General features: G+C 39.7%; 2 long non-coding RNA genes across 2 annotated transcripts; both read right to left on the reverse strand.

Moving 5' to 3' along the window:
• Positions 1 to 2089: 2089 nt before the first annotated feature.
• On the reverse strand, positions 2090 to 42695 carry LOC116965668. Its single transcript, XR_006166479.1, has 4 exons — positions 42641 to 42695; positions 4724 to 4776; positions 2883 to 2887; positions 2090 to 2226 (listed from the first exon to the last, which is right to left on the reverse strand). It is a non-coding gene; the product is annotated as an uncharacterized LOC116965668 (long non-coding RNA).
• Positions 42696 to 45062: 2367 nt separating this feature from the next.
• LOC116965669 lies at positions 45063 to 110431 on the reverse strand. The gene is made up of 3 exons (XR_004409534.1): positions 110331 to 110431; positions 110001 to 110106; positions 45063 to 45130 (listed from the first exon to the last, which is right to left on the reverse strand). It is a non-coding gene; the product is annotated as an uncharacterized LOC116965669 (long non-coding RNA).
• Between the last annotated feature and the right edge of the window lie 33748 nt (positions 110432 to 144179).

Here is a 144179-nt window from a genome sequence, read left to right on the forward strand (position 1 = left end):
CACCTGAAGCAATTACAAGAGTAGTAATGATATTCTTCATAGAGTCTGTCCTTTAATGTGCACCATAATTAGAGGAAACTTGGATCCCAACAGGCATGGTCTCTAAAGACTCGAGGGATTGGAGGGAGAGGTGTGTGAAAGGGAAGGGGGTAAGGCCATTAAACGTATCCAAGGCACCTCTGCCTATCCCTCTCAGCACAGACCAATGCAAATATGTGTTCTGAAAATTAACACAGCTAGGAAGGAAACATCCCACAGGGAGAATCAATACCCAGCAAAGGATAATGGGAACCCTGTGCAAGCAGCTGTGATCTGCCCTCTGAACATTAGCACCTGTCTACGACAGCAATCAATGCTGGTCAATGGGCAGCTCTCCTTACAGCTCAATTCACACAATGATCGTTAGCTGGAACCAACACCGTGGCACCCCATGCTGCCAAATGGTGTCCCTTTCTTCCTAAATGGGGACAAACAATTACTTCCCCAAATAACTGGCACTGCTCTTTTTCATCTTTTCTCCCTCCCTTCTGCTTTGGTCTTTTTGGAGTATACAAGGAGGATCCATATAATCCATAGCTAGAAATTAAGTTATTCAGCTTAATTTCAGGATGTGTTCTGCCACAGAGTCAAGGCATGACAGGCACTTCAGTTCAGCCATAGCAAGGAATTTGGCCTTAACCATTTCCACCGATAGCACGTTTGTTCTTGTACTTTATGGGTTTTATTGAAGAACTTTATTTATTACTCTTTCAAGGACAGTGGAAGATCAAAATCGGAGTTGCTCAGAGCAAGTTGGAATTTGAGCTATTCTCCGCAGGATAGAGAAATTTTGCAGGCAGTGACCTTTATGCCTGTCTATAACTAAGTTGCATCACTGAACACCACTCCTGTCACAGCCTTTGTGCATATCTCCATACAGTTGCACTATAATATAGTAATAGGAGAAGAAATGGATATAAGCAGAGTCATGACGCTTTCATGGAGTCCACTGGGCAGAGAAACATATTAGTCTGATGTAGTCAGCAGCAGATCCTGAGAATGTTTCTTTCACTCAGAAGGACCCTTTTGTTTCTGGTGCAAATAATAGCAAACAATATCAAAGTCTGCAGATTTGTTTTAGAAATTTGAGGCATGTAATTTTGACTCATGATGGCATGACTCCTGATAGTCTCCAAACTCTGTTGTGCTTCAGTATCCTAAGATACTGTGAAATACATGCAGCAAGCTGAACTCTAAAGAGATCAAAGCCCCACTGCTCTAAATGCCATGTGACTACTTACATGCTCAAAATTAACGGTATGCTTCATGTGACTGGGATCCGTGAATCTACACTAAACACTAAAAGCCAGAAAAATGTCTCCAGAAGTCTGCAGAAAATCATAGTAGCCACCAAAAATTACTCTGGATCTTGCAGTTCCCAGTCCTGCGCTCTCAATGCAATAATATCCAGTTTCTTACTAGAGAACCCAGTAGCATTAGCAAACACAGAAATGCAGATTGAGCTTACTGAGATGCCAGCTAGGGCTCTGAAAGGTAGACAGCTGAGCAGTGTACTGGAAAATGACCAGATATATTTAAACTGGCATGATCCAGTTCACTACATTCTGAACTGATGCCAAAAGTTGAGGGGCATCTTACGTAAGGGATACACGTTTCTGCCATCTACTCCTGGTACTGAGCACAGCCGAGTGAAGAGCGGGGAGCAGAGAGCAGAGGATATCCTAGAGTGTTCTTTCAAACATGACACAGATTTCCATTTTGTCACGTTCTTAGCATGTGTGTTTATTTTCCTTGAATATTCAAGCATTTAGAGCTTTACATTTGCCAGAGCTTATGAAAAGTGCATATTTAGCTCAAAGAGTTCCCAGATGTGAATTTCCAAATGACATTGTGTTGATTAGCTATAGAAGGCAGCCAGTCAAAGAGCAGAAACAACAACATGTGACTTGGCATTCCCCAGTCAGCCAGAAAATAGTCACCCATTTAATTTTTCATGAATTTTCCAAAATCTGGGAATACAGCAAAAGTTAAAAGCATGAATAATGTTTCTGTTTCCTAAACCTCACCTAATGTCTTACCCTATCATCAATGATGTTTCACCTCCTCCTGTTGGGAAAGATCTTAAGAAGACCTGTGGGGTCATCGCAAAGCAGTGGCCAGGACTTCAAGGTTTCTTCATTGCTGAAGTTATCCTGCTATGGAGACACCTGGGGCTCTGACCCACCTCTGGGGGAAAAAAATGAAATTAGAGTGAAATGCGTTTATTTTCTCTTAATGTTATGCATTGTTTGCAGCTGATCATTCATCATCACAGCTCACCCCTATGAATGATTCATGAGGGGACAGCTGTTCCCCTGGCCTCTGCTCCTGAGCTGCACATGCCACAGGAGGCATCCCCAGTCTGGTTACACGAAAAGTGGAGCACCTGAGAAGTGCTGAAGCCTCTTTAGCTCAAAGAGCTTAATTTTTTCAAATGCAGGCAAGGCTACAATGCACCCTAACAGTGCAAGGGGGAAAGGAATGGGTAAGTAGGTTACACGGAGAAATAAAAGGTGATTCAAGGCATTCCCCAGCCAAGATTTAAGCTAAGCTATAAGGAGAGGTAGTATTAGTCTGATTCTTCTAGATTCCACAAAATGCATGCATAAAACACACAAAACTTCATGAAATTGTTGACATGTTTTGCAGATATTATTCAGTTTGTGTCCTATTTTTGAAGAAAAGGTCTATAATTAAACGGCAGGCATTACAAAGGACACAGTAAAGCCAGTTTTCATATCCATTTCTGATTTGCTTCTGAGTCTTGTCTTTGTATAATAAGCTGTGTCTCACACTTTTGTGCACAGCACGTATAGCACTTTCTACTGCAGACAGAACTAAACTTCTCCTAATGAGGCTTCTCAGCTTTAAATTAACTGTAATGTAAAAATAATATCCTCCCTCTTTCTTTACTATTACCTCAACTGAAGGAAAAAAACATAAGAGATAATTTTAAATTTTACTTTAAAAGCACAGTTGGTAATATTACAGTTATTATTATTACAAATCAGCTGGTTTTTTTTCAAATACAACGATAATTTTGCCTTAAGAAAATATGAAACTGGCAGTGGAACTGAAGTGCCAAAAAATTTCTGCACTGTGTGTGGATGTTGCACAAATCTTATACCTTTTTCCCTTCTCTTGTGTCCCTGCCCCTTTAGAAAAAAGATAAATTACTTCCAGGATGATATTCTACTAGCAATTTTAGGAAATCCCTACACCCCAGTGATTGCACTGAAGAGAGAGTGTTGCTAATCTTTCAAGCTCCACACACAAAATGATTGAATTGCCAAAATCTGATGCCATTCCTAATAAACAGCACACATTTAGAATACATGAGAAAATGCTACTTAGAATTTGTGTTTCAAACTCTTTAAAACCACTTTGATTGAAAAAAAGCATCACAGACTGACATTTCAAAAAATAGTTCCTAACTGGGAAGCCTCTCAATCTATAGCCCAGGTTTGGAATTCACATATCACTCTCTTCTTTAAGGAGTAATAGTTTATACCAATGCAGAATGGGATTTTTTTTTTTTTTTTTTTTTTTAAACCATACAGCTTTTGTGTTAGATGTTCTTTATCCTATTTGGATAGTGCTTTCTTGCAGCCTCATTCTGACCTTTCACTCATCCCACCACAGATTCAGTCTACAAAGTATTCAAGGTTATTTATACCACAATCATTGTTTATACAGAAGTGGGCAAGGGAAATTCAGTTGTTTGTAAATGCAGGAGGCAATTTAAAATAGAATGAATTTCAGCTGCAGTGCTGGAATTCTTTACCGTGCTTCCATAAGAGATGTACAAACCACTTACTCTGCAGAGAACAAGGTTACAAGTCGCACATCATACATACACTGGAATTACATGGTTTGTGGTAGACCTCTCTGGTGCCAGAGCCAAACTCTGTTCTCAATCTCTGGAGACAATGGGCTTGTGTTGATATAAGGTTGCAGAATTTGACTTTAAATCAGTAAGCAGGCATACCAGACAAAAAACAACAGGCCTCTGCAGACATATGTCCTTGATCAGATATTACTTGCACATGGAAATCATTTTTAGTTACAGAAGAAAGCTTTTTGTTGTCTCCAGAAAGACCAGTACCATGCCTATGCAGCCAAATGTTAAGTAGCTCCCTGGAAGCAGCAGTGGTTACCTTTGTTGTAGCGGAGGAGAACCATGGGAAGATTTCCCAGAGGGAGAGACCCTGTGTCTAGCAACTTTTTTTGCCATTAACAACAGTTAGTGCAGTTCAACCTCCTCATCGCATAGACATGTGGCACCAACGCCATCATACCTGCATGCAGCCCAGAGAATTAATTATACAGATCTTTGCTTCAGGGAGTTGGACTCAATGATCCTTATGGGTCCCTTCCAACTCAAGATATTCTATGAGTCTATGATTCTATATATTTCAGCTTGCTTCCAATGACATTTTCCAGTGACAAAAGTCTAAAAGGACAAAAGTCTAAAAACGAAAGCGTTATTCATTTAATAAATACGTTGCTATAGGATTCTTTCCTTTGATATAAAAACCTCTATTGATTATCTCAGGCTCATATTTATTTAATTAAGATCACTTTAAATGATACAGTGAGAGATGAAATTTGTACAGAACAGTAGAATCCTTGAAACTGAAACAAGGGCAATTCCTTCAAGTACAGTGTGGCTATAAAACAATACCTCTCCTCAGTACCCTTCAGTTTCCAACTGTGTGCAGAACATGATACTATTATCTGTAGGAAGAAAAACAAAGAGAGAAAGAGTGGTTGTTTGTCTGGAACAAATTATTACTTTTAAAGGTGAGGCATAACAGAGCTCAGAAACCATTACCATTAGATATGTTGTGTATGCCCATGCTGGTCACTCTCTGAGAAACATATTCTTCTCTAGCAGTTAAGCCCTATATCCTGTATCCTCAGTACTGAAGATCTGATTCAAGCTGAATGCTATCAGATTCAAACATACTAAATTTTAAGTGTTTCCACTCATAATTAAAAGCTTGCATCGTTTCTTACTTAATGTTGCAAGGATTTTTAATGATCAAGATAAGATTTTACTCTTGGATAACATTTATCTGCAGATTTGCATGCAGTCTATCTGAAAGAGAGAAAACTGAGCATCAAAGAAGCAAAGTCCATACATAAGCTCCTCAGCAGAGGTGAGGTTAGATCCCTCAATTAGTCACCTTTTCACTGGATCACTCTGCCAGTAGAAGTCAAAAATACAGAATTCATAGAACCATAGAAACATTTAGGTTGGAAAGTGCCTTTGAGATCATCGAGTCCAACTGTAAACCTAACACTGCCAAGTCCCACTAAACCATGTCCCCAAGCACCACATCTACATGTCTTTTAAATACCTCTGGAGATGGTGACTCAACCACTTCTCTGAGCAGTCTGTTCCAGTGCTTGATAACCCTTTCAGAGAAGACATTTTTCCTAATATCCAATCTAAACCTACCCTGGCACAACTTGAGGCCATTTCCTCTCATCCTATCACTTGGTAATTGGGAAAAGAGACTGACACCCACCTTGCTACAACGTCCTTGTAGAGAGCGATAAGGTCTCCCCTCAGCCTTCTTTTATCCAGGTTAAACGCCAGTTCCCTCAGCCGCTCCTTATAAAACTTGTGCTCTAGACCTTTCATCAGCTTTGTTGCCCTTCTCTGGACATGCTCCAGCACCTTTCTTGCCATGCGGGGCCCAAAACTGAACACAGTATTTGAGGTGTGGCTTCATCTGTGCCGAGTGCAGGGCGATAATCACTTCCCTAGTCCTGCTGGCCACACTGTTTCTGACAGAAGCCAGGAGGCTATTGGCCTTCTTGACCACCTGGGCACACTCATCTGGCTGTTGACCAATACCCCCAGGTCCTTTTCTGACAGGCAGCTTTCCAGTCACTCTTCCACACACCTGTGGCATTGCATGGTCTTGTCATGACCCAAGTTCAGGGCCCATCACTCAGCCCTGTTGAACCTCATACAATTGACCTCTGCCCATCGATCCAGCCTGTCCAGATCCCTCCATAGAACCTTCCTACCCTCAAACAGATCAACATTCCCACCCAATTTGGTGTTGTCTGCAAACTTACTGAGGGTGCATTCGATCCCCTCATCCAGACTGTTGATAAAGATATTAAACAGAACTGTCCCCAGTACTGGTCCCTGGGGAACACCACTTGTGTCTGGATGCCAACTGGATTTAACTCCATTCACCACAACTCTTTGAGCCTGGCCATCCAGCCAGTTTTTTACCCAGTGAAGAGTATGCCTGTCCAAGCCATGAGCAGCCAGTTTCTCCAGGAGAACGCTGTGAGAAACGGTGTCAAATGCTTTACTGAAGTCCAAGTAAACAACATGCACAGCCTTTCACTGATCCATTAAGCAGGTCACCTTTTCATAGAAGGAGATTCAGGTTAGTGAACCAGCACCTGCCTTTCATAAACCTGTACTGACTGGGCCCGATCACCCAGTTGTCCAGTACGTGCCATATGATGGTACTCAAGGCGGTCTGTTTCATAACCTTCCCCGGCACTGAGGTTGGCAGGCCTGTAGTTCCCCATATCCTCCTTCCAGCCCTTCTTGTAGATGGGTGTCACATTTGTAAACCTTCTGTCAACTGGGACCTCCCCAGTTAGCCAGGCCTGCTGATAAATGATTGAAAGTGGTTTGGTGAACACTTCCACCGGCTCCCTCAGTACCCTTGGGTGGATCTCATCCATCCCCATAGACTTATGTATGTCTAATTGGTGTAGCAAGTCACCAACCATTTCTTCCTGGATTATGGAGGCTTCATTCTGCTGCTCTTCCCTGTCTTCCAGCTCAGGGGACTGTGTACCCAGAGAATAACTGGTCTTACCATTAAAGACTGAGGCAAAGAAGACATTAAGTACCTCAGCTTTTTCCTCATCCTTTGTCACTATGTTTCCCCCCACATCCAGTAAAAGATGCAGATTGTCCTTAGCCCTCCTTTTGTTGTTAATGTACTTACAGAAACATTTTTAGTTGTCTTTTACAGCAGTAGCCAGATTAAGTTCTAGTTAGACTTTGGCCCTTCTAATTTTCTCCCTGAATAACGTCACAACATCCTTGTAGTCCTCCTGAGTTGCCTGCCCCTTATTCCAAATATCATAAACTCTTTTTTTTTTTCCTGAGTTTCGGTCAAAACTCTCTGTTCAGCCAGGCTGGTATTCTTCCCTAACAGCTTGTCTTTTGGCACACAGGGACAGCCTGCTCCTGTGCCTTTAAGATTTCCTTCTTGAAGAATATCCAGCCTTACTGTACTCCTTTGCCCTTCAGGACTGCCTCTCAAGGGACTCTGTCAATCAGGCTCCTAAATAGGCTGAAGTCTGCTCTTCAGGAGTCCAAGATAGCAGTTCTGCTGACCCTTCTCCTTACTTTTCTGAGAATTGAAAACTGTGCCCAAGATGGCATCCAACCTACACATCACCCACAAGTCCTTCTCCTTTTGCAAACAACAGGTCCAGTGAGGCCCCTTCCCTAGTCCCTAGTTCCCTCACCAGCTGTGGCAGGAAAATAACTAAACCGGCCTTGTTGTAGACCTCTATGCCCAGGATTGACCTGTTTTCCAGTGCTCTTGGGTGATCTAAGAGGGTCCTACAGGTGTTACCTCAATTGAAAACTGATGAAGAAGAAAGAAAAAAAATTCTGTGCATGTAGTGGACATGAATGGAAATTCTTTGAACCAATGATCACAGCATTGTGTTCATACTGCAATATAAAATATCTGTGGATTTAAAGCATTTTTCTGTGATGCTTAATAAACCTTATATCTATGACAAACGAAAAAATTGAAAGATCAGTTTTTCTTACAATAACATTCACTACAATTTTTTCTTCATAATGCTTACATTTCTGTTCCCACAGTTAAAGGTACTTTCTCACCCTTATTGAACACAGCAAATATTTGAGACGGAACTGAAATAATTCATTCAGACAGATGTGTATCTTGGAAGAAAATCCAGCTGCATGAAAGCAGGTTAGTAAAGGGAATGATTTTGTAGGCATTGTCGTTCACTTCCTAAAATATCACTGATCTTTGTGAAGAACTTGTCCTAGAATAATTCCAGACTCCTTTTCCATATTACTGGTAGGCTTCTGTGCATATGTTTATATCCAGACTGTTCTCTGGATGTTCAGCCATTTGCAGAGATGTGTGTGTGCTGTGGTTCTTTTAAAGACCACTAATTCCTGCAGGAGAACTAACCGACTGCCCGCTAACCTATTGCCAAGCATCGCTGTGGGAGACAAAACCTCACCACTGCAAACAGATGCTGAAACTACTTCAGACCTACTCAGCTGTTGTGAATGTGCTTTCTATGTAGTAAGTGGCAAAGAAAATTGCAAAGCAGAGGTTGGACTAAATGACTTCCTAAGGTAATTTCAAAACTGAACTTTCCTGTGATCCTGTGACAGGTGGCAATGTGGTACATGAGACAGTAACTGCTCCTACTGCATAAACCTGAGGATTTACTGTCTATTATAACCAAGCTGTTGTTACAGTTATGCCATCTGATGTGAGGTGCTGCATGGACTAACATCCTGATTGTGCGAATTGCCTTCCTCTACTATGCTTTTCCACATAAAATACTAATATATGTATATATTTATATAAGATATATTTATATTTTATAAGGATATAAATTATAAATAATATAATTAATTACATAGGTCCATGTGACAAAATCTAGTGAAATCATTGTGAGCTAAAATAAAACCCAAGCAACACTTTGATGATTTAGCTATCTCTGTGCACTGTGCTACATCCTTTAAGCAGAAGCCCACACATGAAGATAGAGTGTGAAGTGCCTTTCCTGGGGCTTTATGGCAACCAGGGCTATACTGCCAGGAAAAGCACAGCTCTCGGCCATGTTCAACAGTTGTGCAACACTGATTTGGAGCAATATCAGAACGGGACCCCCCTCTAAGACAAAAATAGGGCTGGCAAAGTTGTGGAAGGATCCAACGCTTAACAACAGATACAGCACGTGGTGAAAGGGAATGCTGCTTGGAGCATAACGTGAGATAAGATTACACTCATACAGCATTGCTGTTTTTGCAGGAAGAAAGATGTTACCCCTCCAACACAAGCACACTCACACATTGTAATGAATCACAGATTAACCATCATGTTATTCCTGCAGATTGAAAGGGCTGTTGTAGAGTAGAAGACTGTGGGGGTGGTTGTCCTACTGCTAACAGCACCAACGAGCTGCTTCATTTCACTTGAGAGAAGGAATTCCAACATTACACTAACAGAAGTGCTCAAAAATCCCCTTTTCCCACCTATGCTGTGCTTGCTGTCATAAACACAGTCCTCCGATATTAACTGTTTTGTATTATTTCAATAAACAGTTCACTACCTGGTGTCAGTGGCCAGGATCCACAGAGCGATTCAAAGCATGCACACTTCAATGGAAACACATGCCCTGACTCCCATATCTCTCACATGGGCTGAGGGTCAGGCTCTTAGAGTCTGCACATGACTGGTAATTTTAAATGATTACAATGAAAGGAAAGACTGCCTTTTTAATGCCCAAGCACAACAGCTGCAATGTCATTGGGGTTGTGTTCTGAGATGCTCCTAGACTGCAGCCCAAATAAGTGTCTTAATGATACTTTGAAAATATGTAAAGCACTTCTTTTATATGCAATGACAATTCTGTCTGGGCGCATCATCTGTTTGTCCAGCCAGAACATAATTAGAATTAATGAACTAAATTCTACTCCAATTTGCACAACATGCAGCTACAGTAAATTCAATGAAGCTACACTGTGTAGATAAGGGGACACTTGGACTAAATTACTTTGGTTTTGACAGGGAGTTTACAATTAGATAGCACCTTTCAACTCCAGTGGACCTCCAGGTTGTCTGAAAAGTGATGTACTACATAAAGCTCTGCTTGATTTACGTGCATCTACTGTTTAACAGTTCTTAACCAACAGCTTCAGAAAGTTCATACAATAAAAGTTGTTATCAAAGCTACAGAAAGAGTTTGGGGAAGCAGAATACAATTACTTGCACAAGAATTTGAACAGTATGCAGGCACTTCATCTCTACTCCTATAAGACATGCCTTTGGAGTCTTTAATGATTGCACTTGATGATGGCCTTCTCTTGTTACCATATAGACAGGACAGCTTCTCTGGCATAGTGTCCTAAAGGTGACAGCTTGAATCACTCAGAGGTGACACCAAATGATGGTCCAAAGGTGTATTACTGATTCAAAGAACCATCACTTTTTAGTTGCAGTAATTGTTATGTATGGTAATTATGTTACTAATGACATTATATATGGTAATTGATATACATGATAATTTATATGGTATGAAAAATATATCTGGTGCTAAACAAGTAACAAAATATACACTAGGTTCTTGTCTTTAAAAAAAGGTAAACAAAATGAGTTTGTTGGTGTTCACAGCATTGTCTCCAGAAGGGAACAGCTGAGGTCCTGCAACTTACTACTATTGACATCTCAAAGGAAGTATGTGATGACCTAAGTGCAACATGAATGAAAATAGTGATGGTTGACAAAACAGTAATAGCCGACTGTATCGGTGGGAGGTCAATTAGAAACAGACAAATGAACCAATGTGGTTTCCAGCAATTTTCTCATATTCCTATTGCCCTTATATCAGAGCAGTGTAAAGGCAGCAGCATCCCAGACAATATCTGATGTATCTTGAGATTATAATTGCTGTCCCTGGTAGACGTTTTTCTTTTGTGTGTTCTTCTAGAGCAGGTGAGGTGTTATGCAGGAAGATATAAGCCTGTATAAAGCTCTTCCAGTCTGAAAGACAATGTACCACTAATTTATAAACACATGAGGGAAAAAAAGGAACTGCTTTATTCCAAAACTCTTAGCTTTTTATAGGCAATGCCTTGCCATATAAAGCAAGACAACTTGGTGAATGATACCTGCCTGTCAGTACTCTGCAGACTGAGAGGTAGGCATTTCCACATGCTAATAGGCTCATTAAAATCTGGAGACCAGAGAATTTTGTAGCTCTTCCCCATTCTGGCCTTTTACTTGGTTATACCTAGAAAAGACAATTATCCTTTTTTTCTTTCTTTCAGTGACAGTTCCTATAATTAAAATAAGATTTGGGGAACGGGGTGCAGGATAGAGGGGAAGAAAGTTAATGTAAAGGTCCTGAGAAACTTTAAGAGGTCTCAGCTGCTCATTAGGCAACATCGACAGAGTCACCAATATGAGTGAATAAGGGAACTATACCCTAGGGACAAACAACAAATCAAGAGTGACACTCCAGCTTATCAGATGGAGAAGAGTCCCCTGGGAACTGGCAGCATAGTCCTTGATAGTAAAGTGACTTCAGTGAAAACGTATAGAAGCTAGCATATGGTTATGCCATCTGACTCCTTATTATAATTTAAAGGACGGAGGTCTGGTAATAACATGGGGTTACAACACTACAGCAGTCCATAGCATATGTGCTCCTCTCCCAGTAAAAACGCCTGTCTCCTCCACACACCTATCAGGCCATGTCTGTCTGATTGACTACAGCAAGTGACTTTGGCAGGGCAACGTACAGCCCTGAGGAGGAAGGGCTATAACATATTAATATAAGAATGTAGTTGATTACAATATAAGCTGCTGAAAGTGAGCTGACTATAGCACAAGACTTGGAAGAATGCGGCTGTCTGCAGGGTCCCGCCGGGAGAATGCATCTATCTATCTATACCTACAAGCGTGCGGCTGACTTCAGGCAGCTGTCATGCAATTGGAGTGGTCTGGTGGGGTTGTCACCTATCAAACCATCGCACTCACAGTTATTGTGGGTTTAAATACACCTCCCATCTACCTCCCAGCAGCTAACTAGCATTTGCCTCCAGTGAGGGAGGATGAGTAAAGGGTCTCATTGTGTTTGTTTAGAAGTTTCTGAATCTTTGCTTCAACAGAAAGTTTTGTCCTTCAACTGGCAAATGCCACTCAGCTCCTGTACTCAAGGGAATGATTCCATTATTAAGAATCTGATTTATTTTTAATAACCCTTCTGCTATATATATAGGAACACCCTGGATATTATAATCTAAAAAAATCCCCAAGGGTAATTTGTTTTGGAACAAATATACTGTCTGGGATTTTTTGAATAGTGGACAGTAATCAAATGAGGTGCATTTTCTATGTCTGATGTGTTGTAAGAACACACTGAAGTGTATATGATTTTTTGTTTTCTTCTTCTGATATACACAAGTAACATTTAAATAATAAAGCATTGCAAAAAAAAAAATAGATCTAGATAAGTTCTTAATGAAGGACAACCAGTGCTACAGACAGACACATCAGGCCCATCCCGCCTGAAAGCAAGAGTCCACCTGCTCTGACTGCTCTATTTATATATGTATCAGACTGGGATTTGCCAATTACGCTCTGCCCTTAGTTAATGGAGCTCAGCCCTGCTTGGTCTCAGAGAGGATGCTTGGGATGACTCTGCACAGGGCTGCGGCAGTCCTCTCCAGCTGGTGCAGCATGCCTTCCCATGCCCAGCTCCCCTTCGGAGTGATGGGCCCTTCCAGGCACCTGCCTTCTCCTTGTCGGTAGAGCAGCCCACTGCCTTTCAACTCTCACCTTTCCTTTCCAAATCTCCTGCCCCGGAGGCTTCATATGCAAGTGTTATCTGGCCTCACCAGTACATGGGAGTCCATTTAAATATCCCAGATTGGAGCTTTTGATATCACTCTCCATTTACATGAATCAAATAGGCTGAACTCGAGCTTTTCCCCCTTCAGTTGTATGCGCTATTAGTATGTGAGTGTTTTGTCCCTTTCTTCCCCTAAAAAAGAAAGCTTAAAATGTTATTTGCTTTGGATTCTGAGAAGTACAAACTCTACCACATGGCAGACACATGTGAATCCATATGCTAGCATGTCTGTAAAGCCGAGAGAGATTAAAGCCTGAAGCTTCTATTAAATGCTCTCCTTTTTTTCTCGCATGCAACATTTTTAGATTGAGCTCTAAATGTTCACCGACTCATGAATATTTTTGAGCCAGCTCTGTTCACTGTGATAAATCATACTGCTTGTGTGTTGGTTTAGTGACAGATAGTTACCTGAAAACTTTTAATGTAAAATGTTTTATGGCCATCTGAGGGGAAAAAAAATCTGTGATCTTTGTCTGGCTGTTGGAACAGTATGACAAGAGGAAACATACTGTATTCAAGCCCCACAGCATGCCAACTTTCTTTCTTTCTTCTAGAAATGGACAGAACTGAAAGGAAAATGACTGCTGGCATATTGCAAAAGTACTTCCAAGTTTGTACAAGCTCCAGCGATAGATGCAAACACAGACAAAACCCTTCATAGGAAACGAAAAGTTTTGCAAAGAAAGCTGAAAAATATCCTATGAAAGAAACAGAACTATCATGGTTAGTCCTTCCAACAAAAAGAAACAGACGCTCTCTAGGCTTATGTTCCAGAGTCAGATTTATTGTAGTTGCTAAACCAAATATAGATATTAAAGAATGCTATTCACACTTTAAAAAACTCATCATATTTAAAGCACTGCAAAGAAACCTTTTCTTCTTTTAGAGATCTCAAATACAAGGGTTGCCTTGTCTCCTTGAAAGTTAGGTACCTTGAATCACCTCACATTACCATGGTGCATGAGCACATAAACAGGCAGTTGGCTGACAAGTTACCCCACATGAACTGCTCTGTGACAGCAACTTCTATGTATGCTTCCACACAGCCATAAATGCAGGACAGTCAGACTTAGCTGATCTCTAATGGCCATCAAATTCAACCCTTGAATTAGAGATCCCTCTGGGATGGCAAAAAAGTTGTCAGGTGAAGAATGAGAAGGAAACTACCCATAGACAGCTAGCAGATAGCCGCCATCCCTCCCCATGACTTTGACTGAGCAGCAGCAACCTTTACCAGAGTCATCATCAGATGTCTCAGATCACGCACCACACCAGTCTGTGCGAATGAAAACACAGAGATAGGGATTTTAGTCCCTCCCCTGTCAATCCTTTCATCTTAAATCAGTCCTAAAAACTGATGAGCTCTTTGTAGACTAGGGGTTCTCCCAGTTCTAGAGAAATATGAAATTTCATTCTTTTGGAATAGAAATGTAAACAGTAATGGAAAAAATTTCCTCCTTCCACTGGGTAGAAATTCATTAGAATAATACAGGATTCTGTAGTTAGGCTAATAAACTGTTTCTTTTCTTGATTAGAAGTAAATCACATTATAGTTATACTATCATCATTAATACAACATAACCACTCTGAATATTTCAGCTCTGGGCTCTCAGTAAGACCTGATAAAGATATCTTGCAGGGTGGAAACAAATTCCACTATCTATTTTAATGACCAAAGTCAGCCAATCTAGACTTTTTTTTTCCCAAAGGAATCCAAGGGAATAAACCACCAAGATCCTACTGAATTTCAGTAAGGTGTGGACATTAACTCCCTACAGATGTCTTTGAAAATATTAGCCTGAAGAGCTCAGCCAAGAGTGAAATTCTGCTCAGTAAATCCAGAGAACACCACTAATGTCAGTTGCACTGAGTGGGAAGGATGAAGGGTAATTACAGTCCCAGCTGCCAAATTCACCTCAGTTGCAAGTAATCATGATTTGCACTGGAATTAGGAGGTGGGGGAGATACAGACACTCTGAAAAGCAAGCCACTTTTATTAAATGGTAAAACATGGACATAAGCACTTCACCTATGTTTGGAAAATCTTCACCTCAATGACTGGGGAAGGTCAGAGAGTAAATCTGCGCAGAGATGTGAATGTCACCTAGACCATCCTGTTCCCCAACAAGCAGACCATACCTCCTTCTCTATTAAAAATATCATAGACTACCTTGGTCTCTGTCCAGATTAGTACTTCTGCATCCTTTATAATTAGAAAATGCTAATAATGATCTCCCCGTAACTACCATAATTTTACTGATACAGACTGTTTCTAAAAAGTTATATGTGTTTGCAATAAAAGTGCTGTTGTTTATCCAACTGTTATACTATTATAGCATTGTTCTGTATTAAACTATCCAACTGTTATTCTTTTATATTTAGCCAATAAACTAGTGTATTAAAGCAGCCACTCCATTAATAAGTGGTTATTTACAGTGTAAGAGCAGAGTAGTGCAGTAATCCACCATCACCTGAAGCTCTCAGGGAACCTCTGCAAAGATAAAAGGTGGCACAGGTCTCTGCAGCTGCAGCACTTCACTCCTGACTCCCAGCCCTTTCCATGGCAGCACTGCTGCTCTGCACTCCAAGCAAGGTCTCAGGCCAGCCCCACAGCAGCCGCTGCATACACTTGCTGTTCTAATTTGGAGGAAACTCCATCCTAGAGTGTTCAATATAGGAAACACAGAGACAAGATACTTAAGGCAAAAAATAGATCTTGGTTAAGTCACCTACCATTCTTAGCATCAGAAGCCTGTTGGGGCTGTTTTCATATTATGGCACTAAACACGACAATCAGAACAGAAATGGCAGGTGGAATCAAAGAGATTTACCAGGCAGGAAAAAAAAAAAAAAATCAGATTTAATTTTTTGCAGAGCTTTCAGCTCAGTGGCCCATTGACAACACTTGATATTTCTCTCAGACTATTCTGCACATTTATCAAATAATTTTCAATAGAAAACACTATTGCTTGCAGCGGCCTGGGGCCAGCTATGAAGTAGGCATGTTGGATTTACAGAGCAACCGCTATCTTACAGACAATCGCTCAGAAAACTTCAGTCCACAGCATCTTACTGTTCTCAGAATTGTGGTATCTGACTACCTTTAAGAGTAAATTATTTGGAAGAAGTAGGTAAAGATTAATAAATTAAGGAATTAAATAAACACACCTGGACTTTCTGTGCAACAAACACTCTGGTGATCAGTGATCTGGATCTAATCTCTTTCCTTCAGTGAAGCATAAATTCAGCAGTGATTTGGATCTCAATCCAGATTTGAAAGTTAGATATTTAATAGGCCAAACTAAGTCCATGATCTACCAACATTTGGAATTCAAGCAAGAATATGACTGGGAACAACAGTATCTCTTCTTTAAATTAGCTTCCTCTTCTCAATTTTCTCAGTTTGTCAGCTTTGGCCTGCCTCAAAACTAGTCACCATAGAGCAGCACACGTTTTCTAACCACAGAGACTAACAGCATTTCTCAGGTTCCTCAAAATTATTGTTACCACATGGAAAATATCTGAGAAAAAAAGCCTTCTTCATTAGCTGGTGTCCAATATTTTCCTTAATTACCTGCAATAGCAAGCATGCTATGATAGGAACCATCCTTCAGACAGGTTCCCACAATTCCACACACATTCACAGTGAAAGCAGTACACGTGGCACAGGGATACATGTGAACCTCACATTATTGATCCCCTTTCAGGTACATATTTGAGGCTGGGATTGAAAACAATCAGCACATCAGTATGAAGATGTCTGTACTTCTACTGTATATTTTCCTTGCTTTTTGGATACAGCAAAAATATACATATATTTTATGTGTAAAGTTTTCAGGTTGTTTTCTAACTAACATTTATTTTCTAGACTATGTGCAAAGAGGAGGAGACAATACATTTTCTTTCTATGTTTGGCCTCAATATAGTTGAATCAGATGCTGACTGTTTTTTTCTGGCAGCTAAAGGCTTTTTTTCTTTCCAGATTTATGTAGCACCATATTGATTTTAGGATCATAGTGATTTGTCAAGGACCACTTTTATTTCTAGAATTTAAAGACCAGGCCCAGAAACTGAGTCCCATGAGTAATCTTGGGCACACAGATAAGTTTAGCAAAGAACAGATTAATAGATATATAAGTCTAATTTTAAGAGGATGGAAATTATATTAAAACATTTCAGGAAAAAAGAATAAATAAATAAAAGGAAATATTTGACCTACTTATTTGGAAACAAAAATCTACTAAAATCTACTAAAATCTTCAATGAAATGAAAGGATATATTTTTCACTTTGCACCTCCCCCTACTATGAATATCACAGGAAACTACCAAAAAGAGCACCAATACAAAATTCTCATTTTTCAGCTGAGATAACTTTTGAGTGCCATCTTGCAGGACAAGAGAAATGAGGAGAGTGTTTCCGTACAGTCACTGCAATCATGTAAGCCTTCAGTAGACTGCATGGGTGAAATCAGTCAATTTCATTCCGATATTTCTGGCTAATAATTATTCAGAGTAGTTTTCTTTCTACCAATGGAGTGTGCAGGTGTGCAACATCCTGTTCTGATGTGACTAGCCGAGAACAAACACCTCCCATAAAATTAATCCATGTCTGTATCGACTGTAAATCCAACTACCCAAAAATGGCAGTCGCACTTCTGAAGCTCAAGCAAATAATACCAGTGGAGTGCTTCATAAAATGTTTCTCCCCCCAGTCAGGACAAAGTCTTTCATGAAGAACAAAGAACAGGTGTGCATGTGAGCTAAATTGTCTCTATTGTTTTATAACAAACCCTCTCAATTTTTGTACCTCAGCCCTGTGTCCATTAAATGCAATTTATCGGGATCATCAGAGCTTGAAAGGGCAGATCAAACAGCACTAAGAATCCCAGCTGTGCAGGCCCCAATTCAGAGTGAACATTTACTTCAGCATTCAGCAATAATTTATTCTACTTGAGACAAGAAGATGCTCTATTTCTGTCTTGCATGTTGGTCCCATTGTTTTTTTCCACCTGAAACAGTCATGCATATATATATATATGTGATAGACTACAGAATTTATATACATGTGTGTGTGTGTATGCACGTATATATGTGGCACAGAAAATTATATATGTCTCACAATTAATTTTATATGTGCTCAAGGCTGAGCTAATATCTCAGAAGCCCTTCCAGAGGAGCAGACTATTTATATTGTCATTATATTTATAATAATTATATTCATAATAATTATCATTATTATTTTACAGTGCCTGAGCTGAAAGAAAAGAAACCTTGGTAAACACAACACTACAAGCTCGTATTCACGTCTGTGTGGTACTGTGGCTGAAACCTGATGGCTGAGGCTGAGGATTGTGCTGAAGGCACTTATTTTAGGCAGAAGGTTGTGATCAGTGACTGTACTTTAAAGGTAAATAGTGAAAATGTGCTGTGTTTGGGGGTTTCTTTCCTTTTTAGTTCACTGTTACCTAAAACCTCTCAAGCAGTGCTTTTCCTAGCACCTGAAGATGAGAGAGGTGCACAGCGTGATTTGCCTCCCAGTCAGATAGGCTACACTTCAGTTGATATAACTATATGCATGATATATCTCTCCATTTCACAGTATATTTCTTCCTGACATTTTTTTAACTATATGAAGATGTGTAGTAGTACAAACCTCTAAAGCTGGTCAAGAACCAAAACCTGCAGCTGTCTTTAAGGCAACAGTAAGGCATTACTGTCCACAATCCTCATTACATAAATTGTTAAATAATGTACTACAGAGGGAATTGGTAGTTTAGCGACATTGCTAGTATTAAAACAGTAGCAGTTCTATTGCTACACCCAGCACTGGAGATATCCACAAAAAGGACAACTCCAAAGACGAGTCATAAAAGAATTGCAATTAATGGCCAAAGTACAGAAATAACTTGTTGGGGTTTTTTCTCTCTCTCCTTCTCTCTTCTTGTTCTTTGCTTCTGTACCAGATTGTGCTACATAAAACATTTCGCTTGTTTTGATTTTTCCTAAGCAGTGAAGTTTATTTTGGATCAGTGAGGTGAGAAACCTTTGAAAGGCTCATGAGACTCCCTAAGCCCGAGAGTCCAGCGTTTGCACCTGTCAGGATCACGGTTTCCTTCAACAGATTGCTAACTTGGAAATTTAGCAGACACATTTCTGCATTTATTTCCTTCTTTGTCTTAACAAGAAAAAAAGCAGTACAATGTAGGTAACATGTAATCAAAGGTTTCACTTGTCAGATTAAGTGGATTGTGATTTTTTTCAGAAGTGAAAAAAAGCTGCAGCAAACTCAGTCTGCATTGCACAATCCCCCACGTACACAGACAGTAGTTAGCTTGTCTTGGAGAATGTTAGAAGGATTAAAAGACTATATAAAAAAAAAATAAAGAAATAAATTGGGTTACTCTGATTAAGGAAAGCAGTGATTGCCTGTTTGTTTAAATCTTTCATAGTCACATTAAGGGCTTAATTACTTTTTAGTTAAGGATTCAGGTCCTACTAAGGAAGACAACTATAAAGAGACAAAACTAATTAATGCAAAATATTCACAGTCAGGGAGCACAAAAAAGTCTTGCAATTTCCATTTCCCTTAGACAAATTTAAGTTAGTGAAAGGTACATCCAATAATATTAGAGAGATTTCTTCTGGTGAAATATTGCAACATTGCTTCTTTCCTCCTTCCTTCCCTTTAGAAATACATGCAGTATTTAAATTCCTTTTACATATAACTATTCACAAAACTGAAAGTGAACAGATCCTGGGATCTGGACATTTGCAGACAGTACAAATCACAGTTACAGAAAGATACAAACAGACTTCAGTCTGGAGGTCAACAGTTTCAGAAGCTCCTAAATTCATTAGCAGTTAAGTCCCATAGATAAGCCCCACTTTGAAAAGCAAGCAAATAAGAATTCAAGCTTCACCAAAAAGGGACAATTAGGCTCTTGTGTCACTTGCAAAAAATAGGTATAGTTGAATAAATTGCTTAAACTTTGCCATTTTTCAGAAATGTGTGCCTGCAGTCACAAACCCTATTGGAAAGTAATATTGGATGCTTATATGAGCCTTCAGATACCTACTTTCTTTTAGAATACAGACCTATGGCCCCAACATATCTAATCCTGACCTGCTGGCTAGCTGTATCTCAGTCCCACTGAACCTGGTGCTGCTTTGTGAAGGAGCCATTTTCTTTCCATTGTATCTGAAATGCTCAAAAGCTGCTCCAGTTAATGCCTAGCTGTAACACACTGTGAACCAAAATCACAACCAACAGTCAGCACGAATGAGTGTGACTGAAACACTACGTTGCCTTTCCCATTGCCTTCTCCCTTCAGCCATGAACCCTTTTGATGTTATCCCAACAACACTAAGGAAGAGAAATGTGGGTGCCCCACAGCAGCTCATCATCTCAGAATTACATTTATGCTGAGCCAGATCCTCCAGCTTTCTCATTAGTTTGTGCTGACAGTGCAGAGAAAAGCAGCTGCACAGTAATGGAGACTCCTGCCCTACATTTCTATTTCTATCTAGCCCAAAGGAATCATAAGAGGATGACCACATCAATCATCAACAATCCAAATGTATTTTGATGCATACTATGAAGTTGGATGAATGTTGCATTAAAGAAGGTTGTGCCTATTTGTTAAATTAGAAACCATGAATGAAATTACTTTGTGCTTTGTGAATATTCAGTAGTTAGGTTGTGCTGTTAAAACGTTCAAAGGAAGCGCATGTGCATTAAAACATTTATAAGCACATTTGTGCTGTTGACAGAGGTAACATTCTCACTGTCATCTTTACATCTCTTCGTCAAAATTTCATTTACCCAAATTAGGGGACAGAGACAATTGTATGTGTCCTACTTAATCACTCTAATGCAACACATAATGCCTGAGGTAAAAAGATTGTGAAAGCTAAAGAGATTGCATAGATTGCTAGACAAAGGAAAGTAGTAAGGGTATTAACAAATATCCAATACAATACACAGGAAATTCATAGGTGAATCATGAAGAAATATTCCCTGGAGCTACTTCATACTTCTTCAACTTATCGCAGTTGTATGAAAGACACAAGGACCTCAGCAAATTATCTTTACTTTTTGTATTTACACTGGATACCAGAAGCAGTAAGAGAGTCTCAATCTCAAGGACTCTTTTGTCCAAAATAGGCAAATGAGGTGAATAACAGGATGGCGCCAATGTAGATGCAGCCTGTAGATGCTCACATTAAATCATGTCTCAGAGACATGTCCCCAACACTGTGGAGATGTGTTGTAAAGGATGGATCTCCCCAGTTCCACATGGCATGCTAAGTGCTCCTGGGCTGGGATATGGGCCAGGAAGCGGAAAAGAGCCTGCACCCAGCATAGTGTGCCATGGATAACTGGCAATCAGGGGCAAACAGGAAGCTCCTCCACCCTCTCTCCCCCTGCTAAATCCATGCCTAGGTAAGTCACAGCGAAGTGAAACCATTTGTCCTGGTAGTCCACCTACAGAGCTAGGAAACTCCAGGCTTCCCAGCTCTCAACACAATGTGCTTTCCATTAAAGCGCATTTCTTCCAAGTGCTCATTTAAGTGAATGCAATGCCACACTTACCACAGTTTGTCATCTAATAACAGGTCACCCAGTTCTAGCAACATCTTCCCATCCCATGCATCCTTCCATCCAGAAAAAAAAGATACCTTTTTTTGAAAACTGTATTCCTTTCTCCTTCATGCCTTTAAATACATCATCTCTAAAAACTGTGATAGGAAGGCTCAGTCTAAAGGCTGCAGAACTTAGCAATAGGCTTGCATGAACTGTGAGCCATGCATTCATTGCTGCTGGCCTGTGTTTCATCATTGATTTATGTAGAGGTGTATGTAAACTATATTCACTCTTGAGGAACTTGTCCAATGGTAATTGGAATCATCAAGAAGCCTTGAAGGATTGAGCATGGGTAAGTCTTCTCAGAAGGTGTTTTTGCTAAAGAAAATGAACATGGCAAGCTGGCATCTGAGTAAAATATGAACCACATAGCATTTTATTTCCTAAGTCACTCATTTCATGCTGTCTACTAGCTTTTAAAGGTCAAACATGTAAACTTAAGAAGTGTGTGTGAGTGTATACTAGTTGCAAAGCTCTTTTTTTGTCAGTTCTATGAAGCAATAACCCATGAAATATCGTTGATATCTCATGGGCACAGTTCTCCATGCCTGCAAACATTTAAAATTGCACTTGTGGTACATAAAAGATTTATAATGATCTCACCCACAAATATAAATTTTATCCCACATAAGAGAAAAAGACCTAGAAGCAGAAGCAGTGAACAGCTGAATATGAGCATAGTGTCATAAATTCATAACGCTTACAGCCTTTTAACAACCAGTCATAAATGTGACCGATTTCAATGTAATTTATGAGACTTTGTGATAGAACCAGGATTACCTCCTCAAAACTGAGTTTTAAAACACAGTAGGTACAATTATGGCCTTACTATGCTGTCAGTTGAGGCAAATGGGATTGGGGTGGCCATCTGAATGGTCCCTGAGCCATGATGCATGTGCAGTGTCAGATGACTGTAGCTGAATGGGCTCCACCAAACTGTAGTGGAGATCCTACTACTGCTCCAAGCCAAGCAGCACATCCCTTCACAGTATGAGCTACCACTAAGGGACTTGTTAATAGGGACTATGCAACTTGTCATCACCAAACCTATCATTCTTTGTACGGGTACAGCTGGGCAATAGATGTCCGTCATACATCATGGTAGTGTTGTAACCATTTCTCATGCAGGTAATTATCAGATTCACCTCATCTCCATCACTCAATCACCTCCGCCCACACATTCACATGTAATATTTTAAACATATTTAGACAGTTTTGTCTGGACTGGAATTTTTAGTGGCAGCTATTTGAAAGGAAAGGACAGTTGAGAAGGAACTAGAAGATAGGAAATAGCACCAACCAAGAGGACAGGGAATGAATAAGAAGTCAAACATGCTTCCTCAGGCATCACTGGAACAGCTCATGTCGATCAGTTGCCATAAATTAAAAACCTTTGCTTTCCAAAATGCAATGTTATTTTTCTACTACAACGGTATCATTTAAGTCCAATATTTATAATAAAAAAAAATCTGAATTTCAGCTACATGTATCTCAGAAAAACTCCAAGACAAACCCTGATATCTGGCAAGTCAACAGAACTGTTTATTTTCTTGGACATAGGGATTGAATTTTATTTTGGGTCTGGCAAGACAAAAATTTTTTAAATACCCTGGAGAGTCAGAGTTTGCCTCAGAGCTCTCTCTTTCTGCACCTGTCAGAAGTTTGATTTATTTATTTTTTCTCTACTGTACATATTGGCAGCTTGGAAACCTGACAAACAAACAACTTGTATATTTTTCCTGTAACCTCATCAGGAAAAATCAGGAGGAAGAAAACATGTTTTACTACCTAAGCTTTTGCTTCCATTTTTATCTTACATTGCACTTGTTCTTACACATGGAAGATAACAAACAGTCCCTTGTGTTGCCTATGTGTATGTATTTGAAGGCAAAATATTATGTCACAGTGTGAAGTTGTAATATCGTGCCTATTAAAACATCAAAACTAGCTCAATATAGAAAAAGACATGGTGAGGTCAAGCTGCAGATGTATCCCCAAAGGTACTAACTAAGAAGGACATTTTAGTCCCCATTATTTTTAAATGTGTGGTGATAACTAATACATAATTCTTCTGGTTTGAGGGATAACGTGTTGGCTAATAGTTGATGGCTATGTCATCTGAAGAGGCAAAAAGTTTTATATTTTATTTACTCTCTTTCTTTAACTTTAAAGCACTTACATTTTCTTAACAAGAAGATCATTGACCAATTAAGGAAAGAAAACCTCTAATGACAGACAGATTCATGATATTTGTTACTGGTTGATTCCTTAGTCAAATGAATTGTAAACCATTAGAGAGCAACATGGTGGTCATTATGAAATGTAACACTGATCTGAATTTCTTGCATAAAATTGTAGATATAGCTGCAGTCAGTCAAAAAATAATGCTGCATTCACACAGTGCTCATAGTAAATCTCAAAGCATATTAGAAAACAACAGAGTTAATTATTACATGTTCTGTAATAAACAATAAGAAAGTGGTTACAGACACTAACAAAAAGCTAGTGGTGTCAGCACTGGGGTCTAAGTAGTTGGTCTGTGCTTTGTAGAAATGCATAGAGGGGGAAAAAAAAAAAAAAAAAAAAAAAAAAGACATAAAGCCAGTTGGAAGGACAGCCCTGAGGAGCTTGCAGAGCTCTTTACCTCAGAATAAAGTGGTTAGCATCAAGCGCTTTTCAGTATCTGAGTGGAGACCTTCTCCATACCACACTGAAATCACTGCAGTACCCAAATAACCTGGATGCATCCTGGACTGTGGTGCAAAGTTGCAGCAGCCAAAAGCTCCAGCCATGACCTAAGACACGACTGGTCTGATTTGTTGCTGAAAGCCCAAATGTCTTTTCCAAAGTCAGTTGTCCTAATAAGACATATATACCTTTCTTTATATACTTATCTCAGTTTATATTCTCCAAACCATCATGCTTGCTACAAGTATTGTTTCAGGTTCAGAGAACAAGAATATCTGAGAGAACCAAGAGAATCAATACACATTCAAGAGTTTCACTAAGAATAAAAGATTTTAAGAGTACAGAACCGGGATTTTTTTTCTCAAAAAAGAGATAACATCATCACCAAAATGTCTCACCTTTCCAAGAAGGTAAAGTAGGCTCAAGGCACTGAAGAATTCCCACTGAAAGCCTTACCTATTGCCTTCAGTGGGATCTCTCACACAAACAAAATTTGGGCTAGAATGATACTCCATTTATCTGGCCAAGGTACACACATGGATTTGGAAGCTCTTCTAATTTTCTGCAAGTATTTTAGGGTTACTCTTTTGTATCCAGCTAAGATGAAAAGAAGAGGCTGAAGCAAGAAGAAATATAGTTGTCTGTGTAATCAGCACATGTCAGTGAGCCATGTCATGCTCTGAGTGAGGCTTCTGCTCCAACAGCAGAGGTGTAATTCTTCTTTTATTTTCTGTCTTATCACAAAACCATGAGAAAATTAACCTTTACTGAAAGGAATGTAAGATTTTTCTACACCTGCATTTAGTCTTCCACTCATAGCATCTTGGATGTTAAATTTACCATTGCCGCTTCTAAAATAGAGTCACCCACATGAGAGAGAAAAGGACAGGTATTTATATCTTAATAGATGCAGGAACACAACTCGCATTTACATTGGTGCTTCAGCTATTAAGTAAAAATTAATATGAATTCCTCAGAGGCTAAGGAGAGGGAAAAAGGATAACCTTTTCTTCTTAAATGTGTGGTCTGGAGAAAACTGAATGAGAGGTTTCTATGCTTTGAGTTCTTAATGACAGAACATAATTAGTTATTTTTGTAGGGTCTTTTCCAAAAAGCCTTTGAAATATGGCAGCCCAAATCATACAGTTCTGATGTAGGTTCATTTCTACTTATATCAAGGAGCAATATGACCACATTCAGATAGCCTGTATCAGAGTAAGTTCAAATGCCACAGTTACTAGAGCATCTAACTTTAAAACAGTGAGGCTTCATTACTGCTGTTACATCCTGAGTCTTGGTTCACTCAGTGGGAAACAGCAGCCACTGCAGCCAAACTGGACACCAGCTGTAGACAGGCTGAACATCTCTTAGGCCTGCAGTCAAGATTTATTCAAGAAGTTTTGTATGGGACAGTGCAAAAATAATGGATCCCAGAAGGGCTCTGAAACTGTAAATATTAGGGTTATCAGAACTAAACAGTTAGCAACTGAGTCACACCAAAAGAGCTGTTACTCATGTACAGAGTACAATTTCAGTAGCAGATCCTAAATTTGCCCTGCTTTAGTGACTAAAACATTCTCTCTAGTTTTTCAGGATATTATACAACTGTCATCAACATTTATTAAAACCCAGATAAAAACAAGTATTCAACTTAGCACTCTGATTACAGTTAGTAGAACAGCTATGGAGTTGCAGAAGGCAAACAGCCACAGTTTTGCAATGGTGAAGTAACATTGAATGTAGCATGAAGTTACTATTTGCTCCTTTTTCTTCTCGGATGCTTAATATTCCTATTTATGCAATGCAAAGTTTAAGCTAAACTAGCTACTGGTTTGGCATCAAAAGAACCATATATGATTTTAAATGATTGCTTGACAGCCTATGTACAGAACTTCCCAGGTAAGAACTGCAGAAATCTTTTAATATCTATTTAACTGTTCCACAACTCTGATGGATTTTCCACATTTCAGATGGAAAACCATACAAGCCATTTTCATCCAAGCCAGACTGTATTGTTAGTTTTTTAATAGTCCACAAATTCTGTCAAGCATTGTCCATTTACAGGAGAATCTACAAGAAGAGAGGGAGATTTAAAAAGAAAAAAGATCAATGAGTTAACTAATTCTCATTGTCTTCTGTACATCCCAGCACCTAAATGCCTTATACATGCATATTTATTGTTGAATTTTTGTATCTAGATATACTCCAAACACTAAGCACACCACATCTGTTGGTGGTCAGTAACCCATATTTTGAACTTGCTTGATCTTCTTGAGCTTTCTCCAGCCTTTTTCCACTGTATTTGGAGACAAAATGGGTGGTTACATGATGGTATGACAAACTACTATTTTTCCATGAGACATGAGGCACCAGATAACTGGAAGCACTGAAGGCTCCAGGGTGGCAGATCCTTGTTGATCTAAAACATGACCAAAGGAGTGTGAACCAGCACCTCAGCCAACTGGAAATCAATAAGATACACTGGAGGTGGTGGTGATGAAATTCATGGGACACTGATTCTGGTCCTGGCCCTGCTACTGGCTTACGTTACCTTCAACAAAACTGAAAAAGTAAGCTGAAATGTTGGACTCTTTGCAAAGTACAAGGATGTGTGTGAGCAAGAAAGGAGTAAAAAGAACTAGAAATAATCACCATTTCAGTACAATGATTGCTAGTCACTAGAGCATTTGAGTCACATGCTCTTTCATGTATCACTTGAATGGCTATCTAATTCACAAAGCAGCTATCCCCTAAAGAAATAGCTTTAGTCATCACATTGTTCCTGGACACCATGGGGGTTTCTAAAAGACAGCCGGTGCAGGGCATGTCACCAGCATCCTCACAGTCTGACCAAAGAGCAGGGGCACACATGACTGAAGTGACACTGAGGCCTACATACATAACACTGCTCTTGACCATGCTACCATTTTTTCTGCTTCTTTTGATCTTTTTTATTCTCCAGAAGATTCAGTCCTTCCTTCGTTCCTCCTCAACTCATCACAGTATGAAGACATTTCAGAACCACCAGAACACTATCAGGGTGGGAATAAACCACAGCTGAAAAGGTAAGGGTTTCCATTTTTCTTGTTTAACCATACAATCACGGGTAGGAAAAAAAGGGTATTAGACATACCTGAGAATTCACTGATTCACAGAAGCTTTTCTTCACCTTCCCACATGCACAGTAGGCATCCAACTACATTTTACTTATCTATCCTTCAGCTTGTGAGGAACAGTAAACCAGTCTTACTGTTCTGCATATGAATGGGTAGACCCACTAGCATTAGTCAGACCTTGGCTAATATAGACCAGGAGACAATAAAAGTCCATGCAATTTACTGATGGTTTAATGAAACATATTCATACTGAAGAAGCGCTACTTCTTTTCTTTTACTGGCTCCACTCACTTTATTACACAATCCTCTGTGCCCATGCCATTAAATCCACCAACTTTCTGGACCGTAGCCTCTACAGACATCTTCCACTCATCTAATGAGTATTGTCCAGACAACAATCCTTTTATTGGCATCCATAAAAGTCCTAGCTTATTTGCCTTGCAGAAGTTAGATCTTTATTGGCTATGTATGCTTCATTTAGTTAATTAAGAAATAACCAGCAATAGCCTTGGATTATCTTGATTTTGAGAACTCAGTCTGGGTTCATTTCCAGTGCTTTAGCTTGTCAGTTTAGCATGAATTTTTCCTGTATATTTTCCCACAGCCTAACAACGACTAATAATAATCCACTATTATTTATTTCTATTCTAGTTATGCCTGAAGATTCATACTAGCTCATGCATCTCGTATGTCTTCCAAAACCATGACAAGAGAAAGTCCATGCTTCCCAGAAGCTCACAATACAAACAAGAAACAAAAACAAAAAGTGGAAGTAAAATTGCTATTATTAATGAAATACTAATAAGGTGACCTCCCTATGGTAACATTTGGATCGCGTAGAAAAACCACAGAAGTCAGAAGAGGTAATATTATTTTTCTTCTGGTTTCTGTGTAAATAGATATCAAATGCAGTTAAATTAATTTTTAATTCTGTAAAGAAAGTTTGTAGTGCTGTATCTAAAAACCAGTAAGCATGTTTTAGGCATTAAAAAACATTTGTTTGGTGGAGTTTTCTCCTTCCATATTTGGTTTATTCACACCTCTGAGTACTCACATATTGATGGTCAGGCAAGCCTAGTAACAAAGCTCAGCTTTACTGAGCCTTCATGGTGTTCAGTCAGTAATCAAGAGAAAGTTGATTAAACTAAACAGTCATTCTTGATGATCACTCGTGATTAGTACACGATGTCATTACGGGATCAGGCCTCCATGAAGTTTACTCCTCTCTTTCAGGTGCAGTGCTAGGTGATTGGCAGGATTGCGATTTGTTCATCACCCAGGGGCCAGTGCCAGCCACTGAGGGCAGAATACACATTTGTAGCAGGGACACTTGCTAGCAAACCTATTGTGAGATAGCAGAGACCCATGCAGGGTCAGGGTTGATCTAGTCCTTCATCAGGTGTTTCCACAGGGCACTGGTGAACAGGAAAATATTTGTGATTGAAAAAATGTCTCCTAAGAGTGTAGAAGAAATATTTTGTAGACACGTCTGTATATTTTTAGTGGCTTTTCCATTTTGTAACTCATGCACATGAAATGAAGGGCTATTTTCTACCCCTACCAATATTAGGACATTTGCCTGTTTGGCAGATGACTGTTTTGCAGATGCTTCTTGAACAAGGGTAAAATATACTGTATAAAATCCATTATAGTTTGCACAGGCTGATCATTTTATAGGCATAGATTTTGCGCAAGGCCCATGTGGTGGAAGTAGAGGACATGGGGCTCATTCAAAGCTCCCCTCTAAAACACACAGTCCATGGGCTGCTGTGCTGTCCCTATAGCACCGTCCTTCCAAGCCTGTTTTAGCCTCATGAGTTTTATAATGTAGAAAGAATCCACAGACCTCCAGTACACTGATCTTTTTCTTATTATTACTTCCTTATAAGAAAAAAATACATTAACCGACTATAGTCAAGGATCTCCATGCCTTAGTTTGTCCTTGACTTGCTTTTGAAAACATGAAACAAAATTCAGCATTGGCTTTTCTTGCCTGTTTTACATTAATTTAGAATATTTTGTTGAAATACTACACTGAACAGAAAGCTTCTCCTTGTCCCCTGAGGGTATTTCTAATGCATTGATATACATGCTAAAGAAAGATTCGTGTTCCGCATGGACTATGGCTTCAAAAATAGTAGCAGCTCTGTAGTACAAAAGGTGCATTGCTCTAAGGGAATGTTCTGCAGTCAATCTGATGACTTCTGTGACCTTCTCCAATGAGATGAGGAAGATCATAAGACCTACCCACTGCCCCCCTCAGTCCCCAGCCTCAGAGCTGTCGATGTCTTGGTAAAAGCTGTAGCTGTACATACTTCCCTTGCAGCAACTGCTGTCTGACACAAAAGATGGTTTTGGAGACAGAGACAGGATAGAAACACAGTGCCAAATCAACACAGTGTTGGATAAAAGTTTAAGACTGATAGCTGTATTCTGATAATTGTACAATAATATTTCCTGAATTTATCATTAGAAAAATTAGGTCTGAAACTAGAGATTCCTGCATGCAGTGGTGCATGATTTTTAAAGGTAACATAAAAATACCAGCAATCAGTATTTGCACATTATGAGTAAAAGCTGTTTAATATCTAAGTCTGAGGAAGAACAGCTAAGACATCTGGGTTGTTTTCTAAGATCTGCCACAGATTTCTTGTATCTCCTCGGGCTACCACGTAAACTATAGGAAAACTGTTCAGCAGCTGCAGCATGTTTTGGAGCCCTGGACCTTCAGTTACCCACAATGGGGATTTGGGTGGGACACACTGGGGCTCTCTTCTGGCTTTCAGGGGAAGAGGAGGTTTCATTCACCTGTAAAGCTTGGTCTGAAAGCAAAGAAATAGTCCAGGACCTGGGAAAAGTGTGCCTTAGCTTCTCCAGCACTGACTTTCTTTAAGAATAAAAGGATAGAGGGGAGGAAAGATGGGGAAGACAATATAGAAAAAAAGATAGAAAGTAGGAAAGATGGGGAAATCTCCAGCCCCAGTAGGTCCTAAAGTGTTTAAAGGTTTCAGGTTAAAAAAGACTATAAAATTGCAAAGAATTATTGTCTCCATATACACAAGATGATGCTGTGTCTTTGTGAGATATGCTAAAGGAAGACTGCATTAGCTGAAACAGATCAGTAACCAACGATAAAGAGCAGCTTGCATACTTTGGGGAGTTGAAAAATATAATAAGCAACAAGAATACTCCCTCGGAAATTCCCCTTCATTCATTTGCTTGCTTGAACTGTGCCCTCAAAATCTGTACAGAGGTCTGGATAACATGCCTTACATTCTGACATTTCCAAACTTTAACTGACAGAGAGCAAAAATGTCATTGTAAAAAGGAGCATCAACAGTAGAGAGAGGTATACGAACAATTAGGCCTTCACCCTGACACATTTCCCCAGGCAAGCAGGCTCAACGAAGCCAGAAATGTTGCTTGAGCAGGGTCTAAGACCCCAGTGCAGAAAGCATTTAAACACATGTTTTTGATTTGAACAAGACTTGACCAGATACTTAAAGTTAAGTGCAGTTTGATGAACTGAGGCTTGATGAATGATTGCAAGATCAGACCTTTATACCATTCAGCCTAAAACTGCTTTTAAAGACTCTTCACTTCCATGTTTATAATGTTTCCTTCTAGAAGCATCACTATTCAATATAAACCTTGCTTATTTTCCTTTACAGTGACATTAAATCCTGAAATTAAATTAATTAGTTGCTAATATTCACTCTGTAAAAATGTGTTGACACAAAGAGCATAATAAACAGTGGTTGGGTCAGATAAATAGTGAAACATTTACCTGACCTCAAGCCATTATTATAATTAGCTTCTTCTGACACATTACAGTTTGTTCTTCAATCTACCACTCACTGAACATCCAAGAGGACATCCACACAACAGCATCAGTTCACAGTCACAGGCATACTGGTGAGCAGTGCTTTCTGTCCTATAAACAGCACAGCAGAACGCAGTGTTAAGTCTTTCTAAGGCTTTAAGCACTGTGGGAATAGCTGTTATTTCAAGTTTTTCCTGTTCTGCCATTTTTTTTGAAACATCATTTTACAGGAGAGTTGGTCACTCAGTGTTCTGTCAGAGCAAACAACAAACTTCAGCACCTCAAGAGCAACAACAGCAACAAACATCCAGGACTCATACAGAATTGCACCCACAGTGGAATCCTATAAGCCAACTGTGTATCATGCTTATTGCCCCTTGTCATAAATTTCCTCTTATTTGAATATCTGGCAGTATTTTGGGTGAAAAAAAAAATATTTCATTTAAAGATTATCAGCTGTTCTGAGTTTTTAAGTCAAATGCCAGATCTTTCCAGCTTTCACTATAAAATACAAACAGGTTATTTTTATAATATGAAGAATTCTGGATTGCTTTTTTTATTTTTTTTTCTTTTAACAAAGGAATACATGATGTCATGGACAAACAAATATTGTGTTAGTTTGTTTCTAATAACAGACACGTTTTTTAAAGTAAGGATAACAGGAAAAAAACAAGATAAAAGGAAAAAAGATGAAGTTAGTGTTGAATGAATTAATAGCAGGCAGGTGGCTGGGTGGGTGTCATGGCAGATAAACACTGAGATGAAGCCAAGGTAATTATAATTATAATCTGGCTAGTAATGCTTTCAGCTGAGGGTGTATAAAAACCTCCGTAAGTTAATACTGAGATGTTCAGATCAACCTCCTTCTTGCCTGCTCCCCCAAAACACAAGCTCATATATTCAAACAATTATTTTATGCATTTTTATTTTCTGAGCATTTCAATCAGTATTTTTTAAGATGGCTATTCTGTTGTAACTAGAGTTCAACCAACTTTCCACTCTCCTCACACAATCCTGGAAAACATGAGTATGTAATCAGCTGAGTCCCTCTTGACCTCCATGTTTTGCTGGACAGAATTCACCTCTTTCTATCATTCTCTTTTGCAGGCTTTCTCTCCCCACTGTGCTATTCACAGGGGTATAAAATGCTCAGGCAAACAGAAGTCAATGGCAGATGTGTCAGCAGCACTTCTTTCTGTAATTTTACTAAATGGATGTAGCCCATAAATGCAGCTTTAATTAATGGAAACATTTTAAAGGCACTTATAATAAGAGGGGGAAACAACAGTTGCCAAAAGCAAACTTTATTAACAAAGTATGTTTTAAAATTATTTTCCTAAAGGTGACAAAGTTTTGTGGCGGGTTGACCCTGACTGGATGCCAGGTGCCCACCAAAGCTACTCTATCGCTCCCCCTCCTCAACTGGACAGAAGAGAGAAAATACAATGAAAGGCTCATGGGTTGAGGTAAGGACAGGGAGATCACTCACCAATTACTATCATGGGCAAAACAGGCTCGACTTGGGGAAATTAGTTTATTACCGACTAAATCAGAGTATTAAAATGAGAAATAAAAACAACTCTTAAAACACCTTCCCCTCACCCCTCCCTTCTTCCTAGGCTCAACTTGACTCCCAATTTCTCTACGTCCTCCCCCACAGCAGTGCAGGGGGACAGGAATGGGGGTTGTGGTCCGTTCATCACCCATTGCCTCTTCCACTCCTTCCTCTGCAGGGGGAGGACTCCTCACACTCTTACCCTGCTCCACCGTGGGTTCTCTCCCACAGGAGACTGTCCTCCATGAACTTCTTCCATGTGAGTCCTTCCCACAGGCTGCAGTTCTTCATGAACTGCTCCAGCATGGGTCCCTGCCACCGGGTGCAGTCCTTCAGGAACAGACTGCTCCAACGTGGGTCCCCCATGGGGTCACAGGTCCTGCCAGAAAACCTGCTCCAGCATGGGCTCCTCTCTCCATGGGGCCACAGGTCCTACCAGGAGTCTGCTCCAACATGGGGTCACAGCCTCCTTTGGGCATCCACCTGCTCCAGCACGGGGTCCTCCACAGGCTGCAGGTGGAGATCTGCTCCACCATGGACCTCCATGGGCTGCAGGGGCACAGCCTGCCTTACCATAGTCTTCCTCACGGGCTGCAGGGGAATCTCCGCTCTGGCACCTAGAGCACTTCCTCCACCCCCTTCTTCCCTGACCTTGGTGTCTGCAGGGTTGTTTCTCTCACACACTCTCACTTCTTTCTCCAGCCACAATTGCTCCCCCACAGGTTTTTTTCCCCCCCTCTTCTTAAATACCTTATCCCAGAGGTGCTACCATCATCGCTGTTTGGCTCGGCCTTGGCCAGCAGTGTGTCCACCTTGGGACCATCTGGCATTGGTTATGTTGGACTCTGGAGAAGCTTCTAGCAGCTTCTCATTGAAGCCACCCCTGTTTCACCCTCACAATCAAAATCTTGTGATGCAAACCCCATACAAGATTTTATGTATGCAGTAATTAAAAGAGATATTTATTTATTCAAATACCCTAAAAATCTTAAAGGACCCAGGTTGTGGACATGTTCTGTTTTCTGGAGGATGAAAGTGAGACAGGACAGTTTTCTTGCTCTTGTGTGATGAGGGGGAATGATTTTACTGTGCCTCAAGGGTCTTTTATTATTTAGAGGTCTGAACCTGAAAGGTGCTGAGTGCTCTCAGTTCTCATTGACTTCAATGTCACCCAGTCCTTCAGTCAGCTTCAATGGGATCTGAGGGAATGCCACATCCCGCAGCAGATGTTTTCCCCATAGAGCATCTCCTCTAGTGTACCCCATCTTCAGAAACACAAGGGCCTCAATTCAGATTCAGCAGAGTTCGTAGGTGCATGCTTAAGTCTATCTTTAACCAAACACACTTCATCAGGATTTAGCTACATGTCTAAAAATTAGTATGTGTTTAAATATTTTACCTTCCTGAATGGAAACGGCACACTTCTTTATTTTCTGTGGAAAATGTGACAAAATGTCCTTTTGTTTAAATATTAAGTCATCATTTTGGAAAAAAAAAAAAAAAAAAAAGAAAAAATCATAAGTTAATATACTCTCAGTAGGTAAATAACCTGGTCAAATCCCCTTGACATTTTCTAAAGCCATCACAATTCAGTTTTGCTTACATACACTTTGCATTGTTTGTTGTGGCAGGGATGTGCATGGAGAAACTGAAGAAAACCCATGTTCTTGTTTCATCAAAGGAAATGGCTTTCTTTAGGAAAATGCCCCCTCACACACCATCTGACACTGGCTTTCCAATCAAATATAAAAAGTAAAAGCAAACTGTCCCCACCATCTGTGACAAAGTCCCTTTAATTCTTCAAACACTTCTCTGTAAAATTCAGCTATTAGTAATAGCCGTACATTTTGCTACATTTGTACATTAGACTTGTTTTCTTTCATTCCTGATTGAGACAGAATCATTGTATTATTAACCCAGAGAAGTTCTCTGTCCTTTTTAATTCCAGAATAATGAAACTCATTGGAACTTGGCGGCATTCAGTCCTGCTGACTAATCATTGGCATTGGCTAATGGCAATTTTTAATCAAATCTTATTATTAAATCAGAATATAGAAGATTTAGAAAATGCAAGGTTGCAGCTAGAGGTCATTAGTCATGAGCACAAGAAGTAATCAATACAATTATGGTTGCTCAAATTGTGTCGGATGGGCCAGGTGGCACAGTGTGATAATGCCTTACCCTTTCACCTCTGGTGTCCTGCTTGTTTTGCAGATAACAGCAGGTCTGCTGGTTCCCATCTAATTTCTGGTGGATGCCTGAACATGCAGAAATCTTTAAAAGGAATTCGACGAAATGGGCTAAATTCAGTTCTTAGTCACACTGGTGTAAATTATCAGTGGAGTTATTCCAGATTTACACTTGCCCCATTGCAATTTGTTTAGCTGTCTCTTTTTTAAAATTAAGATATTGTATTGGTTAATAGGTATGAGCTGGAACTGCTCACTTAACAAAGCCATCAATAGCCTAACCTCCTTGTCGTGGTTTGAGCCCTAGTGCAACTATGATGTAATTAAAATTAAGTTATTGCAGATTTATACTGATGCTAACAAGTGCAGAGCTGGATTGTTGAGCAGTTCCTTTTCATTATGAGCATGTGATACTGAGGTTGCCTTATTTTGTTTGTCTAAGGAACATACTGAAGAAAGGATCCTCAGGAAGTAAAAAAAGGGACTACGAAAGGCTAAAAAAAATTGAGAGTGTCAGTAGCAGGTGGAGCTACAAACAATCTGTGAAAAAGCTGCACTTCATCCTAATAAATGAATGTTCCATCCCAAACTGGTGTTAACTCAATGGCACTAGAAAAGTTTACACCAGCTGTGAATCTGTCCCTACTGGCAAGTGTTCAAGCAAAAATACTAGCATCCGCAAGCATTTACCTTCCAAAAGACATGCTTTTATTTATCTCTTTTTAACAAAATGATTGGCTCAACTCCAATGTTAGGCAATTTTTTTAAGGATTTCACACTGCATCTTCCTGGACAAGGGGTGCTGGTCTACCATCCATCTCAGCAAGGAACACTGGAAAATGTTTGGTTACCAGTAGAGGTTGATGTCTGGGGCATATACATATCAGGAGGAGTATTACTTTCACTGAGAATTTAAAAATTTCATTAAATACTTACTTTGGAGATAATTTTCTCTTACAGAAATGTCATCAATTTCACTTTGTGTCACTGTATTCCTTGCACTAATCTACACATCCACCCTCTAACGCAAATAAAGGAAATTCCAACAGTGCAAAAATACTGTGTTCACGTGAAGGTGAGATTTCCTTATGAAAGCCTGACAGGCCAAAAAAGTAGACCATCCTGAATTTTTTTATTTTTTCTTTTTTTTTGTAAACAATCACAATATCTAATTTTTCATACATGATGTTTCATCCTGTGTAGCTTATTATATGTACGAATAAGAAATAAAAATTCACACAGCAAGCTAACTACCAACCATATAGACATAATTGCTTTTGGAAATATTGTACTTGAAGACATTTTCATGTCAGCTGTATGTGTTCGGGTATCATCATAACATGGTGTTTACACCAGATTAATACCATATGCTGTGTGGGAATTATGTCAGGTTATAAATGGAAATACAGTATAATATCTGAAATTCAGGAGTGCGCTAGAGTCTGATTTCTTTTAAAGTGCTGCTAATCAAAAAAAAACATAAGTTTGAATAACATTACTTTAGATTTACACCAGTATAGTGCAGATAGAACCAAATTCCAGCTGCCTTTAAGTTTCATTAAACAAGTGTTAAAATTATCACCAATTAAAACTCTTTCTATACACTACGAGTGGACTTGTAACCTCATTAAGGCAGACAGGAGTGCTACCACAAAACCATAGTGAATCCTCAGATCTGGTAAGAATAATTTTTCTAGCTTTTTTTCTCCCAAAATGATACCACTTTTCCGTATCTCCTCTAGGCCTCTTGTGAGTCCTGTCAACACATTTTATCTCAAAGCTGAAAGCACTTCTTTAATCTGCATTTTACTCACTGCCTAAGTAATTTAACAGTTGTCGAGCAGGTCAGGAATAGGAATAAAAGTATACAAAAGTGGGGGAAGATGAGGGATGCGAAGAACATGGCAGAAGTGAGTCTAAACAGAAAGCAGAGTTAAAAACAGATGAGAAAGCCAAATTAAGGAGCAGAGCCCAAGTGCCAAAGCCAGTAAAATCCAAGGGAGCTTTCCACTGATTTTAATCAGACCCCCTGGGAACAACAGTGGGGAGAATAATGAAGGACATCGAGAAAGATGGCATCATTACAGTAACAGAGCTTAGCAAAAAGAGAGCAGACGCTGACAGAAAGCGAAGGTTTACCAAGGGAGTGTCTTCCCATACTGCCGAAGAAGAGGCAGCAGGCTCCTTCATGGGCTAAACCGACCGGCTCCGGAAGCCAGACGGTCACATTAAGTCAGCATCACACCCCAGGTCTCAATCCTGCTCTCCATGGGGCTTATTAGCTGCAACGCCTGGGCAGCGCTCAGGCTCCCGCGCGGAGCGGCTTCCCGCCGAGCCGGGGCAGAGCGGGAGCAGAGCAGAGCCAGGTCTCCCCCTGCATCTCAGCAGACCTGACCCACCTTTTTTTCACATTCAGGCTGCTGAAAATTAGACAAACACCTGACCCCTTGGCTAGCTCCTTAAATTCACACTCAAGTTCTGAACAGACTGCATTACTCAGGTTAGCAGATTGGAAAAAAAAAAAAAAAAAAAAAAACAAAACAAACAAACAAACAAACAAAAAAAAAAACACAGAAAATGCTCACGCATAAAGTTACAGCTCTGAGTTTAAATAACAGCATTGCATTATTAAATGTACAACTTTATATGAGAAGATTTTGGAAAATTACAGTATGTGAGAAGATCTCAAAAGTAAATGGTGCATTAATCCCTCAAAAAATAGAATTCAGGTCTAAAGATGATTTTCATTTCAGAACAGATATGTGTGCTGTAGGATCACAGCTTCTCCTGTAAGGAATAAAGTATCTGCAAGGTACTCTATGGAGTGTTTTCTTGTGCTGCAGTAAGATAAGCCCTGTATTTTCCATTGAAACATGGTATGTATTCATGTTATTCACTTAAGCATTACCTAACTCTCTTAGTGATGACAGATTGCCATTTTGATTAAAAATTTAAGGGCATGCTGTTGATTTGACCCTGATTCATATACTGAGTAGGACGTGATATCTTTTGTGCTAATCTAGTTCCAAGCAGATTAATATATATATATATACACATATATATACACATATACACATATATAAATATATGCATATATAAAAAACTGTTGGAAGATTGAATGTAGAAGGAGAGCATTAACACTCTCTTTGCACAGGATCTATTAATATGAAAATTACTGTAATATGATTAACTACTCCTCTTAACACCAAAGAGAGTGAGTCTTGAGAGATTATTTTGCAAGATGATAACGTTTCCCTATCCAGTTTGTAACCCTGGGGAAAACTGAAAAAATATGGATTTTGATTTGAACAATAATGAAATGGTAAGTGATACAGCTTTGCTGTCTTATAATGACTGTATTAATTTGCAAGCTGTAGTGCTAAACCAGAATAGAGGTGCTCGAGGAGATATGCCTGTTATCTAGGCAACAGTTAATATGATGAAAATGCTATTTAGAAGCAGCTCCATGTTTTTATCATAAATATAACTTTAATTCCTTGAGAATCTCCATAAAGTCCCAGCAGCATGTAATAAATGCAACATAATCTAAAAGAGAAGACTGTCATTTATAACCATTCCTAATATTAGTTATGGACCTTTTAAAGTTTAAAAGCACTTTCTGTAAGAGAATCTTTCCCATATATTCCGTCCTATATTACTTCCCTAGTTTAGAAAAATGACTTAACTGTGATAAAGAGATTCAATTTTTACCTTTTGCTTGCTTTATAGTTACCGTGGCAGACCTTATCTATTAATTTTCCAGGGAGAATTTCTCTTCAATGATGCTCTTTTCCCCAAAAGTGAAAAAGTATTTTCAATTTTAATTCTAGTGTAGGAAAGAAGTACTCCACAAGCAAATGACAAAATGGAGCTATATACAGACTGATGTTTTATCACCAGACTGAAAGTGCAAACATTCTGTGGATGCAATGCTCTTACGAATTGTCAGGATTTTATTACTGATACTTATATATGACTCGGCTAAAGAAGCCTTTTTATTCACTGGTGGGGCTATACTATACAGATTTCATATCATATTCACTGAAGCTAAATTTAATTTGGCAAGACCATAAACCATAGCCAAATTTTCTATAACAATAGCCTTTGGAAAACAATATTTCTAAAGTTTCTTGGAGGTCAGCCTTGTAGACCAAGAAATGTAGGACTGAACCAAACGATAAACAGAATTATACTGAGTTACCCACAATATACAATTCAGATCTCAGTCAGAGCATCTCTTGTCTGGCTTATCCACGGTAGTCATGTTTTGTCCTGTCTTACCTTGTATCATAGTGCAGATATACTGGCATACTACACACATATTTATTTGGGCAGAAGACATCATAATGAAGCAAGATGAGAAGGAGCAATGATCTCTACATGCTTCGATACATCACCAAACTTGGTAGGATGCTACATAGGGTTGTCCTCATTTACCAGCCACTGTCCCCAAAGTTTTATTCCCGAGGATCTATTTCACAGTAGCATGTAACATAAGTTAATAGGCTGATGTTCATGAAGGGGCAGTATTTAAGATGGCATTCTTAGTTGGTTTGTCTTCCCTGGCTGCATAAAATAGATATACAGGTAATTTTCCTCAATTTTCCTATGGAGTGATGAATGAACTTTAGGTCTAGGCATTGTGAGAAGAACAGTTCAAGAGCTGGGTATACCCCATGAGGCAGACGTGGTTTGCAACACGCTGAAGCAGGTGATGTTGCTACAAGCTTTGCAGGCAAGTATGACGTTACCAAAATACTTAGTGGTACAATAGAGATAAGTGAGGATTTCCTAAAAGACAGGGAACACTTAAATCCTATTGGGTAAGGACAAAGAAACCTTGTTTCTCAAGGACAGGTTGGCTCTTCTAGTCCTGCTTGAAGTAAATAGAAACAGAGCAGTAGGGTTTATTAGTAAGCTTCAAAGCATGTCTTCTGACATTTCTCTGCAGTAAATTAGCATAGCTTTTTCTCTATGTGACAGTGGCACCAAAATGTGCTGTGACATGTTGAAACAGAATTCAACTCTGAAGAAGAAAAGCACTAGGGGAAAAAGTATGGGGAATGTATTAAAATGTACCTATTCTGTTTGCTTTTTTAAAGCAAATATAAAGCACTTCCAACCGTTCATCAGCCAAACCTGCAGTTGGCTTATAATCACATAATGTGAATATTATGAGGAGATTCTCTCTGCTTACTCTTCACATAAGCAGCTACTCCAATAAGGATGTGTCTTCCTTTTTATGTATTCCAAATGTTGACATGATAGTCACAGATTTCTGTATCGCTCAACAGAAAAGCCTTTGCCTTCTGAGACAGAACTGACAGAAAACGATTGTGAATCTGAGAGAATCTGAAGGCTATTCTCCCCACACTGGTATTTCCCTTTAAGCACTCTCTCTTGGGTTAGGAGACCAGGAAGGAAGCTTTTTTGTTCAGCTTTGGTGTGTGCAAAGTCTTAGTTTCTGTGAAGATTGCAGGATGTTATGGTGTTGGCTATGTCAATATTGTCTCAGTGCATTCTTAAACCCTGTAGCTCTGAGCAGGTAGAAGTCTGTCTGTAGCTAAATGATAAGGCTATATCTGCTATAAATATAACAACATCATCCCCACACACGTACAGATGGCTACGGAAGAGTGATGAGACATCTTGTTTTGCCAAATATAGGACCTAATGAAAGAAATCACAGACTCTACATTTTAGCTCTTGAGACTTTTCATCTTTGAACTTTTGAGTTCAAGTTCTTCTTGGCTCTGGGAAAATTCAGGAGCTTGTTATATTATTTATTTCTTCCCTCCCCCACTAAAATCCTAGGGCATGAATTAATTACAAATAAGAATCTTGGCATAGGTTTCAATTTAAAGAGAAATATTTCTCTTCTGCTGACTTTATGCATTTTCTTCAGGAGATTCAGTGAAGGGACAAGTTTAAATTACAGGAGGGAATACAATCATCCCAGAAAGGTTTTAAAAAAAAAAATATTCTAAAGTTTAAAGTATTTTGCAAAAGCTCACTCCCAGCAAGGTTCTTTCAATATTGCTATTAAAATAAGTGACCATTTTCATTTAGGTTTATGCAAAAAGAATGTATTGTCACTTAAGTCTACTGCCAATTTCTCAGCTGGTATAAATCATCATTATTCCAGCCTGGTGGAGTAACACTGCTGTACATCCAGCTCAGGATTTGGCTCCTGTTCCTATTAATTCTGATACAGGGTAGCTGGATGAAATTATGTGGCCTGTGTTTTACAGGTAGTTAGACTAGATGCTCTAATGGTCCCTCTTCTGCCTTTAAAATCTATGAATCTAATGAAAATTATGTGTGTGTATCAAGGGGAAAATATGTCTGTTTACTGCACAAAATTCTTGTGCCTCATTTCACAAAAGACATCAAAACCTGACTATTTCTTAAGCCAGGATTTCTTTTCATGGTATTGATAATTATATTACAAACAGTGTTTAGCACATGAAATTAATAAATCTTTTGCTTCCTCGTTTACACCGGTTTCCCATATTGTATTAGTAACCACACATTAGCTAATCAGCAGGTTGAGGGGAAAGCTGCCAAAAGCAGATCTGATAATTGGCAACAGTCAAACAATCATAGCAGGAAACTTTACACTTCCTGCAGACAAGGCTACTGATGAAGACAATGCTGAGATACAACTTTAGGGACAAAAATTAGGATGTTTAGTTCTTTCATGTTTAATGATCTCTCGGAAAACTGGATTCATAGCTCACAGGGAGATACAGGCATTTTGTACAGAAACAATATAGATAACCACTCAACATTGGTTAAGGGAAATTTGGTAATCCAGCGATCACATAGAAACATTCATGAGATCTGTTTTCTGCCAAATTTTACAAGCCATTTAAAACACCTTTTATATTTGTCTAAATCCATATATAGTACAGTTATTACTGCAATAAGTAAATGCTTGACCCATTTATCTGCCCATCATTCCCCTGACAGAAATATCAACAAATCCATCCTACAGGAAGGAATTTTAAACACACATCAGCCAAATTTTAGACTCACCGAAGACCTTAGGTACTTCAGATAGGATTTAAACAAAAATTCAATATTCCAAGCTTCCACCCATTTATTGCTTAGCCTTAGCCCCGTATGAAGTTCTTCAAGTGCTTAAACTAAATTTTCCCATGTTTCCTCAGCAATTATTCTTCTAGGCATAGATAGAAACACTTCAATTTTTATAGTATCAAGAAGCTGGGAATTCCAAGTAGCTTTGACCTCAGTCATCATCCACAGCTTGGCATCCTTCATCTCATTTTTGGAGACATTCTTGCTGATGTTTTACATCAAATATACCTCAGATTAGATATAGTAACAGTGGCTCAGAAAAGCAGAGCTGAAGATCTCTCAATTCTGCTCACACCTGAGTGATTCAGTCTCTCTGGGCTATCACATCTGTAAGTCTCTTTCACAAGGAGGATCGATTTCAACAGGAAAACATGAGATGATCTTACTTTCAAAATATATCTGGACAGACAGGACAATTCCAAAGAGGTGGTGGAGGAAGAAACACATCCTAAAAAATGCCCTACAGGGCTTTGAGAGAAAGAACTGCTACTCTATCCACTATATAAAGCAAACGTGTAGGACGAAGCACAAGATGATGAATCCTGAGAATTACTTTCCTGTGCCTTGATATATAGTGCCTACATTCCCACAAAGCAGGTATTTAAGACACACCCTTGGAACTAGTGGTTTTCACCACTTGTCCCTACTACAGATGGCTGATCAGTGCTTTTCCTTGAACTCTATCGCCCTCACAACCAGCTGTCATATTAGAGACTAAATCTTAACAAATCTCTGGTTATGCAGGAAATCACCCTCTTCAGGCAGTTTTTCTCTTCATAAAGAAACAAAACACTTACTTTCATGAAACAAGCAGGCAATGGGCAGGCCAAAATTTAGGTACAAGTCCTGAACCTGAAATTGTACAAAAACATAGAATAAAATAACTTCAAATAACAAAGGGAGAAAAGTACTATGTCACATATCTTTTCTGCCTCAATTCACCTGACCTATCACTGTTTTTACCATCTCTTATACTGTCTTTGGGCTGTGTTTCCATTCCATGCATATATCAGGCCCAAAATACAGGGCCCTGATCCACATCAGCAGAAAAACCATAAATGAATGCAAAATAAATATAAAAATAATGGCAGAAAACTAACAGCTGAAGAACAGTCACTGCACTGCACTCATTTCCAAATACTTTATGATGGTAAAATTTCAAATACAGTATAAGGAGTTCAATAAGATGTACAAAAAGTGACACTGGGAGTAAGGGATAGAGAAGTAAGGTCCTGCCTAAGCTATGAAACAGGACTGCCTTTGTAGTCATTCAAGGCAGATACCCTCCTTGCAAAGTGTGTGGTTTTGGGAGAGACTTGTAATACCTACACTATCTTAGAATAGGATCACTACTTGCTCATGTGTGTTGAATTTTGCCCCTATCACCTCACTGATAGAGCTGAGATTAAGTACTTTGGCCAGCAGAGGAATCACAAATTCTGGGACACCATACCTTCATCTGGGGTGCCTCCAAACATATGGAAAACAAGGCCACAAATTTGTACATTTTCCTTCTACTAAGTTGTTGTGGTTTGAGCCTGGTCAGCAGCTAAACACCACACAGTCGCTCACCCACCCTCCCCCCACTTAGGAATGGGGAGCGAATCAGAGGGGCAAAGGGAGACTCGCGGGTTGAGATAAAAACAGTTTAATAACAGAATAACACACTGACAGCAGTATCAACAGGTGATGTACAATACAGCTGCTCACCACCCACCTGCTCCCGGCCGGCGATCCCAAACACCAAGGCCCCACAGCCACACTCCCAGAAGGGGCAGCCCCTCCCAGCCCACTCCTGCCTTTATATAGTGAGCACAATGTCACGTGACATGGACTATCGGCCAATCGGGGCCCAGCCCTCCAGCTGTGCTCCCCCCGCCCCCGCACACAGGTGAGGGCACTGGGACCTGGGGAGCCCCTGGGGTCTCAGGGTGCTGCAGCTCCTCCCGCTGCCAGACCAACGGGAACTCTAGGCCAGCACCAACCAGGACAAAAGTGATGAATCCTTTAAGCTACCAAGCATAGCAGGACCTCAAAGGATATTGACATTACTATCATTTATCAAAAGCAGAAGGAAAATGCAGAGTAAAACTCCATCCTTGAGGTAATCCCTAATCTCACAAAAAATCTCAGGGAGTTTTTCTTTTACTTTCAATGTAAGCAGATCAGGACCCTCTGGTAAACCATGTGTTTTGTGGATTAAATGTTCACTTTTCCAAGGTCGCACAGCAAAATGGAACGAGAGTCTTTCCCTACAAATTTCAGATTTACCATTTAATTAATTGACTTTGGCAGTTGGCACACAACCTTTTAAAAAAAAACATTCTGAAATGTCAGCCTTGAAGGAGGAAAAAAATCATTTGATGAATTTAATCTAAGTGCCAACCAAAGCACAAATGTTCCCTGTGGACCCGTTACAACACTGGAGTTCACAACTGATTGCTTGGGAATGAGCAAACTAATGCAGCAAAATATTTACTAGCTAAGTAGATATAGTTTAATATATACACTCTACTCGCCAGATATTTACACCTGTATCCTGTAAAATGCTGAAATCTTCAGACTTGTTAAATTAATTAAATTAATTAAGGTAAATAAATAGAAATACAGGTTGCTGTTTTCTCAAATAAGAAGTTTCACAGACTGAGAGTGTTCATTTATGATTTCTTTTTCTGTTGTTTTGTTTTTTTACAAATGTGAGAAACCACAAAAAAGTTGTTCTCCTGCTTCCTGTACATACATGTTGTGCAAATTATATATAGTTTACTGGATAGTCTTCAGAAGTGAACTTCAGGTACCATCTGTACATATTTCTGGCACTATTTATTTGCAATTAACCAGGGCCTTATGTTTTATCCCCTGCAACTTGAAGTCTTAAATTCTGGAGGAGGTAAGTTTAGCAGAAGGGAATACTGAATTCAGCATCAGGTTTTCTAATGAGCAAAACATATCCCACTATTCCATATATAAACCATTGTGACTGAGAAAGATTGCTCTTCCTAGGTAAAAAAAAAAAAAAAAACAACAAAAAACAACTTGGTAAAAAAAAAAGGTTTTAATAGCACCTGCAAGTGCAGATTAAATTATTTGTAATGATTCATTAAACTTGATGGCTTAGATACTACACCAGTGAAAACAAGCTCCACTGATTTCACCAGAACACAAGGACTTAACTAATATCTGAGAGACTGTAGTAATTTACCCCAGGTGACTCAAGGTGTCCAGTCGCATAATAACCCTTTCAGCCTTCAAAGCTTCTCTTGAGGTCAGTGTTTAAAAAGCAGAACCTGTAACAGAACAGATATTGATGTGAGGCACCAGAAACTTTAACAATGCTGGAGGCCATTTCTTCTTCTCTTCTTCCACCCCACCCACAGAAACTGCACATCTTGAAACTTGCAGATGCACTCATCTATCCACAGAGACACAAAGCTTAGGGACAACTCTTGAGCAAAATGCAGAAGGCTCAGAAAAATCCCTCTATTCATAAAATCACTTGAATTATCTATGTGCAGATTCCTGTATGAGAAGTAGTAGTCAAAGATACAGCAATGAGGCAGAGCTATGGGGCATATCGACATTTTCAACAAAGGAATAGGCAGAAAAACACAGACAACTGCATCACCTGTTAGCTAAATCACTTCTCTGCTTCTGAAAATAGAGCTAAGCTGGGCAGGCAGCAAATAGTCTATGACAACATGGTGCACCCCAACTCTTCAGGGCACTACTTTCACTTATGCTGTTTCAGTGTCCTAAATGCTGAGTGATAGGTGCTTTAGCACCCTTCCCAGAAACACCCACCTGTGATGGTAAGATTAGTGGAAATGACTTGTGATGCTGAAAATATAAACATTTCATCCCAGACATTGGTCACATTCTCCTAAACTGAGTTAAATTCTCTGAAATCTGCCAATATACAAGTACAGCTGTGTGTGAGTATGTAGAAAAGTGAGTGAGGGAGTGGGTGGGGAAAATATGTGTGGTATAGAACAAATAAAACAGAAACCCCCAACCTTATCTCTTTCCATGAACAACGAAAGTCTATTTGTGTCTGTGCAAGTACTTCTGAAGCACACAAACAAGACCAGAGGGAATAAATGACAGTGTTTCGCTACACTTTTTATACCATCCCTGCACGTTGGTATCAACACGTTAAGGAGAGGGAACTGATGAGTTGTACAATCAGGAGAACATGAATAAACATCAACGTAAAACAGTGAGACAAAAAGTGATGAGGATAATTGAAATTTGACCACCTGGTTAAGTTAAATCAGGACAGGGAAAAATAAAAATAAAAATAAATAAAATTTAAAATATTTAATCAAACCACAAAATACTGGCCTCACCATTTCAAAGAATTGTTTTACCATTTCTTGGCACAAATTTACTGGAATTGAGTAAGAGAGACAGAAACTCTGAATTCCCCTTGTTCTTCTCAGGTTCATTAACACCAAAGGGTACAATGAGGAAGCTATGACGGGGAAGCAGTGGCCCTGCTCTGAACGTCTCCTCACTGTGGTCACAGCAACCGCCACCAGCCACCACACACATTCACATGTACACTTCACATATCATATAGATTGCAAAACAGAATATCTGAAAGTACCCTTCAACATGAGAACTGTTTTGCTGCATGAGAGCAAGAGTCCTCACAGCCTTTTGTCACATTTTCAGCAATGGAGCTAAGGAGGAGCAAAAGAACAGGGCAAATATATATACTCCTGGTTTCTCTAGTTGGTTCACTCATCCCTTCACTATGTATTGTCAGGGACTCTCCGATAAGGAGATATTTTAATAGCTCTCAAGGGATTCTCATTCTAGGAACCTGTTTAATAATTTCTGTACATGTCTGAACGCTTTTTGCACTCATGAAGTAATGAGATGCACAGCCTAACTACACACCGGGTATTTGTTCCCAGCCTGCCATCCAGTAGTTTACATTTAATGTCTTCTAGTTCCAACATTATGAGAAGGTCTGAATAATCATTCTTTACTCACCTTCCCCCCACCTGTCATTGTCTCAGGGATTTCCATCTCTTCCTCCCTTCAGGCCAAAGAGCCCTAGCCTATTTCATCACTCTGCCTGTGGAAGATGTTCCACACGTTTAACCATCTTTCTTGGTCTCTTCTGTATTGAGCCCTGGACTGATGTTTTCAGAACTCAGAGATTTCTTCTGTGGTAAGAGCCAGTCCAAAAGTTATTACTGTGTATCTAAAGTTAGCACCACTTTACACTATTATCACTGAATTGTATCTGACATTTTATCACACAGTCAGTCAGTATCATCATATTCCTCTGCAACTCTTTCCAGCATTTATTTTTCCTAATAGCTTTGTATTATTTGTAAGCTATGTTACTTCAGTATTTCTTTTGCCTAATCTTCTGCTAACAGGACCTCACATATATCTTTGGGGGACTTCACTGATAAACTTCCACTGGAAAAGCTGACCATTTATTCCTATGCTTTTAATTATCCCTTACAGAAGAGTAGAGGGCCAGGAGAGTGGGATGAAATAAATATTAGAAATCAGTCTGTGACAGTGAAGTACTGGCAGTTCTGAATACTTTCATTATTGATATTTCTTGTGTTATCTGTGTCATATGGTTCACAAAATAAAGGTTTTTCCTTTATCCTGCACTGCAAAACTAAGGAACTATGATCCAGCAGCTAGGGTTGGAAGTTTAAAAAAAAATCTTTCAGTTGAAAACATTTCATTAAATTTTACTTCTTATTAATACTTCTGGAAAGGTTTTTGTATTGGGCTATTCTCAGCTTTCCACAAAAACACCTGCTTCTTCTGAAAATATTATATTCATAATAAAATATCCCCAAACTCAAAGTGCTTAAACTTGGAAATGATGCCATGGTGGTGATTAGTAACAGTTGTATCTTATTTGCCTTATTTCCTTCTCTATGACCAGGGCTCTCTGGCTAGATACCATTTCTCAGTACGCACCATGGCCCCAGACTTCAATGATGGAGCTTACAAATTCAGACCCTAGCTTCCCTTTCAAAAATAGCTGCAAAACCTATGCAGAAAACCTCCATTCTCCCACTACTTTCAAATCTTATGCTCTTTTTTTTTTTTTCGAGCTGAGTAATTTTGGAGTTCAGAAGAAAGATAATATCCAGGGCCCAAATGCTACTGAGAGTAGTTTAGCTGATAATTTAGACGTACATTTTCAGAAGTGCTGAAGTTCCTCCTTCATTTCCTATTTCCCCTTTATAGGAAGTGCTAGTATTCCCATTTGAAGGGAATGGACGTTCTCCAGCCCATTTGAATTGCTGACTACTGATCATTATTGATTTTTCCAAATCATCAGATTCCTTTGGGGGTATTATATGATTAGTAAGCTGCACCGGCCAGCCATAAAATGATATTATAATATAGATTAACTTTAAATAAGCATTTGAAAATGCAGGGGATGCACAGATCTTACCAGATTAATTGTTTTGTGTTTTCCAATATCGTGATTCTGATTCTCGTTTCACAAGCGTAACCTACCTCATTCATGAGGTTAATGATCTGCTTTGGCTTTCTAGGTCATTGCCTGCAATGGCCCTTGATCCCTCCACTTGCCAGTATCATATTCAGCAAAACTGGTGATGCTTCTTACCTTCATGTCTTAAGTCTTTGAGGCTAGATGGCATGGAAGCTGCTGACCATTATCTGGAATGAGGTGAGTTGAAAACATGAAAGAAACAGATCTGTGACTGCTGCCTTCTGTGCACCTTACTTCTCATTTTGTAGTGAAACACTTGAGTTTGCGTTGGTGGTTTTTTTTTTTCAAGAAACTTTTTTTTATATTGCTGACTTCCCAAGACTCTCTTCTTTTGAGCGGGATGTTTTCTCCCTCCCACATTTGCATGTCTTGTGCCAGAAACCAAAAAGAGGAAAGGAAACTTGGTCTTTTTTGGGGGAAGATTTTTCCTTCTCTAGTTCAAAACACATATACTGGAAGCCCAGTAGAATGTGTATTTTCTTAGGTATTTTGGATTAGTCTCCATCAGAAGTGGTCAAAATGCAAACTCAGAAGGGCTGGTATAAGCTTATTCATCCCAAAATCCATCTCTAAAATATATTATTATACATCTGTGTTGCTAGTCTTTGAAGTGACAGTATGACAATCCTCTCATTTCCCCCTTTGTCCATCATTCAGTAATTTTCTTCCTAATCATCAAGGTACAATGTCAATCCCTAGGAGAAAGGAAGTCCAGAATCCATGCCTGATTGTGCCCAAAACTCAGGGCAAAATAAATCCAGACAGGAAACTGTGTTTTGAATATATAGATTTCTTCCACCACATTTCTACCATAGCTAGCTCCTTCACATTTGTCTTGCCAATATCTTTTGCAAATTCACGAGAAAACATAATAAGAAAGCATAACATAGCACTGGAGAGTTTCTGGATGAGATGGGTGACTATCAGATCCTCCTTCAGGTCTGACTTGAATAATATTTATTCATTAATAAGGCTTGGTCGGACTCTGCATTGCCATCACAGCACCTACACATGACTTCAAGATGCTTCTACCAGACATGTAGGGTCAAGGAGTGGGGAGAAAGACTGTGAGTAGGTGTTGAGCCCCATGGTTAAAGAAATTCCTTGTGAAAGAATATTCCTTTAAGGCAGACATATATACTTCCCTTCTGCACACAAATAGGACAGAATGAACTCTAAATAGTTTGAATCTGTCAGATTTCATTTATGCTGGCCTGGTATTGGTTACCTAAGTAGTCACTTTTATAAAGCACTATTTTAACAGCAAGGACTGTGCTTGGCATAGCAAACACTTAGCCCCTGCTGTTCTATGGACATTACTGCAATATCATAACGCCATTGATCTGTAAAATAAAGGCAAACTTTGAAAATAAGTAGTACCACTTCTTCACAGTTATTTTTAATGAAACGTATATTTCATGCAGTGATTTAATTTCAGCAGAACTAGCCCAATAAGTAAGATCAAGCCCTTGTAAGAACTACAGAAGCTAATGTTGTTGATCCTGACAAATTAGGTGGAGTCCCACAGCATTACCCCTTGCATTGCCTCCTTGTAGGAGGCCAATAAAACCATTGCAAGAAATGGAGTTTTAGGACATAATACTAAAACCAGTGTTCCCATAGTTATATAGCTAATACTGTGTTTTGATTTGGAGACTTGAACATGCAATTTGGAAATCAGAAGGTACCAAGTGCTATTCATTCCTTTGCTAGCAATGCTTTGTGTGGTCTTGAGGACAATCTGCCTTTATAATACTATTTTACCTGTTCCATAGAGATACTGTAAGCTCTAGTTAGTTACTGCTAAGTGCTTTGAACACATAAAGTCCTGTGCCTCACAAATACATGTATTATGAAATATAATTATGTAGTTATTGGAAAAGTCCCTGATTGTCTCTTAGAAGCAACTGTCACAAGCACTTACTATACATAGGGAGTGACACATAATGATGAAGCAGTTAAAACTGAAAATGATACTCTTGCTTCTAGACAGAGCATTTGCATTTTTGGAGAAAATTCTTGCTTCTTTTTAGGGATTGGCATAAGAGGCTTTCAGAATGGCTAAAAATACCTTTTTATATTAACTAGCTTTCCTTTTCTTTGGGCTAAGCACACAGAGGTATAAAACGGTTTTGACGAGCTTCTGCATATTGACATTAGGGCTGGAAGTCTGCAAATGCTAGTATGCTATATGGACCTATTTTATGTAGCAGTAGGGAATATTCATTACTAAAGAATTAATATACTCTGAAATTACAATTGCATAGGTTGCCCTTGGGCACAACACATACCATAGCATTTCACCCAGGGACTTCTGCATAAACCCTATAATTTCTGGCCAAGGTAGAACAGCTTTTATCAAAGATATGTTTTAAAATCTTAAAATGACTAAGACTCCACAAGTACCCTAACAAAAACTGTTTTAGCAGCTACAGTCTCATACTTGTTACATCTTGTGTGAACTCGTCCAGATTAAGCGTTCCATCACTGGGTCTTGCTATGGCTCTGTCTAATAAATTAGAGATTCCCCATGTATCAGAAAACTGCTTCTCCACTTGGGACTTTGAGACCATGATCAAGTCACCTCTTAACCTTTTCTCAGATAATCTAAGTACACTGAGCTTTTTAATCTTTCAATGTCAGGCAGGATTTTCAGACTTTTGATTGTTTATGCTGCTCTTTTCTGCAACCTTCTGACTTTGCCTCAGAAGTAAGGACATTCAGCAAAAGGATTACAGGATTCTGGGATAGAAATCCATGGGAAACATCCCTAGCTCTGGAGCACCAACCACGGGAATGGTATTAAAATCAATGTCCATCAGCTTCTGCATGGCTCCAGTTAAGCCAGGCTAGGAGGTTGTTCTTGGGACAGAAATTGAAGAATTTTCTCTATCCAGTGACTGGATATGAGAACAAGGCAAAGAACTTCAGAGCCAGAGCCTCTAGAACTCATTCTTTTGACAGGGTAATTTATATTTTAGTATGTTTTGGGTTTTTTCCAATATGAATTAGAATTAAACAATTTTGTTTTAAAGCTCAGGATTGTCTGGGAAATTGAATCAGCTTTCCTCACACAATTTTATTAATGATATTAGCATTTTTCATTCTTTATTGACTGCATCCCATAAGAGCATTTACAAGATCTGTGATTTGGAAAATAGCTCTTTAAACTTTGAAGACTGTTTTGCTAAACCAAGTACAAAACAATGTTTCTATTACAATAAAATGCTAGCAGACCAGACTACAATGACAGTGCAATTAATGGTTGAGAATGTCTACACACATTAATAATTATACAGCATGGTTATGAAGCATTCTGAGTGTTAGAAATTCACAAATTAACCCAAAACCACCTTGGTGAGGTAGATAATATAGTAGTATCATACTTAATTTATAGATTTGTGGGTCTAGCCAAGATTGTATAGTTGCATCACATTAAAATTACTACTATGTAGATAGAAAGAGAAAACAGAACCAAGTTTTATTGGGAGAAGGTTGTCTGCCAGTGCTCTTGGGTCCCCTTCTTAATAATTCTGACTTCCCAATAGAACAAATGAACAAATGGTCATTAATAGGTAAAAAATTGAATGAATAACTGAAATTATTAATAATGTTATTATCCTCATTCTCTCCTGCTATAATCTGTATACTGTCATCTAGGCTAATTCATCATTGCCCTAATGCTTGTTTACTTGTTATTGGGATGTGCATATAAAATGCTCCTAAAAGAGAATAATGCATTGGTGTTGAGCCAGGTCACACGATGCTCAACAGCGAACCTGGGCTTGAGTTTCTATTCTTTCTCTCTTCTCCTTCTTACTTCTCTTGTCAGAGCCCGCCTGTGTATGTCCAGCCCACCTACAAAGGGACTTAGCAGTAACTGTGTCTGAACACATTAACGCTATGCCTCCGCTGTGCATGAAGAGTCAGGCAAGACACTGAAGAGATCTGTGAGGTACCAGTCTGTCTGCCCACATCCTCCTCTCCTCAACTGCCTATCCTGCTCTCATCCCTGAGAAGTAATGCAGAAAACCTGGGGCCCCAGCCCAAATTTCACGAAGTAGTACGTGGTATGCCCAGTTTAACAATGCTCTCTGTAAACACAAAAAGTCCAGTAAGCAATAATGTAATCAATCAGTGCTTGAAGCCATTTCTCTAAGGGAATGTAAACAATAATAATAACAATGCAGATGTATAGCTCTCCTGCAAAAAAGTAGGAAGTCTTGTTATACCTATTGCACCAGTGGGTGTACTGGGCAGTATGGAGCAAGCTACACCTGGGGCAACAAATGCTGGCTTCAAAATACAGCTGTGCACCGTGTGTCTGAAATACTCATTATTCAAACTACACACCTAAACACGGCTCTAGGAGAGCACTCTCAGGGTCCTACCTCAGGGAAAAATGGTTTAGGGTCTCAGTCAAGGTCAGCCTGAATTCAGAGAGCAAAGCCCAAGAGGCTCCTGTGCCTGGGGGAGCAAAACCCAACAAAAAAAGCAACTGTAATTTCAGATTGAAGCTCTAACACCTATTCTGTTTCTTATATGTTAGAGACCAAGATAAAGGAAAAGAAAAGAAAACTTCTGTTCCCTTTGTTTTTAATGTATTTCTGTTTATCACTTCATTGTATCATTTTGTGAGGCAGCTTCAAAGCTTTGTAGGCAGGCTGAATATTAACCATCCACTGCGATCCACTCAGTCACTCCTGGCACAGGTTAATCCCTGTATCATAGGCTGCCACCAGTTTGCTAAGCAGCTTAAAAGGACATGTTATAACTTTGACAATGACCTGCTAATGGTTTTACATTTCTCAGAAGTATTATGAGCTATTTTTGTCATTTTTATCTTCTAATGAGATCAATAAATTTAGGAAGTAGACATAGATGGTGCAAACTGCAATGCCACAGCCAAGGACGTGGCATGTATAACTGCTAAACTATAAATAATAATGCAGGGACTATAATCAAACCTTGACTTTTACAGAGGAAAATCGAGTTGTAAGTGCCTCAGCATTAAAAAAATCTCCTCATTTGTTAGGAAAACAGTGTAACCCCTGATTTTTTCTTTCATATCACACCATGCCAATCTCTTAATGAAAAGCTTCACACTGAGAAATATGTTTCACTCACTGATTTTTTTCTTTTCCAGTGGGAAATAACAGTTTTTGATGTTTTAACCCTTGCCCACAGTCTTTGGTGCCTCTACATGAAATAAGCATGTTACGTTAAAATTTTTGCATAGCTGGGCAGCACATCTTCCTGTTTCTTAAACATAGATCATTAGCTCTGCCTTCACCCTTCCAAACAACTATGAAAAGTCCTAGGCTTTAAAAAGGCAAAGAGAGATCTCAGAGTGCTACCAGTGCAGAGGACTGCAGCTTTGGGGTGACATGGCAGGGAACATTTCCGTTCACATGTCCCACACATACATTATGCCACACCATACCAAGTTTGGGACTAGGATCCCGGGCTATGTCAAAGCAACATGAATACTAGAGAGGCTCCTTTGACTGCTGATCCCTCCGGCAAGTGCACAGTCCAAATGGTTTCCAGAGATAACAAATCATTCTCAATGTGTTTGCAAATGGGGTAGATGCACACAAGACCTGAATGGCCTGGGAGCAAGGTACATTTACCCTCTGAGTTTTACACCTGTAGTTATTCTCCCCGGCACATACTTGGCCCAAACAAGCCTGGAAACAAATGAATATTCAGTGGGCCTAAGACCCACATTTTATTTTACTGTGCCTTCAGTTTCTGTCCTATATAATGAATGGAAAGCTTAAAGTTAAGCGGCTATACCAAGAGTTATTTCTCCAGCTCAGTAACTGTGTGCACAGGAAGATATTAACTGTTTGGTGAGAAAGAAGACATGTCTCTGGAAGTGTACACCTTCATGTATAGGAATACCAGGCAGAGAAACACCAAAGTATAAGGTAGCTAAATATTTAAGTGGTCCTCATTTCTGCTGTGTGCAAGCATTTGCACACACTTTTGCAAACCTGGTCTAGAGGAAGGCGTCCCTGCCCATGGTAGGGGGGTTGGCACTGGATGATCTTTAATGTCCCTTCCAAACTACACCATTTCATGATTCTACGATTCTATGATTTGTCGTGCAGTGGTTGTACAGAAGACAGAAAAAGGAATGCTCCATTTTACAACACACCAGCTGGCTCCAACTTCACATATGAGGAATACAGAGTTCACACTTCTCAAAACATGGATCTGCTTCGCCTACTATAGTTTTCAATCTTATCAAACTCAACCTGAAAAATACATTGTGGCAAAACATTCTACACCCTACCTGTCTACTGTTTACAGAAGAATCACTCTCTTTAACAGGGTTTGGATCTGTGTGCTAGTCAGATTCAAAACTCTTTGACTACAAAACTTGATGGATTTCTGCTTTGTACAATCCCTTTAAAGAGATTAACCTTGACAATATTTAGGAGATACTCTAATCGACCACAGGTAGTCTTCCCCAATCTTAAACACAAAACAAACTGTACTGCCATATTACAGAGCCTTCCTTTGGAACACTATTTAAGCAGCAACAGTGTTAAATGTAGAAAGAGATTCATACCAGCTGTATATGTCTATAAACAAAGAGAGGGCTAGCTACTAATCCAAGTACCCCAGGAACGTATGGTTTGACTTGGAAAAGATTTTCCTAATGCAAAATAGAATGGTTTGGATTTTTTTCTTCTTCCTTTTTTTTTTAACAAATGATCACAGAGGATGAAAATTAAGGCAATTGAGCACCTTTGAAATGCCAGAAGCTCCCGCCTCAATGCATTGCATTGTTGCGATGTCAGGAATGAGCCCCAGGAAGGCTTTCAGTGGCACTGCAGCCATGCTGCTCTAAGTGCTTACTGCTGACACTGGTGCAGATGAGCCCAAGCTACATGTGAGCAGAAAATCAATTACAGAAACTAGAGAATGGGGAAAGGAGAAAAACAAGTCTCCAGTTATCAAATACCTTCCAAATTATTGTACCCTCACAAAATAACAACATATTTTTCTGCCAGCTTTAAAAAATATTGCTTCTGATTTGGATGACAAAACTGCATTAGGTTTTCTAATAGGTGTGCATGGTAAGTGAAGAGGACATGAGAGTCACATTGCTGGTTTGTGCCCAAGAAAAAGCATAGAGTTCAACACACACATTATCCCTCAAGCATATGTGAGCAGAAGTAATGCAAAGATACATGTGCACTATTTAATCTAGGCTTTATTTCTCCAGCAACATCTGCATTCTGCTCTTCACCTGCTCCAAAATGAGGTTAATAAGGGCTCCAAAATGGAAATGCTGGGCCCGGCTCTGTCCCCTCCCTTACCAGATGCAGTAGCAAAATCTCTTTGATGTCAATAGAAACAGAATAAACTGCACTGTTTGTTGGGAAATTCACATTGCTCTATTCCAGATACTGTGAAAACCCACCTGGCCTTTTGTGCAGGGTTTCTCTCCTTTTTTATTTACCAGCACAAAACAGCGCTTTCAGACCCTCCATTCTCAGTCAGATGTTGTGCAATGGATGAAAACCATGCAGTGTGTCTCCAGCATGATCAGGACACAAATCACCTCACCTGTTTCAGATTATCTATAAAGTATGCGTCTGTGCCTGACTTACCAGGCTAGACTCTGGACTTCTAGTCAATAGAGAGCAGAGGCTTCACTATTCTGAACTCAGATGTCAAACTCAGGGTGACACAGATAATGCCCTAGCAGTGCTTATTTCTCTTTGATGGCTGATAAGTGTCTCTAGAAAATGAGCTCAAATTTTGAGCAGTTACAGTGCACTCATCTGTGTTCTACAATGTCCTCCACCTACTTGTTTATTTTACATTTCCATGGACATGGTTGCAGAGGCCCCTGTTGTTCCTGTATCCTTACTATTTTTAGCCACAGTTTTAATAACTTTTGACATCATCTATACATCCAGCTTCCATTTTCCCTGCAACTACCCACTTTTTGAGACATGTCCCTCTATATAGATAGTTGTTAGTGATTAATTTCACAGGACAGCTTGGAATCTAACATAAATTGACCCATGCACCATGTCTCAAGATCTTGAAATACCAATGAAAATCAGTTACTTTCTACATGCAGATGGGTAGGGCAATGGAAGAAAATCACTAGAACCTGTTTCGATCTCCTCCTGTCTCCATATTGCATCCAGTTTGGCTCTAGCATTTGCAGAGGATTTTAAATCCTGAAATGAGAATCAGCAAGATGATGCTATGGGACTTCCCAAGATCTAGCATAACTACACTTACTTTTGATTTAATAGTCTGGAGGAGTAGGAGAAGCTGGGAGAGACAGAGCCTCTGGATATTTCTATACCAAAACAAATCCAGAAAAATTATAAAAAGGAGACAGAAAGGATCAAAAGATTGTACAGCTATTTCATTTAGCTGCATTGCACGCTGTTTCCAGTATTTCACCTCAAAATATTCATCTCATCTCTAATAAGAATGCTGTCCTTCTTAAATATATCATTTTAATCAATTATTTGCTGATAGGGCTATGGTACAACATAAACCAGAAAGCACAATAGACAAGCAGTGAATTCATATTGTTGGAGCCTCCTTGGAATGTGGAGCTTCATGACATTTGAACATATAATATTTCAATATTAGATTTATATTTAGATAAGGATTTATATTTTACAATTGCTTGAAATTTTATACACGTGCTTCATGGCTACTAATAATGAGCTAAATACAAAGGCCCGATATTATTATTATGGATGAAAACTTAGTATCTACTGAAGCCATTGACCTAAACACATACATAGAGCTACCTAAATGTATTAAGGAAGGTCTACCTTTGAAAATGATACTGCAATGCCAGACCACCTATTTGAGAATATAAAACATGCTCCCCCACACACATGGAGTATCGGTGACACTGATGAATGAGTATTAGCATTTGAATGATGAAATGAGGAGACATCAGTGAATACCACCTGATACTGTAAATAAGCATGCTTCAGAGAAAGGAGGCATAATTTTCTATCTACAATCTAACCGTGACCTCAGTCCTGACCTGAAAAGACCACTTTCCCTGGTGATTAGATCAGAGATAATCCCTCTGTGGCGTACACCCAGGTGTGTTGAACTGAGCTGAAGTGGTTTTGTGACAAACACTGAATTTTTAATATTCAAAAGCAAGACCAGGAATATCTTGCAAACTGAACTCAATTTGTGCACAGTGGGAATCCATTATTTTTCACTCTCTTAAACAACCACACCCAAATTTCAGACAGCAAATTTTAATACCTTATCAAGTGTTCCAATTTACTGTCTTCTTTATAAATATTACTCATTACTAGAACTGCTGTGTGATCTTTAAAACTCTGGTTTGTCAAGAAGATTTACATGATGCTTTATGTGTCCGGAGAATCAGCATCCTATTAGGCTGGCAGGTACACAGCATTTTACTGATAAAGGTACTCCAATGGTAATTCAAATCCTAAATTTAGCACACAGAAGACCAAATAGCATGCTCACAATGCAACTACTGCTGTTGGCTAAACTTGCTGCATATAAAAGTACATTTAATCTCTTGACGCAGATATTCATCCCTGCCAACCCATCTACACAAATTTGAACTTCCTGACTTCAGATTTTTTTTTTTTTATTTTGCACACATCAATAACCTCAGATCCCCAGCAGTAATACACTTCAGCACCTGAAATGTTTATCCTTAAAACATCAAGTAGAAAAGAACTATGACCCACATGTTGCAAGTGAGTGGACAGAGTGAGCTCCAGCAGTCACACAGGAGGACTGTGTTCTCAATTGAAAAGTGCATCTTTTAAGTCTCAGATCTCAGACAGACAAGATACAACGATGTATCTGCGGTAATACGTACAAAGTCTAGATTCAGCAGTCAGTGTGCCTATGCTCTAAAATCAAGGGTGACCACAACTGTAGTGACTTGTCACAATACCTTGATCATATAGCTGAGTCCATAGACTAGCAAGTGGATCCGTAGATGCCGCTTCCCTCCCTTCACTGCACTGACCCACAGGGCTATGGACCTCCCTTCTGCCACGTGCAGAGCCTGTGAGCCTGGTGCTGACTGCTGGTATTCATATTCCCTGATCTTTGGCATTTATTAGCATTTATTTGTTGATCTGTTTCCATGTGTAAATACCTGGTTATTACCATGAGAGAGTGTACACCCCTGTTCTACCAAAACACTTAAAAGTAGGGAGTGCTCTTACAATAATTTCACCTGTGCAGAAGTAGTTGGTTTCAGACTGCTGAACAGTTTCACCTGATGCAGCACCGTGAATATTCAGGTCCAATAAGTAGTCACCTAAGTGGTTTTATTTTAAATGTCATTGTCTCAGTTGCATGAGACAAATCAATTGTGATGAAGCATTTCCCATCTATCTGTCCCTAGGGTCAGTTTTCAGAGACACTGTCTCATCTGAGATGAATTAATACATATCTATTTTAAGTATAGCAATTTTCCCTTATTTTGTAGTAACCACCAATGTGGTTTCAGTACTACACTTTGTCACTGGATTCAGTAATGGGTCCACTCAGAAAAGAACTGAATTAAGTGAACTGACTTTTGGTGCAATTCTGCATACCAGTAAAAACACTGAGCAACAACAAGAAGGAACTTTAGGTACCTAAAAGAGTATATTAAAGTACCATCGGTCATGCATTCTGCTCACCATATTTCAGGTTTGCCAGACACAATATTTCTTACCATAAATATTGGCTCTCTCATATCAATGTGGAAAGAGAGCTAGGTCCAGAAATACATTGATGATGTCTCGGGAGCAAGCACTCCTCGCTCCATACCTCAATACTGTTACTGACCTTCCCTCTGGCTCTGCATCCTTTGAACCACTTGGAATTGTTTATCAAAATTACAAACGAGGCACAAGTCAATTACCCTCTTAGAGCATAAAGCTCTGAGTCTTGATTACATGTGCAAGAGGAATATTTACTTTTTAATCAGGGTTGACTGTGGGGTGTGGAGGTAAGGCTATTTTGAAGATTAATTAGTTAGTATTTGTACATTGCTTTGAAGATGTGAGATACTAAGTATTTTTATGACACCCAGATAATGGCCTTAACTCTTTCAGCCATACTGATGTCAAGGCCTTGAAAAGAGGTCCTTCTGAGCTGTTTTTATGTAAACATTTGGTGGACTGTATTGACAAAATGAAAAGACAGAATTTGTAGGTTTGGTCCGAAACACTCTTCCAACTCTGCCAAACCCTGCAAGGAAATGGTGTATTTTTAAAACATCAATAGAAGAGGCAGGTAGTTGCATAGCATAAACTTTTACCTCCTTTTGATTCAGTGTTTGGGCTAGGCAAAGATGAGCAGTTTATACATTACAAATGTGGTACATCTATTTTCATGGCATCCTGCTGAAGAAAACCATGAGATTCCATGTTCATTTTGCAGATGAGGTACTCTGAAAGATTTAGAATCTTTGAAAATTTGGACCTTTCTCCTACCCAGGTGGCTAAATCCCAGAGTGGGATTTAGGTGCATAAGTATTTTTTGGATCTCAGCCTGTGTGACTTGACCAAGGTCAAGCACAGAGCATATCTATAACTGTAAAGGGAGAAAAAAGTTCCAGATTACTGCTGTAACCACTGCCTTATTCCTCCTTTCCTAAAACAGGCAGCTGAGCTCCCATGTTCTAAATCAGGACAGCCATTTTTAAATAAGAGTTCAGGGTTTTGGCTTTATTCAGTTCCATGAACAGTCAAATCCATGCAGAGGAACTGAGGTCATGAGGAGACATAAACACAATCCCTTTCTTAGGCAAGCACAGACTGTAAAATCACAGGGGATGTTCAAACTTTGGGATGTACCAACTGCATCCCTTTTGTATACCCCACAGCAGCTGGCCAGAGTGCCGTATCAAACCCCAGGAGGAAAATGGCTATTCTGTCAGCCACAATGCTGGTGTGCATCTGCCACTGTGAGAAGGGGAGATTATGAAAACAGGAAAAACAATAAAGGTGGCACATTGACGCCAGTCTGATATTCCAAGATCCATCCTCAGGAAAGTTAAGAGGCCTCTTGGCATATGGCTTCAGCTGAGACGATGGGCAAGATAAAACCCTAAGGTCTCCAGCTGAAAATACAAATAACAAATAAAGAGAAATTTCTGGGGGAGAGAGAATGGAGTGAACCACCATGCATGTAACTGGCATTTAAAACCAGATAACAAATGAGAATCTTGTTATCATCAATTATGACAAAGCATAATGTCACATAAAAGCTCAAAAAACGTAAAAGAGACAAGGTCCTTTGACTGAATATGCTCTAGCTGCATCCAGCACAAATTACACAGGCTGGAAAACTAAGAAGATTCTTACAGGATCAGGTATTATGTGAAGTGTTCAGGATTTGGGTTAATGAATACAGCGTTCTCCCAGATGTTCCATCATTGTTCCAGAGTGGGAGGAAAGCTGGCTGTCGACCAAATCAAATTTTTATATTCCTCTTAGATAGTGCCAGACACTAAGATTTCATCAATATAACATCTGAGGCACAGAGACAACGCATCATGGTTGGATAACCCTATATTCAATCCATTTTGCTGAAGACAGAACAAATAAACTAAGAATCAGAACATTCAATGAGTCATATCAAAGGTATAAATTGAAAGTCAACACTTGTACTGCATATAATCTAGCTGAAAAAGAATTTATAGTCTGGAATTTCCCATTTAAACATTGCTGCTACTTCTTGCAGATATACTCCAAATGCTAACTTTAAACACTGCCAGTCCTTTCAAGTTGTGTTTTCTGCTTACTTTATATCTTTAGGATGCACAACCTTCTCCAGGGTAATGGACAGTTTGAGAAAATAAATTAATTGCTAAAAATGGCTAGTTTGCTTAGAAAAAGCACTCCATTTAGTTTTTACTAAGGATCTAAAAATCAGTTGATTTTTTTTTTATTATTTTAAACATATCATGCCTTTTTGTAAGCAGAATTAAACAAGGAAGTTTCTGGGATGTGCAGAAACAGAAATCACTAAAGACAAAAAAGGGCAGTCAGCATAACACTCTAGAAATGCCTAAGAGGTGATAACAGGCATAGAGAGAGTCAACATCTACACTGGCCAACAGAAACCCACCACAAGAAATAAACCAAACTTTTCCAAAAATACACAGAAATTAATTATCATTTGCAAGTTCATCTTGAGTGCATGGCTGATCCTCAGGCTGAGCAAGAGGAAAGCTGAAGTCAGAGAAGAGGGTGTATTTGGGCAATGAGTTTCAAGTTTGAGGCTTAAAAGCAGACTGGATGAGGTCTGTGATTAAAAAACTATGATCCAGTCCAGTTACACTAATCTGATTTGATCTGCACTTGTGCTTAAACTGATCACTTAGCCTAAAGGACTGTGCGTGTGCATGTGCGTGTGTGTGTGTGCTTGCTTGTGCATAGACGTCCATGAGACTTAAACACCTGCACAGATTTTTTTTTATAGCCATTAAAAACAGGTCACCAGTGAGCATTCACTGGGCATGAAACAGCATTAAACTATACAATGTTCCCTGCCTGATTCTGGCAAGGATTTCAGTTTTGGGGAACAAGCAAGTATCTGGGAGTACTGAAGATATATTCACCACAAGTATTTGATGTGCTGCTTCCTAGGTGCCCTTTCTCAACAGACACACATTTGGGGTCATATAATAGGAGAGAAAACATGAAGGAGAGAAGGAGATGCCATGAGGCTGCTGCCCAAGAGTGGGTCCTGCCTGTACACCTCTTTAAACCCAAGGGCCGTATGAGAAGTGCAATAAAATGGCTCTGCAGCTTCAGTAACTCAGTAGAGCCTGGACCTAGGGAGCTACTGCATCATGATGAACTCATGGTACATGGGAGACAGGGGGTGGGGGACAGTTTACTGAACACCATGCTTGGAGCACAAGCCCAACATTTAGCGTGTGATAAACTTAGGGCTGCACCTTCTTCAGATTCAGCAGTGCCGTGAATCAGGACAGTAAAAATTAAAATATAGTCATGCCATTGAGAATTCAGGGAAATGTATCTCATTTGAGTATATCAAAGCTGAAATTCAGCCCGAACACAGCTCTTACAGGATCTTCCCTTAGGTGGGAAAAACAAACAAACAAACAAAAAACAAGCAAACAAACAAAATTAAAACAAACAAACAAACAAAAAACAACCACAAGAAACAAAACAAAAACCCAAACCAAAAAAAAATCTTTAAACTTTAAGGGGACCAATAGAATCTCACCTTCATCTATGTCCCATTTGAAACCTTCGACTACACCAGTTGCAAAAATATGGCATGTAAGTGAAAGAGTATTGACTTATTCTTAAAGGTAAAAATAATTTGTATAATATAAAATAATAGTTTTGTGAAACCTATTTCTATGTGTGTAACAGGGTGATGAGTCGATAAAGAGGTAGATATATTTTTTGAAATTCAGACTTCAGATCTTGTTGATAATAGGTGAAAAACTTGAGCTGTATGTACTCATTTGGGGAATATTCTGTCTTTTTAGCATAAAACATGTTCTCTTCTGCCTGCATCTGCCTAAATATATCTTGAATTTTCATTCAGCTCTGGCTTGTTGGGTTTTTTTTCTTCTTAGGTAATCATTTACAAATTAGATTTCTTGAGAGTAAACTATCAGAGGAGGCACACTCGTCCCTCTTCAAATGTATGCAATAGATCTAATTATTTTTCTGTAAAACTACAAACAGCCTTCTAAATAATGACAATCATTAGAAAACATTAGGTTCTGTCACTTATAATCTCTGCCAACTGCTGATAACATTTTATTACTGCTTAGAAAGGTTGATTAAAGCTTGTAATAGATTTTGTGAGGGTGAAAGATTAACAAAAAGGTATTTATGATAGAGACACTAAAACATAATATGTTCTCAGTAAACACTCGAAAAAACCCAGCCCTGTGACATTTATAGATGTTGCTCAAGACGTAGTTTTTCATCTGCACAATGAAACCGATAACAAGTTTCTACATGCTGGTGAAAAAAAAAAAAAAAAAAAAAAGAAAAAACAGAAAGGGAGAAGAGCACATTGTATGTCTCATGTTAGAGCAAGTGAGAAAATTCTCTTCAAGAAAAAACAACTGAAACCCCTGAATAAGTTAATGGAACTGCCCTTGTGTGACCATTAGGACAATCTCCTCCTTTGAAATTACAACAATGGAAAATTAAAAATCAGGTTGGATCAGAAGGTAGTGACTAAGGGGCATCTATTTATGCCTGGCCTTGAAGGAGGATGTTACTCACATCCCTCAGTCCACCCACCCCACACCCCTGTGTGGGGGTACAGACACGATGTGAGGCTGGACTCTGTGGACTACAGCAACTGAATGCATCACAGATGGCACACCATGATAGGCTGGCAAGACAGGCATCAGAGATTTTCTCCTGCTCATCTTTCACGAGGGGAAGGTGCAGCCAACAGCAGGGTAGCAGCTGAGGAGCATGTTTCAGTATGGAAATGATATGAAGGATGGAGAGAACTGCAAGAGCATGCGGAAGCACCCACATCCCTCACCAGCAGTGAGGTCCATCACCCTCTGGAGATGCCAGACTTGCGGCACATTGAAAAGACACTAGAGTGGCTTCATGACCTGATGCCTCAGTGAGAACATGCATTCCTGTAGCACAGTACAGTCTCCCTGAAACATGTGATTATTTATCCAGCCATAGGGGCCACTTGCAGGTACTAATTCAAAGGACTGCAGGATCAGCTTGCTTCTCGCTTCAGAACAGCCTCTGCTGAGGTCAGCTATGAAAGACCTGGTGCAGCTGAGAAGCAGGTGCCCAAACTCAGCAGTTACAAGCTCAAGCCAAGGATGTGGATGCACGTGCCATGGCAGAGAGCTTCAGCTGTCCTAGCTCAGTCCTGACCTTCAGTTATCTGCTCTGCCTCTCTCCACCTGCCCCTAGTCAAGGAGATGGAGCATGAGGGTTTGTCTGGCTTCCACAAGCCTGCAGCTTGCCTTTGTAAAATAAACTGAGGTCTAGTCCAATAAACTGTGGTGAGACAGGGGACGTTAAGCATCCACAGTCAGACATTATGGAGAAGGACAAGTCTTCAGTAGTGAGCTGGAGCAGACAGTGGTGGGGCTAACTGATTCAGACTGCCTACCTTAAGCCAACACAGCAGGACTAGATGACCTTTCAAGATCTTTTCCAACCTGATTCCGTAACATCCCCCATGAATTATCTTCTCTGGTTTTTTGAAAACGATGGGTCAATATTTAACAGCACTCCTCAACACTGACCAACTGACACCATGAAAATCATTTACCAGGAATAAGTGACCATCCAGATCACAACCAAAACCAAACACATTTGAAAATAAAAATGATTTCTGCACTGTGCATGCTTTGACAAGTCTATAGCCAGATATACATACACAGTCTGTAAACACATTAGTGTGTGGCTCATCAGAGAGGTCAAACTGTGGTGAAGCAGAATGAGTTTGTGGTTAATCCAAGCGGAGAGCCACTGTCTGCAGCCTGTGAAAATGTTTGTAAGTTGAAGTACTGCAAAGTGGATGACAGATTACAGAACTTGTGAATGCAAGTCAGCCTGCCCCAAACCGTTCCTCAACTGCACTATACGGGCGACACTCACTTCAAGGATGACTCACGGATTTCATGTTGAAAAGTGGAAATTTTTTTTTTAATGCCAAGTGATGATCAAAACTAAGGTTGTTAGCTATCCCAGAAGATGTAAACCCAAATCTGTCCCAGGTTTAACCATATTCCACTGTGTCGTAGCCAACACATGAGCCCAAACACATCTTCTGAGATTAAGTTATACAGTGAATTTTTTTCTCCCTCATTCTTTCATACCTGGGAAATTAATAAAGCCTTGAAAAAAATATTTTCAGGCTACATAAAGATACACAAAAAAACAATAAATGTAAACAAAAATCTCATATTTATGTGTTGATGTAGTGAGTCAGAAAAAATATGACAGCTTTACCTGAGAAGTTTGAGTCTGAAAACAAACCCCGCATGTTTGGCAACAGGCATGGAAGATTTATAAAAGAAATACTGAAAATAAGCTTAGCAACATACTTTACAACTCCCACAGGTAAGCCTCATTCACCCAGGCAGACTCACCAACGTCAAGAAAAAAGAAGAATCCTATAATGCTGGGTGCTGAGCATCCCTCATGCCCTGTATTCCACATGCTGCCTGTACCCCACAGAGCTGCCAGACGAAACCTGCTCCTACAGGGCTAACCTGCTAAGACATCAATATTTCTCCTGGAAACAATAACAGATCAGAAATCCAGCAAAGATTGGCATAGTGAGCTAAAGCTACAGAGCACACAGAGGAAGGCAAGAGACTGGGACAGGCACAGTTCATTTCCAGCATTTATATGCTGGCCACCAGCACAGCCAGAATGTCACATACTTTATTATGACAAGGACTTGCACCAAATAGAGAAGCTGACAGCCTCCTCTACCTCTCTGGTAATGTTGCTCCTGATTCCTGTGGCACTTGAATACCTTGAATATGATCCAGAAAGATTATTTGCTTCCAGAGCAACATGGACGACAACCGGATTGAGAAAGATACTGCTAACAGTTGATTGAAGTTATGGGAAGTTAATTCTACACAGTCTGAATCATTTTGGAGTAGACAATGTATAGAGTACTTCCATCTGGCTGAACTTCTGGTTTGACTGTAACATACCTAGCCATGGAAGAAACTGAGGAAAATTTTGAAAGCTGGATGGTATGGCAAGCATGCATTTCATTAAAAGATAGAGAAAAGATCAGAAGAACCATGAAAGCCATGAAAACATCCATACTGCCAGTGTCTGGACAAAGCTAAATAACCCGAGTGCTAGTTCATCAGCTGTGAAAGTGGAAGATTAGCAGAGAAAACTGGATAGGTTGGACTTAGTACGATTTTTGGTCCCCAACCTCAGATAAAGGCAGTATTTCAGTTTTTGCCTCCCAATTGGAAGGTACCACAGCACAAATTCACATCAAAAACTGTTATTTAGTCTGTATCTCCTTGATTCAATAAAATGATTGGCAACAGGTATTCCACTTTTTTTACATTTAAAATCAAATGTTAGCAAGTCAGAGGTTAAACCATGATTTTTTATCAAGACTCTTCACTCTTTAGCACCAAAGCATTCTTTTTCTTCTAGCTTGGGAAACAGCTGCATAGGCAGAGCTGTGGCTTGTACTAAACATATTCCAAAAAATGGCATCCTTTCTCTTTTTTTTTGCATAGTATAGATATTTTAGGAAAAGATGCTGAATTTCACAGATGAAACAAATACATTCAGGAAACAACAGAATAATCACCCTTCCAAGGACTGTGAACTCTGATTTTTTGCCTCTTCTGCTTCTAGTGTAGCACCATTTCCCACACCTCAGGTATCACACATTCCTCAGTGGTGTATCTGGAGCTGGGGAAAGGGTAGGTATAGCATGGTCTCTGTATGTTAATAAATGAAACCTTCATTTTCCAAATTCTACTGGCTAAATGACCAGAGTTTCATTTTATCTTTCCCTGAGCTCTGTTCGGCATCTCTTGAAGTCAGTGAGAGTTTTTTCACTGGATGTTGAAATAAATCATAATGAATCAATAATTATCCATACTTACTTGACAGCTAGGACTTCTGTCATGTTCCACAGATATCAGGAGAGCTTTCTGTTTACTCAGTTTCATTTTTTCCTACTGCCCTGCGTCCACTTTGAGCTTGTAGCCAAATTTCCAGCATAATTTTTTCCGTTAAAGGCAAGGGATCATTCTTCTAGAGAGGTTTCCTTTCTTCTGGTGGCATTTTAGCTGTTGTCAAGGTTTTTTGAGATGTTAGGACTCCACACCTACTACCCTCAGGGCAGGAATAAACTTACTAGAAGAAATCACTGCTGGGGGTGGTAGGACAGACCCTGGATGGTGAAACTCCTGCATTCCCAGCCCAGGTAGCCCCCCCACTGCTTCTGGCCCCCAGTCCCTATGGTGCCCTAGTAGCATCTTCTCTTAAAATAACCTACCATTCTTCTTCTACTACTTCTGCATGAAATGGTAAAAAGCTTCAAAAATGTGAGGGTCCTACTATCTTTCTTGAGGAAAAATAATTTAATTTGAAACATTTCCTCATGATTACTTTCTTTCTCCAGGATACTCCAGTTTCATGAGTTAGCAGTACATAACTTTAGTTCCTGACCTTGAAGTAAATCTGAGTCATCAGCAGCAATCTTATCTATCTCCCTCCTGCAAACACAGAGTCCAGAAGCAAATCGGTCAGAAAATAATAGAAGAATTCATACGCATATCAAATATTCACAGTCCCGCAGGAACTACCAAATATCTTTCAATATAGAGGCAGAGTTATCACAGGAAAGCTAAGGCATGTTACCTGGTTTTTACGTGCTCCGTGAGAGCCCTGAAGAGGAATCTGAACCTGGAGGATCAATACTCTTTCTGGTCACCTGTGTGAGCACAAGATCCCCTGCCTTGTGCTGGTCAATCGAAAATTCTACATTAGCATGCTCTCCCTACTTTACCAGCTCCCATACTGTCCCATGCACAGGTGGCAATTTCTGTTGATCATGGGATGTCACGGAACAATGTCCAGGGGACTTAGATGTTACCAGACTGTGCCTATATACCAGTTTTCAGGGTAGTTTTTTTATGCTAGTCATCATTAGAAATCATCCTTAGCGCAAATCAAGTTAAATTAAAAGCAAGTAAAAATACTTATTTATCCAATCCAAAATAAGCAACACAGTTGCAGACATTTATAACATCTGGCTGGCAAAAAGGAAATAAAACTTTCTCTAAAATCAAGTCCAAAAGGCCCACCACTCTTTTTCCTTCTTCCTGTCTCACTTTGTACCGAGCTGCCAAATAAGATCTAAACCATATCTGATCCACACAGCCAGGGTCTCAAAGATGGTGTACACTCTTCATCCCAAATATATATTCATGGGAGAGAAACTGCATCTGAGGAAGAAGGCAAATTTATAATCCTATACTCCTTATTAGAGTTTTATACGAAAGTCGATTCAAATTCATCTCCCCTCCTCCATTCAGGAGTCAGCTTCAGTGTCCTCTGGACGATTAACTGGCCTAACTTCTTCAAATGCAAATGTCCCTTCAACCCCTCATCCTTTACTGAGCTATCAGTAAATCATTAATCCATAAAGGAGCAAAAGAGTCCCACTTAACAAGACAAATCTCAGTATGAAGCTTTACCAGGCTCCAAATTTCCTATTTCAAATCAATGTATACATTGACAACCACAGCTGATACAAACATTTAAGTGTGATCTGTGGGTTTGGGGTAGATGTCCATGGGGTGATTGATGGACCCCAGCTTCTCTCAGAGGGTCACCATGAACCTGATGTGACATGGCCATGGAGACTGGAGCAAGAGCAGGAAGAGTCCCCGTTGTCAATTGTGAGAGGGACAAGTATTTGAAAGTTTTAGACAAAAGGTCTGAATAGATGCATCCTTCCACAAGATTCTGACATGTATTTATTTATACAACATAACAAAAGGGGGAAAAGCCACAACAGAATCTAAGAACACCTTTGTCTCCAAGTCACGATATAAAAAATGCCAGAGACAGACAGACAGGTTGCTGAATTGCAGGTGGCATCTCAGACAGCCTGAGAACACAGCTCCTGCGTGAAGCTGAATGACGGGCAGGTGTGCTGAGTATCAAAAAGAAAACTCCTCTCCACTGTGCCCACGAGCAGCACCTCAGCCTCCGCTCATCACCCAGCCCCAGTTCCATGACCAGTCATCCGAAACCAGAGCCTGCACAGAAGTGTGCTGAATGCAGAACTACCGGTGCTGAGTCACTCTGGGGCTGCCCCCACATATAAAAACATTTTGGTTATTGATCTAAAGAATCATGACTCACAGGCTCAGTATAGCATTGTGTTTAAAAGACTGCTTTGTTCTTGGAAGTGACACATACGGTCTCCTCGGGGCAGCAGACCTCGCCTGTGACACCTGCTCCCTCAGAAGAAACTCCACAAGGAGTTGAAGAGATGCCCAGAAATTAAGTAACAGGGGAAGTGGGCTGTGCAGCTCTCACTCCATCCATCTACTCTTTTCCAGCTCACAAGGCTCGGCTGAGGCAACATCATCCATGATGCGGTGTGTCACAGAGGATTATCATAATGTCTCTTCTTACTTCCCCACAGATGAATTTGAGATCCCTGGGACCATAAGGGATCTTTCACTGTGTGAATCTCTGTCTAACCAAACAGCTTTAGACCAAAAGAAGATCTCAAATCAGACTCTTTACACCTAAAAATATGACCTTGACCCAAAGAGGTACTTTCTAGAGCCACAAAAATATTTAGGGACCAGACTTCAGGGATCTCATCAAATCCATACGTGGAAGCAGCAGCAGCTGCAAGTGACCTTTTATGGTGCTCAATCATCTACAGAAAATACAAGAGCATACTCTTCCAGTGTAATCTAGCATACTTTCTTTGCCTGGGGAAATTCATTTTGGATGTATGATGTCTCTTTGGATTAACTGGCACCAGTTTTGTAATCAAGCACTGTTGAGCCAACAGGAAGACAGGGACTTATGGTATTTTAGTGTGGAATAAACACAAAAAAACAAAAAATTGGCCCAATATGCTATAAAAGATCACAATACATGCATTCATTCATACAGAAATTAAGTATATAATCACATGATGAGCAAAGGACCTCATATGATGGTATACAAATTTAAAACACATACAACCCTATTTAAATAAACTGCACACTGTGCTAGATTCCAAAAAAGATGAAGTTACAATAATTGTCACTTTCAGTTTTATATAATTTTCCAAATAAAAATGTGAGAGTTGCCATTAACTAGTACTGACAATGCGTGTACAGTATACACATTTGTCAATTTCATTAACCTTCCAAATTAGGTATTCACAGGGAGCTAATGGCAGCATAACACATCATTACAATATTCAATGCAATTTCATGGATATTATGTATAGGGAGAAATTTTAGGCTCTCTTGTCCTTACAGCTGTTAGAAAATATTATACTTTGCAAATATCCCATTAGGGATCGGCAAATGCTAAATAGCAGAATCTGAATAGCATGAATTATGTTCCCCTCTCCCGCCTCTCCTCATCAGGAACAGGGTGCCTCTATTTGTGTCATATTTGGCCATAAGTAAGGAATACAAATCATCTGCCTGGACTTTCCATCCTCCTCACCAGTGCTATTACAGCCTCCACGGCTAGGATTAGGATCCACAAGTTTGGGGCTTAATTTACCCATCAACTTTCTTTATGACCTTGGACAAATCACTTAATATCTTGCATTTACAATTCCTTGCTTCACAGGGCACAGTGCGGATAACTCATAGGGGGGCTAAAACCAAAAAAGGTCTTATTACAATGAGAAGAAAAAGTCTTCCAGCTGGGAATAAGAGCTGGGTATTAGAAGAAAAGTCAAATGTGGGCAGGTGTGGGAAGGAGAAGAAAGCAACAAATACTTTGAATTACCTAAAGTAAGATTAATTTGGTGATGAGATGGGAGAAGACACTTAGGAGAGAAGCAACAAGAAGGGGTCTTAAGTAAAAGGAATATTCTTAAGAAGTCAGAACGTGGGAAAAAATAACCTTGTGGCTCACAAAACAGACAGATGGGTCATAGCACTGTACAACTCAGAAGATAGTATGTTCCTACCACCAGCAAAGAAATATGAAAGGAAAAGAATGTCCTGCAAGACCAGAAGAGGAAGTGAATAACAGAAATCAGATTTTTCAGCTTTATTGTACTTTTAAGGGTTTTCTTTTTTGGACCAGTTTGAATTCTTCAAACCTATCATCTGTGAGTCAAGTGAGCAGAACTGGACCTCGTGGAGATTGCTCTAGCATCAGCACAGAATCCTTAATTCTAAGGTTACCAAAGACGTTTGCCTCTCTTTTGAATACAAAAGACTTCAGAAAACTAATATAAATAAGTATAATATGTATAAATAAGTATAATAAATTCTCAATCTTTTTCATTATGATCTGCAATAAAATGTTTAAAAAATAAAAGCCACCAGCAGTCACATTATGGCAGAATAAACACACACCCATGTGCGATCTGGAGGAACAAGAAATTCCCATGCAAGCCATCCTCTACAGAAACGGTCAAGGTTGCCTAAAGCAATTTTCATTGCACTTTGCCTTTCTGCTTGATGCTGTTTTCTCTGCAGCTCCTAAACTGAGCTCAGTATAGGAGCTGTTCACCTTGTCAAACAGGACTAGAGCTAAATGCTCCTGTAGCTTGTCAAAGAAAGACAATGTTTTCTGTAGGTGGCAGCGTGGTGAGCAGTGTTAGCAGCAGCCCTTCCTCACTGTTTCTAACCCAGTTGGCTATGTTGGATCTTACAATATCCGAGGTTCTCTATTCATGGAAAATGCTTTGGATAGTCCAGCTTCACAACAGCCAACTCGTGTTAATTTGAATCACTTTGGTTTGCTTTTCTCACTGTTGGTCTCACTGCCAAGGGCTGTCAAAACACATTGTCCTGCTTTCAGAAAAGAGCCACATACTGTGTCATGGAGAGATACAAAACACAGCTGATAAAACTACACAGAAGAGTTCAGCTGTCTCCCTAGTCTATGAATTTAAATAGCATTCTCCTATAGAAATGAAGCAGTTTTTACGTTAAGTTGATTTGTCTTTTTTCCCCTCCATATGGAGCACCTGCTTCACTTTGCCACCTCATTTTGTACTTAGCCTTTTCTTTTAGCTCAGTTTTCCATTTTGGAGATTTGACATCAGCTAGACTAACAAAGTGAGCTTTTAGCCACCTTCCTTTCAGAAGAGCTGTGTTATCCACCCAACCAGTTCTGGTGGTTTAAAAAGTTAGCTACATGGGTAGCATTTTATTGCTCTGTGTCTTAACTTCCAATTATAACATACAGATAAAATGTAGAACAAATGGGTGACACCACATCTCCAATACTATGCAGAGAAAAACAAAGTAATGTTCTGGCCTGTTTAAATTCTGGCCAGCAACAAAATGATAACCAGGAAAAAAAAAAATAAAGTAAATAGAAACATTTTTTCTTATAGTTGCAGATTTACCACAGACAGAAAAAGAGTAATGTTTGACATAGGAGAGAGGGAATATTTTTAATAAAGTGCTGTGCCAATTTGGCTTGTTATTCCTATACATAAAGTATCCTGGTGTCCTTTAAATTAAAAAAAAAAAAAAAGTTCAAGCCAGACAGAAGTGCCAGCAAATGTTATAAACCAGTGGATAGTGGGTGGGTGGTGTGAAAACGTTTCATAACTGCTAACAGCAACCCTGTTGTGAACCAAACAGCTGTGCGCAGCACACAGGTGTGCTTGCACAACAAGGGCTATTCATGCCTTCCCACAGGGCGCTGGCCAGGTTTGCAGAGCCACAGCTGACCACATAAAGCATCGAGGATGGAAAAGGCTGAGAGTGAAATGTCCACGGAAAGTGTAAACACCGGATGCCACACAGGCACGCGCACACACACACACACACATGTTTTTAGCACATTCTGCTCGCTACTGAAATAAAAAGAGGTAAGGAAAATCTGTTCCGCTGTGGGAAGCAGAGAATACAATGACATAGGAAGTTAATAGGAATGTTATGTGTATGGAAAAATAGGCAGGTAAGAAAATATTGGGAAATGGCACAAGCCAAAATATTCATAATTTAATTGACCCTGTCGTTCCAATAAATCCTTCCAACAATGTATCCAAGACATTTGTAGTTAAAGAAATTTAGAAGAGACTCCAAATAATGCTGGCAGAAGGGTTACAGATCCTCTTTTCTTGTACAGAACCTCCAAGAGAGAAGATAAATTTCAGGAAAGTAAAATATTATGGTTAAAAATTAAAATAATTTACCTTTCATATGCTCTGCATAAAGTGTTTTTGCAGCTTTTCTTCAACAAATATCAGTTCAGTAAAATGTTGGGGGGGGAGGGTTGGGTTTTGTTTCCTTTTTTTTTTTTTTTTTTAAACAGTATTCTTATAACATGGTTTAAAAAACAATTGATGTGAAAAAGGAATGGTAGTTAGGAACCCCCAAGTTCTAATTTTGGATATAGAAATCCTGCTTTGGGCATTTCAGTTGAACACACAAGCAAATATTACAACTCAATTGCAAAAGGTAGGATTATTTTGTGGAAAAGCAAAGGAATACCTGCCCAAGTAGATCTTCTCTATCTATTGCACCTATTATGAAAAGGCACTTATTTGTTAAAAACACAGTCTTCACATATCGTATTTATATCCAGATGGTACACATCAGGAATGAATGCTTTCCAATTGCAGGCATATAAAAGCCACTTTTCATTAAAAAAAACATGGCAACAAAAGTACAGCATAGCATAACCACAATGCTGACTAATATCTCCACATTTAAAACTCTCACCAGCCAGTCCAAGGCAAAATCCCACATAGCACCAGTTTGGACACAGCAAAGCCCTGCCTGATTCCTACTGGTTCTGGTATCCCTGGATTCATTTCTGCTTTCAAGACAGAGGACAAGCTATCGAGACTGAACAGGGATTCTGTGCCAGCTAATAAAGTTAATAATCAAGTGATCCTATGAGCCCAGAAAATCTTTCAATTTGCCAAGTACCCTTTTGCACAAAAAAGTGAAGAACCCTAGTTTCTCTCTCATATGAAAGCCCAGTTTCAAAGACATTTAGATACTGAACCAAAAATCTTGTTCCTAGCAGATGTAGGGCCTCAGTACAACTGTTAGAAATGCGCAATGGCAGTGATAAAGACACGTTCACCGGGTGGCTGCAGCCGCACGCTTCTGGGTCCCGGTGGCGGTGACCTAGATGTGTATCTGTCCAACGTTCGAAGCGTGGCTGCTCCACTGCTATTAGGAGCAGCTAGTGGTCAGCCTCCCCGAACCACACTTCAGAAAATAGCATGTACAAGCCTTGCTGTTTATGCATTATGGCTACTATCTGAGCTAAACTGAACATCCTCTCTCACCAACAACAAAGGTCTAGAGAAGTGCTTTTATCGCACTGTTATCATTGCTTTCTTCTAAGATGGCCCCAGCTGCCACAGGAAAAATAGGTCCTGAGATCAACTGAGATCAGCAATTTGCATGTGCATTTTTGATACCGCTTGAAAATCTGATAAAAATCCAGTGATTATCACCATTAAAACACTTGCAACTGAAAAGTTGCCTGCAGGTCTTCACTCATCCAGCGAACACAGGCAGCTGTGCTCCAGCAGGATGTGCATTTCTCATTAGTCACAATTTTACCCGTAACCCTCATGAGAAGGAGCCATCTCAGGGAAGCGGAGCATAGTTCAACCTCTACCTCCATTCAGTCCCTGAATGGCCTCTCTGCTGAGCTGGTGAAAAGTGCCTGGAGTGGCTGATCACCCATATTTTGGCCAAGGTCCCCAGTTTATCACCGCTAATCCAAGAAATCATTATCATAATCAGCCAAATGCATCAGTTTGGTTTCTTCTCACTGTTATTCCTACATGAGCCGACTCATGTTGCAGGTATTAATTAGTCACACTTTTCTGTCTATAAAATATGCTGCAGTAATTCAAGCAGTACTCAGGCAAAAACAGTGTAAAGATTGGCTAGCATCTGGTAATTATGAACATTTCATTCGTCACAGCTTACTTAGAACTGATTTACACTTGCCTCAAAATGTTGAGCAAACCTGAAGCACATGCTCGCAAAATTCTCAAGTTCCTTTTTGAGATTTCCCTGTAACCAGCAAACCCAGCTTCTTTCCAAAAACACCAGAATTTGATGTCTTCCAACAGAATGTTATCTATCTGCCTTGCAGAACTGCTGTTTGCCAGCGTCCTGTATTTAAAGAGTCAGCTAGGCTATTACAGAGCCATTGGATCTGTCATCTTTCAGTAAGTGCTGGTACTACACTACAACCAAAACTTTTGGCTTATATATGATGTAAAATGTTTCAACTCCAACAACCTTAAGAAAGGCTTTCAAAAACTAGAAGTGCTGAGGATCTGGTTCACTGTATTTGTCAAAAAGTTGTTTAAACCATGGTGCCGACTCTCCATTTATATGATTGCTACAGGTTTACACTAGATATGTCTGTGCAAAAGCAGGACTGCTTTCAGCCTAAGCAGATCTAACACCTTTAAAGGGAAACCTTAACACTGACATTCTCATCTTAAATCTTCCAATCAGTCCTACAGAAACCCTATTTTTGTGCTTTTTCATGTGGAAATGAATGACTTGTTGTTCTTTTGTGTGATAATTTAGCTAAGCAACAATTATTACTTGTGTCCTCAGCTGTGGAAAGGACAGAGCTGAGTTACTTCAGTTCATTCTCTCTTCTCTCTCTTTGGATTTATACATTCTATATTTTTGTCTTTATAAGCAGTTTGCAACATGAAATAAATTGAACTTACCTGAGTATTAACCTCACCTAAATATTACTATAGAAATTCAATTTCCAATCTCTAGCATAGATAAAACTTTGCACTCATTTCTTCAAGGTTTTTCATCTTTTTTTCAAATCCAGACCAAATTCTACCTTTCACTTCCTTAGAGGGATCTGTACACAAGGGATAAGAGCAAAACATGGACAGAACTACTGCTGTGGAAAGGAGAGATACAGTGTATGAAAAAAGAAAATCTTCAGTCCTTGCTCATATGATCCTTTTATTCCAGAACTGTGATTTTATGAAGTTTTTAGAGAAAGCTTCTACATAAATTAAATCAAGGATTAATATAAATTATGCAAAGTTATCTTTGTAACAATAGGTTAATATACTATTAAGTCACATATACTATCTTTTCACTATTTATTACAGTGATGAGCCCAGTAGCACTAGCATAGCTAATGCCACTGCAAAAATTCAAAACCCAGTGAAGCCTTCCATGTACAAATCACACTAATCACTTCTTAGAAGCAGATTACCTTCAAATGAGAAAATGTGAAGAAATAGCACCAACTGCAGCAAACAAAAAACCCACTAGTTATTTAAAGAAAATTGCACACAGCAATGCTGCCAAGATGCCACAGTGTCTCCATCACAGCCGGAGGTGGATGGCTTCTGTAGGCTTGGGCAATTCACATTTCAGATTCTTTTCCCACTGCCCACATGTTCAATTTTACTCAACAGCATGCCCTATTTCTCCCTTATTTACCTTCTAAAGCAAAGCCCACATTGGTGGAAATGAACACCAAAGTGACACTTAGAAAAAGCAACATCATTTGAACAGCTGTAGACAGTCTGTTATTTATCAGAAATTTTAACAAAGGCCAAAGGAAAAAAGCAGCAGTTCAGCAGAGAGCGAGTCCTGCCCTAGCACAGCTGTTACACAAGATGGGAAAATTTCAAAATGAGAAAGTAAACATCACTCTATATTCTAGCAAAGAGGGAAAAGATTTTTCTTCCCAATCCTTGGAAATGGCAAACTTAACACTAATGAAATGCAAACACCCCCCACACCCCCCAATTATAAAAGCTGGGATTCAGTTGTAATTCTTTCCTTGTGGTATTACTTTGCCTGCACTATGCACAGGGCAAAAAGCTATAGATGCTGGACCAGACCCCCTGCAGCAGTAAACCAGGATTGATTTATTGATGTTCATGTCCACTGTTCTGAGAGTTTTGCTGGACAGGTGAAGAGTTCACAGCCTGCCTCTGCCAACAGCTCACTTCTTGGTGTACTGCAATTTGAGGAAACACCCACAGGGGTAAACTCATCCTCCAGTAAACAGATTTATTAAAAGCAGTGCAGAGAGATCCTTTCAACAGGTTTCTTGTTGAGGACAGGAACTGATGCTCCTGTGATATCAGTATTAGGAATTGAAAACTGTCCCCATTCTGCATATGGAGACATGGTGGCTCTAGAGATGGCAACTCTAGCATAAACCAGTTTCATTCAGCTGCTCTGTCATTTAGAGGCTCACATTGCTCAGTGCTGTCACTTACGACTCAGATGGCAAATGCACAGAAGAAAAAAACCCAAAACCTCCAACTGAATGAAGGGAATACTTAAAAAAACACCCTCCCCACAACAGCAGAAGGCAAGCCAAACATGGCACAGATTTGCACCAACAATGCAGGTAATACATAGACCTGCAATATTGGAGCTAGACACACAAAAAAAGCTTTACATGGGGCAATGTGGTTCTCAAAATGCCACTGCAGAGAGGTGATGAGTGTCCCACTGCCCACCCATTTGGATGCAGGGCTGTAACTGATGCATGCAGCCTCTCCTGGAGGTAAGCAGTGCGTGAATAAAGGCAGAAACAGAAGGTCCTGCTCCCTGGGCATCGATTCTCACCACGGGGTCCTCTCAGCACCTCTGTCACCATCTCTCCTGGTAGCTGGTTCTTAAAAAATGGGCAAAGCATGCATCCCAGCAGCCATTCAGTCAGATACCCTGATTTACCAAAGGCAGTATCTCAGGCTGACAGAGGATGTTAAGAAGTGGAAAGAGGAGTTGCTGTTTACTAGTATGGGCATTCACCACCTTCACTCCCAGTTTATGTCCTGACCTCTGTAAAAACAGGTTTGGGGCATCAGCATGCCCTACGCTTTGCATATGAAGCTCAGATGACTGACCTAAGGCTAAAAAAATCCTGCTCTGGGAGGCAGACATCATATCTCCACTCAAGAGGATGATTTGTAGGTCCAAAACTTCCCTGTTTCAGAACTCGGACAGGCAACAGCCTCAGAAGATGGAGGTGGCTGAGCTCCACATCAGGGACACCCACAACTAAGTGACCTTCCAGCAAGAGTGGCGCTGGCCATCCACACAGCACCAAGGGGGCTACATGCTTCCAAAGGCATCACAGAGGCAAACTGCCCAGTAACCCGGGAGGTAATGGGAGATACGTTACAAGGGTGGCAGGGGGGTTATTTCTTTGTTTAATTGTACTGTTTGGCAGTTTTCTTCTCTTCCTATTGTTATGTCTGGGACAATATGGGAAACAAGGTATGGACATCTGGGAATCTTCAAGAGCAACTCCATTGTACAGATGCTCGTGCCCTGCGGGGCTGTGACAGCAGAAACCAGGCACTAAGCAACACTGGCTCTGGGTGATTTCTGAGCACCACTGATATCCTTTGAATATTTTTCTTACAAAACAAAAGGCAGAGCACCACAGGAACAGCTGTAACCCAGTAGTTTGAAGACATCTAGGAGACGTTAGATGGAGGCTTGGATATTAAACCTTAATCTTCTACCATCCTTCAAATGCCTGAGTCACTGGTTCAGGAGTACCCATCTCCCTTGTTTCAGTAATTTAATTTGTGTAAACAATAACATATTAACTGGAAAGGAAATCTTAGTCATCATCTTCCACCTAACACGGAGTTCTTCACTGTATAAGGTCCCTTTTTTCCCTGATTCAAGGTATATTTATTTGTACAAACAAGAACAACTGCTATTTGGGAAAGTGAGAGACTCAAGACAAAAAGGCTCAGGGGTCCCTTTGGAGAACTACACTTCTTGCCCACCTTTAAGGGCTGTTGGTTAGTCTGGGGTACAGGCTGGGGTAGGTGACCAGAAACTCTTTGCTAGAGTTGTCAGAGTTAATGCATTCCAGGGTAACAGCAATCTGACATTTGCCAATGAAAAACTGTTTAGTCAGAATTGTTTCTGACCGTCGTTCCTCATGTCTCCATTCTACAGCTATTTCCCCTGGTTATTCAGTAAGCAGAAATCTGCTGCAGCGCACTGAATGCTCTGTGCCTTATATCATACCCCAAAGGTCCAAAGCAATACACCAAAGAAATAACACTGTAGCTGTGTTTCTGAATTTTAGCTTAGTTATAACACCGCGGGCAATAAAAAATCTCAAGGTTCCAGTTACTAATAGAAATTTTATTAACTTCTGAAAGCGGAATTTTTAATAATTCGCTTGCAATATTTTCCTTTTTAAAACAAATATTCATATTTCTAGGAATTGCTGACTACCGTGCTTATAAAATGGAGCCCATTTTTGCTGTGTCTAGGGAAGGATTAGGAAAACATGATGCACAAACCGGGAAAACTGTAGAAAAAATATTGGCTGGAAAGTCTGTGTTCCTGAAGACAACCAAGGATAACATTTAACCAGACACTGGTTTTGACATTCAGCTGTCAGTAGTTCCCTTAAGCACTGGAGCCTCTTAGTCTGCAAATAAAATCCTGATTCATACAATTGCATACACTAAATAAGTGTATGAATTCACCAAGATTTTTCAGAAAATTTAATGAGAAATGACCCTTCAAAAACTGATTTCCAAAACCCCAAGGTCTGTTTTTATATGCATGCAAATTGATATATATATATTTATTATATATAATGCATGACTTTATATGTTTCATTTCACTTTCAGTGTAAAATCAACTTCTTATTAGGAGAGAAGGATTAGCGTATACACATTAGCCAGGTGGTTACAGAACTTTGCCTGTATGAAACACGATAGCTTAAATCCCATTTACACTAATTACATCCACAGCAGCATTTCCACATACAACCTCACACGTGTTTCAGCTTTGAAACTTAAAGCACATTAGCTCAAAGTTAACTTAGGACATCAATGTCTTTATCTGGAATAAGCTAAAGCATTTTTTTAAATTTTTTCTGATCCATCAGCTGCTCACTAGAGATTCAACAGATATTTTTATGTTCACAAATTATGCCAATTGAAATACACAAGCTGCAAAATAGAAGAGGGGGAAACAGACAGCAAAACTCCCACCACTGATCAATCTGCATATAAAATTATATATGAGTATAATTTATAAGATTACCTAACACCCCCCTTACAAATTTAACAATCTTCAGTGCCACTTGATATATTCTTGACTTCTAAACAAATTTCAGTTAACAGAAAAGAATACCTATTTCTCTGCTAAAATAACTTCTAGGTTTTCTTTTCAAAAGATTCTTCTATCACTGGTAGGTAATTCTGTCATATACATATATAGTACATCGTATGCTTTCTAGAGCAGAAAAGCTATGTATATATCTTCACCTTCATACAAAATACCGACAAAGTTCTAGGATCCGTTACTACTATTATTTTATAGAATTCAAAACAGAAGACAAAAAAAAAGGATGTCTTCTTTCTGAAACCTAAACCCTAAATTTTAGCTAAGGTATAACTAGGGACAAACAACAGAAGAGATGAGGCAAGAAAAAAATCAAGGTTATAGCAACACCTTTCAAGTCAGCCAGTTTAGGAAAAGGGGAAAAAAAATGCCATTGTCACACTTACTTTAAATTGATAAATAATAGAGGGCATAGAGGTTCTGAGCCAAATCCTACCTCTGGCAGCAGAAAGCTATATAATGGCTACAGTAGTGTTTTGGATCAGAACTAATATTTTTATCTAATTTAAGCTAAGGTCATAAAGCATTTTAGCTCACTCTGTTAAAATCAGTGAACATTACATTTTGCAAATGCCTGATGAGTGTCTTTGGATAAGCTACGCTATGAACAAGGTGAGTTTCAGGAAGACATTTAAATGGATTGCAATAGCTTTTCCTTGAAGAGCACTTTATTGATGTGAAATCCCCGAGATGTACATTTCTGGAGCCTGGCACTGCACACTGTGTGAGTGCCCTGCTCCTGTACTATCCATGAGCATCTCCTGTCGGCCTCCGTCAAAATCAGGACACCAAGATGGGGGGCCTTTGGCTCAAATAGCCTTTTAATGTTCTTCTGTACTATACAGAAAATGAGACAGGTATCTTTACAAAACTTCTTCTCTCCCCACTCCTCTTCCACACTCCCTCACAACATTCACAGTCATCATTCCACAGATTTTCTTTTCAAAACTTTTTAATTTTAAATCACCATCAAATTAAAATCAGACTCACAGGATCGGCTGTATCTGAGTAAAACAAGCAAGTGGCTTAAGCTTATTTCTTCTATTAACAGGGCATTGTAATGGTCTTCCTGCCTAGCGTTTTACCAGAGGATCTTTCAGAAGCATTAGCAGAAGATTACACAGTCCTCCTTGATTATCTCAGACCTTAAATTTATTATACCCCTATCACACACAGCTATTATAGTCAACTGCAGGTTTGTAATTGCTCTCAGTGGGAGAAGGTTCAAGCCCTTTATTTCTTTCTCAGAAGGATATTGGGCCTGATCCAATTCAGGCCAGGCTCATACTGTTTTCTTCTCTAAAAATCTATTTCCTTATTTTTAGATTAATTCAAGCTACAAGATATCATCTTTCTCTCTGGCCCTTGATCTTCTAGATAACCCTTCTTTACGCCAGAAAATAAATGTGTAGGAGAACATAATATTAATTAATAGGCAGCATACCTTTCATTCAAGCATCAAATAAAAATATAATAATATCACTGAAAGAAAAAATCTTTAATATAGTTCATCATACAGACAGCAAGTAAAATCAAAGTGTGGCTGTGAGCCGATACTAACAGCATAAGCATACTCCCCCTCTGACGTAGACATGCTCAACTCCGTTATCACTTGAACTTGGGGGTGGAAACCCTGCCCACACATGAGGAGCTTTCATTTACCCCAGCATCCCCCCTTAGGTTCTGCCAACCAGCTCAGAAGAGAAAGAGCCACTCGCTCAAGGGGCAGCTGTCTGTGGGAGCCCTTGACTTGAAAGTTCTATGAATAACACAAGGCACTCGTCCCTATACGCATATATAAGGCACCTCCAATTGTTCTCTGGTGAGTTTGCATCTGAGTATTCTCTTAAAGTAAGATGCATTTCTTTCCAGTTAGTTGTCCTTGGTGAAAACACAAACTTTGATGCTTATTTTTTTCAAGGCACATAAGAAATATAATTCATTATGAATTAAAATGCATAAGAAAAAAATGCAGCTCAAAAGTTTTTGTAGGAGACCGAAATAAATAATAGTGTTTGCAGGTGGAGGTGGAAATCATGTATTTGCTGCTACATTTTTCTGGCTTGATGGGATTTCCAGGAATTCAGGGTTTAACAGTAGTAGCTCAATAGGACAAACAGTCAACATGTAAACTTGGCTCTCACACATTACAAGTCTACAAAAGCTACCTCTCACAAAAGATGCACTCGCTACTCAAACTCCTCCCCTTGAGAATCCCCCCAAAAAAATTGCTTCCAAAGAGGAAAATCAATAGAGTTCTTTATCGGACAGAGAGATACTATAATCAGGTTCAGGGAGTGATTAACATGGAAAAGATGGCTGATTTAGGAATTAATGTTAAGTGACAAGTCCCTTAGCATTTTATTTTGTTCATAATCTGCACTGCAAAGGCTACTACTCTTCCCAGTTCCTCGCTATTGATTTAAAACAAGAAAAGGACTAAAACCATCTTAAAATATTTGCCAATTTCAGCTGCTGGTTTTGTCTTTCGTTTAAATGTTATTTGTTTCTACTTTACTACAGTCTCAGCAGAACAAAACTGACTTTACAAAACTTAGATTTGGGACCAATTCTATATTTAGAAATCTTTCAAAGCTGAGAGCTTTTGGATAAGGAATTCTCGTTTAATGATATCAGAAGGATTAGAAAGTAACAAAATGTTCAGGTATCTATTTTTTTTTTATAAAGCAACTAACCAAGCTAAGGTGGAAGATGAATATTAAAATACGTAATTTTAATTAGTGAACTAAAATGCCTAACAGTCAAGAGACCATTGCATGATGTATAGCACTACTGAGCAAAGTTAGTAATTGTGTATTTTCATAACCTAAAATGTTTTTGTTTCTAGATGTGCACTAAATTTCCTGTCTTACATACATGTTGTAGGGTTAATTTCAATACATATATAATGTACGTTATGCTTATCTTGCTAGAATATACTGTCAATTTTAACTAAAATTTAACATTCTTTTCTACTTCAGAGGACAAATCAATCATTGCTTTCTCTCAGTCTCTCCAGTCAGCTGCATCATAAAATACCCTTAAGACCCCAAATATTGGTGTCTTATAAATCCTTATAATGTAAGTGCTATAATGTTTTGGTTTATATGTATTGATATATACCTGAGCTTTGATATTTAAGGGCTTCTCTATTAGTGATGCACTGGAATTTATGTGCTGAACTGCCAGAGAGGCTCTGGGAAGGCGAAAGCTCAGCAACAATGCTGTGGCATGACACAAAGATCCAAGCTGAGGATGTTTGTGAAAAGACTTTCATCGAGCCAAAGAGATGTTATGATATTTCAGCATAGTATAACATTATAATGGCAGGACTATTAAGGCAGCTCAGTGTTTACCCAGCACAATCATATTTCTGGTATATGCAAAAAAGTGTAAAAATAAAGACTACTTAGGTTACAAATACAAAACCTATAATCCACAGCAATTTAGGGAATTTTTACTGTTTCCTATAACAAACTTATCACACTTTTTAAGAACTGTCATAATAAGGAAACAGTTACAGCACTGATGTACTTAAAACTTTGCTACCGAGAACAGTCCATTTTACAAATTGCCAATTAGTCATGTTCAAGTAGTTACTACTACAAATTTGCTGGAATAAATAAATAAAATAACAACTGCTTTGATTTTTTTCATTTTTAATCTTCTGGAACTTGCTCTTTAGGAAACTGAGATTTTAAAAGTGCTCTACATGCTGATTTAAAATATGGAACCTGGAATTTGCCCAAAATGATGATATCCTCATAAAAAAGCAGGCTGGTCAAATTTGTTAGCATGAAGCATAGACATCCAGGCTTTAAAGACCCATGTGCTGAGAGAGTCTCACATTGACATGGCTTTAAAGGTCACATACATACTCTGTCTCAATTGAACCCCAAGGGATGCTGTGGCTAAGCGCACAAGATGTTCAGATACTACAATTAGGTTTAAATGGGCATATGGCAGAAGAAATATGTTCCCATAGGAGGAGGAAAGGAGAAGTAATATCACAAGCGAAATTAAGAAAAATCAGGATGACAGCATATTACTAAACTAATAGAAGGGGTGATACAAAAGGGAGGAGGTTGAGTTGCAGGGAGACACTTGAAATTAAGAAGCGAATTCTGGGAACATGGCAATGCGTTCAGTGTTTATGCTGACCTTCAGCTGAAGAAAAATGTCATTCCTTTTGATTCATTTGGATTTTGTAATACTTCTCATTTATCTAATGTTTTCAGTATAAGGCAACTATCTCAAAAAAAACCTTGGTTTGAAAGCTTAATAAATATGGGAGTTCAATCAGGACAAAGAAGTAAATGAGTAAGGAACAAGATTTTGGCCTCCAGTTCAAAGACAAGCTGTCTTCATACACTAGTCTCTAGACCCCATAATCTCTCAGATGCTGCTGCCTCTATCTGTCAGGCCTAGTTTACAGAAAAGAGGTTAATTTTGCTAACAAGTTCAGACCCAATTCTGCCTAAGATACTTTCTTCTTGGGCTGTCCTTTCCTTGGGCTAATAAGATAGAAATCAGCCTCAGAAAGAATGAAAATTTTTTGCAGTAGTTTTCCTTCTGCCATGTCTGAACTCAGCTCTAAAAGTGAAGCTGCAAATGCAGAAAAGCTCATTTGTCTTCCAAAATACATTTTGGGATAGCTCTTAGCTCTGCAGTATCAATGAAAGTGCAAGCAGCAGGTCTGTGACTTCCTCCTTTCTATCTGCACAGGAGTGTGATGCATCTTACCCATTTTTCCCTTAGGAAATAATTTAGAGGAACACAGGTATTTTTAAGAATTCTTTTCTTCATATCTTTACCATCATGTATATTTTTAAAAATCCACAAAGCATGAAACATTCACAAAACCTCTCATTTAAAAACTCCTCAGGTCTACAGAGTGCTTGCTCCACCTGCCTGGAACATCATTCTGGAGAGGATTTTTTCATATGGACATATGACAAACGATGCAAAAATCCTCTTCTGACACCTCCTCTATTGTATCCAAACAAGGCAGGCAGTATTTGGTAGCCCCCACCAAGCTGGGAGCTGGTTGCTGCTGGAGCTGAATACAGCATGGGAGGAAAAGTCCTAAAGAGGCACCACCAGGAGACTGAAGGAGAGGGGCAAAAACCTCTGCCTCCTCCCAGACCGGCTCCCCAGTTCAAGCTCCCACTCTGATGCGGACTCACTCCAAAGCACAGTGCAGATTACAAGTGCCTTTGCAGTGACTGGGAAGGACTGGATCAGGTCCTGCTTTCCGATTTTCATATTTTTGTGGTTCATTTGTTTGCTTTGTTTTCCTTAACAGTACATTCTAGCAATATTATTTTAATTAAAGTCATTTCTATATACAACTTTGAATGCAACTTAATGAAGGGGGTTTTGTTGTTGGTTTGGGGTTGTTTCTTTTTCTTTTTTTTTGGTCTGGTATTTTTAATTTCTAGTTACAATATCTAATTACCAAAGAAAATATAATGAAATCCACTAAATGTGAAACAACAAACAGCAATTCCAATTAGCAGGGGGACTGATAAAAGAATTTACATTTCCAAAGCTGTAGCCAGATACTTTTTCTTATTATGTTACCTGCTATTCATTTCATGCTATCAAAGTTCTTTTGCACAACAGAAAAGCATTTATAAATTCCAGCCATGATTCTTTCTCGAGATAAGCAGCACTGAGATGGAAAGAAGGAGTGGGCAGCAACAAGAGAAGAAACCTGGAGAGTTTCAATGAGAGTGTGTGGGGAGAAAACTAGGAGATTTTTTCCCCTTCGCATTTTTTCTACCTGCCTAAATCCCATACACAGGTTTTATCCACAGGAGCACACTCAAATCCGTTGGATGCTTTTGTAAATGTTGACTGTAGATCTGGTAGAAAATTGTGACAATAACGACAGCTCCTAAGACTCCTGTAAGACACTTCACCTGCACATAGGAAAAATTATGCCATAAGACATCTGACTACTGCTGCTTTCATTGATTTTGCTCCCAAGAAGACTAATCATCTACCACAATGTCACTCTGCATCACTCTGCTGAGAAGCTGCATCTCAGCTTTTGTTTACAGACTTTTTTAATTACCTAGCGTGTCTTCCAAAAGTGAAGGAACTATTACGCACAAAGTGGCAGCACTGTCACCATCACTGCATTCAGACAGACTCTGGAAACGATTAGCCCAACACGATTTCTTAGAAGAGTGAATTGCAACCTATCCATTGAAAAAAGAACAAACCTCTTTTCAACTTAAAAATGGCAATTTAAGAGAATTTAGGTGGCAAACAACAGTTGTAATGACAAAACTTGAGTGCTTATCACATAAAACCCCAGTCTCAAAACTCCGTTCTGTGGCAAGTTTTAGCTTTGTCAGACAAAATTTCCAGCTGACGTAAAATCAGGCAGAGATTTTTTCAACTCTCAGTCCTTGGGGCCTGAGTTAAAAAAAAAAATAGGGTATCCATTTCTAAACTTTTTTGGCTTTGTGGGAAACTCTCTTTTTTTTCCCTCTCCATCCTTTTTTTGGTTCCTCTTCCTCTCCCAGCTCCAGGGGGCTCTGGCCAGAGCAGTGGCAGCCAGGAGAGCACTCCCACTAAGGGCAGCGCTGAGGTTAGAGCCTGATTCCAGCTCCACGAGTCAACCCTGCCACTTGACACTGGGGTGGTTGGGGCAGGGTAGGTGGCACAGGAGTCAAACTCATCCCTGTTTCAGGCAAATCAAGAGCATTCCTTGAAAGAATCACATCCACTGGGCTACAGGTACCCCAGCACTTTGCGGGATCTTGAGCGCACAGGAGAACAGTCTGCAGAGAGAAACGGTCTGTGAGCCAGAAACACAGATCAGTGCTGTTCTCTGCCCAGACACCCTTGCCCAAGTTCTGGGAACCCTCTTGACAAATATCGTGAAGGTCAGCTATAGCTATCAATAACAATATGCATCACCACTTCTGATGACACTGTCAAAGAAAGAGAGCTGATTTTACCCTTCTCCTCAGTTGTCTTTGAATCCTAATTTCAATCTGCTTCATCTTTTCTTATTTTGTTATTTTGCCTCTTTTGTATTTTCTATCTGCCATCCCAAAATGCTGGGTAATGCTGCTGTGCACTGGTAGAAAGACATTCTGCTCCCCAGAGCTCCCTGTAATTCAGTGGTGTGGGAACTGATTCATGTAGCCACATGTAATTTGTATAGCACTTTGGGACCCTTTGGGAAGAAAGACACTATAGAACAGTCAGATCATTTGCATTATAAAGGTTCTGGTGGCTGTTTCTTGGATTAGACACTTTAGATTTGTATTATGTTTCTATGTCAGAAGAAATAGGAGCCAAAAAGGAGAAAAAAGTATTTTCTCCAAAGTCAGATATGCATTCCATATATTAAGCATTGTATATTCATTAGGATTTTGATTTTCCTTTCCACTTCCAAAACACACTTATTTTCCAGATTCTGTTTCATTGTTTAAAATCAAACCTTTTGAACATTCAAATTAAGGTGTTGCTTTTTGAGTTTAACATAAACATTGCCCTTTCAAAACAGTAAACCCAACCTCAGAGGCAATTCCAAGCATCCAGTTTCCTAGATCACTAGACGAAATAACAAAGTCACTCTCTCTGTTGGAGAGTCCTCCTTTAACATGGGGAAGCATTCATCGGTACCTTCTACAAACCAGTATCCAGAAAGGGCCAGTAAGGTTGTCTCAGACAAGATGTTGGATTGCCTCTTCCTGCGGAAAAAACACCTGGGGAAAAAGGAGGCTGAGGTAAAGGTGAAGAATCTTCAGTTCTGAATGAAGGAAACATCATAAGTAGGGAAGGGGTTAATATGAAGAGAAGAGTATGGAAAATATTTTCTGAATCCTCTGGCCCCGATGTACAACTGATAAAAATATGATTAGCTTCACTGACTTCAAACCCCTATTTATGCCAGATAAGGATCTGGCTGACTTAATTTTACCCCTTACTTTTAAAAACAATGAAATGACACTATCTATAGCCTTGCCTTCAGCAACAGGTGAGCAGAAAATACTCTGTACCGATGATAAAAATCCATCCTTTTTTAAATAGCTTTTAGCTTCTCTCAATAGGTTAAAAATGCCCCACAGAGTGTTTTCTTACCTATATTGTAGCACCAACTTCTTCCATGTACAATAGGGTTATTCCAGCTTTTGTTGGAATTACTCCAGATACATTCAACAGCAAATGATAGTGCAATCATTCAGTATCCCTCTGACCAAACTTATATATACACATATACCATACGCTCCTATGCCAGCACAACTGTCACATTTTCATGTCATTTCATATAAACAGACCCCTTTCCTTTTTTAACTAATTTTTTATAGTGAGGAAGCTGTTCAAAGTGATACTTTTGAGTGGGGGACACAGTCAGAGATTACATTTTACATGTACAAAAAGAGCATCCTATTTTAAGATATTCTGAAGAAGTCCTGCAGTTATTATACTTGCAATGTTAGGACTGACTTGATCTGCTTCCTTATTGCATGACGGTCTAATTATACTGCACTTTCTCCCACTTGGAGACAGATCAAAAGTCCACTGCAGTTGCTGCAAATCCAGCTTTGGGTCAGTACCTTATTTCATAAGAAATGATCTGTCTACAGGAGGACTTACTGATGGCGCAAACAGCTATTCAGTGTGGGTATGGATGTCACAATCTGGTCCCGAGTATTTTTAAATGCATTCTTCCATAACTTACCATGCATGTTCTAAAAAGTTTGAGCAAAACCTTTAAAAAAGATGCTACAGTGAGCTACCCTAGAGTATACCACAGCAGAGAGTGTGACAATGTTATCAAATAAAACAAGATAGACATCTGTTATTTAAGTTATTACAAAGCATTTGGTGTCATACTCAATAAATAATACTCCAGGAAGTTTAAATGGAATCCTGATGGACACTTAGCAAAAAATAATTTTAAAATGAATAGCATATGTGCAGAGTATCTGATGGTTTTCCACTCTGAAAAATAAAAGAGAGCTATTTGTGCCAGAAATTGACACTTTTTCAGTTATTGCCGTGCTAGGGTAACTGTGCTCCAATACAGTATACCGTGTGCATAAAATATTCTCACAGTTCAATGTGGGCCAGAAGTGTAGGAGAGGGAAAAAAAGAAAAGAAAAAAAAAAAAAAAAAAAGAGGAAAAAAAAAAACCACCACTGATCCACTGATGTAGTTAGGAATTCCAGGCTGCTGGTTATTAAAGTGCCCTTCGTTCACCTGCTACATCCAAATCACAGTGCAGTGATTGGCGCTTGCTCTAGTAAGCGGGTATTGTGTGAGCTGTGGGCAGCTGGAACCCTCTGAGAATCTTCACTTGTCAGAGATGAATCAATCATCTCAAAAGATGTCAGCATCTGCCCAAACCATTTTATATTAGAATAAATGGCAGATGGTGGTGTTTTTATATTTAATCAGTTCCACCAAATGCAGTTTCATGTCTTATAAAACTAAACCATCTGCAGTGTGTAGGTGTACAACTCTAGCTAAATGCCCACTGCAGAGCCTTTCCTCTTAAAGGTAAACTGTGCATGTTTAACATTTGTGGATGCTAAGTTCAATAAATTTCAAAAGCTTTAACAAACTGTTCTTGTTTTATCAATACTTTTATTTTTATATTTTAAATATTTGGTATCAATGGTCCATGCCTAACTCTGACTTCTGAATCTTATTATGTAAGCAGCTCATACTTGACAGTATTAAAATACTTTCTATGAAAGATCATTCCTCCTTTTTTTCTATATAACTGTAAACCTCGGGTCCAACCTCATAAAACATGGCACAGAAAGAGACTTAGCAACTTGTCCAGGACAAAAGACCTCAACAACAGTATAACACAGAAAAGAAAAGGTCTGATCCTCTCAGTCTTGACCTTAGTAAGGCTATATCCTGATTTTAGCACGGCTTTCAATACTGTCTCCTATAACAGCCTCATAGACAAACTGATGAAGTACAGACTAAATAAATGAACAGTGAGGTGGACCAAAAACTGGATGAACTGTTGGGCTCAAAGGGTTGTGATCAGCAGCACGAAGTCCAGCTGGAGATCAGTCACTAGTGGAGTACTATGTGAGTTGATACTGGGGCCAGTACTGTTTAACCTCTTCATTATGGGCCTGCATGATGGGGACAGAGTGCACCCTCAGCAAGTTTTCAGACATTACAAAGTTGGGAGGAGAGGTTGACGTACCAGATGCTTGTGCTGCCATCCAGAGGGACCTCGACAGGCTGGAGAAATGGGCCAACAGGAAACTCATGAAGTTCAACAAAGGGAAATGTCAAGTCCTGCAGCTGGAGTAGAACAACCCTGCTCATCAGTATACACTGGGGGCTGACCAGATGAAAAGCAGCTGTGCAGAAAAACATCTTGAGGTCCCTAAAGAACAGGAAGCTGAACACATACCATCAATGTGCCCTTGAAGCAAAGAACATGAATAGCCTCTTGGACTGCATTAGGAAGAGCTTTGCCAACAGGTCAAGGTAGATGATCTTTCTCTGCTCAGCACCGGTGAGAAACATCTGGTGTGCTGGGTCTAGTCCTGGGGTCCCCAGTTCAAGAGACACAGACATAGTGGTGAAAGTCCAGCAAAGAGCCACAAAGATGGTGAAGGAACTGAAGTGGAGTCCAGTTCTGCAGAAAGTATCATTCTTTGATTTTTTCCTTGATTTTGTCCCAGTTTTTCTCTTCATGGCAGGTTGGTGCTGTCAGTTGCATTGAGACACTCACAATTTTAAAATAAATTTCTCCAACAGCCCCTGGATGAAGTTTGACCAACAAGAGGCTGGACAGCTGATATCCAAAACAGACAGATGGGATGTGATGGGGGCAAGAGGGGCAGCAGCAAAGCAGTCACACATCTTAGCACTGACTTCAGTCACACTTTTTCCATTTTACTCAGTTAGCACTGGTGCTGGTGTGCAACAACCAGTACAAATCAGAACTACTGAGATATCTTGGACTTGGCTCAGACTAAAGTTAATAGTGAAATCACTTGGAAGCTCTAAGAGTTCCCCAAGTTTCATGAAGAAAAATAGTTAAATTCTCTATCACAAAGAATTACGACCCAGCAATGAAAAATATTAAACATATACCTAGCTATCTAATATTTCTACATCTTTAGAAAGGGATCTAAAAACAAAAACTTGCCATAAGTTTAGAAAAAAGATCCTTTGCTGTGTCATAAACTTGCAGCACTAAATATAACATTTTCCTTAGCACAGTGGCAATAAACATGGTGTGAGGCTTTTGTGTAGTGTTAAACAACCCTTACTTTTCAATCCAACAGTGGCTATATTTTGGGGAATGGCTGTAGATTACAAGAAATGGGGGGAGGGGGGGGAGGGAGGTGAAGCACTTTATAACCTTTCTATAAAAAAATAAAGATGTGAAAAAATTAAATGAGACCAAAATGCCCTTGAAAAGGTACTACCCAGGCAACCCCTGGAAATGTAGGCACAGAAGATACAAGTGAGGGCTGCAACCCATGGCTTGCATGGAAACATGCTGCCCACAGAGGCCGGACACCCCAATAACATCAGCAGGATGGGAACAAGCCTATGCCAAGAGCAGCTGGCAGAGGAAAGAAAGGACACAGCTCAGAAGGGTTTATACCTCCCCATCCTCCACCCCACACAAGAGAGGAGCAAAGAATGGTTTGTGCTTGAACAGTAGTTCCTTCCTGGTGTTGTAAGTGGGACAGAGCCCTTTACTCAAGGTCATCTCTTATGGCTTCATGCTAGTCCACAGGGAGCGAGCAGAAGGAGGTACCTCATCTGGGAAGTAGGGCACCCATCTAGGTTAACACAGTGGTTTCCATTTATAGCGATTCATGGAAAGCTTTTCTTCAGTTTCAGCCCAAGCGCATTCACAAACACTCCACTCGGGTTTCAGTCTGAGTTTGCCTGTCAAATACGGCTCATTTGAAACTGAGTTACTCCTGAAACTCCTGTTTACTGCATGAAAGTGAAAACTGTCCCTATGCTGCATTGTTTGAGGGGAGTTTTTTTTGTAACTTGAGAGCTCAACACCTTTTTCTGAGTTACTAATTTAGTTTGGGGCCTTGTATTCCCCCTAGGTCAGTCTTTTTTCCAAAACCTTTTAGGATTCATCTAAACACCTTACAAATTCCTAGTTTCAGTTTAGGAATCACTTGTATTTTTATGTCTGGCTGTCTTCATCATACCTTGTTTCAACACAGTTTGTATTAATAAGCAGGGAAATGGAGACAAAAAAAACCTGTCTTTGAAAAAGTCTTTTGTAAGGGTTGCTGTCTGGAGAAGAGGGCAGGGCAATGAGAAGGCTAACATCTAGGAAAAGGCAGATCGTCTGTACTGGCTGCTAGAGCTAGAGCCTGGGAATTTTCCTAAAGGTAGAAGAATTCAATGAAGCATTGATAGGATCCTACAGAAGCACATACTTTGCCTTGATAAAATCACACAGATTAAGAAGCTGCGGAGGGCAAGCTGAGCAAGAAAGAAATTGGACAAAGAGATGAAGAAGGCAGTAGGCCAAGTAAGGAAGTAGGAACCAAACGACACCAGGCCCGTGATTCAGAGGAAGAGCTGTGCACCACATGAGGACTGCTGGAAGGCTCTGACATAGACAGCTCAAAAGAAAAGACAGTGAGCATATATATTCTTTTCTCTTTTTAGAAAGATACACATACCCATTTTTGTATATAAATACACATTTTTGTGTTCATAAATATGTATGCATACACATCTATACATACATGTACATGTGTATATGTGTTATTTCTTGTGATATTTCCATAGAAAAGTGACTGGTGTGCAGAGTATTTATCTGTTTGCTATCAGCTGTCACATTCCTGAAGAATAAACTGTAAACTCTCTTTTCCAGTAGGACTGATGTTCTCAACAAAGATGAGCTGACATTAGTCAGGAGCTTGGTGGGGAGGCCAAAGGGGCATATACAGCTGTGAAAGCACAACAGGGTGACAGATCGTTTCTTGGAAAACTGACAGAGAAGCCAAAAGAAGAGACCGTGTTTCAAACTACCCAGCCAAAATGGAGCATGGGGGTTCACCATAAACTTGAAAGCTGAGTTTAGTACCAGCTCAGAGGTGCCCTACCTGTGGCACATTTTAAATAAGTTTGGGTAAATAAAATTCTTACTTGATTCATTCAAAGCTGCCGACAAATAATTGGTCCAAAGGGAAAGTCTCTGCAACATTAATTTAATCAAAACCATTATTCAGAATTTCCAAATAAGATTTTTTTTTTCTCCTAGAACCACACAAAGGTATAAACACTTCATCTACAATATCTATATGTTTAACTGCAAGGGACTGCTGTAATTACCTTAGGAGCGGACCATGCTATGAAGTACTGGTCTCAGCCGCTGTCCTCACATCATTGTAATTAACAAATATTCAGAGATTATGGTCCACAGGGATCCTGCACACACAGCTTTCAAAAATGCAAGGCCCCAAGAATAGTACTGATCTTAGCCCACCCAACATGTATAAATATACAGCATCTATGGCAAACCAAAACAAGCTATTTCATTACTTCCAAGCCTTATGATGCTAAATGGAGACACAAGAAAGGGATGGTAGGTGGGCAAAGAATTAGTGACATACAGAAGCAGGTTGATTTTCTTAGGAAAAAATGTGCCAGGGATAGAAAATGCATGACAGAAAGCACAGTGTTGTAGGCAGGGGGCAGATATGAAGCTGGTAAACTAGTACAGGAAGGTGACATGGAAGTGAAGGCAACACCTGTAAGGCCCTGAAGATGAGGTTGGGAAGATTTCATGTGATGCAGCTGAACGGGAAGCCAATGAGTGGCATAAAGGCAAAGCAAAACTACTACTGGATCACTTCATCTGCTGTGATGTCAAGTCTCTATGCAATTCACAGCTTACAGATTTACCAGCTAACACATTCCTCACTGCAAATTTCTAACTGAGCCAACTGTGCAGAAAGTTTTCAGTTTGGCTCCACCGAGAACGCCGTTTTGTTCACAGCACAGAGCAATGCGGGAGGAGTGGGCTCTCATTTTCTGTCACTGCCATCGTATGACATTCAGCACACTGATGGTGGCATCCTTACTGAAACACACCATGCTTTGTGAAACCCTGTGAGGCACCCAGATGCAGAAACAACCCTGTGGTTATGCTCTCTGGATAACAGAGACCAGGTGCATTGTGGTCATGAACAACCTTGCCACTGGGGAGAGGAACAAGGACTGTGCCAGTTGCTTTTCTCCAACAATATTGCTTCCCAGCCTATTTATAGTGCAATTTTAACAGCCATGGAGGACACATTATTTGACTGCCCAACTTGAGGAACACAACTAGCAATGAAGGAGGGGAAGGAACAGCAGAGGTAATGGAAATCATAACACATAGGCAACAAGATCATTAAAAGTCTCTTTTGTAAATCAGTGCAGCAAATAGGGATAGAAAGGGTGAGTTTGGGGGTTCGAAGTATAAGCTGGAGTTAGTCTCAATCAACTAAATGCAAATAAACTCCTCTGGGAGAAGTGGAGTTATTCTGCATTTATACCAAAAATAAATGAGGGCAGAGTCCCATCCAACATAATAACTACTTCTTCTGATGTTTCCTTTTGGCTTGTTTCTTTTTTACCCTACTAAATGCTGCGTAATAGGCAAATGAACATGGAGTTCTCTTGCAATAAATTGGATGAGTGAACAGAGGGAAATCAATTTCTTTATGATGGCTCCTACTATGAACAAAACCGGAATGCCTAACGAGTGCTGGAATGATAGATGGAGTTTGAGGACAGAGTCTATTATTACATTATGTTAAACTAAGACAGCTTTGTTGACTCCAATACATTTATTCCAAATTTTTCACAGATAGAGACTGTGACTGGAATATACACAGTCTACAAAGTTGTGGAGCAGGGTCTGGAAACTGGAGGGGTTTTTGCTTGTTCTGACACTTAAAACTAAGCTGGATCAACCACCAATTATATAACACATAAGGAAAAAAAAATCTAACATTGCTAACAATGGTTATGCCAGATGAATTAACAGGAAATTTATCTAATTTAAGAGGTTTAAAAAAAAAATTCTTACTTGGGTTGGAACTAAAGAGAGAGAAATGAAATTTCACAAGGACATTAAATAAATCATTTTAAAATAGCAAAACATGCTACATCCCATAAAATGCAGCAGAATGACTAGCAGAAGTCGTGTGTGTAAGATATTCTCTAGCTCAGAGTTTAATTGGAATTTAAAATTAATGTCATATACAATAATTATGACAGGTGTTCTCAAACTTTTTTTTAAACATTTCCCTTTGAAGCAATAGTCTGCTTACCCTGTTTTATACTCTTCACACCTATTAAACTAAAAACATATATACATAATTATGAACAAATCCAGACTCCTGCTTCCAAAACCCTACTTCCAGCAATTTATAAGGTTTGAGGTGGGCTGTCTATCAGGATCCTCCATCCCTCTCACATCCCCCACCAGACAGCCCACCTCAAACCTTATAAATCACTGGACTTTGATAATAATTTATCAGAGGTACATAATAGGCAGAAATTAGCACCTGCATTAATGCCAAATCAGAGCTTTTAAAGAATCTTCCCATTGTCATACAGTGTTGTCCTCTGACAAATCTGAAGACAGACACCAGATCAGAAAGTGCTCTTATCTGGAGCACTAATTCCTACAATGCTGACAGAGCACTGTTCAACTAATAAACTTCTTTTGTAAGAGAACATCTTTCATATCAATGCTAAAAAAACCCCATACAAATGCTTAGAAGTTCAGGAGCCACCCACAGATGTTAGGATGGAGCATCTGAGTCACATCAGGAAGTTACCATTTCTAGGACATTCCTCACGGTGCACGTTTTTGAGACCAGATAAGGATGATTGGGTTCCTCAGTTTGCCATGGCTAGGAGATAGTGATGTTTCTGGTCTGCAGATGACAGGGGAGGAATTGAGATACTGCTGCTGCCAAAGGCAGGCTGAAGCGAAAGACATCCCGTGTTCAGACTACAGATGTCTTTGTGGCACAGACTTTGCAGAACTCCACTAGCAGCACAGCTGAAGATGGCATTTCTAACATTCATTAGGGCCTAGTAGCAGGACATCCTCCAAAGCACTGATTCTTATTTCTCTATTCCTGGCAAGGAATAAAAGAAAGTCTTTATCCCTGATATTCCTGATCCCTTTATTCTGATTCCTTATGTTTTTATTGTATCCCACAGGGCAATATCAGAGGAATGGTGGAGCATATCAAAACACATGTGTATTTTTTTGTTCATTTATTTTACAGTTTTACAAACCCAGGATCTTGGGAAAATTACTTAGAAACTGAATGTCTATCTGCAGGCATATGGACCCTGAGGGTTACAGGTGACTGCAAACTTTTTCTGAATTACAAATTTTTCATTTAATTTTGAAACTGAAATGTCAGTCTCCCAAAAATTTTTCTTTTTTTAAATATCCAAATGTTAAAAAACCTACTGCTGCTTATTTTATACCTACTTACATGTTTAGCTGTTATTTTTAAAGAGGTTCTAAAATCTCCTGCTAACTGTTCACCAGCAGTTGTGGTTTCCAGTGACACCTCCTGTGCCAGTCCCCTCCTGAGTAAAAAGGGAGAAATCTCATACTATGAACCAAACATTCATGACTAATTATCCCATCCAGAGGCTCAAAGTTGAAACCCAGTTTTGCGAACCTTGTAAACCCACATTTAATTTTAAGCTCTGTTCCCAGAACATGTATTTAAAGCAAAAAATTTTGCTGGATGGAGATTGCCATTAGCAATCTTCAGTGCTCTGATGAATCAAGTCACAAATACTGATTAAGTTGGAAAGTTAATTCTTATCACAAGGAAGCTGAATACAGTCTTAGAGGACATCTACATTTTAAGGTCAGATTCTAAGCTCTGATATATGCTTTATATCTGTAACATCTCAGAAAATGTATACACACATCTGACAAACTGGGATGCACGCCTGTTGGCCACTCCCAGTTACTAGACAAGCTATCAGATTTGCATCACACACATATGTGCATTTCCTGGCTCCCCTCAGTACATGACCTACTTGAGCTTCCTATGTGGAAGGTTATGATTTAAGAAGCAAAGTTCATGAATCTCCCTCTTTATACACCCTGCCCACAGACAGCATGCTTGTGTATGTAAGTTCCTATAGAATATTGCATGCTTGCAGCCATTGCAGCAGACATTTTGAAATGGCTTGCACATGCCATCACCCACCTGAAAGTAAAACCACACCATTAGAATAAATTCAGGACATCCCCTTCGTCAGCCACAGAATACAAAAAATTCTCCTGTGATTTTACCTCATTGCAATACCCATTAGCTCAATGAGATTATACAGCGAGCAAACCATGGCAAGGCTGGAATCAAGATCTGCAGAGAGGCATTCGACGTATCAGTGCTGCAACAGGAAAATATATTCATCAGCTTTGCAGGAGACCTTTGTATATAGCACAATGCCTCCTAGATCACTGAACAGGTCTGTCCTATCACCTACCGCATATATGTAAAATATGTGCTGCCTCCCGTCCTCTGAGCACAATTTGAGGAGTAAAATCACATCTCCTTCTGTCAACCCCAACTGGGCAATGAAACCTGCTATTACCTCACTCCTTGCTCAGCCTCCTCAGAGAGCAGTGTTCAGGTTTCTTTTCTCCATGGTACTACATCAGTCACTATTACCAGCCTTCAGTCTTTGCTAGATCTATTATACATCATTCTGTAAATATGTTCACAAAAGTTACTTTCCATCCCAAGTCAGGATTCAATGCGTATCAAGAAGACCTATAAAAGGAATAGAGCCATCAGACGTCACGTCATTCTGAAACAACCCCAAGAAAACAAGTTGGCTTTTTGGAGGAGACAATATGCTTTGAACTTTGTAATTACCAGCTATTCCTGATGACTGTACGTAGGAAAAGCCACAACCTCCACTGTTCATGGAGGTTGCAGATGTAAACCCTTCATTATTGTTTCTGCTATATAGAACTTATTTTGCTTTTCCATGTATTTAACCTTTATGATGGCAAAGAACTTCAATGTTTAAATCAGCTTTAATTATATTCTTTCTTGACTATTGCAACAAGGTCCCTTAAGTGACATCTTTATTTGTGTAAAACACAGAAGAGTTTGCAAAAATGGGTTTTAAAACACTACTTTCGGCCCACAAAAGTATTTCTCTCACAGGGCACAATAGACAAAGAAAGGAGTCAGAGTGTTTGCCTAAAAGAAAAAAAAAAAAAATAAGATGGAAATAGTTTTCAGGAATCCAGTTAAAACACAGTGTTAATAAAGATTACAGATGGCACTGCAACCTGAGAGGACTACATAACTTGGGCAGACTCCTTTCAAGGCTATCTATCTAAATTGACACTAGTGTCCAGGATAACATAAGATTCATAAGGCACAAAGCCACCTTTGCTCCCCTCCCACATAATGTGTTTTTTGTGGTGCATTAGATTCTACATGTAAAATGATTGTATTTTTCAAGACAGTTAAGCACTTTAATTTTTGCAAAACAGAAGCCCAAATGCTCCTAAAAGTCTGGCCCATTATCAGCTGGAAACCGAGTCAGAGTCAAGAAATTGGTAAAAGTTATTTCAGTCACTTCTTTCTTTTCTCTGTTCCTCATCAATATACCTTTTTTCTGTATTGGTCTAATTTAGACTGCAAGCTCTGCTGAGCAGGGAATATGTTTTAACATTTATAGACTGCACCATAAACTTATGGCACTAGATGTGTTTTCATAATAGTAAGAAAAAAAAAAAATCTATGATTGCAGTGAAATGATACTTCCTTCACACTAGCAATTGATATTAAAGCCTCCAGCAATAGCTGATGCTGACTATATCAATATCAGACCCTCAGAAAGATCCTGGAACTTGTGGTCATGTGTTTCTGTAGCGTTTGCATTTCGGACTCTTGGAAAGTAATAAAGCATTGCAATACAAGATGTCTCTTGGCTCCTTGCTGACATTAAGGCACTCTGCTTATCAGTGAATTAAAGGCAACTTCTTACATTCACACAGCTAAATCATTACTGATATAAGACCATTACATCAAATGACTAGGATATGTGTAAGTGCAATGCACTCAGCTTTTGTTTCATTATAGAATTCTTTGAACACTGTTATAACTGCTATACCTCCCTTTATGTAGGCCTTCTGTCCTTTCAGCTTTTTTAAGTGTTTCTCTGGCCCATGTTGCAGGACACACAGTATGGTTTCAGGCATATACTTTGCTCTAGCGGTATGCATGCAAAATGAATGCAAAATATGCAGCCAAGATAAGCCCTGGCAGATCTGGAAAGCAAAGCAGAAGAAATCATTTTGCTCGTTACCTTTAAAATCTCTTCCATTTGATTATTATACAACCAATAGAGGGAAAGAAGCACTTTTCTTTGCCAGAGGTGTGCATTTTCCTGTAATCATACAGAACTTTCCAGGATGCCTACTTTATATTTGAATACTTAGGAATTAATTGTTTTATCCACCTATTTCCACAGGACAAGGTCACTAAATAACAAGACCCTTAAACCTTTCTAATTAAGGAAAAATATGGATAACTTAGAAATAGGCAGAGCCTTTGGTGGCATAAAAGGACACCTCTAGCTAGTTAACCGGAATAGCCAATGCATTCCTGATCATAAGTGCAATGATTTTAACAGCTGGTCTCACAAAATAGATCCCGTAATTAATACATTTGAAACAAACTTGAGTTGCTAGATTAGGGCACTCTGTTCGAGCAGTGGGAGCATTCGTTAAATTGCGCATCAGATATCCATTGTCTGAATGGGGTACTGATAGTCACATTGTAAAGCTGATTCTCTAATATTCTTGGGATGCAATGTACTGCATTTTTTTCATCATTTCCTCTACATGTAAACTGATCTCCTGCGTTGAAGCAGTACTATTTAAAACAAAAGGGTTTGATTTATAGCCAGTCCCCAGCCTCATAAATCACACCTGCAGTGTGGTTCTCTGAGCTCCCCGTGTTCTGCCAGCATTTACCTTTTATAAATGATTTGGGTTTACCTCCCATTGTGATGAAGCCTAATACAATTGCATTCTTCTCTCCCAGCATTCACTCTTGCTGTTGCTCATTATTCCCACTGGGAATTCAGACCTAGTTTCTGCAAGCTTGTCGGGGGGGAGGGGATTGGTGGTGGTGTGGTTTTTTTAAATTAAGGAATGTTGAATTAAAAATTTATGTTCACATTCTGTAGCTTTCTCTATCACTAGACATACTATGCAGTGGACTTTTTCCTCCCCATTGACTATGCTTACATTTAAACTCCCATTTGCTAAACTAATGATCTGGAATTTAAGCAGGACAACAGCTTGAAATGTCCAATATACAAAGTATTTGACCTTCAGAGTAACCCAGGTACGCACATCAGCCATTCTACAAACTGCATGAGGAGCTTAAATTCTCATTTAAAAAAAAAATAAAATAAAATAAAATTATTCGAGTCCCCTCAGGACGCTAAATGCAAGGATTTATTTTTAATTCTCAGAATCTACTGAAATGCCCCAAAGATGTTTATATAATATTTGGCAATTGTACCTCAAGTTCTCAACTATATAACAGTTCTAGCTGGTTAAGCGCAGTTCAGACACTCAGACTGAACAAGACTTGCTCCTTTGAGTTGACAGCCTTAAGTTCTGATTCAGGGAATTATTCCTAAATCATGGCACCATTTAACTGAGATTGATGGGATTTGTGCACATGCCTTGATTTCCTCTGTACCAAAACAATCAATGATTTGTTCAATTAATGACCATCATCACTGCCATTTTTACTGTTAAAGAATACTGCTATTACCAGAACTATAGCCAACAAATAATTAATTGCAGTTTGAGACTGGTAAAAGCCACAAAATCTAAGTTACATTTCTGTCACAAATACTCAATACAGCTTAGATTCAGTTATGGAGTCCAGCCTTCTGAGCATTTAAAACAGAGTGTTATTTGATGAGATGGTTGAAAAATTTAGACTCGAGATTTGGAAGGCTGCAATGCATGTCAACAGAGATCAGGCTCAGACCTAAGTAGTTGGAAAAACATTTCTGAAATGAATAGTAGTTATTCAGAAAAGCTATTCCCTTTCCAACATAACTCACAGGTGAAATAAGTGGACTTGTTTCAGTTCAATGAGGGATTAAGCTAAACGCTTCTATTTTCAAAGTAGACTAAGTGAAACAAGAAGACAATTTTGATTCCCGAATTAAAACTGTCCACACATGTATTTATACAGGAAGATCTTTTGCACTTCAAATGCAAACCTTACTTTTACCCAAATTAACTTTCAAATGAAGTCAGCAAGCCTTGAATTATTGTGTCCATTGTCTGCAAATTCATATAAAAGTATTTGTATGAATAGTAGGCTTCTCAAGTTCATAGTGTGGGCATAAAGATAATCAGCTGTAATGGGTCTTGCTAGGTAATGACTAGTCTATTTTTCAGAACCTATTTTGGATTTATAGTGACTGATTATGTAAAAACTAGTGATCCCAATGAGTGCTTCCAAAAAAGAATTTAGTAAATTCAAATGTTCTGAACAACTGTTTTAATTCTCCGGCAGTTCAGAACTAGACTTTACTCTGAGTTTAAAATAAAAAAAAAAAAAATTTACTCATAATCAGTGATAAGCAAACACCAAATTTTTAATGTCAACATTTGTTACCTTGAGTTTAAATTTCTTGTATTTGTAATCCAAATATGATAAAGCCATGAGAAGAGATGGTAATTCTGCAAATATTGTCCACCTGATATTTCATCTTGTTGCAGGACAAGGTAGCAAAATCACTGCATGAACCTCCTCCCTCACTGCAATTATTCTTTGATCCACAGGTTAGTTTTACCATTGAATGTGACTACAGCAGAGTGCAATTATGCAAATCCTGACATATATTCATAAGGTTAAATTACATGTTGCTGTGTAGCCTTGTCATGTCCCAAAAGCAACCCTGCAGAGTATGTAATTCCATGCACTGTTACAAGTCCTCTATTACTATTTGTTTTATGAAGTATCTTCATATATTCAGCCTCTCATGAAAAGAACTCCAGGATTATGAGCTTCATTCTGAAGTAGCTTCACATGCAACCATGCCCACTGAAATATTAGTCAGTTTTATTGCAGGTTTGGTCCAGCAGTATTTCAAGTCCTTTTTATCCAACTGCATATGAAGCAGTATGGTTATGACATATAACATATCCTTACATATTAATTTCAAACAACCCTAAAATTCCAGTGTTTCTTCCTGAAGGCAGTGTCTTTATACAAGGTCCTACAAAAAATAAACCTTCAATAAAAAATGTTTATGTAAAAAGAGAGATTTTTAGTTGAATGCATAAAGCCTGCTCCTCCCTCAAATTAGTCATTTGGGTTAACTTTGAAGCTTGATTTAAATATTAGAAAATGTGCAAGATTTATTGTTGTTGTTACACAAAGCAAAAAGGCATTAAATGTGCCCCAATGTCTTCAGTGAATGAAACTCATTTCAGTAAATGTAGATATGTTTCAGTTAATGGCTCTGTTTATAATGTGAAGCAGCAATTATAAGCTATATCTGGAACACTGATAAACTCATCCAATCACCTCTCAGATACTGGCACAACTGATTTAAAGGGGACTACTAAACTTATGCCTGCTGAATTTCCATTTGCACACACAACTGCGGTAGATGGAAATGTGAAGTTTGATTTCCAAAGACAGATTTGACTTCTTCACAGCCTGTGCTGAAGACAAGTATCTACAATTCCATTGAAAGTTTGTCTCCCTGTCATTTTTTACATGCTATTATTCGTGACATGGTCCATCCAGCTGTTTTCTGAGTTCACATTTATATAATAAAAAAATCTAGCAATCCACTATCTTATTGGAATCCAAAGGCCTGCCCCGAATGATCTGGTATTTTGAAAATACATAATAGTTAGAAATACATGATACTTTGAAAATAGCTAAGCCTAGCAGAAGACAACTGCCTGTTTCCACATCTACAGCTCATTTACGCCTGGGAGAAATCAATAAAGAAAATATAACAAAGTAACTTTCAAAATAAATATCTGATAGATACATTAATATGTATCAGTAATCAGTAAGGAGGACTTTCCTGGCAGTAAATGACTAGCTGGAAGAAACATTAACCATGAGAAATTTCAGGATCAACTTGCACTCTGCATTGGAAAACACTTATTCACATTATCAGTCCTTATCCTTACAAAATAATCCTGATTTGTGAGAGCCAGATTTACTCATTAAAGTAGCATCCTGTCTAAATATTGTAACATACTTATTGTTTCTTAGGCACATTAATAAAGTACCATTTTTAGACCATTTGTTAAAAATTTCTGCAAATACTACTTACAAAATTATTTAAAAAAAAAAAAAATTGCTTTCTTAAGAGCTTTAAATTTTAAAGTTGAGTTCTACGTTCCCATGGATACACTGCTTTGGTCCTATAATGGTCTTGCTTCAGCACAGTAAGCAGTAGGGATACAGGACTTAGTCCCAACATTTCAATAGGCTTAGCACCTTCATTAGCTAAGTGTTCCTCCAGTGGAGCCCAATGGAATACGCTTTTTTTTCCTGTCTTATTCTGAGAAAGAACTAATTCTTGTTTGTGGCCCCACAGATGATCTTAGCACAATAAGTACACAACTGTGTCATTTCTCCCCAACACACCTCAGGCACCTTTTTCTGGCTGGGTCACACAGTGTCAGGTGTTTGAAAACTACTTATCATCATCCCAGATCATTTGTACAACAGTAAGCTTCATCACTAACCTACCCCCCGAAATGTGAAGTTTTTAGTTTATACACAGAACCCTGTTTTCTAGAAGAATTCTTAGAATGAGGGAATGATTATCAATGCAAGCAACAATCAAATGTTTTCTCCAGAAGAAATGAGTTAGTCTCAGATGTCACATCAATCCGATCTTATCCAATTGCACATGAGGAATAATTCTCTGACACTACAGGTTGTTCTGCTTTCTTATTCTTTGATGAAGATGAACATTATGCTCCCCAGGATAGGTCTCAAGGACATTTTTTAAGGAAAGAGCTTGACAGAGAGCAATCTTGGAAGAAAAGAGCCTATAAGGAAAAATAATTTTCTTTAGATGCAAAGGAGGCAAAGAAAGGTAATATATTTCTCAAAGAGTCAGCAATGAAACACACAGCTTTTCATCTCTGTGTCACTAGTTCAGATACAGTTGAGGTTGTCAGTGATCAGAAGTGGTGAGTCTACAAATAAATGCTGGTAGGCTGCAAAACATCCAAGAGGAAGAGTGAATATTTACAGCAACATCAGAGATGGAAAGGAGGCAAAACAGGGTTAAATTAATGTTAGCTTTCAAAATAACATGAAAACACATCTCTAGAGAGAATACAGTTAAGATAAATCCTATCTTCAGGGTGAGGTGGACTAGTGACCTAACAGGTGTTTTCTGCAAGATGTTTTCTGATCTACCATGACCATTGCTATACTCAGGTCAAATGAAAGTTTTCCCTAGACTAACTTCTAAGATTGCTGGTAGTCTTTCAAACATTCATCAAACCTCCTCTATCATCTGGTCATCTATGAACATCTATGTTTGCTAAGTTCAGTATGGCCAGCAAAAATCATTATAAAGTTCTTTAAAATATTATTGTCAAGTTCGATCTCTAAAAAATCATTACTACATTCACCATTTTTAAGGTATTCCCAGTGATGCTGACTCTCAATGACTGTAAAGCTAGCCTATGAATCCTGTATCAACATCAACACCTTTGTTTTCGCTTTTTACTTTCTTCTTTCAAATTTCATGTAGCCTTTTCAGCCCTGGGGCTATGTCATCCTATCTACTAACTAGTACATTGGATTCTGATACTGCCTGGGCTTTCAGGACACTGCAGAACAAATCACTATCATGATCAGTATCTGGGGAGCTGTGACATTGCTAGATGTGAGCTTGGCTCAGTGACTCCATTAGCAGCATCAATACACATCCAATGGCCATGTGAGCAGATATGTGATGTAGCAGCAGCCATTTCAGAAGAATCATTGACTGACTTAGCACACAGACACAGAACTGACAATTAAATGAACTAACAGCTTCAGTTTACTTGCCATGATCAATTCAAGCTACAGTGCAGTCATGCAGGGAAGAGTTAGGAGCAGCATGTCCAAGCCTGAACCACAGCTCCTATTTTGTCACACATAGTCTCCCAATAGAGAGTTTTTCTGTCAAGGGCAAATAAGACATCTTAAAAATCATTTTTCACAGTTAATCTTAAAGGTGCTCTTTCAGACACAAGGAAAAAGATTTTGGCCAAGAAAACTATGGAACAATTAAGTAGAGCAGCTGCTGAGTGGGCTGTAGATCTTGTTTGCTGTGAGCAGACAAACCTCCCGCATCTAGAATGGAGTCTACTGAGTATTTACATATAACCCATACCTGGGTCTGATTCTTGCATAATGGGTATTTAAATCTGTGCAAAAACTGTGAAACGTAGTCACTCTGAGCAGACTTTTACAGCCACTTTGCAGCCCTCAGAGCAGGACAGTAGAGAGCTGGTCCCCAAAGCCAGCACAGCAGCTCTGTGCCATTACATGCAGTAAAACCTGCATTGACGGTATGTTTTTCCATGCTCCTCCTCATCAACTTTTTTCTTCATCCTGGATACAGGAATGGTTTATTTACTTTTCATATCCCTATCCTGTCTGAAAAAAGGTACAGCACTCTTTAAAACTGATAAAACACCAAGTCACACTGAAGTGGTTTTGTGAAACTCATCCAAGTTCTTCAGTACAATTGACGTGGTTTCCTTTTAACATAGATGTGGCAGAGTTGAATAGACTCCCTGGAGACTCCAGAGTTATTTTCAGTAGCGACAAGAGCCCATCCCAAACATAACTTTCAATCTGTTCATCCCTCCTTGAATACTAAGTAGAGCCTTTTCCTCTTATAATGTACTGAAACCAACTCACTGTATAACAAAAACACCTCCTGCACTCTAATACCACCTGAATTACCTTCTAAGATATGTGTCCTAATGCCACAATTGCTCCAATTGTTAGATATAGATCAGGACAAAAAGGATCATGCACTTCCTTTTATCCAACCCTACCAGCATGGGAAGTTCCACTGGGAGATACACACTTGTGTCAGGGATAGCATATAACATCCTGAAATTTAAAAGAGGGACTAATGAAGAGAGGATGCACCCAGAGAAAAACAGAGATTTAATGCAAGCCAAAAAGTGTTGGGATTCCTAAAAAAGCCCATTTAACTTTTAAAATAAAGTGCCAACTTAGTAGTTCTATGTAGCAGCATCAGTCAAAAGCAGCAGAGAGAATTTTCACTTTTTTTTTTTTTTTTTTGGCCAGTGAATCGTATTTTTACAGGCAAGAAAGATAATTCTCCACCACTGGTCTTTTAACTCATTTGTATAGATATAGGATCTCTGCAAATGCAATGCAAACTCAGTTTTGGCAAAGCCATGGTTATTATGGAAGTAGTAACTTGGATTTTTCCCAGTACCTGGCTGCACATAATCTCACTAAATTCTCACACTAGAAGTTTGGAGACAGTTTTCAAGGTGTTCATATTATTTCTTACTGGAATGCAAGATTATTCTAAAGAAAATAAAACAATTGGGACACATTGCTTGATTGTGATCACTGATTCAAACAAATGCATCATTTACAGAACACATTCCTCTCACATTGCACATGCACTGAGTTTATATAAGAGTGTGCCCCCTCTTTCCAACAATTTGCATGCAAAATATGAAAAATTTCTCTCCTAGTGGGGAAAAAATCCCACCCACATACATGCTAGACACCTTTTAATGTCTTTTCAAAAGGAGATGGGTCTCAGGGTAAAATGCAAGACATGAAAGGCCCAAAGACTGCATACAATTCTCTCGTGAAACAAGAGACATGATGCTCTGTCAGCACAGCCAGCCTTTAAGCATTACTATACATCTGCAGTCCAACCCGTCTTCAGTCCCGCAGCACAGCTGCAGTCCCAGGGGGTGGTTTCCCCCAAGCCCATAACGCCAGACTGGTGACTGGCTCTGACATCTCTGGCACCAGCCCTTCCACAATGCCGCGCATCTCAGCCCCTCTTCCGAGCGCACGTACCCGAGGGCCGGTGCCAGGGGCTGCCCAGCCACAGTACCCAGCACAGAGACACCGTGACAGCAGGGCATACCTACAGTGTAAAAGGGGATCTGAAGAATAACTTACCCTGACAGACAACAGAGCCAGTTAAAAACAGTGACACAATGTATGCACAGCTATACAGAAATCTATGACAAAGGAAGAGAAGTGCAATGCTATCCTGCTATTTCTGCACAGGAGAGAATTTCTACTGAATTTACTGGGCATTGTATCAGTCAAAAAGTAGCAAAGACATAGCATTTTGTTGTCTTAAGAGATTTCTCAGTTGCATGACACATGCATTCAAAAGATAACAACTTCAGTTTCCTATTACTATGAATATATTAAGCTATGTTTAACAACAAGGACAGCATCATAGATATTCCTGAAACCATTTTGTTTATCTTCTGGCATTGAATGTGATATGACTAGAAACACTTCAAAATTTGTTAAAATAATTTGTAAGCCAAATATCATCATGGAAGCTCATGCAAGTGCTCATGCCTATGTACTGGAAAAATAATATCACATTATATTTGGCATGATATTTGGGTGGTAATAAAACATTGTAGAACAGGTTTGTAAGAACAATTTAGAGTGGTTCCGAATGGTTGTATTATTAAATTCACCATATTGCTTAAGACAGAAAGTATACAGTCTATTTTTATCTTTAAATTATTATTTATATGGACTTAGATGTCCACTGTTAAGTAATGCCATATAACCATTGACCCAAAATAGCAACTGATCAGCTGAACAACACAGAAAGATTTAGCATATGTATACAACACAGCAGCCTTTTTGCAGTTTGTGTACTATATAAGTACTATGTGAGTACTACATAACACCACCAAGTGCTGTTCAGAAAAATGTGTCTCCAAAGGAAATTGATTAGAATTACTTTAGTGGTCCCACAGTAGGATTGAAACCTAATGCCAAATTTTGCCAGGAAACAAGTCCTGATCTCTTCCTATTCCCATTGCTCACTGGAAGCATATAGAAGGTGCAGAGGGATGGACACTTTATCTTGCATACATTATTGACTTCTCAGTTCACAGTTTACCATCAGTTTGACTTCAATAGGAGTAGTATCTAAAAAGAAGACAAGACTTGGTGTGTGATCAGCTCAAAAGACAGTTAATTTTCTGACTACTAAACATTATGTAGAATATTAAGAACCTACTTTTGCAAAAACTAACTGGTACAGGCTTTGTTGCAAACTGCTGAAAGGTATATATTACCAGTGTTTAAACTACCGACCATTTAGTGTGCACCCTACCTCCTATAGTCTTCACATGTCCTCCCTGGAGAGGCGGTCTCAATGCAATGGTCCTTCCTGCACACTCAGAAGCTACACCAGAGGAATAGAACTATTAATTTTTGTAATGTGCCACACAACCCACTGCTGACACCGAAAGCAACATTCCCAAAACAAGTTTGGGTAATAGATTTTGTTCAACGCCTTTAAGCCTTTGATTGACAAGATGTCAGCAGCCCTGATCAAGCAGTCATAGAATCACAGAGTCATAAAATAGTTGAGGTTGGAGGGGACCTCTGGAGGTTGTCTGATCCAACCAACCTGCTCAGGCAGGGCTACCTGAAACAGGTTGCCCAGGACTATCTCCAGATGACTTTTGAACATCTCCAAGGATGGAGACTTCAGGGCAACTTGTGCCAGAGTTTGACCATCATCACCATGAAAAAATGTTCCCTAATGTTCAGATGGCACCTCCTCTGCTCCAGTTTGTCCCTGTTTGAGTTCACAGCCTGACAGAAAGATGACAAGGAACAACCAGCTGGGGTACTGGGCAGAGGGGCAAGACAAGCCGGCATTGCCATAGGAGAAGACAGAAAGTACTCCAAACCCTTCTATTCACAGTTATAGGCTCCATACACACAGGGACCAATTTTTCACTCCTTTAGTAGTCCTGTTGTGAGGTTTGTTATACAGCTTCTGTGGCAAGATCAACTTGCATCCTTCATGCTCTCCTATCCCTATCAGAAGATCAGCCTCAATCTCTGTAGTGGTGGCCACACTTAAATTACCGTGAAACTTCTGTAAACAGTCATCTAGAAAGGGCCATAAAGCCTAATTTTATTCATTACAGAGTCTTGGAGGCAGGAGTTTGAATCTCTCTTCTGGTTTTTTGTTTGGTTTTTTTTTTTTTTTTCTCTGGTAAAATATCAGTTTAATGTTTTTGGAAAGGATTTGCCTTTTTTTTTCTTTTTTTTTTTTTTTTTTGTGGGCATATCATCAAAGCCTATTAGTGTAATACTTGCTATCATTCATTTACTGGAGAAAACTCGTTAAACACATGTCACTTCAAAACTGCGTGACATAACATGAAATTGAAATGACCTTTATTTTGGCACACTACTGCACTGTGTTAGAGTATTACTAAGTCCCAAGTGTTGCCTGTTTACAAATGCCAGTCAGGCTACTACTATGGCTTTAATGTGCTCAGAGACTGTGCAGCCTATGAGCAACTGTAACTAACTGCAAAGAGTGAAGTAGGTGTGGGGGAAGATCCACAGCTTACCAGGGGGAAAAGCCACCACTTTGAGACAATAGCTTAATTTATGTTGGAAATTCGGCCAAATAGAAGTGGAAACTTTGACCAATTACTCACTTTTGTCAGATGCTATTTCAGTAGTTGGCCTCCTGTCTTGCAATCCATGAACTTGCATCTTGGGTCTAGGTTACGTCTTCCCGTCCATATGGTTCTCACACCAAGTCTGTAAGAGTGACAGCTGAATGAGTCACAGTCATGCTTAACTTCAAGCACAAAGGTGTCTAATTTTTAGTCTTCAAAATACACATGACTGCATCATAAAAAGCCACGGGCTACAACACAGATCTTCAAAGCACTGCCACAGAGAGCACAGATGTGTACATCAACCCTCTTGCACCCACCAACCCACTTTCAGAACTCAGGATAGTCAAACAAGAGTCAGATTACCACTCATTTCCTGAGGTTGCTCAACAGCTTTGGATGGCATCAGATGGATGCTGTGGATCACTAAGTTTCTGTCCCCCGGACCTTTTAACACACATTCAGCCGTCCCCCTCTCTCATCAGGGGACTCCTCCTGAAGAGGTGCCGAGTTCCAAGACAAAGACATGACTGATTCTTATATCTGTTCCAACAAGGGGCTCCACGGCTATCGCAAATGCAGCATTTCACTGTGTCCAACTGAGGTCCTTCTCCTGAGGCCTAACAACACAAAAGACATTTTGTAATAGCTCTCTTTGAAATCAAATTAGTAATGTTTCAAGGCGTGACCCGTAAAGGGCTGCTGTCCAGAATCTACATGTGTTTGACAGATACATCTTCCACCTAACGGGCCTCTTCAAGAGTACAGATGGAATCAAGATGTGTGAACAGAGCTCCAAAAAGAGAGCCATGGGATATCAGGATACAAAGCAAAGCACTCTATCTCAACAGATAAAAAGGAAACAATATCAGATACACTGTGAAATAGCTCATTCCAGCTGGTAGGATAGATTCTGATACTATTATGTAGGTGAGATTATTGCAGAGGAATACAGTATTCCATATGTGCAAAAGCTAGCAAAATATAGCCCAAGGTAAACTATGTAACCTTGTGCCAACTCCCCATAAAGGTCATACAAAGTCACAATCTCCTTTTCACATATGTCCATACACTGCAAAATCCTAAAAGTTACTGTGGGCTGTAGCCCTGTATACCCAGGTATGCTGATGGGCTGGAGACTAGAGTCTTTAGAAAACAGCTTATTTTTACTTAGCTAGCTAGACATTTTTTAACTGAAGGACTAAGCCTGATAACTTATGCAGTGTGTGTTTGGTTTCAAAGATCAGGGGACAGTATTCTGGAGATAAGCACTAGTGTACCTGATGGCACAGAAACTGTGGGTCTTGCGAGAAAAACAAAATTAATGAAAAGTTGGAAAAGAAGATGAGTTTTCAAGTTTGCCATAATGTATTTGCTTATCTGTCAGAAAACTAACCACCCTACTGTCCTGCAGAGTGAATCGCTCTGGAGTGGGAGTATGAAGAGGAGAACCCCTTCCCATAGTGTGTGAATATGTGACAGCATTTGGTGGTTGGCCTTTCCAAATATGCAAAAGTCCCATTTGACTGTGTAGAGCATTAATTTAAAGCAGGGCAACTTCCTAATGCAAGCCAGGCCTCAGTCCCATAATTCATTTTCACATGAATTCACAGACAAGAAAAAAAATCACACTAGTCTATCAAAAACCCCTATAGCAGCCAAATAAAATGAAACACCTGCTGGCAGGAACCCCACCAGCTACTACTTCTTACCAGTGTCTCCCATCTGAAAAGGGGACACAACTAGAGATGAACTATGTGTATTTTACAAGATGAAACAGTCCAAGGCAAGAACCTAAAAACAGATAGGCTGTGCAATCTACACTATGTGTCAGGACCAGTCACTTCTGAGAAGTAACCAGATACTTCAGGCTAGGACAAGGAGTCAAGGCTAAAACACCAGAGAGAAATGCCAGTGATTGACAATGGCAATCACTGATGGTGTAACTCATATCACGCTCCCAGTGGCTCATTTCTTCCATGACCTTCAAGTTCTGTCTGCTAGCAACAGGAACAGCAAACGTTTCAAGCTATGGAACAAACTTCTGCTTTCTCATAAAAAGGACAGAGGAGCATACAGTACTCTTACACAGTTCTGAAAGAAAGTTATAGCCAAGATATGGCCCAAGTTTTTACATATCAATATTTTCAGTTGCATTTGCTTACTTAAAAATGCCATAAATCACTAACACTCACAATTTTCACATTATTCTCCAGGAAGTTACTTTAGTGACAAAGGACCTGTCACAGTGATTACAGAACAATATGCCAGTGTCATCCTGATAAACCTAACATCCCTGTGAGACGTGCGCAATATGAGATTCAAATCCTGATAAGAAGGACTAATCTAAATGAGGTGGGAATTCAGCTCACTCTCCATGTTCAAGCAGATCTCCCTCCTTGAACTGCAAATGTGGTCAGTTGTTGCATTGACTTTGGTCATTAACAGCTGTCCCTCAGCACAGGCGTGAGAAAACCAAATCATTACCACTAGAATTTGATAGCAAATGACTTTGCACACAAATCATAGTGTGGTTGCATCTCTCCCTCTTGGATTATAAACCTAGTTAAACTTTTGATTAAGGAGTTAGTAAATGAATGGCAACCTGATCATTCTCATCAGTGTATCTGTATCAGTAGCACAGTAATACCCTCCTATTATATCTGAAGCAGTAACTAGTGTTCTTCATGTGACTTGTAAATAAGGTTGGCCCTGGAAACTGTGCTGTTGGAGTAGTGGGTAAAAGGAAGGTGGTTTTTTTTTTAAAAAAAAAAAAAAAAAAAGAAGCCCTAAGGCAATGACCAGTCTGTCTTACAGACTGTCACTCAGGTTAGGGAACATGAGCTGATGCTTACACAAGGAGTTCCCTCTGAGAGTGGTACCTCTTTCTTTTCCATCTATCATGACATATTTACAGCTTGGTCTCTCAGCAGTCCCTACTGAGACTCCAGGATCCACAACTGGCCCGTCATGAATGTTATTTTTCTTGTGCTACTACTGTTTAGAGCCAACAGAAGATACTCAGCAAGGAATCAAGAGTCTGTGTTAATGTGATCTCTGTCATCCCCATATATCCTGGATTAGGTTAAACATATTCTTTCTCCCATTCCCTGTTTCAGCACTGCTTTCAAATGTATCAGGTATATAAAGCAAGCTTGCATTAACTACATCTGTACTAGAAAATTGAACAAGCCAGGGACTGTTCGGGATTACAGCTGCTGGTTGCAGATAGCACCTATTCCTACTATTTAACCCTCTTAGCTTCCAAAACAAGATGGTCAGGTACCTGTTCAGAACGGGTCTGCCTGCAAATTATTTAGGAGGATGTTAGTTGGCCCAAGTCTAAAGCCCACCAGGGAATCTTCTAACACTTTAAGTGTAGACAGTGCAGTGCTTGAGGATGTTTCCTCACAGTTTTTTTAATAGTATAGACATTGCTGTAGAGAACAGAAAAAGAAACTCGGTCATACAGAATCCAATGTCTAGTGCTTTGGGTTTACAATTGTTTTCTTTTGTTTTCGTTTGAACTCCTGGTCAAAACCACCTTACAACCCACCAATATCATATCCTACTGGTTTACAAAACAATTCAATACTCCTATGAACACTTTGATTAGTTGTAAATGTATTATCAAACCTAACTCATTATATTAGACACAGGAAACACTATAGGTACGTAAATTATACAATAACTCCCATAAATGATACAAACCATTCAGACCAGAAGAGGTCTGTCTTTCAGACCTCCATGGAAAAAGAGAAGACACTGAGTCTCTCCTGAAGGGGTACCCAAACTGTATTATTCAGCAGATCTAAAACATAAACTGAGTCATATTAGAGAGCAAGCAAGCATTTACAGGTCTCCACTCTAGGACAGAATTCCCCATCTATTGCCTGAGTATGACAGGTCCCACACTAAGGTCACTGGTTATTGGGTTATTCAAGCATTCACTGTTGATATAGCGTCGATCTGTTCCTGCCCAGTTACACAGCTAGGCCACATCACCCCTCAGTTTCACTGTCCTTTCTCAAACAGATATGCAGACACAAGGACAGTGGTTTCAAATCCTTACAGAGTGGAAAATATTTCTGCTCAGAGACAAAAATCCCTATCTCTCCCTGGTATCATTACTCAGTAGTAATAACTCCAAGGTGCTGAGACCACATTTAGCTTTACGGAATAAAACATAACAAGCTGTCAAAATGTGCATAAATAAATTAGAGTCATTATTCCAGCTTAAGGTTCTGGGGACATAAACAATCCTCTTGAAGTTCGCTGTGACATATTTTGCAGTGGGAGCCAAGCATTAAAATTACGTCCTCTATACAGAGAGCTGTAAATGCATTCTGTCTTAGGGCCTGGCACCGCGGTGCAGAAATCAACAGGCCTGCCTTGGAATAGAAAATAAAGTAGTCCAGCGCCAATTCCCTGCCCCTGAGCACAAGTTTTATGGCACAGCCCACGTCCATATGGCTAAACTCTGTCCTTCTGCTCGGTCCCCAAAGAGGAGTCCTCATCCGTATCTGCCTGCTTGGAATAGTCCCTGGCTCACACTGCTGCCCTAACCCGTATCCAGACACCACTGCAGAGAGTGCTGGCTGGCCCAGGCAAAACCATTCAGTGGAGCATGCTGACACTTAAACACCACAGGTCACTGCATGCTACTGCTCCTGGCCCTGTCCAGGTAACGAACACAGATCCATGGGACTTCTGCTAGTGTATTACCCTAAAACACGTTTATCTTTCCGTAAGTGACTTCCAGTTGCATAAGAAGATATGCAGTGAGATCTAAAAAAGGCACGAGGAACGAAGACATACATATATTTTGTGTACACAGGGACATAAAGGAGCTGTACCAGGGGAGACCAGGCTCCATTGTGCCTTCAACACTAAGCAGTGGCACAGACTTAGGAAAAAGTATGAGATCAGGGTAAGCGTGCAGTGATACTTCCTCGGTACACTCTTCTGCATCACTTTGTGACTCAGAGACTTCCTGAACTAGAAGTGGCACCTCAGTATTTAATAACCTTTTGAGGATTCATCTGAAATAAAATGAACTCTGGATTTAAAAGCTGCATAATTAAAAAGGCAGTGAAAATATGCTTTAGCAATTTGAATTATAAACAAGGAGCAAACCTATTCATTCAGAATATGCATTTTACATCAAAAGAACATCAAAACAAGGATGAACAAGAATAGTGTCATTACAAGACAGCATCAAGCTGAAAGCTACAATCTCTAAGAGCAAAATGGCACTGACATCCTCACAGAAGGCTTTTGCTTGGGCTCAGTGCACACAAAACAAAACCAAAACAAATTTCATAGCGTATTCAAGGCAGAACCTGCTGTGACAGAAATCAAAACAAATGGCTAATAACTCAGCGGCAAAATGTAGGATCCTTCCTATTTTGCAACCAGCAAGTTTTATAGCAAAGTTTTTTCCTGATGCTTTTTGGTATGGCCCTTTAAGGTTTTGAAAAACCACCATAGCAGCTGCGTCTTTGCGTCCTGATGGGTACTTTTGAGCTACTTACTAAATCCATATTAGGAGCTGAGGCAGCTGTGGCAGTATGAAGAACTGTTCCATTCCTGAGTGGGAAATTCCATGAGATAAAACATTCTTGCATTTTGTCCAGCAGAAATACTGTATTTCCACTAAAAATGCCATACTAATAAGCTCACTAGTGATGTTTTTTCTAGAAATAAATAAGACAGAAAAAATTCTGATGCTTTTTCTCCCCCCTCTTCCTTTCTCATTCTCTTCAAAGTGGGACCAAGTTGGTCAAAACAAAAATCTAAAGGTTTTTTTTTCCCCTAATAATAAAGAAATTGATTACTTTTCCCTTAACGTATCAAAAACATACAAGGGGAAAACTCCTGCTTTCCAAAATGTGTTGCTGACCATGGAAAGGAAAGACTCCCTAGAAACACACCTAGCACCAAAAGGTCCTTGCACGCTCTGTGCTTACTCACAGCTCAGTCACAGCCATGCAGATGCAAGTTCTAACATCCATGATGAGACTCCTCTGAGACTTCCCCTCACCTCACTGTACTTTTTAAACATGACACAAAACCATGCCATTATTTTTATTTGGGAAATCAGGGAAAAACTACAGAAATTCATTTGGAGCAGACAATGGAGCAATTCTGACTGGGACAGAAATCAAGAAGAATGCAAAACCTTCAGCCAAATTTAGGAAGGAGGTATAAGGTGCTGCAATGCAGAAATACCAAATTCTATATATCACCATCTGATATATATTAGAGGAATGTTGGTTATGTCATTTGATTCTGTTCTACAAAAAATTTCTTCAACTGCAAAAAAGTGACAGCAGTACTTCCAACCTCACTGGGATCCTGTGAGGACAATGAACTGCTTTGCAGTGTTGCTACACTGGGAAAATATTAGATGAAGGACAGAGAAGCCCATCACCACCCTATGGCCTCCTCGTATGTCAGAGAAGCATATAGGGCTCTTGGCATACAAAGCAGCTCTATTAATTCTCACTTGTAAATACTGTTGTTATGGATTAACAACTACTCAAAAGAGCAAAACAGAAGCCCAAGGTTTTGTCAGCAAAGGCAGTGAAGTAAAACCAGTTGTGAGCTAGCTGTGATCACTAGATACTGGCCAGGGCAACACAAGAAACACGATATCCAGAGATACATAGGAATAGGATGGGATCAGTTTATCAGCCAACAAACTCAATATAATTACCACTAGCTATAAACATGCTGATTGCAGTACTATTTAAACCTAGTAAATTAGATTTCCTTTCACCAGGAGGAACAATCTTTGCTCTGGTCTTCTACTGTGGACTGACAGGAAGGTAGGGAATCACGCATGCCACTGGGGAAAGATCTGTGATCATTTTACTTAAACCCACATTCATCTGGCTTCCTCAGATCACTAATGACCTTCAGATCAGAATACAACAAATATACAAATGCAAGACACAAAAATACACTGGTTACAGTTATATGTGTAAGATTGAATGAATTAGTGAAAGGGGAGGAGAGGAGTGCAGGATAAATGAATCTCATACAATCACATCAGAATACATTTGGGTTCCAAAGCATCTAAGAAAAAAAAAAAAAAAAGTGTAAAATGATCCTTTAAACTAACCAGTAGCTCTAGTTAAGTCAGCCATACAAAAAGGGATCAATGTTCAATAGTAGCTTTATGACATGGAAACTATAGTGAGGGTAGTAGGTGACACAAGCCCCTCAAAAACATTGCATTTTCAAAGCAGTTTCAAACATCCTCTAAGAAGGAACAGTTTTATACAGAAGTGTCCCCAGGCCTCTCACACCCTGTCATGGAACACACATGGAAAAACCAGAGGCATCTCTTAAAGGTATCCCTGGAAACAGGCTAATACATAGGAGGGGCAGCTTTACAGAAAGACACCATGAGGTTCCTCGTTTCTTTTTCCCTCAGCCTATGTTGTGGCAGGAGGAAAGGCAGACATAATAAGCATGGCAATCCCCCGAAGAACTAAGAAAGGCTTTTCTAAAAATACTGTGTGTACAAGATTATATCCTATTCCTTTCCCTTCTGGTGGTTACAGTCCAGATTACATAGGCATGCCTTATCACTGAAGACATGCAATTAAATATGGGAATGGATGTCAAGCAAATGATCTGCTTTCTTGTGAAATCATTTCACCATCCTTCCACAAACAGGAAAATATTTAGCAAGAGGTGTGCATACTGGGCACAAATGCAAGAGTGCGATTGAAAGGTGGGTGTCATCTGCTGAACGCAGATCTAGACAGAAGGATTCAACATGAAAAATATTTCTTTTGTCCTCCAGACTTAGAATTTTCTTCCTCTGGCCTGAAAATGTTTGTTACTTCTGTTCTGAAATTTCAAGTGTTTTCTATTCACACTTCCAACAACAAACTGTCAACTGCGGTTCCATATTTCCAGTATTTCTCAGAAAAACCTGTTGACCACAGCAAAATATTGCCCTGTTTGCTCGCATAAATAAAAGCATTTGAGCCATTGGAAAATAGAGCAAGGAATAAAAGTCAGCTGTTAAAACCCACTTACCTAGTTAGCTTCTCTAATAACCCTTCAGAGCTTCAGTTCAGTGACATGAGAAACTCCCAAATTTGGAAAGTGGTCAGTCTGCAGAGAAAGTACTTTCTAACAGCTTTGATATGTTCTGGTGAGATTCTACATTACTCCAGAAGCCCTGGGGATATACACTGTAGTAATAGAATGGTTGAAATTTGTCCTTATATTTTTGCAACACTAAAATCCTGCATAATCCTCATTTTGAAGACTTAGGAGAGACTTAAGCAGTACACAGCCTCATACCAGGTCTTCTTTGTGTTGGCACAAATTTCACCCAGGCAAGACAATATTTGCTCAGGTGCAGTACCTTGGATGAGAGTTAATCCCTTTCATTTCTGACACAATAGTTATTATGTACAATAACTAATAAAAGCCACTCTTGAGATCGACAACCTACACATTTCCAATTTCCTCTCATGTACTCTAGCCTTTCATAAGCTCCTTTGATCCTGTATAGGTGTCAATCTTTGAGTGCACATAGGTCACAAGAAAGTTCATCTCATTTTAATAGCCCAGTCACCTTCGGATGCATTGATTTTAAGCCATTCTCATTTCCAAATTTCAATTTATCATATTATTTCATTCACTCCATTATTCTCAACAACACCAAGCTACAGGGACTGTGATTTTGCTTGGACTCCATATTAAAGAGTAAAAAGTCAAGTCAAATATCAAAGTTTCATTCTTGCCTGGCCAGTTGGAAACGTGCACACACTGTACCCCTCCCTGTCAAGGGAAAGGTGGGCCATCTGACACAGGGTTTACTGGGGCTCCTAACCGAGGAGCAATATTCCTGACACAGTGATTGAACAGAAATCACACGAAATGCAGAATTGAATGATGCAGGCTCAGGATGCCTCATGAAATCTGCACCGTGGACTCTGAATTTGGGGGAAGGCAGCAGGCTGCCTGACACAGGCACCCCTAGAAGAGCTCTGATGAAGGCAGGGCGCTGCCTTGGGTTTCTGCACAGAGCATGACTGTCCCCTCTCCTCCCTCCCGCCCCAGAGGCTGAGCACAGCCCCTCACAAGTGTACAAACTGACCCTGTCACAGCCTGGTCCCCTCCCTCCCAAAGTAAGACTTCCTCCATAGTTTTCCGCTTTTTCCACACACTGCCAGTACCGGATCAATGCACCGAAAGTCCTGCCTTCTTTGCTGTTTCAAACAGGACCAGATGCTGCCAACGACAGCGTGCAAGACGAGAGAGACTGGACTTAATCTTTTCTGGGAAGGCAAACCTTATAGAAATGTTTGTTTTCACTCTGCTGTTCAACATTCCACCTAGTGGGAAGCTTCAGGAACTTGTTCCAATGGCTTGTTTCTCCTGCTCCCTCCCATAGCAAATTGAAATCAATATTTTTAGATTCTTGTCATTCCCTTAAAGTCTCTCTCTCTCTCCCCCTCCCTTTTCGAGGTCACACAAACTTTGCTTTGGACTCCAAACTATTAATTTTTCACATTACTCATTTTAGGTGTCTGAAAAGCTTCTTACTCATCAGCCTGTAGAAGGAAATGTTCTTTTATTTTTTTTCTTTTTTAAGACAAATAAGAGATACATATCTCAGCAACAGAAGTGAAGTCTCCTCCATGCCATCGCAACAAGGTGTCTCCAAGCCTGATTTGCAGTCCCCCACTTGGCACACACTTGCTGGGTTTGCTTTATATATACTCACAGCCCTTTATTTCTGTAGGCACAGGAAAAAACTGTGCCAACTGAGTAAATCTGGGGTGCCTTTTCATCCATGTCAAGTAACTGCAGGGAATTGTAGGGAAGTTGAATTAATTTCTCACAGGCCACCAAACACTGTGCCACATGTTAATGATTTTTGGTAGCCATGAGCTTAAGCTACATTCAACTAGAGCTTAAAAGCTGAAGAGCCCAGTGTCAGCCTCCAGAGCTCAGCAAGGACTCCAGTCAGCAATGCCTGGAAAAGAAATGAGCATGTAACACAGGAAGTGGCTTGTGAAGAAAGAAGCAGCCTTCCTCATTTGACAAAGTTCCCTTTTCTGCTCAGGTCCTCTCCCAGACTCATTTGGACTAGCAGAGGAATATACCAGTGCGGCCCTACCTGTCAGCAGGGAAGAATGTTTGTGCATCTGATTTCTCTCTCTACCAGAGCTTTGCTCTTGGATGTCCTCAGGCTTCTGATAACCTCCTGATGTTACTGCAGCTGTTTGTTTAACATAAACCCATAAAATTCTTGAGGTTGCCGCATCGCCCTTTTCTCCTGCCCACACCCAGGACCTCCTCATCTTCTTACATACAGTAAACAATTCCCCGCAGGGCCCACATTTATTGTGATAACTAACAAGCCCATTAAAACTTCAGCTCTGACGCACACTATACAAGCACTGCTGTCAGGTAAGACTTCGCTGATGCATTCAGACCTTACCAATAAAATAATATTTGTGTTCTCACAATAATCTACTGAAGTCTCCCAGAATGCCATAGCAAAAGCTACAAAGAATTTTGAAGACACACACACAAAACAAAAAAAAAAAAAAAAAAAAGAAGATAAAATATTTTTCCCTATAGAGACTTCGGCAAGTCTAAGCTTATGTAGACAGGGTGGAAAGCATTTTGCAAAGGCAAAAAGCAGATGTTGTCACAAAGCCAGTTTTGTCCAGCTCACCTACATTATTCCTATGGTTCAGAACAAATTGGATGCAAGTAAGACCATAATCAGGTATTTCTGGTTTCGCCCCTGGGTGGACAGAATACAGCTGAAATCCAGATGATCCACATTTTTTACATCAGGTAAGCCAGAATCACATACAGGACAAAACAAAGTAATTTGCAAATGCCCCTATCTAGACTTCAAGTCTGAAAAATATGTTGAGCTGCTTGTGCTTGTTTGGAAACACTCTTAAGTCTAAGTCAGCAAGAAGGTCTTTACTTGCTGCATTGCTTCATGCCTACCTGGGACAACGTCCTGTGCAATTGTTTGTTCAGCTGGATAGGGTATTCAGGATGTCTGTTTGAGGTGTGAGTCCTAATTCCTCTACTCTGTGGACACTTGAGAATATATTCTGTGACAGACTATATTATGCACAGTTTCTTCATTCAGTTTTCTCTCAAGATGAGACTATCTTTTTGATAAAAACATAGGTCTATGTTTACACAAATGCGTAGGCATACACAGCAAAAAGAGAATGAAAATGCTAGCCAATCTCTATTAACAACCTGTATACAACCTAATACAAATATCTGAAAGCATTTCTTTGTACACACCTTTCTGTAAATCCACAGCCTATTTCCCAATCAAAGACAACATGTTGCCCATGCAACGGCAATAAAGCTGTCATACCGCCTTCGGCTGTAACTTGCAATCTGTCCATATCCAATACTTCACTGAAAAAGAAAAGGTGCAGGCCCTAAATCTGGATGAATTGACTGGCAAAGGGCTGTGGTACCTAAAGTTCAGCTCACTTTTTTCTTGGCAAAAGCACTTAAATCCTCTAATGTAGATTTATGTCATTTTGTCTGGGTGCCTTCCCACAGAGTCTTCAGAAATTAATCATGCTTCCTCCACAATCATGCAAGCATACCCGAATTAGCATGAAATTACTTTTCAATTTTTTTGGCCTCATTTTTTCCACCTCTTCCTTCTCCCCTAAAATACCTGTCCTGGCTGAAAATATCACATACTATATTTTACTCTCATGGTGAATTTTATCTATGATAGTTAAAAAGATTCTGCAACTGATTAAGGCTGTAACATCTTCATCTCTTGAATTGTTTTACAGACTTTGCTGCTGTTTGGTCAGACTTACAGACACCTGTAAATTCAGTATCTTAAGAGATATTTTCCTATTTCACAATTTCAAGATGTTCCAGACTTGTGATTCAATTTGGAGATAAATGTCCAGGAATAAACTACTCCCTTTTTTTTTTTTTGTTATGTTTCATGTTTCATTAGAAGATGCAAAACACCATAACAAACAGGAACTGAAAAAGAAAACATTGGAGCAAGGATCTGTGTTTGTAAAGATGTCAGTTTAATATATGCAAAATGAAAGATATTTTATAAAACCTATTAACAGAAAATATTCCCAAGCTAAACCAAAGTCAACTGCCATATTTCTGCTCTATTTTAAACAATATCAGTTTCATAACTAATTATCTCACAATTACTAATATTTTTCCTTGATGAACTCCGTGCTGCCTCATACTAATGGAAGTGCTGCAAGGTAATACAGCAGTTACATGACAATGCAAATAGGTCCCATTCAATTTGCACAAAAAAAGGTTGCAAGGAGCAATTAGCACTTCATTAATATGATATAAAATGCTAATTTGCCATATATCCCAAGTGACTCAAAACTCCTTTCCATCCATATGTGCAAATAATAGTTAATATGATGCAGTGTGTGTGAACCAGGTTCATGGTGCATTAGCTGGAATCCCTGTGTCAGTTTTCAGTATAATAGCTATTAGTTAATATGAACAGTAGCTCATATTTAACCTATGACAGCAGTGTTAAATGATAAAAGTATCTGTTGGCAGCAATATCTCATAATTCCACCCTGGTAAAGTTCTCCCTTCCTTGCTATCCAGGATGAAGTATTGGAAACTGACTTCTAATCTAATTTATAAAGCAGATTGAAATGAAGTGCTGGTAGCACTCAGCTCGGCTGCTCAGCATTTTGAGAGGCAAGATCATTCCTGTGAATCGCACAGCTCAGGCATTCAAGCACTCACTGGCAGCTTCTAATGATCAAAGTATTTGACTTAAATAATTGATTTATTTATACCAGTAAAGAAGCTCCAGGGGGTTGTGAATATTATGAGATATAATCACACCACTAGGGAATTAGAGACACTCAGATGTGCCTTGTGCCTGCTAATGCCCTGCGGGTGTGATTAGGATATCACACATCAAAGGAACTTGCTCTAAAATTTTTCATATAATAAATTAATAAAAATAATTTATTTAAATAATTCCACTGATTTAACGGGACAAATCTGATGGAAGATGCAGTATGCAGAGAACTACAGTGAAGTGTGTTGATCTAGGACAGTGCAGAAGCCCTGACCATTTTCAGTTCTCACCCAAGTACCAGCAGGATCCTCTGGCTAGGGGTCCCTTACAAGGGAAAAGTATCATCTCAGAGCTTACTGTCTGTGATGAGCATTCCCTGAGATTTTAGCCAATTTACATTGTCTGAGATTAAGTAAAACAGTGCTCCTTCAACAGATCCTTTCAGGAAGGTAAATGTTGATTAAGAGTGACGTATGAGGCAGTACAGCATGCTGGCACAGGCAGGCCAAGCAATGGCTGCAATCCCTCCTGGAGAACCCAGGCTCTTCTGGCCAGATTGTTTATTTAGGCATTTTAACAGCTACCTCAATGGTTTATATGGCTTGACGACTGCAGACTACACGTATTTTACAGTCTTTAATGCATTTCCCACCCCAGCATACAAAGACAATAGGGAAGTATTCTTATTTCAGTTGTACTCATAAGAAATTGAGTTACACAGAGACCAACTAACTTGCTCAAGGACACACTGACAGTCTGTGCAGACCAGGGGATTAAACCTGTACTGACTTTCTGCAGTATGCTTATTTTCCAGAAATACACCAGCTTTTCCACAAGGATATTACAGTAACAGGCAATTAATGTCGTTATCTTTAACCTAGTATGCTGCAAGGGAAGTATATAGATGTTCCAGAAGTACAATCCTTTCCTATATTCCAGGACCCACAGGGAAGCATTTATGGCAGTGACAGGAAAAACAAAAACAAGCTTTTAGAAAAGAGATGTGCATAACCCCTGTAGGTCCTTTCAGAGCCATAGAAAGGCATGAAGATGGAATGCAATATTTGGGGACAAGTTGTGCCTTGGACAAGCTAGTACTCCAGGTGCAAAACCTGATTTCTGTCCTTGGGTTGCAGAAAGAATAAGCGAATAAGAGTTTTTGAATCCATGTCTCAACTGCCCCAGGGTCAGGCCTAGTCTGTCTTAAATTGCTTTAGTGCCCTCCTAAGATGTTGCAAAAGAACTCCAGAACTACAATGCTGTTTAAACAAGTCATGCAAGTCAACAGCAATTATAAATTCCTACAAAAGCACCATCTCTATCACTAAAATTAGAAAGGGAGAGGCTTCAAGCAATTTGTTCATGCCAATGGGAAAAGCCTGAGACCGCATTCAACTTTTCCACACTTAAGCTTCATTCTCATCCTTGCATATCTGTTCTGATTTTGGAACAAGCATTGTGTGTGCCGGCTAGGCCAATTATCAACTTATGCCACAGAATGAGGTACCTGGGGCTCATATCACAAACCAGATGTCCACCATATTATACATGTTTTTATTTTAAGGGTCAGATCCGAAATCAACTTCAAATGCTTCCAAAATTCAGTATCTCTCACTTTCTGAGTTCAAAAGAAAATCTCCTGTCTTGGAATTTCAGGATTTGAACTGAGAGTGGAGTCATGCAGTCCACTACTTAGCCTGACAGTGCTACATGTAGCATGCTGTGTTGAAAACAAACATACAGATTTTTTAATGGTTATAACCTCGTTCCCTTTCTTTACCTAATTTTTCCAACATGCACATAATAAATATAGTCTGTCCCACAGATGTAGTTTCACTAGAGTGCACAAAAAAGGACTTTTTTCTCCCCAGCACTAGAGGATATAGCACCGTCCACTTGACAGGATGTGGAAGAGGTTCTGTGAGGGTGCAGCCCCCACATTTAGGTAGGGCTGAATCTATCAATATGGTCTTGTAACACGATGTGTATTTGCTTTGTAATACTTATGTTTCTCTTAAGCCTGAGTTCTCCCATGCCAATTTACCCTTGTAGAATCAAGTTAAATAGAATTACAAAGAAGAATCAGAAAAACTCATAAATAGTCTTCATATCTAGGCCCAACTTTAAAAAAGAAGTACAAAAACTCAGTAAATCCCTGACATATCTATCATCATTAGAGACATTCATGTCACTAACTCTGACCCCAATTTCAAATTCTTCCTGTTTTCTGCAACTGCCAACTTGAGCTTCAACAGCTACCTGATCTGAGGGAGTCCCGTGCTGACTGGGAAATCTCAGATGTGATCCTGGGTTAGATCATAATACGGTTCAGTAATTCTGATCCTAATGATACCCAGTAGGCATCCCACAGCATGACTGCTTGTTAGTTAAAACTGCAAATACCAAGTCTACCCTTGAAGCACACTGTCAAGTTTGAAAGCAGCCAGTGAAGATCAAGGACTATTAACAACATTGCTCTCAGAATCGAGGGGTTCTTTTAAACAGTGTCTGTTTTGTTATCTGTATCAGCCATGACCTGTGTGTAACTCTCAAGGAGAACAACAGCTACAACACCTTGAGAAAACCTTTTACAGTTGGACTCAATGACCTTAGGGCCTTTTCCAGCCTAAATGATTCTATGATTCTACTTAGTATCCTAGAGAAGTGAATTACTCAGAGAAACTTCACACCAGAAAGCATCCCTATTCTTGATTGGAGACAAAACTTGAGTGTCAAGGAACATAACAGTATCAAAAGCTAAAGCTTATCAATACTCTAGAATTTTCAATACTTATTTATAACTGCAAATATTTATACCTATACATGTAGGTCTATAAGGGTCTATAAAATTCTCTCTCTTTGCATATAACACTGCCCTTTGCTTTAGCTGAAGTGGGAAGTGGATACCATTTCTCAAAAACAAACCTCAGCAGAACAATAAGCAACACAGAGGGGCCCAGCATCTAACTATTAACATAAAAACAGCATGCTAACTGTCAAGCCATGGCTGAGCTCAGAGGCAAGAACATAACTGCATGCCAATACAGGTGTACAAATCACAGGATAAGGGTGACTAAACAAGAGTTTTCATGAGCCAGACCTGGCCTTGAAGGCTTGGCTGTAGTGAATCAAAGATGGTAGTAACACATGGCTTTGATGAGCCAGACCATAGCCAATAGCCTGGGAGCCAGGAGGAAAGTCAAGGCTTGGGGTGGTAGTGGCTCATCTTCCCAAGGATACAAAGGTGTCAGCACAAGCTGAGTCTCCAACTTGCCTCTATCCTCATCCTCCATTCCTCCATTGCAGGAGTTCTGTCTGAAGGTAACAGGGACATGAATCGCTATGCCAAACCACACACAAGCGGAAGATGGAAAGTGAAAAAAATATCTAGAGTTGGGAAAGAAACATTTCAAGACATAAGAAACCAACAATGGACTCAGCAAGGGCAGTGGGCTTTGCAAATGAAAAGCAGGATGCAGCTCTCCTCCAATGAGCAGCTTTCCCTTCTGCAGAAAGCCACCCTTCCTTACAGCCTCTCTCACTATCTGAATTCAGTTAGAAGCTGCTTTCCTTCATCCCAGTGGTTGTGTCCCAGGCATTGTGAAATCTTAGTGCTGGCAGCATTTGCAGCTGTAGGAAGTCAGATATAAGCCCTAGTGCCACCAGTATGCTGCTGGCAATAGAGCCTGGCAGCCCTATCACCAGCTAGGGCCTTCAGCACACAAAAAACAGTTAAATAAACCACAGACTTGGTGATCAGCAACAGACATGCCTGCTCATTCTGCCTGAAAAGGAAATTCCCTCCTTTTGAGCTGGCTGTTGAAGCACTGCTTTTCTTCAAAAAATACCTGAAGTAACATCGCATACTCCACCTGAACCAGCCAAGCTCCTCAGCAAAAGTTTCAAGTCTGGGGCTTAAGGTAGATGACTGAATTCACACTTACTCCCCTGAAAAAGAGAGAAGGATTTTTAGGGGCACTGACTGCTCAGCAGCTCTGAAAGATGAGCTGTATGAGACATGTAAGTGCAAATGTAAAGCACTGCAATTTGAAAGAGTCCCTCTGGGTACTGATCTCCTGGTCTGTCCATGGAGGAAGACACCCTACCTAGTGTGGCTGCCTGCTCTATATTCCTCCTCCCCACTTAGTGGGACGGTTAGGCCTTCATTTTGAATAGAGGTTCTACAAATTGAATAAACAAAATATTAACTGCAGGGCCAAATTCAGTCCATGGTGTATGCTTGTAAAGATATAGACAATACCATTCAAGGAGGAACCCAATGACAAATTTTAACATGAGGTAGAAAGAACATTACTTACCTCTTTAGGGCTTTATATTCCTCCTGATAAAATCAGTAGGAAATTTGTCTTCGGTTTCAAAGGGAGTAGAAAGCTGCACTATAAGTTTTAAACAGAGTTTGCAAGGTTTTTTTTAAATCTTGCCTTTTTCAATAAACTTACAAAATGAGAAAAGCTTCTTTGCAACCAATAAAAAGACAACAAACATAGAACTCATTACTCCCTAACAGCCATTGTACATCACAAAAGTACTGTTTTTTAAAGGGCACACCCCTTTTGATGAAGAACTGCAATGATTTCTAGTAAAATGTTTAAATCTAACTCCTCATTACCTGAAGTTCCCCACCCCCCTGCCAGCCTTGGAGCCTGTGAAAGGAGGAATGTAATGAGTATACATTAATGTTATATACTTTCCACAGTTCTTGTTCTGGTGTGACCAGATTTATGTACAGAGGAGCTTGTATGTAATCCATCACGATTATACATAGCATTGACTTCAACATTTCTGCAGGTAGCACCGTCTCCAAACTCTCTTAGCTGCGGCTGTATTAAAGGAGCTGAGATGTGGTGACACAATGTTCATTTGTTTTGGTGGCAAGACTCAATTAAAACAACATAACAGGGTTTAAAAAAATACTAATCTGTGAAAAAATGTGAAAGTGAGTTAAGTAAAGTCTTCAAATATTCCCTTGTTCAGGACAAGCTGTGTGGGCTGACAGCTTCTCCCAAGGGAGCAAGAGGTCTTAGAAAAAGTCCTGCTACGAAAGGACTGGCTGTTAAAGCAAATCCCCACCAGTCAGAGCCCCAAGGAGAGTGAAGCCCAGCTATTGATGCCCAAAAACAGAGAAGATATTGTAAAGGAAACATGGGGGATGAGAATTACAGTGGAGGAAACAAAATAGGGACTGCCTCCCACACAAGGAGACAACAAACCTGCGAAAATAAGAAACTGCTTTTTCACTAGACAGATATTTAAGGAAGAAAGACATGTCCCATGGCTTTCAAAATGCCACCTGGGCCATTAGGGAACACCATGCTACCACAGCTTGAGGCATGGAGGGAGACAAGGAGGCAGGCTATTAAAAGTAAAACAGAAATACAAGGAGGCTATTTTGTAAGTAAGCATCATTTAAATTGCTGCTGTCTTCAGTGGGCACAAAAAAAAAAAAAATAAAGTGACCTCAAGTATTGCTGACTCCCCATTTTCATCCCAAGTTCTGCAATAGCCAGTGTTGTTTCCAGAGCACCAGAATCCTCAGGCTTTGTCAGCAGAGCTCTCATTTCTCAGAGAGGATTGGAGTCCAATCAAGACATGTTTTAAAGCCTTTTCTTTTCACGCACCAGCTATAATCATGAATGTAATGCAAACTGTTAGAAATAAAGTCATTTTAGACAGTCTCAATTGGAAGTGGGTGAGAGAGAGTAAGAAGAGCCATGTAAGGAGCTTTGAGTCTCTGGAGCTGAGAGTAACTTCACAGAGCTAGGATTGCTGAAGGGAAAAAAAGTTCTCTTGTTGTTGGTATACATTGTCCAGAGCCACAAATGGATTGTAATTGAAAGAAATAATAATCATAATTTAGAGAGTGCTTTTCATTGAATAATTTACAGGTAATTTTACATATCTGTAGTTCTCATATGCCACTACACATCTCTATAGCTGTTTCATGGCATACCATACAGAATCCCTGAAAGCCAAAATTCTATGCCCTAGGACACAGAGCAGCTAACAGAACCACAAAAGTCCTCCCCCCAGACCCCAGCTCTCACCAAAAGTCCCCAGCATACCCCTACAGTCAAATGCTGGTAAGTGATATGACTATAATGACTAAAGACAAAAGTAAACATTAAAGAAGGAGTCAACACTAAAGAAAGACAAGGAGTTTCTCTATTTAGTACTGTAATGTTTTATCTTTAAGTCTGTTGTACTGTTCCTAAGTTCTTCTAATACATGAGCTGTGAGAGAAAAAAATTGCGGGAGGCCTACACATGAAAGAATATGCCCCATGTGTGAGGTTGGATATACTTCCCCACAACCTTTTTGCATTAAATAAATCCACTAAGGGAGAGTAATCTATTTGCAACCTCCATTCTTTACAGTGAATTGCCTAAGATGGAGGTTGTTCCCACAACATAAGCAGGGTATTCAGCTGTGGAAGTATAATTAAAAGACATCTGTACAGTTCTTGGAGTCCTCAAAGAGAAAATGTGGCCAGAAAGACCTGGGACAGCCCGTTAACAGCCTGGTTTTCTCATGGCATGAATTTTCTTGCATACCCCATGGCAGTTTCCATTGAGAGCAGTGTTGCATTTGTTCAAATTTGCATTAAGAACAGTAATTCTTTGTTTTTTAGAAGGCAAAATCATCCCAGCAATTACTTTACTAGACAAGCATCTCTGCTTTCATTTGCAAAAATAAAAGGAGCTGTCTCTGGTGTGCATGGAGAGCTGCAAGAACTACATGGAGCTGGCAATGCTGAATCTACCAAAGAGGTTGAAGGCAGCTCACAGCTCTAAAACAATGCCAGTAGGGCACTCACAGGGAGTTGACAACAGGACAGCCCTATGGCCCTACAGTATCCCAGACAGCCCTGTCCTGACCTTCTGGTGGCCTCCAGAGAGTCTGTGAGAAGAGATGCATGACCAATGAGCACTGCTCCTTACCTTTCCCATTTTCTACAGCTCCAGTCCAGGTCCAGAAATGCTGAAGTTCAGCTCTCTGTGCACAGTTAAGCAGAATAAAATGTTAGGTTTAGCATCAATAAAGGCTAATACAGTTCACCTCCAAACACTCCCACCACTTCCACTGAGCTGCACAGTTTTAAGTGCCCTGAACACGACATCCTTCTCATGTACAACAGGACTTTGTCTTGAGGAACCAAGACAAAGTTGGGAAGAAGATGTAGTATGTGTTACTTTAATATATTCAGCATTTCTTTTTGGATCTCGATCTCCTGCACTGGCTCTTCTGTGCTCAGGAACTGGCGGCGACAAACAGTGCACAACCCAATTGAGGTGACACTGGATGGGCCATTTCATTACAAAAATGAGGTATTTGCAATGTGGGGATGCTTGGGAAATCCAGCCACATGCCCTACACCACAGTGGGCACTCCTTGAACTGTTAATAAATGGGGCAGAACAGATCATTAGCTACTGGACTTACAACAAATCATTTCTTGTAGAGGCAGCATATATTTGTGTCAAAAATGGGTACACTGCTTTTGAACAAATCACACAGAGAGAGACAGCAGTGCTTCTGCTTGCAAAGGCCTCACACAATGAACTAACACTATTCCCAAATAACTACCCTAGCTGAATACACAGCAGCAAGTATCTCTGCTGATGCTGATACAAATAAAAGTGCATTAACATAGGAAGAGTTTGGGAATTCTAGACTCTTTTTTCCCAGGTCCCAGTTGTTACTTTATTACTATTACCATCTCAAAATTCCAAAGAGCTAGGGATTTAAAACAGATTATCAACATTATAGCGACATTTGTGGAACTTGGATATAAGTAGAAAAGTTGTAAGAGGGAAGACTTTGGAGGAATGATTTGGTCTGTGTACACTGATGGAATGCTTAGTGCTTCTCTAACAAAGTTTCAATCTAGTTTTACAAGCATGGCATCCTTTTCACATTAGCACATGTTATGTGAAACATCACCCTGCTTTCCCAAAATAGCAGCTCTAATGAGTTTCATGGTAGATGTCCTGCTGATCAAACATGGATTTATGAGAAATACAAAGAATCAATAGGATGCTTGCACTCCATGCATCAGCCCAAGTACAAGCACGCTGCAGAATGCCTGCCTTCTGCCCACACAAGGGCTATTTGCTGGCTAATGAACAAGGAGACACAAATACAGTCATACCACAGCTCATGAATAAGTTCAGCCAAAGCAGTAACATACAGTTTAAATTGTCCAACAAAATATTTAAAAATTCAGTATCCGGATACAACTTCCTATTGGAAAAGGAAGCTAAGATTCAGCAGTACATGGATCATGAAGGTTTAGCCTCTCTCTTCCAGTGGACATATGAGAGAGGGAAGGCAAGAGACAAAAAGGTAGCATGCTTTCCACCCTCTTCCTTTTTCCAGTAAATGTACACAAGCCCCTCCACAAGCCAGCAGTAAGCTTGGGCTCCACCTGAGGGCATCATCTTGACACAGGGACACACATTAGGTTTATATGCAGCACTGAATCCCTAAATGGAAATATTAATACTTATCCTCCATACTTTAAGGCTCCCATAACAGGGCACAGTAGTTAGGCAAAGCAACACAGCTCACGAAGAGATAGCAATCACTGTTACAAGTGGAACTTCAAGATCATTAAATATAAATTTCTCTGTTAAGGTGGACCACATTGCTTCTTATGGAAGTATGAAAAGGCAGCCAACATACTGTGATCCCCATTCCTAACATATAATCAGACAACATCCCAGTCTTCTATTCAAAACATCACTATTTTGCTACATGACAGGAAACACACTCAGGCAACTGGAGAGAGAACTGGAATTACAAAAAAGTCACCTTGGTCCCTGGCCAGGGTGAAGGTGCACAGCCATAGCCCATCACACAACTGAGAGAGATCTTGACAAGGTGACTAGAGCGCAAGCATCCCAAGAATATGGCTGTAAGTCCATGAAACATATGCCACAAAGTCCAACATGCTGCCATTGTACAAGGAAAGATTTTTTTTTCACATATGGCAACTACACAAAAGAGAGTGTCCCATCAAAAAACCCAGGTGATCTGCAAATCAGTGCCTTCCTACAGCTGCAGGAACTTTGACGAAGCAGGGAGCAGGCCCTGAACTAGATGAATTATGCAGCCCAGGTTGGCTATTACTCGCAAGACCTTAAATTGGACAAACCTACTGCAGAGAGACAAAAGAGAAGTACTGCATCTATTGCATAGTTTCTAAGCTCTCCCCACCACCCGAAGAAGCTCAGCAAGGTGAAATGCTGTATTCCCAGCAATTTTCCCCTACAATATCTATTTCCCAGGAGGCAGTGACTAGGCCTAGTTAAAATAATCAGGTCCCAGCTCATAACATCTTGCCCTCCTTTCTGCACTGGGAGCACCATTATGCTGGTATGCATTGCTCAGCCTCTCACTATCACACATACAATTAAGTTCAGCTTCTAAAAGCTCTACCTGTAATTGGAGCCAGCTGCAACCTTTCTGACACATACTAATTGCCAGTAATGATTTAAGTGCAGTAAATTCAAATGCTGCAATTGTTTTAAATAAAGGAATCTCTAGTAGCTTTTCCCTGAGAAAAATCTGTTAATCTTTGCTGCTGACTTATCAAATCCTCCAGTCACCTGTTTGCCATCATTTTCATGAGCTGATAACGTGTTTATTAGAGCCATAATATGCAGGTGAAAGCGTAAAGGTCTCATTTGGTGAAGTATGAATTCTGCCTCATATATCTCTATGGAAAAGCTTGGTTTCACCATTCAGCTGTGCCTCAGAAAATAATAAGTTCCAAAATAGTATCTTTTATTCTTTTCAAATGGAATATTAGCTCTTTTAAACTCAGTACATATCTCAAAATACCAGTTGGATAAGCATGACAAGTTGGGTTTTGTTAAACCCCAGATATCATCACTTCCTATGGTGACTCTATCCAGCTTTAGTTAATTTCAGCTTAATTGAATTCCTCTTTTAATTATTTTTGATATATAAAAGCAGGTTCTACAAAATAATAAAATGTCCTGTTGATTCTCTAAAGCTGGTTGAAGGGTTCTTCCCACAAACTATTTTAGTTTCTTGCAGAAGACTTTTCCTGAGATATTACAGACAGACAACATCTTTTTGGCAGAATGAACCCAACATCTCTCAGGAAGTTTTGCTCTCCTTTCTGCAGTCTGGAGTTTATGGTTGGGGTTTTTTTTGTTGTTTTGGGGCTTGTTTGTTTTTTAAGGCATGCTATTGACATTACTACAGTTTGGAAATCAGTGCATAGGGGTTCATCTGTTTACTTTTTCCACCGGTGAGTTACTCAGAGTAGACAATCATAGAGCAAATGGATGTTCTGCTACAGATGAGTTCATTGGCCCTTCAGATGGTTTATCTGTGTGATGTACTGAATGCCCTTAGTTCCTGGGGCAGTGTGTACTAAAAACCCAGCCTTAAATGAGATCTATCCCAGGTATCTGCCATCTCCAGAAAGACGTTTATAACCCTTGCCTCCTCTGTGAGATTGCAGGACTAAAAAAATGTATGGACCAAAACGTGAAGTGAGGATGCTCAACCAAATATCTTTAATGAGAAGGGAAAGAACAGGGAAAGAAGTACCAAAAGAAAAGTATTGACCAGCCACTCAAGAAATCAAGGCAGATTTTTCATGTGAAACAGCAAGCCTGAATCCTAGAAGAAATATATGAAAAAGAAAAGAAACTGTAAACAAGAAGCCAAGTGAAAACCTAAATTATGTTTGGGGCTGACAACCTTTCCAACTGTAAGAGGAATTTCATCTGAGTTAGGACTCCTTGACTTGGCTCCTGAGAATGTAAAGTAGGGACCTAATTCTAGGACAGTATGTGGTTTACTATAAAACAAATCTAGCATATAATAATTTCCTTCCACAATTCCCATGACTTGTGGCACAGACCCAAAACCTCTTCCATGATTCACATCCAAACCTCCCAGGAGAGATGTGATGGCCAAATTGTTAGTTTTAGTGCATGAGTAGTTTGGGTGAAATGACAAATGCTAACAGTCATACTGTGGAGATGACCACAGTTATGAGCAGACAGCAGAGTCCACTGTCAGTTTATTATTAGCATCTTGAATATGCGTAAAAAGGTTGCGCTTTATTTAAAGTAAATAACATTTTCCTACCTAACTGGCCAGTCCTCAGGGACAATTTGTTAGTCATTCCACAGCACAGGCCAACTCCTCTTTTCCAGAGAAGAGAACAGAACATCTCAGCAGATCCAACAGTCAAACGGGGTGACGTTCTGAGGTGCCTTACAACTCCTAAAATCTGCTTCTGTGCCCAGTAATCTCCTGAATCTGCATTTTATACAAACTCTGAGCCAGTGCTGACCATGCCCAGACTAACACCTCCTGGAATAGCTTTCGCTACCACTGAAAACCTTGCCAGAGTAAATAATGTACCAGTTTGCTGATGCAGCCTATTCCAGAACTCCTCCTAGCTTTAACCTTTCCAAGTAGTCTCTGAATCTGAAAATACAGCTGATCTGTGGCTTCAACTAGTCAAATTATGCATTCCAAATTTCATGTTTGTTGTTAATTATCCCCTTTTTCTTCCTGTTTGCAGATTAATCACAGATCAATCCATCAAATCATGCAGAGAAACATGTCTTACCCTCATGGTCTCTGCTCGCTACTCATTGTTCCTGATCCAAGCGTGATCATTTATACCATGTTTTTTCCTCCTGACTACATAGCTGAAACTCTTGAATTGAGAATGATACTGACAATTATTAAATAATGTATGCACCTTTGACACAGCTTTGCAAAAAAAAAAAAAAAAAGGCATTGCTGCTAAAATGTATGAGCATTCTGGATTCATCAGTCTTTCTAAAAATATCTCTTAGGTATCCCAGTATTAGCAAATAAAAAATTTAGAGAACACAAAGAGGGGAAAAAATGAAGAAAGAAATGGAAAAACCTTGCAACGTTTGACTGTAAAAGCTATCGTTGGAGAGATCACATTATGCAGTTAGCTCTATCTAACCACCTCACCTAAAACTTGTGGCAGTTAGAGATAATTCAACAGTGGAAAGCAGAAAGGCAGAGGTATGCCTCAGAGGACCACCAACATCCTTTTTTTTCTCTCAGAGCAGTTCCTACTTCACGTGTGGTGTCCCACACACTCAGTGGACCACGAGCTCTGAGCGGGAGCAGCAAGCCAGCTATTCCTGTTTTTGAAGGGGAAGTGAGGGCAGAGACAGGAGGAGGCAAGAACGGTGGTGACCACTGGAGAAGTAGAATTCGAAGAGCAAGATTTCCTGATTGATATTAGAACAAAAGATGACTGAAGAAAGAAATATGTCTCCTTGGATATTTTCTGACACCTCCCAAAAACATCTAAACAGCACCGGTCTTATCAGATACAAGCACTAAGAAATGGAGGTGAGCCAGCGGACAGCCATGTGAGCAAAGGAGGGCAGGGGACAGGCAACACAGAAAGCTCATGCTACTGCAGAACAGGGGAAAGCATACAGTGTTTACTTCCCAGGCATCCTCCCTAAGCAAGGAGAGGAATACCACAGAAACAAAGAGAGACCATGCCTGAAACCCTGGGTGCTGAAAATTCAAGGACATGATGGAAAGATGCTGCTTAGAGCCATTACAAAACAGCAGTGCTGACAGGAATAAGAGTTCAGTCTGGGCCAAGGCAGTCTAGCCCAGCTTGTCAAACTTGGAAGTGGTTCCATACAAACCTAAGCAGCCTCTTACCTTCCTATCTGATGGGCTTCTAACACAGCTCCCCCATCTCCCACACATGAATAGACACTTGTAATGTTATGTTCTTACTTGCTATAAAGTACCAGAGCTGTAATAGCAGTGGAAAGTCTAGAGAGAATTCAGGACAAGAACTAAGGATTTAAGAAAAATGTCTGGTTAATTGTCATTAATAAAAAACCCTTCACAGAGTGGCAAGTTTCTATATGCTATTTGTCATGTGAACTTCCCTTGAAAACAACCACTAGCCCCCCGAGGACTTTTTCAACAGTCACAGAAGATATCTAATGAGGCAATGTTTAGGAGACCTAATTATAAAAAAAAATAAACCTTGATAACCATCTTATCCCACATACAGCTCAAATATGACTCAGAGTTTATTTTAATAATTCTCATAGGTTAACACAGCAAAGTCGAAGCTGCACTGCAGCAACACAGCTACTGAGAGATCATGAAGAGGAGCTGGGAAGTCACCCACAACAGGATGCCTGACCAAAAGGAGGTGAAAGAACAGATATGTGCTGTGGAGGGCTGAAAATAGCAGCCTTGAGAAAGCAGGGCTTTGCATTGCAAACTAATATCTTTATATCAATTTTGGCCACTTTACTCTGATCACCTGTGTCAACAAGGCATTTCCTCTGTTCTGTACCTTGAGCCACATTGCTGCACCTGCCCTTGAGGGAGGAGTTATTGGATTAACCCAGCTTCCTCTTATCTGTGTTTACTCACCAAAACTACTCTGCATAGAAAACTCCCTGAATCAGTCCCGGAGCTGCAGTTTCACTCATATGCAAAAACTCAGATATACTATTAAACATGCAGAGCTAAAAAAAAAAAAAAAAAAAAAAAAAAAAAGAAAAAAATATGACCTCATTGTGAGTAACCACCACAAGCCAAGCTGGGTGAAGTCACTGGGGATTTTTCTTTCCAGCACGCCCACACCACTGGGACTCTTTCAGAGGGACAGACACCTGTAGTGCTGCTGGGCACAGACAAACCCTTCTTCCCCCCTTACCCTGAACTGGGGGAAAAGAAAGTGGGTAACAACAGAATAGACAAGGAAACAGGTTCAAACACGTTACATTTGCTACCTGCACTGGGTTAATAGCAAAAGGGAAAAGAAAAAAAAAAAAAAAAAAAAAAAAAAAAAGTATAAAAAATGGTGGAGTCATAAGGAATTCTGTTTGCTAACACCACTGCTGGCTCTGCTCCAAACCCATGACCCTTACAACATGTCACTGTAGGATTGCTGGGCAAGCTGCTAGAGTCACTGAAGCAAGAGAGAGAAGTCCCCAGATTTCCTACTGTGTGTAATTTTGTATAGCACAAGCTAACCATAAACCCCCTGAGATACCTCTGGGTTTTAATCTTAAAATGGGCCCAAAAAAGAAACAGAAGAAAAGAAAAAATTTTTAAAAATTAAAATCACACAACATTTAGCTTTAAAGCAAATAAGTTCTGATGGCCAAAGATACCAGGCTTCAGCAACATTGTTTCATAAAGCAGCCATTCAATCTAGAACTGGGAATCAAACCCCCGGTCTGACTGCGCAATTGCTGAGATGGAGCAAGATGCAGTTCCTAATGAGTCTTCCCACCGAACAATCGGCTTCTTCAAGGTGAGCAGAGATTTCAACTGAAGGATAAACAGGAAACTGTTAATGACAGTCTTAGAAGGTTAGATAAGAAAACAGGTGCCAAAGTACCTTATATTTATCTACTTGGCTTTCACCTGCAGATACTTGTCACCACTTACTGCCTCCTCTGTGGACCTTTAATGACCCACCATATTGCTTACAGAAGCCTTCATGTAAGTGTTCAAGAACTGTAAACTCATATCTACTTATGAAAAAACTGAAAATGTTCTCCTTAAAGGCAAAGGAGGCTGGCCGTTTCTCTCACCTTTAAATGGTATTTTGTCTCTGATGAGGTCATTCACTAATAATATAAGCCAGTACTTATGTCAAAAACAATGACTTGCATCTTGAACCCTGGAATCTAAAAGTCATTCATTCAATACATCTGCTGAACCTTTGACATACTGACTTCTAATGGGCAGAGTTCCCTTCACAGCACCCTGAAGCTCAGGAGGCTCTCATTGTGACACAAAGACCAACTCAAAATTCACCAAAGACAAAGCATACTGATGCAACTTTAAAGTTGCATCTTGCAGCTTTCCAAGCCCTTATACCATTTCTGCTGACAGATGAGTAAACCCTGGTCAAAACCAGCCTATGCTCATGAGTATGCCAAACTGCAGTCTCAAAGAAATATGCCACCATTTCCCAAAAGTGAGCAGTAGAGTAGGGTATCAGCACACTAAAACATTTCCTCAGTCTATATTTCTAAGTACTTATAGCAGTGCTTCTGAAGTCCCCTTCTTCTATCAAGTGGAAAATTTCTGAGATTCCAGAGGCCCACACGTGACTTGGCTAGAAAAATGCAAGGCCCAACCTTTTAGCACACAGGCCACCCACATGAAGCGATCACTCATAGGACCTGGGATAAGAAGTCTGAACTTACAAACAAATCAAGAGTTTGATTTTGGGCAGGTTTAGCAGAGCTTAGAGTCGCATCTAGGGAGTCAAGCAGACGTGATCAGAATACTCTGGCCCTTTGCTGCTAAAGCTTTGTGATAGAAGACAGTGATCAATATTGCAGAGTAACTCAATAACAGGAACGTAGAGTGGTGGCAGAGGTGCACTGGCATACTAGAAATTTTTGAGTTGTAGGGGAAGAGATGAGAAAACACAATTTCTCACCAGGGGAAGGAAAATTAGGACAGAAGTGAAAAAGAGTAGTTGACAAGCAAACAGCCCTCTCAAATAAAACCTGCTGAATTGAGACATACTCCATACCTAGACCACAGAATATATCCAAGGTGTTGTGATGCCTTGGTACCATATCATTTTCTGGTTGTCTGTAAGTTTACATAGCTGTAAGGCAACAGTTTTCCCCAATAAAATCATTCAGCAAGCAGGTTTCTAGTGATTCACTCAACTTCTAAAATAAACACTATCACAGCTGATTATAAGCATTTGCCCATGCTGTAACTGCTGTCATGTTCAGATACACAGGAATATAACACCACCTTCAATAACAGCACCACGAAAATGACATTAGTTTCCTGAGTCAAGCAAGGTCTTACTTTCAGCTTGAGGGTATTCATCTGTCTGCCTGTAATATGGGAACTTTTGAATGTCATCTCCAGACAAGCCCAATGTTCAGAAGTTCTACAAATCAAAGCACAGACCATATGATTTTGATGACAACCTGTTCACCCAAAAAGTTCAAGATGCGTGCAATCCCTCACCTCTCCCCAGCCAAACCAATACTTTTGTTTCCCCTTGCAATGGCTTATATAATGAAAAGAAAAATAATAGTTGCTATTAACCATCTGCTTCTCACCCCATTACAGCCAAAATGTGGGCAACTGAATATCTTACTACTTCTTTTTGGTCTGTCTCGGAGATAAGACTGGTGGGAAGAAAAAGTGCATTCCCGGCTCCTAGTACAAGAACAAGTAAGGGACCTTCAGCAAATGAGAGGGAGATGAGAGCAAGAGATAAAGAAGCCCCTATTTCCTGGTAGAGACGGAAATGGGGATACTCCAAGCATAAGAGGGCAAAACTGTGGCCATCAGGAATGCCTGAAGAAGCAGTAGATGGGAGAGGAGCCTGGAGAGAGCTCACAAGGGGAAAAGTATGATGCAAGGAGCCCTCGGTGCCTACAGTGCATTTGAGGCTGCAGAATGCACACCACATTGTGATTTCCAATAATATTACATATTTCCGATACTAGTTAAAAGGGCCCATCTTACAGCCTGAGAACTTTTTACAAGCCAGGATTGGTGAAAGAACTGTTTTGAAATGAATTCACAAGGGAAACTGGACTTAACTCTGTGTCACAAAGAGCACTGGAGAGGCAGAAAGAGATGGGGTAAAGCTACAGTCTGATTGTCACAGCTGGGGACAACCAGGGAGCATGGTGTGGGCCTGCATGTAGGCATCTAAGGGCTGGTGCTTGATAAAGAGATGGCATTTCTACCTCAGGAAATCTAACACACACGCACAGCTACCGTGAGGTGAAAAATACTGACAATGAGGCACTACAAGTTTTACCATGAGGTGACTTACCAAGATGAGTTCTGTATCCCTGCCTGGGGTTGACCTGAGGGAGTTTACCTCATGGTAAGACTAATGTGTGTTGCCTTCACTGCTTTCATATTTAGACAGTTGACATGTACCTTTGTTACCCTGAGGAAAAACCTCTCAGGTTTTTCTGACAGTGAAAATATGATGATTCACACGTAGGTGCCCTGTTCAAGAAACTGAAACCATTTTGCACTGTCTCTGGGTGTCATTAGTATTTTTTCTTCGCTTACTTTCACTTCAAAGCAAATAATTTGATGAATACACAGATGCATATGCACACCAGACAAGCTTCTGCAAATTCTGCAAAGAATTTTTTCATATACTGCAAATTTACTTTACAAAGATCTGCAGGTACCAAGCAAGTAGTGCAGTTTTGATTTCTGCACAAAACTTATACATTTCACCATATCATTGTCTTGCAAACGGTTAAGAGGAAATTAATACAACATAAATAAGATCTTTTACCACCATCACTCTGGAGAAATAACCCATCTTCTTATTTTAATTTAGAATGTTATTGTTCAGCATTTAAAAAAAGAATTAAAAGTCAACATGCAGATGAAAATCCTTTCATGCATACACAACCCCTTATTATTCTGCTCATGTGCCAGTATCGCAAGATATTCAATAAATACATATTAAACTTTTCACAGGCGTTAATTATTGAGAAGAAAGCTAATTTTTTGCATAAAGTCCATATTAATAAAATATTATCTGAAGTTTCCACACTAAACTAATTGGGGATCATTTTCATATTCCCTGCATCACCTGGGACATATGCTGTAAGCACTTCAGGGTAGGAACTGGCCTTTCCTTATTTAAGAAATGACCAGTACCATATGTATTTTTGCTCTTAGTTCACTGTGAACAATGATCAGTGACAATTAGTAGCAATAATAATGATCTGTAAATCCTTCATAAAGGATTTTAAAGAGAGGTCTTTTAACAAATATCTTTTAATTAAAGCAATCTTGGCCTTTCTGTAGAAATACAGCATGGGAATTGGCTTGTTTTTAATGTGCCTAGTTCAACCAGGCAAGATAAAACAGGCTGGTCAAGTTTCCTCTGATCCTCTTCCACACTCTCCTGTCCCAGTAAAATGACCTTTTCCATTCCATGGTACCATGAACAGCTGGCTGATGGTTAGAACTGGTGGGTGCCCCCTGTACGAAACTCTAAAATGCTCTGTATCTGTACACAGCAGTCAGAAACATGTGGTATGCCTGCTATATGTCTTTTATACTCAGTGGTAGATAAGCTCTCAGCTGGTGCCCCCCAGCATTTCCCACCAGGATAACAGAATACATCTGCAGGCACACCCTGGCCAAGATCAAACACCTCACATCTGCCCTGCATCGAGTGAGCCACTGTTTCAGACGCCTGTACCCTTCACATGACCACGTTAGGACTTCAAGAATGTGGGAGGTCTATGCAGAAACATAAATCTCCAGGAAGCTGCATCATATGCCAGGTAGGAGTTAAGCAGGCATATGCAAACATCTAGCTTCGGCCCTAGATTCTCTGCTCAACCATCCCAAAAGACTAAAGCTTTACAGGCTTCCAGCTACATGAATACCGAATGTCTGGGTAGAAATCATTTTGCAGTCACAGCTAGTGCAGCCATGAAGAACATGCAGGCATAAAAACCACCTTCTTATCCATCTCTCAGAGCACTTCCAAGGTCAGAAGCATCATCCCACTCAGTTAATTTGTTTTCACTACAGGATAAAGTTATGGAATACATAGTTGCTCTGAGATGGGACATGCAAAGACAGTATTAGCAACCAATGCAATATACAATGCAGTAAAATATGGCCTGGGTTTTCTTCCGTTTTGGAGGTTTTAGTCATGTTTCCAAATCTTACTGTACTGATAGAAGGACTAAAAAAATAGTATCCTTGTGAGAGCCGAGATTCTCAATGCCATTACCTTCATCCGGGAACTAGAAAAACATCAAATACTGCAAGAATCATAATAAAAATCACAAGGGAAAGCAACTGACAATCTAAAGGAAAACCAAATCTGCCATAACACATCAGGCCAACAGCTTGTGTCCAGCATCCCACTCTGAGCCGAGGCATTTAATTACTGCCTCAGATTTAGAGAGAGACAACAACCCCATAATGCACCTGGCCAATTACAAAATGCTGTATATGGATAAGGGAAAATCCTTTCTGATCCCTAAAGAGACTAGCCAATGTCCTGAAATATGAGATTTAATTAAGCCTGTCTTATTACTTCAAATGTTACAACTGTGCATAACATTTTCTAGGCCCTTTCCAATCCAGCACGGCATTCACATTTACAGCCTCCCATGGCAAAGAAGTCCACCAGCTCAACCCCATGCTGTGAGGCACCTTCTGTGGATGAATGAAATTTACTGGCCCTTTTGACTCGTTTTCTTAATACAAAGCCACACCAGGCAGAAATGTATGGCTTTTCTGATGACGTCACCTACCTCAGACAGACAGCCCCAAGTCCACACTGCTGTTGGCCTGATGATAGAGCGGGGAGGGTGAGAGAAGGACAGGAAGCCGATTTAGATGGTGCACCAGGACTAGCAGCATAGCCTCTTCCTAAACTTGCCTAGCACACTTTGAGTTTGCCTGAATGTGAAAAATTAGGATTATATCTATAATGGAACAATTATTAATAAAAAAAAATAATTAATTATATTACTGTTACTTTAACATCCCTCCTGGAACATCCTCTGCTTTCTGCCTCTGCAATCCCACAAAAATTCACTATTAACATGTTGAAAGCACCAGATAAGAAAGAAATGCAAAACCTTAGGTCCAACTATAAAGAGAAAGGAAGGAAGGAAGAGGAAAGGCTACAAGTTAATAATTGTTCAGAATTTGAAGTCTACAGTAAAGAGGGAAATAGTTTTGTTCTGTTAAACAAACACCTTACTAATGACAGGGTCTCCTGCCTATTTCTCACAATCCTGTATGTAAATTAAAATAAAAGGATTTGTAGGTTCAGCCTGTGCCTTACGTAAAGTCAGTTCTGAAGAAAATTACTTCGGGGGGAGGAAAAAGGAGAACTGAAGAAGTCAATTTGGAGAAGAAAATATTGCAGTTTTGGAAATTCTCCTCCCTGAAATTACACAGTACCTCATTTTGGAAACTCCAGAGTAATGTTTCAGCAGTCCTGGAACCGAATGAGACCCTTGGCAACGCCAGATGACAATCTGCCCCAACCACGGCTGCAACACTGCAGAGCCAGTGAGGCCAGAAGCCCTGCAGCCCATCAGCTGACTGCATGCACCGCATCTGAACTGGAAATGGTTTTCTACAGGGAAAACTGAAATTTCCCATGGAAATTTTTGACTTTGAAAGAATTAGGTTTCTTCCTGTAAATTTGTATGGCATATCAAGAAACCAGAGTGAGTTCAGCAGAAGGCCAGCAGCAGAACGGCTGGAACACTTGCCCAATGAGCAGTGGCTGAGGGAGGCAGGCTTGTTCAGCCTGGAGAAGAGCTGGCTTTGGGGCGACTAACAGCAGCCCCCCCAGTGCTTATGAGGAGGTTATCAATGAGATAGGGGCAGGTTCTTCACTGTGGTGCATAGTGGGAGGACAACGAGCGTAAGTTGAAAGAGGGGTTCAGACTGGATCTGAGGAAAAATATTTGCAATAAAAGTAGTAGGAACGGGTTGCCAACAGAGGTTGTGCAATCTCCATTCTACCGGGTTTTCAGCACCTGACTGGACAAAGCCCTGAGCAACTTGGTCTGATCTTTTAGCTGACGCCACTTTGAGTAGAAGGTTTGACAAGAGACCTTTAAGGTCCCTTCTAACCTGAATGATCCTGTGATCTCAGAACTCACAACCTGCTCCACCAAACACAGATTTAAGAACGGAACCATTTGGCACAAAGGAACTCATTCAGGTGCAAATCACACCATCTCTTTCCACCTCCTCTAAATTGTGTTAGAAATCATTCAGCTCATTATCATCCCTGCCTCTCAATCTGCAGTTTGTGTGACTAGAGAGCTCATCAAGTACTACTTCTGTTATCTGACATTGTTTATAAACATTTATACAGCATTCACAAATGTGCAAACAGTGCACTAATGATAATGAATCAAGGTTCCTGGAACATCCAGAACACAGCCTGCAGCCACTGACTCCCTGAAAAGCTTGGAGAAGGCTGTGTCCCCTCATTTCACTTGTCTTATCCTATGAATGAGATTACCTGTGATACTGAGAGGTCTATTTGCCCTCTTGTAATGCAGCATGATATCAGTAGGGTTTACCTTACTATCACTAGCTATCTAAAAGTTCTGAGGAGCAAGTAGAGCAAATGGAGAAGTCCTTTTTAGATACCAAATGCTCTTCTCCCTGTTAGCATCATGCTTGTGAAATTTGTGGATATCAAACAAGCGTATAATATCTAATGAACATGGACTTTGACAAGCTCTCAGCAGTTTTGAGATTGGCCTCTGAAATGGGAGGACGTTCAGCACACAA

Source organism: Tyto alba, unplaced genomic scaffold (genome assembly GCF_018691265.1).
Source record: "Tyto alba isolate M040663 unplaced genomic scaffold, T.alba_DEE_v4.0 Super-Scaffold_40, whole genome shotgun sequence".
NCBI classification, from domain to species: domain Eukaryota; kingdom Metazoa; phylum Chordata; class Aves; order Strigiformes; family Tytonidae; genus Tyto; species Tyto alba.